Source organism: Neovison vison, chromosome 6 (assembly GCF_020171115.1).
Source record: "Neovison vison isolate M4711 chromosome 6, ASM_NN_V1, whole genome shotgun sequence".
In the NCBI taxonomy this organism is placed as follows: Eukaryota; Metazoa; Chordata; class Mammalia; order Carnivora; family Mustelidae; genus Neogale; species Neogale vison.
The window spans coordinates 212,287,192-212,414,546 of NC_058096.1; the positions used below are offsets into that span (position 1 = coordinate 212,287,192).

The following is a 127,355-nucleotide window of genomic DNA, read 5'->3' on the forward strand; positions in this document are numbered from 1 at the left end:
TGCGTCTGGCTCAGGGACATGGCACACCTCCTAAGACCCAGGGCACAGCAAGTCCTCAGAAGGTGGGGTCCCACTCACTCTGTTCTTGGTCCCCACTTGGCATGGCCAGCAAGTCCGGGCGTTCTGCTTTAGCAGGTGCTGTATCCATCCTCTCACACCGAGAAACTGAGGCTCAGCTCAGCAGCCCCACCTGCCCTAAATGTGGCCCAGGCACTGGGGAGGCACAGGGCCCCCCACCCTGGGATAGGAGGGGACCCATCTTCCAAGGCAGACTCCAAGGCCTCAGAAGGGAGGGCCTAGCCCAGGGCCCTGACTCACCAGTCCGTCCTCCTCACAGGGTGCGGTTCTACGAGGGCCCTGAGCTGGTGGCCGACAGCAACGTGGTCCTGGACACAACCATGCGGGGTGGCCGCCTGGGGGTCTTTTGCTTCTCCCAAGAGAACATCATCTGGGCCAATCTGCGCTACCGATGCAACGGTGAGGGGCGTGTCCTGCCGGGGAGGGTGTGGCGCTCACCCTCCCAAGCTCATCTCTTCTCACTTGCTTGCCCTTTCTCTGCAGATACCATCCCAGAGGACTACGAGACTCAGAGGCTGCTGCAGGCCTAGGGATGGGGGGTGGCGACCCACTGCTGGAAGATGGCCACCCTCGTTGGCTGCCCTCGCTGCGACAAGCAGGGAACTCGACACCCGGCTCCAAAGGGTGGCTGTCCTAGAGGGGCTCAGGGAGGACAGAATAAAGTGTGGGCGGTGGAGTGGCTGGCTGCTGTGTCTGCTGTGGGGAGATGGTGGGGTGGGGCCTCAGAGGGAGTGCTGGGACAGGGACCCCCAAACCCAGGCCTGTGGCTGACTCCCTTCCTGACTGGTTAGGGCCCGACGACCCAACTAGGGGTGTCCAACCCTGACGGGGGAGGACACAGGCCTGCTGCGGCATCCCACCCACTTGAAGTCACGGGCTTCCATCTCCACCATGGAGTGCCTGCCCCAGGATGATGGGGTGGGGGTGGGGGTCCTTCCCCTTTCAGACATTAGCCCTGACTAGCTGGCTAGGGGTGGGGATGAGGCCTTCATGTCTGTGTGTCCATATTCATGTGTGTGTTTTGTGTGTGTGTGTGGGGTGCCTGTGTGTGGCTCCCAACCTGGCCTGACTGGGCCCAGGCTCTGTCCCTGGTGTTGGGGGGAAGAGCAGGAAAAAAGGGGAGGAGGCAGAGACGAAAACATTGGATTTTTATTATGTTTCATTACAAAGGATGCAAAGGTACAAAGACAAAAGCGTCCACGCCAGAAGGGATGGGCAGGGGCCGGCCGAGTGCGCCCTGAGCCGCCCGCCCCCACCCGCCGTGGGCACCCAACCCACGGCCCATGGGACATCCACAGCAGAGTGTACATGCTGGGGGCGGGGGAGAGCCAGCCTGCGGACAGAGGAACAGAGGCGGAGCAGAGCTCGGAGGGCGGTTTGCATATATCAGTGGGCCCGCCCAGCCCCCTGGGGGGCACTCTCCTAAAGTGGGGCACAATGGGGCAGGTGGACCTTGGCTGCCAAAGCCCTCCTCTCAGGGCCTGGTGGCAAAGGCCACGGCTATGTCCACCTGTCCCGAGTGGGCAAGAGGTCAGAAATGGTGGGCTAGGATGGGCTGGGCATTGACGGCCCCCGAGCTCCAGAACCCTGCTAAACGGGGCGACGCCACTCCCCTACAAGTACTGCCTGTCACTGGCATCCTGGGGACAGGATATGGAGGACTGGCCGAGAGACAGAAGGCAGAGGGAACTGTCTGGAGCCAGCAACGCTCTCATGTCTAGCCCCTATCCCTGACCCTGCCAGGGAGGAGCCGGAGGCCCTAAGACCCATGGGTCTGAGCCAGTGACAGGAGGGAAGCTGAGGCCTGGGTCACAAGGGTCTTTTTAGCATTACCCGTGGTCCACCCCAATACCTCTGAGAGTACTCCAGTGCTCAGGCCTGGGGGTTCAGTCACCCCACCTCCCTCCTGGGGAAAGGCCACTTCGGAGAGAACGGGTCTGTGGCCAGTTGCCTGCGGCACAGGAAGGGTAATGAGAGGTGCCTGGGCCCCACCCAACCGGGAACCCTGGAGACCAAAGATCAAGAGAAACCAAGGACAGAGTCAGCTCCAGCCAGGCAGGGCCTGATGGGTAATGATTCAGGAACCCCCAGGAGGTGGGGCAGCAACAGACCCCACTGCCTACTCACCCTAGGAAGGCCTCCAGCAGTGGGGGAAGCACACAGTACGCCCCTCCCCCTCCCCCCAACAGCTCTTCAAGCCAAGTGGGACTGGCTCTGATGGCCAGAGCTCCCTTCCCTGCAGTGGCACCTGCAGGAGCAATGGGCCAAGACCAGGGGTACAAGGTACCCTTGACCTTGCAGTTCCCACACTCTACCCCCACACTGAGAACCTCTGTGGCCTTTGACCTAGGGCTCCATCAGATCCCAGGGAAGGTGATGGGTGCTGCTGCTGCTTTGTCAGGACCGGGGTAGGGGGTGGAAGGCCTCCCAATACCAACAGGCCTTACCACACCCAGCCTGTACCCAGGAGTGGGGATGCCTTCTTTGGAAATGCAGAAAACCCAGAATCCAGCTGGGGGTGGGAGTCTGGAAGGATGTTTGGTTATGAACCAGCTCAGGGTTGGCTGAGATGTAGAGGTCTGGGGAGAGGGGCACATTTCCACGTGTCCTCAGCTCCACTGAGGGCCCCTCTAAGGACAGTCCCTCACGGGGGCTCACCAGGTCCAGGATGCTGGATGGGGGTAGGCAAGCCAGCTCCCCACAGCCCGGGCATTGGCTCCCATCCTGCCTGACCAGGCCGCAGCTAGCACCTGGCACACAGCCCACAAACCAGACCGCCACCCCAGGACATCTGGATGGACGTGGAGCCTTCTCACCCTTCATGCGGGGGGTCTCCTCGTGCTGGACACCCATCCTTGCCTGCCCCACTATGACACATGGGCCTCGCAACAGGGCCCACCCAGCTAGGCACTCTCTGGGGAGCTCAGCCACCCAAAGAAATCGGGCCAAAACACAGACATCAGAACCCCTTTTCCCAGCCCACCAAGCCCCAAGAGACAAGTAAAGACCTGCAAAGGCAGGACCCCTGCCCTCGAGGCATAAGCCCGGGGCAGGCAGGTGGCTCAGAAGCCCAAAGGGAGATCTGCATGGAGGTGTGTCTGGGGAAAGGGCCACACACATGGATGCCCTTCCCTTAGGCCTAGCTGCTCCCAGGGAGTCCTCTGGAGCGCAGTGGCAGGGGGGACTGGACTTACCCCATTTAGGGCACCTTCCACTCTGGTTTGTCCCCCAGAGGAGAGCATACACAGTTCTTGAATCTGTCAGCTGGGGGCCCCTAAGTTTTGTGGAAGGGTCAACCTGCCTCCTGAGCTTTCCACTGAGGGTCTCAGGGCTCCTTGCCCCAAGGGACTGGCACCCCCCAACCCTTCCTGCCCAGAAGAGTGTTGGGAGGAAGCCGGGGGGTATGAGGAGAACAAGGAGGGGGTCACAGTACGTCCTGAAGAGCACTGCCTGTCTTCCCCCAGAAAGGACTCAGTGGGGATGGAGGTTGGCATGGATACCTGTCGCAGGGAATATGGTCCCAACAAGACCCCTTCTCCTCCCCCACGTGAGTCCTGGACACTGTGGGGGGTGACTCTGATGGGTGTGTGTTGAGGGGACAGGGGCAGAAGCCCTCTTCTCTGGAGGACACAGAGGGGCTGATCCCAGGCTCTACTTTGACCCACAAGCCTCCCTGGGGGTAAACAACTCACTGTCCTGGGAGCTTGGGGGACAGAGGGTAAACTGAGGCAGGTGGGAACACACTATTCAGCTTGTTCCCAGGGCAGAAGGTCACACAGCTGAAGGGACTAAAATCGAGAGCACTCGGGGGGGGGGCAGCGGCAGGGGGACAGACTGGCTTGGCCTCTGACTTCACGCGGGCTGAGCATCCAGGCCTGTCCCAAGCGCACGAGCGAGGACACAGGCGGCGGGTCTATGTACAATATTCAGGGGCCCCGGCCCACCCCTCACGGCGCAGCTCGCCTGAAATCACAGTATTTCACATCACAAGTCAAAGGGCTGGTTCCCTTAGGCTGTCCTGTTCCAGGAAATCTTGGCAATTCAAGAATACTTAGTAGAGAAGCAATATTTACGAAATAAGCAAAATCCCCCGCTACGACCTCAGGAGGCCTGCCCAGGCCCAGGCAGGGGTGTGAACCCTTTTGAGGACACAGGGATGCCTGGCCACTGGCTCCTGGCTGGAACCCCCTCCCTCGGAAAACTGCACCTACGCCCCTCCTGGGCGAAAGTGGCCACGTAAATACAATGTCTCCCATGCCCCCAAGCCAAGGGGCTGTCGGACACGGACCGCAGGGGTGGACGTCCACCCTCTCCTGCCCACCTGTGCTGAGAGCCAGGCGCCGAGCAGGTGGGAAGTACGGGTGGACGAGGCTCCCTCACGGGGGTCCCCAATGCCTTGTTTTGAAAATTGCATCCAGGAAGGTTGCTTGTAGTTTTATTAAGGCCATTTTTTAAAAAGTTCTACACACAAGTCTAATGGTAATCAAACTCTTCTATGTACATGTAGTTTTTTCTTTTAAAAAAAAAAAAGAAGAAGAAGAAAAAGTCTCACTCTTTGCTCCCAGCCCCTGCCTTGGTAAGAGGCTGGGCCCCCGACCTGGACAGACCAACCCTGTGTCCCCCAGCCCAGACACGGGCAGCAGGGGTTAACTGAGGACGGGGTCTTCTCACGCCTGGGGCTGCCCAGTTGCTTGGCCAGATGCTAATGGCTTGGCCCAGGGAAGAGAGGGAGGGATAGGACTAGGATGGAATCTGGCTCCCGTGAGGACAGAGCCGAGGGCTCAAAAGACCTAGAGACAGTGGCTGGGACACCATAGAGAAACGCACCGAGCAGAGGGTGCCAGCCCGGCCTGCAGGCCGCAGAGCCAGCCAGCGCTCAAGGTGCAGCTTTGGAGGGACTGAGACAGCAGTTCCAATCCCAGGGCAGCTGACAGAAAATAAAGACAGCCCTGTCACCCCCTCCCAGGCCCAGGGACAGTCCCCAGCACGGTGGCCGTGCCCCGAGGGTCACCTCAGCCTCCTGGAAGGCTGCCCCTACAACACACACTGCTCTTGGCCTCCGGAGCCAGCCCTGATGGTAGGAGCCGTGACAGGGGTGGCTGGAAGGGACGAATGTCAGCCAGTTCTCGGGGCAGGGCAGGGCGAGAGGGCAGCCTCATCCCTGGTGTGTGGGGTGGGGGGTGAGGGGAGGCAGAGGGGCTGCTGCTGCCGCCAGCCTCAGAGTCTGGGCCTAGTCCTTCCTGAGGAGCGGCAGGCACCTTGAGGACGACCAGGCAGGGGTGGGCCTTCGAGGGACCCTTAATAAAAGCCGTGGCTCCTTCCTGGAAGTCTGGCATGTGGCTGGAGGGGAGGCACCCCCGGCCACCTGGAGCTTCTGCCAGGGACCCCAGCAGGCCCCAGCTGCCCTCACTCAGCCTTAGCTCAAGCGGCCGGAGACTCAGCTCAGGCCCGGCAGGCCGCAGGCCGCGTCCGGTTAGTTTAAAAAATATGTAACATGGGATTTCTGGAATAAAAACATGCTCTCAGGAAAGTACTGGATTGAAGAAGTCAGCTACTCGTCTACAACCAAAGTGTAAATACAAACCGAAAGAAACAAACAAAAACACAACAAAACCCGCCCTGGCAGTCCCCACCCCACCCCGCTCTTTAAACAACAGTAACAGTGACCACGGTACAGAGAAGAAAAGATGAGAACGAGTTGAGAGATGAAAACAACCCCCAGAAACACGTGCGGTCCCCACATGCACCCCCCAGCTGGCCCCTCCATCCCGGCCAGGGGCTTCATTTTTGGGGCAAAGGCGGCCGCAGAGGGACCTGGCTGGGGGCGGGCAAAGCGGGAGCGCGGGTCCCAGGAAGATTTAGCTGCTTGCCATGCTCTGTTCACACCTTTGATATTCTACCTCCGTGGGACGGAGCGTAGCATTCTCTGAATGTGCTCAGAAATATAAAAGACAGCAGTCAAAATAGTGTTTATTTCACTTTGTGTCTGCCCCTCTCTCTGGCACCTTCTCCCTTTGGCAGGGTGGGGCTGGCTCGCTACCTAACCTCGGGCTGGGGGTGGCGGGCGGGTTGGGATGGGGGGACCAGGAACGAAGGAAGGCAGTGAGAGCTGGACAAACAGTCGGAAAATGCACCTCAGCCCACCGCCGCCGTGGACCACAGCGCCCCCTCCAGGCCGGCGGCCCTGCCCAACACGTTTTCCGCATCTTACAGGGGGACGGCTCATGGCCCAGGGTGGGGGGCGAGAGAGCACGCGCAGGGAGGGTCCGCGGGGGTGACACGCGGCCTCCGGAGGGAGGTGGACAGCTGGGGAGGGGGGACGGGCGGGTGGGCAGGGGGCGCTTGGCGGCATTGCAAGCTCAGAATCACAAGCTCGGCCGTTTGCGAAGGACGGAGCGCGGCCGTCCCTGGGCTCAGGGAGACGCCGTCGGGACCACTGACCGGCGGGGTGATGGAGCCGGGGCTGGGCGGCGACGTGCCGGGTGTGCAGCTCACAGACGGTCCATCCGGAAGGTGTCCTCGGTGGCCGGGTCGGCCAGGACCATGTCAGGGTCGTTGAGCATGTGCAGTCCGTCCAGGGTCAGGGGGTCAATCTTGAGTTCGTCCAGGGGGAACTGGTTGTCGGAGTCGAAGCTGACGTCACCGACCCCAGCCAGTGTGCTGGTCAGTTCTTTAGACAGGCTGGGAGGGGACTCTCCTGTCACTGGGGGTGAGGTGGGAGGGGCACAGGACAAAAGTCTCAGCACAGCCCTGACTCTGTTCCCACACCCTATGCCTCCATGACACCTTGTCAATGTTCAGAGAAGAGGGGCTTGGGCCACCCCAGGGTACTTACATGAGGGTTGGCCCTCTGGGGGTTACACTGGTGACAACTAGGGGCATTTTGTGTTGTCATGAGTGGGGAGCAGGGATACGGCTCAGCACCTCGGAATGCACGGTGAGCCCCACCACCCCCAGAGAAAGATCCAGACCCACATATTGGCAGTGCCAAGGCTGCGAAGCCCTGGGCTGGGACCTCTCCCACTCTGCCAGGCTCTGCCAGGATGTCGCCTTTGCATGCATCCCTGACAAGTAGCCTGGGGTGTGTGTGAATTCCCACCCACTCCCCAAAGAGCCAGTCAACCCTGGGCTCTCTCCTTTACTTGCAGTGCCACCTTAGGCCTTAGTTTCCCAGTCTGAGACATGGGTATGAAAATTCTAGTCTTTCTGGGCCACTGGGACAATCACAGGGGCCTAAGCCTCCTCACGCATTGGAAGCTACTGTTCCCAGAGCACCTGCTGTGGACCGCTGCCTGCACCCCCGAGGTAGGCAGGAAGCACTACGGTGTGGGGGTGGGGGGGTGGCTCTGGCATGGACTCCTCCATCCTGGAGATGTCAGTGGGACCACCAGGGGGTGTCACTCTCAATCAGACAGTGCTGGCTTGTAAGAAAATGCTTCTTTTGGTAAAATCCAGAACCCACAGGGTGGGGCGGGGGGCAGCAAAGGGTCTGGGTTCTCTGTTGCACGGAGCAGGGACCTGCTTACATATACTGCGCTCGGGCTGCTCGGGGATGCTCATTGCAGTGTCGGGGCGGTTGCGGGTACGTTGGCTGCATGGCAAGAGCCCTGCCAGGCAGGGCTCACCCCCGTTACCTGTGACCCCAGTATACTCAGCTAATGGGGCAGAGGGACCCGGGCAGAGGACACAGGGTGGGGGGAGTGACCAGCTCTGTCCTGTTCTTGATCTGAGCACGGGACACAGGAAGCCTGGTCCAGTGTGCAGTGTGTCCCCCAGGGCCCATTCCACACAGTCCAGCAACAGGTCAAGATCAATGGGGTCTGACCCCCTTTGGCCTGGTCTTGGCATGGCTCATCCTGCAGGGCAGGGACATCTCTCTTGGGGATGAGGCCCTTTGCAGCTGCCAGGCCCAATCGAGGCACTGTGCCCAAGAGTAGCCCTCCCCAGCCCCAGGATGCCACAGTCAGGGGTGCCTCACCTGTGAGGATGATGTTGGGGATGCTGCTGTGGCTGGGGTAGCCAAGCTGCTGCGTGTCTGGCAGGCTCCCATGGCTGCCCGTGAGGCCCATCATGGCCGCCTGCGAGTAGTTGAGCGTCGAGCCCGGGCTATACAGGCTGCTGGAGCTGATGGCATTCTCCATCATGTTGAACTGCTCCAGCTGGGGGGCGGAAGCACACAGGCATGAGGCCGGCCCTGATGCACCCCTGCCTGCTGCTGGCTGGCCCATCCTGCAGCCGGCAGCCGCCAGGACCAGCTCCTCAGGGGGATGCCCAGTGCCTATGCCCAGAGGGCTTGTTGACTAGGAGACCGTATGGTCTAGGGTCTCCCCCTCCTCCATCTCTGACCCTGCCCGGGCCTGTCCACACACTGCCCATTCAGGGCTTGCTGGATGGATGGATTGATGGAAGGATGGATGGGTGAGTGACCTGCTCCAGTAAGAAGCAACCCTTTTCATGCCCACATGCCCTTGTCCCTGCTTCCACGCAAAGCCAGCTCCACCTCCCCGGCAAACCCACATGCACGGCCCACGCTGAGGCGCCGATGCTACAGCCGCTGCCTGTCCCTGTTTGCTGCCCTCCCTCCACCCCCCTGCTGTTGGCCTCATCCTGTGGGTGTGGCACAAGCGCCGGGGAGGCGAAGCCAAGCCACCCCCTCCAAGGCCTGGAGACAGAAGGGAGCCTTAGGAGCGAAGCTCACGCCCGAGGGGCGGGCGGGGTCCAGGTGAGCGTCTGCTGTGGGCGCTGTGACCCGGGCACCCGCTCACCTGGTGGGACAGAGCATTGGCCTGCCTGGCCGCCATCTGCTGCTCATAGTACGAGTCCCCAAACACGCTGCCCAAGGTGGAGGAGTGCTGCAGACAGAAGAAAGGCCTGCTGTCATCATGGTCCCCAAACCAGGTCGGGGGCTCCCGGGACGGGGGGCCTCCCACAGGCTGCTTGTGCCCATAGGGAAGCCCCTGGAACCTCCTGGAGGGCACTCGGGGAAAAAGGAGGTTGAGCACCTTTCACAGGCCTCCTGGGAGAGAGCCCACACCTTCCAGGAAGGAGAGGTGCCCCCCATCTCACGATGCCTCTTTCCACCGCCTGCTCCTGGAGGGCCTCTCTACCCCAAGAGCCAAGGCAACATCCCCATCTCCTCTGCTTGAGCCCAAGTACGGGTGACCCTGTTGCCATCGGATAGAGGACAGGGGGCCCACAGGGATCAGGAAACCCCCCAACAAGTTCCAGAGGAAAACACGTGGGGGGCCAAGGAGGGAGGTGTTTTGAATTTCAGGATGGGCAGTGCACTTGGTGACTCTTGTCAGGCCCCCAGGGAGACACGGGACATGGTGGCAGGCCATATACACGTGGACAGGACAGGTGCACGGAGCCAGATGCTGGCTGAGCGAGCACAGGACAGTTACACGGAAAGCCCCCTGCCCGGCTATCTCCCCCTGACTGCTGCCTGGGGGACCCCAGGGCCCATAGGTGGGCAGGGAGCCCACCTCCTGCTCTTCCAAGGCCAGCCGGGGGCCAGGTCTGCTGCTGGGAGAAGAGCGGGGGACTGGGGACCCTCACAGGCAGTAGAGACAACAGGACAGGAGCTTGGAGCCCCTGCCTACTCCCATGATGCCAGAGAGAGATGGCAGGATAGAGCCTGGTGGAATGTGCAAGGGAGGAGGGACAGTGTGGCCAGACCTCACCCGCGGCACCAGGCCTCAGGAAACACATCCGCAGCCCAGACCCAACTCTGCTTCCTCCTTGGTGAGTGAGCTGGGAGCAGAAAGAAAAACAGCCCATGTGGCAAAAAAGCCCCCTTTGCCCTAAATACAGCCAGCTTCAGGTTTGGAAAAGGGAGCTGCAAGATTGTGGCTGGGTTTCCCCATAAAGGAGGACTGCTTCCTGTCCTGGGTTATCTGTGTCTATGGGTTATCTCTGTGTATCTCCACGGCCTTGGCCTCAAAGGGGCCGGTCACAAGCAGGGCACCCAGGCTAAGGTTTCTTTTGTGAAGCTGCCATTAGACTTTGCCAGAAGGGTCCACTCAGAGTGGAGGGGAGGAACACAGTACCGAAGGTCAGCTGCCTAAGGGCCAGGGTACGGTCAGACAGATACAACGTGTACCTGAGAGGCTGGGGAGGTTGTGGATGGGAGGTCCTGGCCCATAGGGCCACCGAATGCAACCTAGAGCCCCAGCTGCAGTGCGAAGCCAGGCCTGGCCTCCACCCAGCACAGTCTGCCCCCAAGCAAGCCTCTGGGCCATCTTAAGCCCAGGTCTGGTTGAGTCTGGACAACCTGAAAGCCCTCACAGCCTCTTAAGCGGCCCACCTCCCTCACCAGCACCCAGTGAATGGATGGACAGACTGACAGACACACAGATGTGGGCTTGACGAGATGACAACACACTTCCTGCCTAGGATAGACGAACCCACTTTGGTCTACGCAAACCTCTCCCAAGAGATCGGCTCCACCCTTGAATTCCTGTCCTGCTTCCTATGTAAAAAGGGACATGAGTCAAGGTCCAGCCCCAGGAACAGGCGGCACCTGCTCCTTCCCCTGCCTGGACTTGCTTCTCCCTTCCCTCAGCATCCTGTGACACCATGTGACCCGACAAGACACTTTTCAGGAGCCACAGAGCTGGGAGCCCACATGGATGGATCTAGAGCTGGCAGACACCAGGCCGACCTCTGGCTTCTCTGAGCTCACTAATACCCTGCCCTCCTGGCTGTGGAGCAAGAAGCTGCACACATTTGGTCCCAGCAGGACCCCTCCTATGGCAGATTGGACCATGAGGGCAGCCTTCCTGAACAGGACACCCACAATCTCAACACAGGGTCCAATTTGGATGTATTTCTGGGAACTGGGGATATGGGGACAGAAGGGCACGTGCCCCGGGACACAGGAGCCCAACATTGTTCTTGCATGGTCCTGCCTGGTAGGACAGCTCCTCTCCCTTCTTTAGCAGGGAAGGAAAGTCCTATCGCCCTCTGGGCCAAGAACGAGGCTTCAGAGCCTCGGGCACTGCCCTATGGCACAGCTCTTGGGAGTCTCTCAGCTTGTTGATATTTTGCAGATGGAGTGGCGGGGTCCTGAGGAGGCTCTGCAGCATGGAAATTTCGAGCCCAGATGTAGTTCTGTGGGCACCTCTTCTCCTCTGGTGGAATGTTCCAGATGGAATTCGGCCATGGGTTGAGAGCAGCACCAAGGCAAACTCTGAGGAACCCAGAGGGGGGTATGCATGCATGTATGTGCGTCAGAAACTGGGGTCCAATGGTGTTGGGGGGAAAGCCAAGTCTGAAGATGTGGTCAAGCCCTTCCACTGCCTGATAAAGCCTCAGTCTCCTCATCTGTTGAGACGGGGACAGAAGGCCCTGAGAGGCTGCAGTACCACTCAGAGAAGCTTCCTGTGAGGACTCGCCTTCCAGTGAGGCAGACAGGAGAACCTGAGGAGTCGGGGCCCCACCCACAGGCCAGCTGTCACCTCAGCTACGCCCCCCAAAGTGGGAGGAGAACACCCGCCCCCCCCCACGCTGAGAGCCTGCAGGGGGCGGGGACACAGGTGCAGGGGCTGTGGGACACATGCTCTGAGCCACACATGGAGGTGTCCCTGCCTGCCAGGCAAGGGACCAGGGTGGGGCCAATACTGAGATCACTAAGGCGAGTGAGGAGCCTGCCACCTCCAGGCGGGGGGCTCCGCAGAGGCCACAGAGACACAGCGGGAACGTGGCAGCTCCTAGGCTGGGCCGGGGGAGGCGAGCAGGGCCTTCTGCTCCCCGCCGCACCCGAGTGGACGAGATGGGATGGAATGAGGCGTGCGCAGCACAGACGGCAGGGGGATCGATGCTGGGGCTGGAGTGCAGGCCGCTGGGAGAGGGGAGGCGGCGTCCCTTACTTGCGGGGAGCTCCCCGGGGAGAAGCCTTGATTGGAGACAGGCGAGGTGGGAGACTGGTTGGCCGGGGAGCCGGCGCTAGCGCGGTACTGCTGCAGGGCCGGCGCCTGTGACAACAGACAGGTCAGGACGCGCGAGGGGCCCCAGGCCTGGCGTCCTAGGATTGGCTGCTCCCCACTGACCACCCTCCCAAAGACCCCCCCCTCCACCTGGCAGGGGAGCACCTGCCAGAAGTGTGGGTCCCTGAACCCTGTCTAAGCCTGGCACCTTTTGGGGCTCCAGGGGTGTGGTGTCAAGAGAATCTAGCTTCCTGGCATCACACTGGAGGGCTGTGGGAGGGGCACGGCGGGCTCCAGAGCACCCACATGAACGCAACCTACACCCACATACTTGTGCACACTGCCACACGTGTGTAAAAACACACCCACACACGGCAGGGCACAGGAGGCCCAGAGCAGGGCAGGGAGGTGCTGCCTTGCCTGCCGACTCCGGGCAGCACCCTCGGCTCTCTGAGCTCCAGCCCTGGGCACGGGCACGTCCTGCCCACCTTGAGGGCTGGTGGAACCGACAGCAAAGGCCATCCAGGGCATGCTGCAGGACAGCCAGAACTGGGCAGTCTCCATCAGCAGCGTCACTGGAGACAAGCCTGATGGGTATGCTGTCCTGAGACCTCCACGGGGTAGCAACCTCCTCACCTGAAGGACTGGGGGTGGTGCGGGGGGTGGCTTGGCTTCTCCCCAGGGACAGGATGGGCTGCACTGGGAACCTGGACTTAGGCCCTGCTCTGTTCCCAGTCTAGCCAGGACCTGCTGTGTGCCTTTGGACAGGCTGCCTGGCTTCTCCGGGCCTGTTGTTCACTGAAACCCAGAGGACCAGCCCAGGGCCCCATAAGCACTTGGTCTCCATTTCCTCAGTGGCCCGTTCCAAGTAGTCTGGGACAGGGTGGAGCATGAGGGGAGGGGCGGAACGGGGGCTCAGTTAACAGGGTATCCGTGCTGGAAGCACTAGCACGGTCACTTGGCAATGACTGGCCGGGGCCTTCTCAGGTTGAAAAGAGGAAAATGCCCAGAGGGACATTCTCCTTATTGGCTGAGTCCGCACAAACCCAAGGAAGTGGCCACCAGAGCCCCTCCCCCAAGGGAGTCAGGAAGTCCCTGGTGAAGGTGCCTGGGTGCAGAAGTGCTGGCCTGCAAGCCTGGGGTGGTGATATCTGTGCCCCTGGCCCAGACACCCATGCCTCCCTTGTCTGCCCAGCTTAGAAGTGAGGCACCACTCAGGGAATGAGGTGCCCCCAGGCAGGCTCCACCATCAGGACGGCTCCCATACCAGCTGTGCGTCTGACAAAGGAAAGGCTTGCACACTTTCCTGGCCGGGGACCCCTAGGGTCTGCCCTATGAGGGGTCAGAGCAGCTTGGAAACAGGTCTCCATTCAACCAGGCTGCCCAACTCAGGGGGGTCTAGTCTTTGCAGAGCACAGGATAGTCTGAAGACATTTATCTTGGGGTTGACAGCCAATGGCCTGAGTGGAGAGGGCTTGCTGTACCCCAGATGTGGTCCCTGTTCCTTGGATATGGCCAAAGATCAGCCCCTTGACACCAGGGCAAAAGCCAGAACAAGAAGCTTTGGGGATGCAGAGGTCAAAACCTAGCACCCATTTCCCTGAGCCCAGACCCAGGCCCAGGCTTGTGGGCTACCCTGCACCTCTGGGCCCCTGAACCATGCTGCTTAAACCACAGGGGAGCTTTATCCCTTCTCCTCCAAGTTCCCCCTGTGCCTCAGGCTCCCAGAATCTGTCCCCAGGCCCCAAGAGCTCTGCGTCCTCCCCGCCTCCAAGGAGCCATTTCAGGTGGGAAAGCTTGAAGCACTGGGCATCAAGGACCATGGGGGAGCCTTGGCAGCCAGACACAGGTGGCCCATCTCGAGTGAAGTTTGGGTCAAATGATCCCTGCTCGTATCTCAGCCTCCCCATCTATACACATGAGATGACTACCTCAGCCCAGCAGTATCTGCTTCAGCCCTGACCCCTGGCCAAGCTGGCCTTGAAGTGGAACCTTGAAGAAGCTTCAGCCAGATGCCTGAGTGTCTCTGGGTCTTGGGATCCCAGTGGGGGCCCCCCACAGCCTCTGGGATACTCCTGCATGAGCCCCCCCACCGCCCCAGCCAGGCCCCTCAAAACCCCATCCTGGGCTTACCGAGGTAATGTCGATCCCCATTGGTGGCTGGCCTGGGTTCTCTGGGGGGGACTGGGGGAGAGAGGACGGTACCGTGACTGCGAGTGGGGGCAGCTGGGGCCCCCGTGTCAAGCTGGCACTTGGCATCAGGGGGCCGCCTGGGGGGAGGCCGACGGGCACCTGCGGGGGTGGCGGGGGTGGCTGCTGTTGGGACGCAGGTGGCGGCGGTGGAGGGGGCTGGGGCTGCGGCGGAGGCGGCTGCTGGGAGCCTGCTTGGGTGAAGAAGGCGTAGGGCAGCTGCTGCTCCAGAGACAGGGCATCCATGGCCACAGCCTGGGGGAAGAGGAGGGCGTCAGCGGGGAGGCCACGAGACAGGAGGGGCCAGGCTGGGAGTACCTGGTCCCTGGGAACACCCCGTGCTTGACATGCTCACCAAAGATGTCACAGGTAAACAAAGGGACATCCAGAGCCTGGACTGGGAAAGCACAGGCTGAGAGAGGGCAGGCCTTGCCCAGGGTCACAGAGGGTTAGGCTGCAGTTGGATGGGGCCTGGACTTCTAATCCAGCTGTAAGTGCTCTGCTCCCAATGAGCCTTTCCTCCAGCTGTGCCCCACACGGAGAGGTGGGCACCCCCTTCTGTACCTACTCAGGCTCAGAAGGTCCCTGGTGGGTGACCCTGTTGGGACCCCTCTCACTCCGGAGAGCTTTTTCTGTATGTTTACTTAACAAACTTCTATCGCTTTACTCAATTGAAAAACAAAACAAAACAAAAACACCAAAAATATTATCTTTTAGGGACTAAAAAAAATGGACAAATTCTAGAAACAAACAAACTATCAAACTGATTCAAGAAAAAATGGAAAATCTGAATAGACCTACACCAAGAAAGGAGACTGAATCAGTAATCAAAAACCTCCCAAGGGAAGATATTTGCAAATGACATATCTGATAAAGGGTTAGTTTCCAAAACACAGGAAGAATTTACAAAACTCAACACCCAAGAAATGAATAATCTAATTAAAAAATGGGCGGAAGACATGAATAGACATTTTTCCTAAAAAGACATAGAGATGACAACTGACACGTTAAAAGGCGCTCAACATCACTCACCCCCAAGGAAATGCAAATCACAGCTACAGTGAGATATCACCTCACCCCTGTGACAATGGCTAAAGTCAATGACACAAGCAGCAACAGGTGTTGGTGAGGACGTGGAGAGGGGAGCCCTGCACTGTTGGTGGGGATGCAAACTGGGGCAGCCACCATGGAAAACAGTATGGAGGTTTCTCAGGAAGTTCAAAACAGAGCTACGCTACGATCCAGCAACTGCACTACTAGGGATTTACCCAAAGATACACAAAAACACTTATTCAAAGGGATACATGCACCCCAATGCTTATGGCAGTATTACCTACAAGAGCTGAATTATGGAAGCAGCTCGAGTGTCCACTGATTGATAAATGGGTAAAGGAGGTGTGGTATATAAACAATGGAATATTATTCGGCCATTAAAAAAAGATGAAATCTTGCCATTTGCAACAACAAGGGTGGACCTAGAGACTGTAACGCTAAGCGAAATTAGTCAATCAGAGAAAGACAAATACCACACGATCTCACTCATATGTGTAATTTAAGAAACAGAACAAGCAAGCAAGAAGGAGAAAGAGAGAGCCAGACAGACAAACCAAGAAAACAGACTCCACTACAGACAATAAGCTACTGGTTACCAGAGGTGGGGGTGGGTGGGGAAATGGGGGAAACAGGTGATGGGGATTAAGGAGGCACATGTTGTGATGGGCACAGGGTGATGTGTGGAAGTGACGAATCACTGTACTGCACACTTGAAACTACTACAACATGGTATGCTACCTAACTGGAATTCAAATGAAAACTTAAAAAAGAAAAACCCTCCCCATAAGGATAAGCTCAGAACAGTGGCTTTGCTGGTGAATTCTACTAAATATTTAAAGAGTTTACAACACCAGTGCTTCTCAAACACTTGCCCCCACTCCAAAAAGAAAAAAACAGATGAAGAGCGAACACTTCCTAACTTGTTTTGTGGGCATAAACTAAGTAAAAAAGAATCAAATTGCTGAAATCAAAAATGAAAGTGGGAATATTACTACAGACTTAAGAAAAGTGATTATGAGCGCTATGAACGATCGTATGCCAGCACAACGGATAACCTAGATGAAAGAGACCAATTCCTAAACACACACGAGCTACCAAAAAAGCAAATGAAACAAAATTACGGTAAACTGAAACAAAAAACAAAACAAACAAAAAGCTCTCTAGGGGCGCCTGGGTGGCTCAGTTGGTTAAGCGTCTGCTTTCGGCTAGGGTCGTGATCCCGGAAGTTCTGGGATCGAGTCCTGCATCGAGCTCCTTCCTCGGCAGGGAGCCTGCTTCTCCCTCTGTTTGCCACTCCCCACTGCTTGTGTGTGCTCCCTCTGACAAATACATAAATAAAATCTTTTAAAAAAATGTTTAACAAAATAACTCTAAACTTTTATTTCAGAGAATTTCAACTAGATCCTCAAGGGAAAGGAGCACAATGAAGAATGCTCAGTCACACGAATCCACCCGTGACAGGCATGGGAGATTCCAGGCCAAGAAAACACACACAGAAAACACACAAGCCAGAAAACACTCCATTTCCGTGTGTTTGAAAATTTGAAAAACAGCCAAAAGCGTTGGGAACCTTTGTCTTCAGGAGTCTATGACCCCCAGGGAGGAGGGGGAGGTCTCCCAGAGAGGTAGAGCTGGCCACACCTCCCCCACCCCACCAGGCCCTCACACCTGAGTGATGGGTGACAGCTGGGAGAGGGTGGATGACACCTGCTGGGCCTGCTGCCTCCTCGCCTCTGTGTTCAGGGACAACGGGCTGACGCCAGCCGGGCGGTGCTGCGGTGAGGAGCCTGGTGTGCTCATCCCTGAAAGGGAGGACAGGAGAGAAGGGCGGGCATGACTCTAGCCTCCAGAGGGCCGCTCAAACACCACGATCACTGCTGAGAACAGCCCAATCAATCAGACAAAATCCACTATGTCCTCATCACCAAACCCAGGGTGCCCCCTCCAAGTCCCCAGTACTAGTGTGGGCTCTGTTCTCCTTCCTGACCTATCCCCACGTTGGTCGACACTCTCCTACTGATCCTACCATCCCTCCAAGAGGGGTGTGACCCACAGGCCCTGCCAATCAGCACTTCCCTGCTTCTGGACCACCACATGATTGGCTCCCAGGTGGACATGTTACCAGACTGGCCCAATGAGAGCCTGCCCTGGGACTTTTGATGAACTCCAAGGAGTGACATCTGGAGCTGTGTAGGAAGGGGCATCACGTGGCTGCAAGTGGAAGAGACAGCTGGAGAATCAGGTGCTGAGGGGTAGAGGCGGCACCTGAGCCTTGCATCCGGCCATACTGGAGCTTCCTGGTTTGGGGAGATAATCAGTGCCCTTTTTTGCCTACACTGGCTTGGGGGTGGGTTAGCTTCAAGAAAGCTGCTTTGGGTGTGCCTGGGTGGCTCAGTCAGTTAAGCGTCTGCCTTTGGCTCAGGTCATGATCCCAGGATCCTAGGATCTGGCCCAAGTCAGGCTCCCTGCTCAGCTGGGAGTCTGCTTCTCCCTCTGCCCCCACTTCCCTCCCTGGCTAGTGTGTGTGTGCTTGCTCTCAAATAAATAAAATACCTAAAAAGATAAAGAAAAAAGAAAGCTGGTCCTGTCCAGAGGCTGCAGTTTCTCTAAAGCCTCATGCTCTCCTTATCCTCCTCTAACAAAACTGTACCTTCCTATAACTGCTCCTTCGGCCCCTCCCCCCACACCTCTCCACCTTCTGTGCTCTCCATGCTCACCAGTCCTGCTGGAAACTCAATCACTCTCTACCTTCTTACAATACCTACGTTCCTGATTGAGCTCCGTCAGGAAGGCTCTGTGTTGCCCTTTCCCTCACCCTGCGCCCCTCCCCCAGCAATCCTATCCCTGGATGCATCTGTCATGAAGGAGCTGAGTGAGGTCAAGTTCAGTGTGGCAGCAGTTGGGGCCTGCCCCATCCTGGGGCACTGTGCCAGGGAGGCAACAGCCTCCTGATGATGCCTAGGAGAGCCCTGGGGGCTTGGCTTGATCTCCCAGACTTGGTGTCCTTATCCTTGAGATGGAGATGGTAACAGCCACCCTCAAGAGTTCACCGTGAGGCCCCTGGTAAGGCTGGGAGCAGGCTCAGAAGACAGTCCAGCCTGCAGTTAAGGCCAATGCAGGGGCCTGACTCACCCAGGGTGGCTGGGCCAAACCTGCCAAGGGCATCAGATCAACCTGGTTCCAGCAGGTGAGAGAGCGGGCTCCCAGGTCAGTGGGAGCACACCCAGTATGCACCGAGGGGAGAGGATGGGCAGCCTTCCCTCTACCCCGGGCAGCTGCTCACTGTGCAAGGCAAGCCCAGTCACGCCTGCACTTCCCCTCAGTCACCCTGGCAGCTCCACTCAGCTGTGCACCGCAGCAGGGCCTGGCACCTCGGAGGGCTCCCAAGGCAGAGCCCCAGTTTCCAGGTTATGCACAGACCTTGGGCCCCAGAACCAAGATGCTGCACGCACAGCATGGACAGGAAGCCTGAGTAGGCAGAGTCCAGGAGATGCCTGGTAGGAAGACATTCAGAGTCAGGCCCACGGGCTGTTCCTTCTCTGAGCATCCATGGCCTCTTATGTCCCCAGGCTGAGAACACACTACACCCAGGGAGCAGTGATGTCAGGACTCAGTAGCAGCAGAAGCAAAGGCCAGGAGAGACAGGGTCAGGGGAGCAACAGGGGCTGGGGGCAAACCGGACCATCTCAAGGCACAGAACCTCGACCCACCACTGCTGGGCCTTCCAATTCTTCAAGAGAAGCCAGAAATCCCAAGTCTTAACATGTACTTAGTCCTGATTTTTAAATGTTGATTCAGACATCACGCACGCAACCACAGGCCAGACAAAATACACCGGCAGGCTGCATGTGCGCTTGCGCTGCCAGCCTCTGTCTATCCGGAATACAAGGGGGTTTTTAATCCTCTGCTGGGCTGCAGGGTGAGCTCCTGGTCTCACACTGGGCGGGCCACCACCCTGGGAGAGGCCAGTTGGGCCAGGAGGGCGGACAGACGCCTTGCTGTTGAATTCCTTTTGGCAACCTGGATCACCTTTGGGAAAAGGAGTGAGGCCAGCTGGAAGGGAAGTCTGGGGCGGGCAGGGAGAGCTGCCAGGGGAGGGCAAGCCAGGTGGCAGGGGCCCAGCCTCAAGCACGCAAGCCTTGTGTGCGGGGCCGGCAGGCCTCGGAGCTGTGCCAGGAAGGAGGACCCGGGCCTGCCCTCCTCCGGGTTCTGGCCGACGACCAGGAAAACGACCTCAGCAAATATTCAAGAGGACGAGAGGGGCCGCTGTCTCCCTGGCGGCGGACGCCTCCCATTCTTCTTCGAGGGGCTCATGTTCTGACTGGCGGGTGGGCTGGTGGTGGGGGGGGTGATCTCCACGTGTGCCAGGGGCCGGCGGCTCGGCCTGATTTAAAATGCGCCCAGAAAGTGAAGCCCCTGCCAGGCGAACTGCTCGAGCGGCAGGTTCGCAAACAACCGAACACATGTCAGACATTACTGGGCTGACGCTCCCAGCCAGGCGGGCCAGGGTCTGGGCCCCACACCCGGGGTCTGCGCTTTCCCGCGTCTATGGCTTTCACATGTGTTGTGTTTTCCTGTGCTTGTTTAGACTCGGCGTGGGCCAGAGGTGCACAGCTCCCGGGCGGGTGCTGGGGGGCTGCCAAGGACCCTCTGGAGGAGGGGGTAGTGCTCTGGAGGCCACGGCGAGACGTGAGGAGAAAGACCGGGGGCCAGGAAACAGCGGTATCTGCACAAGGGGCCCCCCACCGGCATCCCCAGAGCCAACCTTCCGATTTCTTGCTTCGTGCAGGCCTGTGTGCGTGCTGCCTGCCCACCCACCTCTCAGGAGGCCGTCGGTCCCAGGCTCTCCTGAATTTGCTCATTTGGTCTTCTAGGCCCTCCTGGGGCTGGGGGGAGTACAGCGGGGGCTGGCGCCCTCTGCCTGGTGGCTGAACCTGGGTGGGCACAGGGCCAGGGGTGCACAAGCAGGAACAAAGCCTCAGTGTTAGGTCAGGGTCTTGCTCCCCTTTGTACTGTGCCGGCTTCTATGTTGTCTAGAATCCTAGGAACACCTACATTATTCTCAGCACCCCTGCCCTGCCTTTTGCCCCGTCAGCACCAAAGCCAGGAACGACTCTAGGCTCCTCAAGTCCTCTGCTCCCCACACTGACCCAGCTTCCAAGCCAGCCAACTTCACCTGGAAGTCTCTCTAGAAAGTCTGATGGGGCCCTGCCCTGGCGCTGCCGCCCCTCCCGACAGCCTGTTCTCCCTGCGGAGCCAGAAGGGCTATGGCAGATGTGAACTGGAGCACGTGGTTCTCCCTGACGAAACCCCGCATGGTGCTGCCCATCACACCTGGGGCAGAGGTGTGACACGCAGATGGATGGGATGAGCGCTGGCTTCCAGGCAGGACGGAGGGCACAGCAAGGTTGTGCTCGCACTGGCCGCCAAGTCCTGACATGTGTGGACTCACAGAGGGGTCCCCCCATGGCCCATCCTGCCTATCCCACCACAAGGCTGTTGGGGCTGCCTTATCTCCTCCCTGGATGCAAACCCACACATCCCACAGTCCACATGGGTGCAGAATGACAGCAGGGACTTGGGGACAGCGGAGTCTTAGTGGGGACACAGGAGAGCTCGGCCTGAGCAAAGCAGTGACTCAAGAGCAACAGGTGAGTGCAGAAAAGCAGGGCAGAGTGAGACCGGGGATGAGGCTATGTGGGCAGGGGACCAAGATGGCTCACCAAGAGGAGGTATAAGTGGGGATGGAGTGGGTGAGGGGCTCTGCAGCCACCTGGAGGAAGAGAAGGACTGTGGGAGAGGGGCAGCATGTGTCAAGGCCCTGCTTGGCTGGACAGAAGATGGTGTAGGCAACAGAGGTAGGGGTGGGGGCGGAGACCAAGTTGGAGGGTGAACTGGACCTCCTAGGCCCTAGGGGTCTCGGGTTTTCATTGGGAGGGAGATGAGGACCCGTGCAAGGTGCTGAGCAGACAAGAGTCACAAGAGTATTCTGGGTGAGAAGAGGCTGGGGGTCGGATGGAGGGCAGACAGGTGGAGGCCATGCAAGGGGGAGGGGCTCCAGGTTGGGCTGGGTCCTAAATGTAGGGCTAAGGGGATGCATCCACAGGTCAGGGCAGGCAAGAGAAGAAGGCAAGCCACTGGGAAACAGAGCTGCTCATCCCCAGGGAAGCAGGACTGGGGCAGCACCGGAAGCTATGAGGAAGGTGATGGGCCCATGGGATGTCCCCATGGACATGGCCTGGGCTGGAGTGTCCCAAGCAGGGGACACCGTCAGCCACTGGGCAAGAGGGAGTGTGGACAGAGCAGGTCAAGCCTGGTCCCATCCCTCCATGAAGAGCTGAGGATGAGGAGAGGCAGGGGAAAAGCCTGGTATACCCCACAAGTGAAACCCTTGGGGGCTCCCCTTCTAGAATGTTCTGGACTCACCCAGTTCCCCCTCAGAACCACTGTCTGACCCCTGGGGACACTGGGAGTTTTCCCACCTCCAGGCTGTGTGCCCTCCACTTGGGATGCCTTCCCAGGCAGTACTGGGAAATGCCCAGCCCCTGGGATAGGTTCTAGCTCCCACTTGGTACCCGGCATTCTGGAGGGCACCTTGCCAAATCGTCATTCAAAGCCACGTGTCGTCTCCACTAGATGCTGCGCTCTGCCGGGGAAGGCAATCCTGCCCCCGCCTGGCCTGGCCTTACCCTGGCTGGCGCCGCCGATGCCCAGATGAGTCAGGTTGGCTGCGAGGTTGCCGGTGCTGCTGGAGCTGCTGAGCGCGGGGAAGGTGGGCTCCTCAGGGTCCAGCGGGGTCGGGAGGGGGGAGGGGAAGTGTATGTTGGTCAGGTCGGGCAGGGAGCCCCCTGTGTTGTGGGTGGCAGGGATCAGGGCTGTAGTGTTTTCCTGGTCAGCGGATGGAAAGATGCTGGGGGGAAGGCCAGACAGAGGGGGGGGGAGGTGAGCTCTGGCCCCGGCCCATTCTCCCCCAAGAGCTGTGGTGGGGGGTGAGGGGGTGGGGGGAGACTGGCCCCAAAACATCAGGAGGCGGAGAATGGTACCCCGGGATCAGGTGCTGCCATGTTTGGCCTGCATCTCCAGTGGGACCTTGGGAAACAACCTATCTACACAGGAGAGGGGGCTGGGGTGAGGGTCCTCCTGGCCCGGGACAGGCTGGGGCTGACGAGTGCGCCAGCTGAGGCTGAGTGGAGGCGAGAGGGGGCTCAGTCCCTGCATGCAGGGACGGGTAGGAGGGCCCCTTCTTCCCCCACCCGGTGAGGGTTGTTAGCCGCCCGCGCGGGGCAGTCCTCTTATTAGGACTTGTAGCCTCCTGAGCAGACGGGAAGCCCGGGGGTCACTGGAGCAGCCCCACCAGCCCTGGGCATGCAGGGCGGGCCCTGCTGACACTTACTTGATCCCGGGGACCTCGCAGGACTTGGGCCTGGACCCCGCCTGAAAGAAAAGACAACAGAGGCTGAGCGGGCCTCCTCACGCACCGTGGCTCCTTGGGGCGCAGCTGACCATGCCAGCAAGAGGGGAAGTTTGTAAGGCCCCACGATGTCTCACAAACCAGAACTAGGCAGCCTCAAAGACCAAGGGGCCTGTCCTGGACGTGTGCAGGGGCAAAAGCAAGAGTCATACGCAGAGGAGTCTCTACCGCTCCCACCACCAGCACCTGCCCTTGGGGGCAACAGGCACATCCTAGCCTAGCTCCGCCTGCCCCTAAGGTGGGCACAGCAGACCGGGGTGACGAGGTCCCTTGTCAGAACAGACATCTGAGGGAGAATGTGCCTTGTCTACTCTACACCTGAAAACCCCAGGGCCATGCCACAGGGGTCAGATACCGGCTCAGTGATGGCACCACTGGAAACCCAGGCGACCAAGGCTGGTCCCCCATTCCATTCCTAGATCAGAGTGGTGGAGCTCCTGGGGAGAGCGGGACAGCACAACGAACACACAGAGGGTGCTGCCCACGCCCCTCATGGACTCACCTACCAGTGGTCCCCCAGTTCTGGCTCTCACAGGGACCCATGGAGCCCACGTCCCCACCCCCTGAGGACGAAGGTCGAAGACTCTAGCTGCCCTGTGGCCTGGGGAGGGGTCCCAGGGAAAGCCTGCTGGCAGCAAGGTCCTGGTTTCTTGCCCTCGAGCTGGGGCCACTAGGTCACCTGAGAACTACAGGCTCTAGGCAGAGCCCCTAGACTCTCACTCAAGGACAAAGGAGAGAACTCTTCAGACAGCAGCAGACGTGACTGGACAGAGCCCCAAGTGCTGATGTGAGGGCTCCAGCTGTGTCACATTCCCTAATTCCCCATCCACCTCACAGGCCCTCAGGCTGATGTGTTCTTTGGGGATTATCAGCTAGAAGAAGGTGGATGCACTGGTGGGGGGCTGGGCTGGCAGCCTCTACGCGCAGGCCCAGCATGTATGGGGTGGGGGGAGGCCGGGGGCAGGTGGCGGGGGTGTGCCAGCAGTGACTGAGGATTCTGAGGGTGGTGTGCGACCAGCAGGGTTAAGCCTCTGCAGAGTATGCCAGAGGAACAGGTTTCTACTTGGCCATGGGCTCCTTAATTCTGTGAGTAAACACTCGCTTCATTACCGGATTTTTGCAAAGCATGAAGACACTGACTTTCTAAAGAATCTTTTCAAAAGCATTCCCGTGAACATTATGGAGATAACAGCAGATTTCTAAACAGTATTAAAAACTCACCCATCACTGCCTGTCCCCCCAACGCCACCCCACTCCCAGTGACTCCAACGGAATCCCTTTGCCGACATCCTTCAGCACGCGTCTGCGCACGAGGCAGTTACAAGCTGGGCCACGATGTTGAGGTCTGCTACCCTCTCCGTGCTCCCAGGATGTCAAGTGTGTTTCCACCGACACTCGCCGCTTTTGCTTGAGGGCTCAGTGGCACACTGAACACTCGGAAGGATCCTGATGTCCGTCCTACCCACCTCTCTGCAACCACAATTCTGTCGGGGTTGGTAGAATTCTTTTTGAGTTATTTTCTTCCCTGAACTTGTCAAAAATCACCGTGTTCTCTATCTAAAACTGGAAGAAATAGACAGGGATAAAGGCTGCCGGTGGCGCCCACACCTGCCACTGGAGAGGACACCCCCCCCCCCCCGCCGTCACCGCGCGTATCTCCCCAGGCATCTGTGTGTAGACGGTGTATCTGGGAGATACGCTGCTTCTGTTCCAGACCCACCCCAATAAGTATCACAGCGAAGTAAGACAAGTGAATTTTTTGGTTTCCTGGTGCATATAAAAGTTATGTTTACCCTCTCCTGCAGTGGTTAAGTATGTGACAGCACTATATCTGAAAAAACTTATGAAAAAAAAAAAAAAAACAAACTTATGTACCTATGTATCTTAATTAAATATGCTGAGCATTTATCTGAGCTTTCAGCGAGTTGTAATCATGAATCAAACATCACACAACAAACACAGTAATGAGTACAGGGGTACCCGGGGGGCTCAGTTGGTTAAAACGCACCTGCCTTCAGCTCAGATCCGGCATCCTGCTTAGCACGGAGTCTGCTTTTCTCTCTTTCTCCCTCTGCCCCTCCCCACCACTCATTCCCCATTTCTCTCTCTCTGTCTCTCTAACAGATTCAAAAAAAATCTGGGACGCCTGGGTGGCTCAGTCAGCTAAGCCGCCGCCTTTGGCTGGTCATGATCCCAGGGTCCTGGAATCCAGTCCCGCATCGGGCTCCTTCCTCAGTGGGGAGCCTGCTTCTCTCTCTGCCTCTGCCTGCCACTCTGCCTACTTGTGTTCTCCCTCTCTTTGACAAATAAAAAAATAAAATCTTTTTTTGAAAAATCTTTAAAAAAAATAATGAAAACACTACCGTGAGAATTACCAGAATGTGACCCAGAGACACAAAGTGAGAAAATTGCTGTTGGAAAAACGGCGCCGATGTTCTTGTTCGACACAAGGTTGCCGCAAACCTTCCACTGGTAAAAAAAACACAGCACAGTAAAGAAAAGTGCAATAAAATGAGGTGTGCCTGTCCATTTCTAAGTGTTGTACACCTTTCTAAATAGCTTTATCCCACTCTTTCCACACAACAGTATTATAAGAAGCGTCACTCATACCTCCAAAATTCCATCAGAAATCCTAACTCCAGGGGCAAATGGGTGGCTAAGTCGGTTAAACGTCCTATTCTTTCTTTGTTTAAGATTTATTTATTTATTTTCAAGAGAGGGGGGCCTGGGTTGCTCAGTGGGTTAAGCCTCTGCCTTTGGCTCAGGTCATAATCTCAGGGTCCTGGAATCAAGCCCCGCATCGGGCTCCCTGCTCAGCGTGAAGCCTGATTCTCCCTTTAGCACTCCCTCTGCTCTCACTGTCATTCTCTCTCTGTCAAATAAATAGATAAAATCTTTAAAAAAAAAAAAAAAGAAAGAAAGAAAAAGAAAAAAACAGAGAGAGAAAGAGGGAAAGAGAACATGAGCAGGGAGATGAGAGGGAGAAGCAGACTCCCCAGCTAAGCAGGGAGCCTGACACGGGGCTCAATCCCTGGACCCTGGCTGGTATCGAGACCTGAGCCAAGGGCAGTCCCTTAACAGACTGAGCCACCCAGGCATCCCTAAATGTCTGACTCCAGGTCTTGATCTCAGGCTCATGAGTTCGAGCCCTGCACTGGGCTCCATGCTGGGCAGGGAGCATACTTAAAAAACAAAATCCCTACTCCACATATGTGGAACTTTCCACAAGGGACAAAGGATAATTTCATTATAAATCCCCTACTGTTGAACATTCAGGTTGTTTCCAGTTTATTCCAAAAGCTCTAACACATGCCTTTGAGGAACACATCGGTTTGCTCATTTGTCACCTCCCTACGATTCCCTGAAGGGGATGAGCAATTCATGTTGCTGCCCCATTCACTAAAACTTGACCAGCAATGGGTTTTAGTTCTTTTTTTTTTTTTTAATATTCAAAATAGCTCTGGTTTTAAGTGTACCTTGTTCTATGCAAATTCTTTGAAATCTGTATTCATGGCACAAATTCTATCTTACCGCTAGACATTTTATAGGTTGAACTTCAGAAATTTGTTTCTGGACCTGGAAATAATACAGAAATCCCAACTCAACTGGAAATTCCAAGTAGACTTTGTAGTCTAATAAACGTTGTAGTTACTGTGCAGATGAATAAAAGTTTTAAGGATGACCATCAACATTTATAAACATCGACGATGACCCAATACTAGGGGTTAGTAGGAAGATCACAGGCTCAGAATTAGGAGGTACAAGTTCTAAACCCTGAGTATCTTCACAGCCTTGGACAAGTCACTTAACCTCCATAGCTTCGACTTCCTTTTTTTTTTTTTTTTTGAGCTATAGCAGACCTATAACATTGTATTGTATTAGTTTCAGGTCACACGATGGTTCGCTAGCTGTGTGTACTGTGAAGTGGTCACCACAGTAAGTCTAGTTCACAGCCAATACCATACACAGAAATCCGGAATGCTTCATGAATTTGCATGTCATTCTTGGGCACTCTGGGCATTCTTGGGGAGCGGCCACGCTGAGCTCTGAACCATTGCACTTTTAGTACAGGCACTGCCATGGCAAACCTGGGTTTTCATTTTTCACCGCTTCTGCCAGCCTGACAGGTCTGCTGTTCATGTTAAAAGGGCCTATATGACTGGTCAAATCTGTGTGAAGGTTACACTTGAGAGAAGGCAAAACTCCCCCAGTAGGCTAATTCTCCACCTTGGGCCAGGCTACGCTTAAAGATCAAGAAGGAAGGGGCACCTGAGTGGCTCAGTGGGTTGAGCCGCTGCCTTCAGCTCAGGTCATGATCTCGCGTCCCGGGATCGAGTCCCGAATAGGGCTCTCTGCTCAGCAGGGAGCCTGCTTCCTCCTCTCTCTCTCTCTGCCTGCCTCTCTGCCTACTTGTGATCTCTCTCTGTCAAATAAATAAATAAAATCTTTAAAAAAAAAAAAAGATCAAGAAGGAAAATCATTTCTAAAAGCCCTTAGGACTCTCTTACCTTCTTGGTGTCCCATGCTTGTTTAGAAAGATTCTTATCTGTCTCCGACGTGGTCTCCTCCATTCCTGGAACTGTTAATAGTAAGACTGGGGTGGGGGCGGTGGGGAGAGAAGGATGATCACAACCTTTTCACTCTGAAGCTATGTGGCACCAAGGGGGGAGCTGCCCTGACATACACAATCATGACTGTGACACCAGACTAACCGCCCCAACAGTAACTTCTGGGGACTGCACTCAAGTACAAAGAATGGTTTCATGCAAAGCAAGAGGAAGGACAGTTAAAAAAATAAATAAGTGGGGGTGCCTGGGTGGCTCAGTCAGGTGAGGGTCTGGCTCAGGTCATGATCTCATGATCTCAGTCATGGGGACTGAGCCATGGGGAGCCCCACATCTGGCTCCGTACTCAGTGGGGAGTCTGCTTGGGATTCTCTATCCCCCTCTCCTTCTGCCCCTCCCCCTGCTTAAGCATGAGCATGCTCTCTCTCTCTCTCTCTCAAATAGGTAAATCTAATAAATAAATAAATAAACTAGAGACCCTGTGACTTAAAAAGAAATGAAAATAGGAGCTCTGGAGCTGAGGACATGTATTACTTCTGCCTCCCATGGGACTGATACAGGCTTTGGAGGTCTCAGGCTACAGAGAACAGCAGAGAAATTCTTCCAGACTCTTGCCCCACCTGCCACCTTGTGGTCACCTGCCTCCCAGCCCATGATGCTCAGTGTCAGCCTGAGGTTGACTGATTCACTCCTTGTAACTGCAGCCTCTCGAATTAGTTGCAATGCCAGCCAGTCCCACAGGAGGAGAGGAGGGGAGGAAAGGTCTGAGGGACTGGATGGGCATCATTTAAGGCCCTGGAACCAGCTATGCCTGAAGGCCCCTTTCTTTGGACCTTTTGGTTAAGGTGAGATTAAACATTTTCTTTATGAGACCCAGTTTCTTTATGCCTCTTGGAGGTTCAGTCTTACGCTTGCAATAGAGCTACACTGAACACAGCCAGATGGGTCACCTCCTCCTCCTTCAAACCCAAAGAGAGCAGCTGTGACGGATGGGAGGGCAGCCAGGCTAACTCCTCACCCTGTCACTGCTTGGGTCCCTTCCAGAGAAACGGGAGCAGGTGACATGTCTCCCCTCTCTCCATTCCGAGGACAGCTGGACTCTGCACTATCAAGGGCCCCTGCATTGCAACTCCCTTCCATGGTCACAGAGTCCCAAGGGATAATGACATTTGCCTTGGAAAGCCTACCTTGAAAGTCTCACTTTCCTGGGGAGCCCACCAAGGAGATGGCCCCCTCAGAATGGCTCCTAACATTGGGAACAGGAGGGCAGCATCTGGCGCCCTGTTCTCTTCACCCCCAGGACACCTGGAATTCCTGCTTTCAGTATGGAGCCCATTCTTTCTGCAATCTCACCTTCACTGTCTGATGAGCGGGGATCCCGGGACGATGGCACATGCACAGACCCCCGCCCCTCAAGGGGTGAAGATCTGCTTGATAATCCTCATTCTACCAGCAGAATCTCCCTGGTATGTTCACACATTCACACAGTGCAATGTAACCAAAAAAAAAAACTGGGAAGTGTTCGGACCTTAACGGCATGTGATTAACTCTCTGGCTTCTGTGTCTCTGGGCAGATCAAGCCTGGGTGGGGTTTCTTGCAGCCTCACAGCACTGTGCTCCCCTCTCTGGGCAACACTGCCCAATTTTTAAGATGGCATGCACCCTCCCAGAAGATCCCAGGGACACTGTCCCTGCGCCCAGCTCTGGGGAGAGGCTGAGGGCCTGGGTACAGATCTGCCCTAGCTACTGGTACACAGAGCCCAGAGAGGAGAGTAGGAAAGAGGTGGGAAAGGACGGCCCCATTTCAACCCACAGGAGGCAGAAAGGGCCCAGAGACTGTGAACCAGGAGGGTTCTGAGCTGCAGAGCCAGGAAGTGGTACAGCATGAAGCCCTGACTTGAACCGCACCTAAAGCAGACATCTCGGTCTAGACTGCTTGGTCATGAGCTGATAAATGCCTCCTTTTGGTGGGGCTGGCTGTCCTCTACAACCTACAGAACCGGCAAGGCATGCATACTGTATGACCATGCCCTGAATCCATGAATGGAAGCCAATGTGTCTTTGCAGGGGCAGTTTTCTCTGCCCAGAAAACTCCTATGCACTCCTCAAAACCCAACTCAAGCAGCACCATTTCTGAACATGTTCAAGCCTCTCCCCTTGTTCCATACCACCCACTGACTCTTCCCTGGCAGGTCTCTCCACCTATAAGCTTGTGACCTCTGGGAGCACAGGAGCCACCCATTGGCCTCGCCTCACCCGAGGAAAGAAGCCCACATGCCCTGCCAATACCTCTTTTCTGGTGTGTGTCCTGGGACCCGCCTGTGAAGGGCTCTGGTTGGGTGGGTGTCATTGTGCTCTGGTGCAGGGCAGAGTCAGAATTGGTCCTGAGAAGAAGAGAGAAACAGTGAGGCTTGGCCCCAACGGGGATAAAGGGATAGTCCTGGCCCCACTCTATCCAGGATATGCTCAATGGGACAGGGTGAGAATGGTGAGTGGTATTTGGGAGCTGTTAAATCTGCATAAAACCACAGGCCCACTTTTCTCAAAAGAACCACAGCAGTGACCCTGATTTTCATCTGCAAAGCCTGCTGAAGACAAAAAGCTACAGTAGAAATGTCCCTCCATTCCCACCAGCCCCTCCCCGCTACCACCCTGTCCGTGGGCTTCTCAGCTTTGAGGGAAAGAATGGTGCCTTCCTCCTGAAACTCTCTGGAGAAGGGGCCCCACGGTCCCACAATGGCCCAGCTCTGGGAGTACAAGGCCCAGCCCATCACTGTGTCCCCTTCTGGTGACAAACACCAGTGGGCAACTGTGCCACCCCAGGATGCTCAGTTGCAAACCAGGTGTAATAAGCAAAAAGGAGAGGCAGCAATAGGAGGCTCAGAGAACAACCCAGAAAGAATACAGCCCCTGGGGAGGGGGTGTGGCATGAGAGCTGCTAGAGCTCTGCCTTCTGGACCAGGGATGGGGTAACTCAGTGTACTCCCAGCTGCATATGCCTGGAGGGATGGTCCCCAGAAGAGCCCCTTGGGTATCCAGAAAACTGTGGGCACCCAAGGGGAGCTGGGCAGGTCCAGCCACACGGCTGGCAATCTGGGGATGAAAGAGCAGCATGAATCCAAAAGGGACATCCTAGCTACGGAGAGTGACATGGAAGAAACTCAGTTCAAGGAGAAGAGCAGTTTACAAAGGATTGGGCCAGCTGACCTCTGACCCTGGGGCCATACAAGCAATGAGAAGTTGGTCCGGATCCCGGCTCCCCCTCAATCAGCTGTGTGTCCTTGAGTGAGTCTCCTGACCTCTCTGTGCTCACTTTCCTTATATCTAAAACGTGGAGAATAAAAGCACCAACTCCACAAAGCTCCACAAAGCTCTGTGCATTTTGTATCAGTTAATAGCTATGATGGTTAAAACTGATATACGATACATGCCCAGGAGTTTAATTACATTACTGAATGATACATCATATAATTATATTTCATACATATGGGTTTTTTTAAATAACTTTCAGTCTTCGGTGAAATCACCTACATATTTTTTTATGTGTGGTAAAATAAATATAACATACAATTTACCATTTTAACCATTTTTAGGTATACACTTTCATGATATAAGCATATTCACACTGGTGCACAATCATCCCACTATTTGCTGTGGGCATTAACACTAACTATATTATTGTTATTCTAAATCTTTGTAGATGATGGCACTATTGACATTTTCCCCCTTCTAGGTACACTTATGTGTATTCCTAAACTTCTGCTAATAAATATATAATACTTGTATAATCACATTTTCAGTGACTGTTCAGCAATATGAGAAACCACTCATAATATAACATTAAATGGAAAAAGGCAAAGACTAAATATCCAACCTAATCGCAACTCTGTCTATAAAAGGAAAAAAAAAAGTCATGGAAAGAGAAAAAAAATCCCTGGAAGACTCCAAAGCTATGACCTTGGTATTACAAGGATAGAGCTGATTTCTAGAAACTTCTGAAGACTTCTTAGCTTTGTCATTTTAAAGTGACTGCATATTGGTTTTCTAAGCACAAGCATGATGTAAGTTTGTTTTTGTTTCCAACAAGAGGGCTGAGGGCCGGTTCTGGGTCACTGACCTTCTCCAGCTGGTGTCCGCGGGCGGCGAGAGGTACACGGTGCCGTACGGGCAGCTGTCCGCTTGAGTGTGAGTTAAGGGGACAGCACTGTTGGCTCAGGCCCCACCCCAAGCCCCAGGAACCTTGTGGCCAGGCTGCTGGGAGCCTGCAAACAGCTGGGGCTGCAGGGCGGGGGCCTTTCCTGCCTGGCTGCGAGCAGCCCCCGGGGTTCGGCCCTGTCCACCTAGCACTCAGCACTCACCCCCTGCAAGCACACGTGCGGGCTGCGCCCCTTCCAAGAGGGGCCTCGGCTGAGAAACTGGGGCCCGTGGGGGGCAGTGGGGAGTTTCATTCAGCTGACCTGGGTCTTGACTCTTAATTCTAGGCTGACAGGGTGGCTCCCGGGGCCCGAGGGCTCTGTCTGGGGCCCAGCTGGTCGGGCTGCCCCAGCCACGGAAATGAGAAGTGGGAAATGACAGGCTTCTCTGTTCTCAGATGCTTGGGGTGGGGGGTGCATGTCCCAAGAGCAGCCGCTCAGACTCTGGTGATGGGGGGAGGGGTGCGTGCTGGCTGGCCAAGCACCAAGGGGCGGCCAAGTCTTGGGGGTGGGGGAGAAACTCTTGATCTCTGCTTGGCCAAGGTGCAGAGGAGAATTCTGTCTTCAGATGGAGCCTCCCTTGGATCTGTCTGGGTCTGGCTCAGACCCCCCTCGGCTCGGCTGCCTTGGCTGGGCTGCCCTCTGCACGGCCCCAACATGTGGACACCCACATCACAGTCTTTCTGGGTTCCACTGCCCAGCCAGGCATCCAACACAGTGTGGGTCCGACCTTACCTTCCCCAACCCTCCCCGCAGCCAGCACACCCCAGCAGCCCGGGGCCTCAGTCCCATGGGCCCCGGCCCTAGCCCAAGGCCCTTCGGCTAGCCACACGGCTTCTGCCAGGGTTGCCCCAACAAATGCACCCTCCCCAAGGCTTCCCGGGAGCCCCGGAGCACGGGGGGAGCCCTTATTCAGCTCAGTCAGCTAGACTCCGGGTGCTGCAGTCACCAGTAGCCCCCCTCCCGTCCTCCGGGTAAAAGATATCTGCCGTCCGTGTTTGTCCACTGACAAGGGCCGGCGATGTGGCGAGCCCAGCCGGCCACGCTCTCGGTATACTCTGTCCACCAGCCCGTGGTGCCGGGTGGTTCGGCTGGTGTCCAGGCCCGAGGACTGGAAGGGTGTCTGGGCGAGGCGGGGTGGGGAGGTGGGGCGAAGGAGACCAGAAAAGAGAGAGAAACCCAAACAGTTATCAGCCATGGCCTGAGACCCAACCCAGCTCTGCCCCAGAATGTGACCACAGGGCCCCCCAATCCTGAGTTACCCTTTGTCACCATTCTACAGCCCAGACAGGCTTCCTCCTACAGCCAGGGCCCCCAGCCTCTGAGTGCTGCTGGGGTAGGGGCGAGCCGGGAATCCTGGGCGCCGGGCAGCAGGCGTGCAGTGCGGCTGGCATGCACGGGCCAGGCAGGGCAGCGCAAGCTTGGGGCCCGGTGCCGGCTGGGGTGCCAGGGGTGCAGACGGCCCAAGCGCCCCCCAGCCTCGCCAGGTGCAGACAGGCCTCTGCCTTCTCTCTCGGCCTGGCTGGCCTCCTCTCCCCACCTACGTCATCCCTGGAGGGGCCTGCCAAAAGACAGCCCCCAGGGCTTCCAGCTGAGGACGTCAAGGGGCCGACCTGGCCAAGTGCTGACTCCCCAGAGGCTCCTAACTGAGCCCTGGCCAGTCTTGATTGAGATGAGCCCCCCACACCCTCCCCCACCACCTCATCCCTCCACCATGGGAGCCAAGTGCAAGCGCTTTCCGGAGCCCTGGACCGAGGCTGGGCCGGAAGGGGCTTCCTTCCAGCACCTGGGGCTGGCACGAGGCCTCCAGCCAGACCTAGCTCCCTCTCCTAGCTCCATGCCCCTGGGGCCCCTGGGAGTCTGCTCCCTGCCTGCCCTGGGGCTCTGGACCCCTCAGGCCCCTTGCCATCTGACTGGGGTGAGACTGGCAACCTTAGCCAGCTCTGGAGGCAGCCAGTACCCCCGCCCCGCCATCTGGCCCTCGAGCCCTTCTGCCTTCTCTGGGCAGTCAGGCAAAAGCAATTTCCTTCCGGAAGACTGTCACTGGCTGGAAACACTGCTCTTCCCTACCCGTCCGAATGCCTGGGCCAGTGTTCAGGGCTGACAGCTCTCCCTGGAGTCTGGGGCCCCCTGTTTCTCCCTGACCCAGAAAGAATCCTGCCAGCTTGGGTCTTTCTGCACTTTTGCCTCCGAAAGGCCTTGGGCCTGGAGACTTCAGAGACTGAGGGAAGGTGGGAACCTTGCCATCCAGGCACAAACAACGGAGGGCAGGGGCTGCTCATCTCCTCCCAGAGACGCCTAGAAGGCCGGGGGAAAAACCAAGGCAGCTGAAGCAGAGCCAGAGGCAGAGAGAAGCTCGGGCCCGGCCACAGCCCGGCTCACCAGGCCGAACCTGGGACCCACACACACACATGTGCATGTGTCACAGGGACGAACCATGCAGCATTGATGCCCATGCTCGGATCCTCCAGGCGGGGGCCTTGCCCTCGTGACGCAACCACGCACGCTCCCCCACACAGGGCAGGGGAAGGTGCAGCATGGGTCCACTTCTGTTTGGCAGACAGGACACTTCCCGCCAGGCCACTGGGGTAGCCACACAGGGATACCCAGCACCCGCACACGTGCCAGGGACGCCGAGGCCTCAGCCCAGGGGCTCATTTACCAGAGAGACAGGAGCCGCCGCCAGGGCCTCCCCCAGATATCCGCTGGGCTGAAAATGCAAAGAACCGAGACTTTGAGACACTCCTGCCTCGTCTGGCCCCCCAGCGGGATGCCCAACAGGCCCCAGTGCACCCTTGGCCCAAGGAGGCTCTATGCCGGCACTAGCCATGGCCGTACTTGGGGGCTGCCCAGAGAGATGCTCCCCTTGAGGGAGAGGGAGATGGGGGAAACAGAGGAAGGGGAGAGGCAGAAAGAGGGGAGAAAAACGCAAACTAGGAAGGGCCTTGACAAAGAGGTCAGGCTCTTGGAGCACATTCAGGATCGGCACAACGGACCCATGTGTCTGCTCCTCCAAGGGGGCCATCTGAGGAGGGCCATGCTCCGAGAAGCCCAGGGGACACAGGGCTGAGCCAGGTGTACCCCGAGCCAGCCTAGGGGACCCCAGGCCAGTGCCCTGCTGCATTCCAGCAGTAGTGTGGGAGGAGGAGAAACTGGGGAGTGACTCAGGTGGGTGGGGGACTAAGCTCCATGCGGGACAGGCTGGGCTCCACCTGGCCTGTCAACACATGGATAGACATGGCTATTTCTGAGGCCCTGTCCCAACAAAGGGGCAGGTGTGTGGCCGTCTGGTGGACCTGTCCCTACAGAGCCCAGACAAGCTAGGGGTGGCCCCAGCTCCCGGCCCCGCTCCCAGGCCCACCTCACCCCTGCTTCCATCTGCAGACCAGGGTCAGGGCACAGTCTGGGGTAAGAGGCCAGTCCTGCACCCAGGCGGTGGGCCTTATCTCTCATTATTTATGATAAGGACGTGCACGGCGGCTGTGTGGCCTGCGGGAGCCGTGTTGTGTGCGTCCCTGCCAAGAAACGTTTGCAGACAAGTGGGGTCAGGCCACAGGGCCTCCTTCTGAGAATTGCTGGGCTTGTGGATTAGTGAGGCAGGATGGAGCCAAGCCCCAGAGGCCCCGAGCGGTTCCCGATGCCGCACAGCCGGCCAACAGGTGTAGCGGCTGCCGAAACGCTCTTGGCCAGACCACAGCCTCGCTGCGGGCTCTGCTGACAGAGGACAGGCAGGGGGATCCAGGCAAGGCCTGGCCAAGCTGTCCCAGAAACAGGAAAAGAGTAGGTGGGGGCGGGGAAGGCGAGCTGCGCCAATTATTTGGTGACCCCAGCTCTCCGCAGCAGCCGACACACACGCTGGCTCGCTCCCTCTGTGGCCAGGGTGGGGCCCGGATACAACGTGCGCCAGGTGGGAGGCTGTAGTGGGGAGGGCAAGGGCTCACCTGGAAGGGCAGATCCACGGTGCCACTCCCGATCTGGTTCACGTTGGGCAGGGACCCACCGTAGTACTGGCCCCGGCTTGGGCCCAGCTGCAGGTACTGAGACTTCTGGAGCTGGAGCTGTAAGAGAAGCTGGCAGCTGCAACACAGGCCCGACGCCTTCCTGAGCACATCATGAAGAGTGCCACCCCAGGGGGGCGCCCAGAAAGGTACCAAGCGATGCGGTTGATGGCACCAGTCACAGAGGGTATGGGACCCTGTGACACATACTCAAAGGAGCCCCATGTCTCTCCACCCGAAAGAGCAGAACCAGAAACCCACAGTGCCCCAGGCAGCTCTCCCCAGGCAAGGCAGCGGGCCCTGAGGGGGCTGCCTCCATGAACTCAGGGGAGCCTTGCTGGTTCCCGTGCATCGTTTGTGAACGAGCAAGACAGTGTCGGATAGACCTGGAGCCCAGAGCCCGTGGAGAAGGCCCCTCACCCAGGCAGGGGAGCCATTTCTTTCCACAGCTAAAGACTGTGTTCCCGGGGCAGAGGCCAGACACCAGAAGCCGACACCAGGGCACACGAGGAATTGTCTTTCCAATGGCCTGAAGCAGAGGGGCTGGCTCAGAAGCCCAGGGCTACCTTTCAAAGCACAGGGTGTATGATCCCGCCGGCCACACACATGGGGCAAGCAGGGCGGCCAGATCCCGCCCGAGTGGTAAGGGGTCCTGCACAAGCCCCCAGACTCCTTCTGCCTCTCTTGCTGGCCTCCCTGGAGCTGGGCGCAGTGGAGGGCCTTCATCTGGGATGGCTGGATGCCTGCATGGGCCTCCCCCCCGTCATTCACATAAGGATCTGTCCCACTGGGCCACACCTAAGACCCAGGAGCCCAGCTCTCTGACTGGCCATGGCTGCCTTGAGGTGAGGCTGGGACCTGACCTTCTCTCCCTCGAACAGCCGATTCCACTTTCCTGGGTCCCTGGTGTAGTCAGCACCACTCGTGACCTGCAGGGCTGATGGTCCACGACACCTGTCCTGCTCCCTTGGGAGGCAGGCGTCGTGTCCGAGAGGTGGTGGCCAGGCACTCAGGGAGGGTGGGTGTCCGCTCTGGCCCTGGCCAGGGCGGTTGCTAGGGTCGATACTGTGTACACAACAAGGCCGGCTCACGTTCCCTCACAAACAGCTCCTGGCAGCGCTCCGTGAGCTGGCTGCCCGCGCCGCCCCACTCTCCCACGCCGGCCCCTGCTTCCTGGGGGGGCCCAGGATCCTGGAGGGGGAAGTGAGACTCAGGAACTGGCCGCCTGCCCAGGAGAGTACCTCACCCAGGTAAACAGCTGTTTCCTGTGAGCGACAGTGGAGTCAGGAGGGAGAGTGACCCCATTCCATCCTTCGCGGGTGGTTCTTGGGGTCTGCGGGGCCCAGCCCAGGATCCGTCTCCAATGGCTAGAGACCTCACTGTAAATACCCCACTGTGTCCCTCCTACCCTACAGTCATGAGAGATGAAATAGGCCAGCCTCTGGCCACAGGCAGGGGGAGACCAAGCAGGGTAGGGCCCCCACCCCTGCCTGGGCACGGGTCACCTCAGACCCAAGACACCCACAGGCTTGTGTCTGAGGCTTGTGACAGAAGCCTGCATTGCAGCCAACCCTCAAGAACCATGTGCCCCACCCCCCCACTGCCCTTCATGGCCTCGGTTTCCCCCTCCCATTAGTCCAGGAGTGGGCAGGGACGCCTGGCATATGGCACAGAAAGTGCTTACAAAACAAGTATCTTTGTCAGAGGCTGAACTGCCAGCTCAGGGAGCCCCAGCATCCTGCCCAAGCGCTCCACAGAGCTGCCATGTTCCAGGCCAGAGAGAGCCTGGTGTTGGGGATGATCTACAGGACCGGGGACTGACAGGAAGCCCACGCTCACACGCTGCTGGGACACCAGCCCTCCCAGGCCCCACCTCTGCGCCCTTCTTTCTAGCAACGGCCTCCCACCCGCCTCCCTGCTTTTCTACAGGACTGTCAGGCTTTGGAGCACAGCCTCTGGGTTTGGAGTGGGAGGTGTGTGGGGCCCTGCACTTCTTTGGGGCACCCTGTGCCTGTCCCCAGGTGCATACTGACAGCACAGGAAAGTGTCCACCTGGCCTGGAGAGGTCTGGTCTTTGTCCCCAGTGCCTGAGAGGTGGAAGCCCTCTGGACATTCTGCCTGACAAGACTCTCTTTGTTTGCCTGCACTCTCAGGCCACACTGGGTGGTCTATGCCAACAGTGTGATTTAGGGGAGGGGTCTTGGGCCACGTGGAATCAGCTCGCCCCCTGTAGGGCTAGAGAGGCAGTCAGCCAGGTCCATGTAAGTCCCTCGGGACCCCGAGGCTCAGGGAGCATCCCTGGACGGCAATACACCATGTGTGTGGCCACACGGGGTGCTGGGAGAACTGAAAGCTGTCCACACGACTCCACAGACGGGGGACACCGGGAAGCTCATGCACAGAACTCTCCGGGACGCCACCCAGACACCCCTTCCCTTTGCCGTTGAAACCTGTGTCCTTTCGCTTGTAATAAACCTTAAGTGTGAGCATTTAACAGCTTCCGCGAATCCTGTGTCCCTCAAGTGACCTGCTGACCTGAGTGTGATCTTGGGGCTCCCCCCCCAATGTTGCAGGAGCTGACTGCCCTCCCAGGAGCCGGGAAATGAGGTGAGAAGATGCCAGCCTGGGGCCCTGCCCAAGAACCTGCTGCCTGGGAAGGAAGGACAGCAGAGTGACATCACCAGGCAGGACCTGATGAGCTAAAGGTTGAAGCTCGAGCCTCTTGCTATTGCCAAGCCATAGCCCCTCGTGCATCCTTCCAGCCAGCAGTCCTCACTCTGTGTCCCCCCCAAATGGCACTTGCCCTTAGTGGGGCACAAGCCTCGCCAATAGAGCTCCATAAACCCAGCATCCAAGCCAGGGCATGTCACTAGCAGCACCTGCTCGTGGAACAAATACACGTGTGCACACCTGAGCAAGGGAATGACTGAATATCGCTGTTCCTGCTCTCGAGGGCCGACATTCACAAGCCAGGTAAACAGGCCCATTTGGAGGCCGCACAAGCGCCTATCAGAAGGCCCACATGGCTCCCAATACAATTAGAGGTTCAAGGTCAAACAGGGCTTGGATGCCTCCCTCCCCCAACACCCCCCGCACCCACATGGCTGTTGGAAAGGGCAGTGCAGATGGGGAAGGGAGGCCCACATGAGGCCATCACGAGCTGGAGGCCAGGTGCTAGAAGAGAAGACCTGCATCTCTCAGGGCTCCCCCTTGCTTGCGGCCTGTGGTCCGACAGCCTGGGGCAGGAGTCTGCGCCTCCCGACTATGAGAGTGGCCTCCACTCCAGATTCAGAGGGCCTGGGCTGAGGGTGGGTGAGTGCCTCATTTCCCATGCTTATACCTAGACTTCCTGCCTTCTGCTCTCCCCACCCCTTGGCCCCAAAGCACCCTGAGTCTGTGCACCCCCAGGGCCTTGGCCTGTGACAGCCCCCCCTTCCATGCCCATCCCACAGGGGCCTCCCTGACACCCCACCCAGGGAGCAGCCCCTCCAAGTCACTATCACATCAGCCTCCAGCTTGGTTTGTGTTGTTCTTAATGAAGTTTTCATCGCAGAGGTTTTAGATTTACAGAAAATCTGCAAAGACTGTTCTGCAACACCTCTCACTCAACTTTCCCTAAAGCCACCCTCCTGCCTCACTGGGACAAAATTAGGAAAGTGGAGGTGGGCTGGCATCCCTGGCTGACCCAGACCCACTCGTGTGAAGCCTCCAGTGGGTCTCATCAGGTTTGCTGTACTGGGACCCTGTCCACCATCCCCATCCGGGCCCCACCAAATAGTGGGGACTCAAGACTCACAGTGTGCTGGTCACATTGTGTCCAGCACAGGACTGTGCGTGGCCACAGAACCCCCATAAGTAGTACCACGTGTCTGCCTTACCTCCCACAAGCCTGCCGCAGGCTCAGATCTTTCCAGAACAACATGTGCAGTCCCTGCCTCTCAAACCCCCTTGCACTCAGGTGTGAACTGACTGGGCAAGCGGCAGCAGGCCCTGGGGTCAGAGGTATCTGATCCACGATGGATGGCCTAGAAAGCACAGCGCAGACCCTGGCCACCCTGCACTCAACGACTCCCCACCCCAAGCATTACAGATGACACCCCGAGTGTCCCTGAGTCCCCGCCACGGCTCCTTCTCAGCAGATTTAAGGTATCAACAATAGTCCTACCACCTTCAGCGTCCCAGGGCTACCGTAACAAATGACCACAAACAGCATGGCTTAAAACAGTAAGAATTTACTCTCTCACGGTTCAGGAGATGGAAGTTCAAAATCAAGGTGTGGGCACAGTTGGTTCCTTCTTGAAACTCTGAGGGAGAGTCTGTCCCAGGCCTGTCCCAGCTCCTGGTGGCTCCAGGGTTCCTGGGGTTGTGGCCATTATCTCTTCAGTCTCCACCTTCATCCTCATGTGACCTTCCCCCCTTGTGTGCCTCAAATCTCCCTCTCCTTTCTCTTATAATTGCTGTCACTGGATTCAGGACCCCCCCCAACCCGCCAATCAAGAATGATCTCATCCTGAGCTGTTTACCTACATCTGCAAAGACCCACCTGCCAATAAGGGCACATTCCCAGGTTCTGGGGTAAACACATGGACAGAGGTTTTGGAGGGATACAATTCAACCAAGACAGGCCTTTTTTTTTTTTTTTTTTTCCAAAGATTTTATTTATTTATTTGACAGAGAGAGATCACAAATAGGCAGAGAGGCAGGCAGAGAGAGGGGGGAAGCAGGCTCCCCGCCGAGCAGAGAGCCCGATGTGGGACTCGATCCCAGGACTCTGAGATCATGACCTGAGCCAAAGGCAGAGGCTCCAACCCACTGAACCACCTAGGCGCCCAAGACAGGCCTTTTGAGAGCAGCACCAGCACACGCCACTTTCCAGATGGGAAAAGCGAGACTTACTGGGCAAGGGAACTGCCTAAGGCTGTTAGCCACCCAGCTTGGGAGTGGCTGAGCAGGGCACAGACTTCACTTCTGGAACTTGACCCCTGCGTGACCCTGCAAACTAGAAGGCAGCTGGACCAGAGAGTGTCAGAGGCCATGTGGCATTAAGGATAAGAGCACACCTGCTCCCCAGGGAGCCTCCTGTCAGAGCATCACTCTGATGACAAGTCTACCACACTGATGCCATCAACACAAGTCTCTCCATACAAAGCCACTTGGGTTCCTGCCTCAGTCTGAGGACCCTTGTTTCCGGACGGGGCATCCCCACTTCTGGACACAGCCCAGGCCTAGACCACCTCCCTCCACTACCCCACACAAAGCCCCCTCCCCGTCCCAACCTGACACCAGCCCTACGTAAACCACAGCTTCTCCAGCCTCTCCCAGCCCCACCTTGCTGATCCTCTAGCACAGTGCACATCCCCCACCTCTGTCCATGCCCACACCCTCTGCTGGCCTGCTGGACACATCCCCCACCTGCTGGTATCTCCAGCAAGGCAAAGGGGAAGCCACAAGGCTGGGCAATGGGGGATGGTGGCCCTGAAAAGGCCTGGTGTGACAAACACCCACACTTCTCCAGGGCAGCCCCCCAGTCCTCCAGGACCCTGCGCAGGGTGCAGCAACACCCCTACCTGCCAGCCCTGCCCAGTCCTCACTCTAGATGAAGCTGCCCTTGGCTCTCCCCATCCCCCCCCACCCCACCCAGCAATCGCCATGGCAACTGGCTGGCCTTCTAATGAGATTAAGGGGAACAGACCTGCTGAAGGCTGAGCTCTGTCCTCCGCAAAGCCAAGGCCAGCGTGGGGGCCATGCTACAGAGGCCCAGAGAGGAGCTGTGTGCTCCAAATGGACCTTGATTCCACCCCCGCCACCACCAAAAAAGGCGTGCATGATCTGGCCCTCTGCTCTCCACCACTAGAGCAGGTCACTGCCTCGGGGTGCTCACGCTGGCACCCCTCCCCCACTGGGTCACCCCAATGCCGTGTACCTACACAGGATCCCCTGCTCCACAGCTCAGTGTCCAAACCCACTGGACTGAGGTCCTTCTCCTCTCATCTGTCAGCCCCACAAGGACCCTGGCACAATGGAGGGGCCTGGCATCCACAGGGGGAACCTCTGTCAGGACAAACACACAAGTGTAGGACGTACTGAGGTGTACTGTGAGTCCCAAGCCGGGACCACTTTTCTCCCACAACCACATAGGACTACCTGGACGCCCTCCCCACCACTGGTAAAATGAGGCCCAAGGGAGAAGGGTCATTGCCCAAGTGCAGAGGCAAGGATTCACCTGGGAGAGGAAGGCAGAGTAAACACTCTCTGGAGAGCATTGAGCACCTGGGGCTCTGAGGGAGACAGCTGGGCATGCACAGGTACCCGACCAGGAAGGTCCGTGATGGCTTTTTCTGTCCTTCTCAACTTATTCATCGAAGTAAGAGTCACATAACAGAAAAGTGCACCTTTTCCGTGTGTACGGTTCAGTGGCACACAGTACGCATGCAGTGTTAGTTGCCACCATCCCCTCTGTCCAGGTCCAGAACATTTCCAGCACCCCAAAAGGAGACCCCATTCCCATCAATAGCCCCATCCCCCTGCCCCTGGCAATCACCACCCTGCCTTCAGTCTCTACAGATCTGCCTATTCTAAACTTGTCACCTAAATGGAATCACATGTGACCCTTTATGACAGGCTTCTCTCACACAGCATGACTTTTTTTGTTTGTTTTCTTAAAGTAATCTCCACACCCAACGTGGGGCTCGAACTCATCACCCCAAGATCAAGAGTCACGTGCTCTACCACCTGAGCCAACCAGGTGCTCCTCTCTCAGAACCACGTTTTTAAGGTTTATCCACATTGTAGCATGTGTCGGGGATCTGCTCCTTTTTGTGGCTGAGTAATACTGCATCGTAGGGCTGGACCACATTTTGCTTACCGGTTCAGCTGCTGATGGACATTTGGGCTGGTTCTGCCCTTTGGCAATGGTGACCAGTGCTGCTGCGATGGAACAGGCAAGTACCAGTATCTGTTTGAGTCCCTGTCCTCAAATCTCTGGGTAAACGGCTAGGAGTGAACGAGGGAATGAACTGCCCAGCATGGAGCCCAATGCAGGACTCGAACTCGCCACCCTGAGACCAACACCAGAGCTGAGATCAAGAGTTGGATGCTTCACCGACTGAGCCACCCAGGCGTCCCTGTTATTGTTTTACCGTCATATCTAAAAACCCATCACCTTGGGGTGCCAGGGAGGCTCAGTAGGCGAAGCATCTGCCTTCTGCTCAGGTCATAATCCCGGGATCCTGGGATTGAGCCCCACACTGGGCTCCCTGCTCAGCGGGGAGCCTGCTTCTCCCTCTGCCTGCTCCCACTGCTTGTGCTCTCTCTCTCCGACAAGTAAGTAAAATCTTAAAAAAATAAAAACCCATCTCCTCGGCTAAGTCCGGGCTGATTCACACCTATGCTTCCTTCCAGGAGCTTTCTAGATCTCAGAGTCAGCTCTTTGGTACACTGTGAGTTAATTCTGAAGTCCCTCGCTGCCCTAGTCCCCCCTCGCTGGCGGTCCCCCCCCCCCACCCCACCCCCCCCCCCCCCCCCCCCGCTGGCGGCCTGAGAGGGCTCTGCTGGGAGGAGCACCCGGCTGACCCCGCGGAAGTGTGCTGGTACGCTGGAGTGGCTCATCTAGCGTCCGCTGAGCGCGGGAGGGAATACTGAATGAATGAGGGAATGAATGAAAGCGTCATAGGCGTGTGGCCGAGCGTGGATTCCAGGCTGAGTCACCCCTGCCCCCGGCCCCCCGGCCGACTGAGACACTCCCCAGCTGCCTCCTCACTCGTTCCCAAAGTGTAAATACAGAACCAGATACACAAACACCGAGTGCGCCTCGGAATGCCTTTAATCAGGCTCCGTTGCCGCTGCCAAATTCCCAGCCCCGGCTGAATCAGAGGGTCCTCTGTGAGCACGTTCTGCTTCCCTTGTTGGTGGCGGCTGTTGAGCACAGACGTTCCGGCTGGGATGTGTGAAGGGTCCCTCGGGGCCTGAGCATAGCACAGCTGGCTCACGGGGGCCTCTTTCCCTGTGAACGAGACCCCGGCCCTGCCAGCCGGCTGCAAGCCAAACCTGGGTGGGGACTTGCAGCAGCTCTGGGATGGGGAGACACAGCTTCACCTCCATTTTACAAGGGGGGGAAACTGAAACACTGAGGGACAACAGGCTTGCCCTGAGGTCACTCGGTGACAGGAGGGGGCCTCAGTTACAATCCAAGGACTTTCTCCAGCGAGGCCCACAAGGTCCTTTCAAATGCTCTGCTTTCTGCCTCTGGGCCCCTGCACCCAACTCATTCTTTTTCTGGAAACTTCCATGGAGCTCCTTCTCATCATTTAGGTTTCAGCTCAAACATCACCTCCTTAAGAAGCTCTCCTCAACCCCCTCCTTCTAAAATAACCCTCTGTATTCACTCTGGCCGCCCCAACAAAATGCCACAGACTGGGCGGCTTGAACGACACTATTTCTCCAGTTCCGGAAGCTAGAAGTCCGAGACCAGGGTGCCGTCCCTGTAAGAGCCCTCCTGCTGGCTTGCAGAAAGCCACCTTCTCCGTGTCCTCATGTGGCCTTTCCGGGTGGTGCGTGCGGGTGGAGAGGATGCTCTCTCCTCGCTCTCCCTCTTCTCATAAGGATGACTGTCCTAGCAGATCAGGACCCCACCCTTATGACCCCAATGCACCCTCGTCACCTCCTCCGCACACCCTGTCTCCACACACCGGCAGGCTGGTGATTAAGGCTTCCACGTAGGAATCTGGGGGACACGCTTCAGTGCACGACACCCTCTCACAGATATGCTGCCTGCCGGTGTCTGTCTGGCAGGCCGGCCTGTCCTCACAGGCCCCTGTGATCACCTCAGGGACCAGAGCCTACCTCCAGGTAGTGACCCCTGGAATGGGAAACCTCAGGCTGAGTCCTCTGGGAACACTCCTTGCTAGCCAGTCCCAGACAAAGCCCGGGGACCCCGGAAGTATCCCAGCAGGAGCCCCCAGGATGCAAGGGTGCGGCGGCCTATGAGGTGCCCGGGGCCTGGCCCTGGAGAGCCCCAGGGTCAGTGAGGTGAGAATGACAAACAGCGCATGCTCCCCTGGGGCTGCCAGGCTAGCGAGCCATGATGGTGGGAAATCAGGGGCACCACTGCCCCAATATAAAACGACGCTGCTACTCGCCTGGGCTATGGGCTGGCACAGGGGGGAGAGTACCCAGAGAGCAGCTCAGGCGGCTGCGAGGGTGTGTGACAGAGCAGGAACAGCCTGAGGTGGATCAGCTCAGCCCCTGCACTGGGCTGGCCAGTGCCCCCCAGATTCACACCCAAGCAGAACCTCAGAATGGGACCTTGTCCGGAAAGAGAGTTTTTGCAAATGAAATTAGTTAAGACTCTTGAGATGAGATCATCCTGGTTTTAAAGAGGTTCCTAAACCCTAATTACCGCTGTCCTTATAAGAAGGGGACACAGAGGGGCACCTGGTTGGCTCAGTCAGTAGAGCACGCCACTCAGACTTGGGGTGGTAAGTTCGAGCCCCACACTGGGTGTGGAGATTACTTTTAAAAAAACACTCTTTAAAAGATAAGAAGACACAGAGACACGAAAAAGGCCACGTGAAGATGGAGGCAGAGATCGGGGTGATGTAGCCACAAGACAAGAAACCCCAAAGGTTATTGGAAGCCTCAAGAAACTGGGAAAGAGGCCTGGGACAGGCCCCTGCAGGGGCCCCAGAAGGATCCAATGCTGCCCACACCCCGATCTCTGACTTCTGTTGTCTGGAACTGTGAGAGAACAGATTTCTGTCATTTTAGGCCTCCCAGCTGACGGTTCTTTGCTGTGGCAGCCACAGGAAATGAACCGCTGCAGAGTCCATGGGGGTCCAGGGGAAGGCAGGGCCACTCAGAGCCAAGCTTGGGGCAAGAGGGGACCCGAAAATTAAACAGTGGGGGAAAGCCGACCATGGGGACCCACAAAGAATGAGCTAGGAAGGGACCAGGCAGAGGGAACAGCAGGGGCAGAAGTGAAGGCCCAGGGAGAGAGGGAGGACGGACAAGGCCAGGCCAGCTCTGATGGGCACGCACTGCAGAGGGGCAGGCTGGGCAGTGCTGGGCCCAGACCAGGGCAGCATGCGGGATAGTGACTCGGGGGCTGGAAACACCACAGTGGGCTCACCAGCCAAGGGAGTCTCGGCACATCAGCAGCAGCGAGAGGGCCCATCCCCAAAACACAACTCCCTGTTAGGTCATGGGAGACTCCATCCATGACCTCATGCCAACCCCAGCCCCAGGTCCTGGGGACTGCAAGAGGTGGAGTGAGGAGAATGTGGGGTCTCACAGAAAACACAGCTCAGCCCTGGCTCATGTGCCTCCTGCCTGCGTGAGGGCACCACAGCCTACAGGCCTGGGGTGGGATCTGGTGAGCTGGGCCTGGGCGGCACGACCCCTCCCATTCCCTCACCCACATACCGATTGCAGGGTCGCAGCACATCGTTGTTGGACCCCAGGGGGCTACGCACAGCAGGCCGGGGGCGGGGGGGTCTAGCATTCATGCACCCGCCTCTGCACTGTATAAGCCCAGGCAGGCCCGGAGGAGGCGTGAGGGCCCCAAGTGGGAGACGGGGCAGTACTTGACAGGGTCCATACGTGGCTCAAAAGCAAAGCCCAGCGCCACCAGCACAGCCAACAACAGATGCAGGCCGCCTTCTGCTGTCATCTGCTGGAGGCCACGGACAACCCACACTGCTCCGGCGGCTTTTTACATTCCCCTATCTGCTCCCCCTAGTTCCACGTCACGGTGGCCATGGAAGAGGAAGCCGACTGGCCCACAGGGGCAGGGTGACCGACACCCGAGAGGCACCCCACCCCCCATCCGTCTGAGTGCCGGTTCCCACAGCACAGCCGAGCATGTTCGCTGCTGGCCAGCGTCCCCTGAGACAGGCAGCCGGCCCCGGCACACATCAAGGCCCCGTCCAAAGGTCCAGGGGCAGCTGGCTTCACCTGTGACTTCTGGAAGCTCTCCCAGCCTCTGCGAGAGGCTCTGGGGAGGCCACAGGGCTGGAGGACTCATGGCCAGGGGGCCTCAAGAAGGAGGCAAATGGCATCAAGTCAACTTCTAAAGACCAGGCTTAAACAAGTCACTTCGAGCTGCTGGTTATGACTACGTCCTAGTGTGACTTGCTTTCGGGAGCCGATAAGATCTAGATCGCTGATATTTTTAAGTCTAAACCATTTGGGCCCTGCAGCTCTTTCCGGGTTTTGCTCCCCCACCACCCATTCTACACAGCTAATCAAGCTGAAAAAGCCTGGGAATAAAGTGCGGGACAAAGTCAATCAAGTTCCTCACCTCATAACAAAAACAAAGAGCCAGAAAGAGGGAGAGGGGTGAGGACAGGGTGGGCGGCAGGGCACCGGGAAACGGGAGCTTCTCCAAGGGCAGGGATCCTGACCCCAGAGGCTCTCTGTCCACTCCCGCTGTTGGGCACTCAACAAGTTTCCTGGGGCTGCCGTGACAGAGGACCACACGCCAGAGGGATTCAAACAACAGTAATGTATTCCCTCAGCAGGCCAGAGGCCAGACAACTGAAATCAAGGTGTGGCAGGGCTGGACCCTTCCGGAGGCCTGTCGGAGAATCTATCCAGGCCTCTCTCCTGGCTTCTGGAGGCTCTCAGCAGTTCCGTGGTGTCCCTGGGCTTGTGGATGCCTCATTCTGACGCCTACCTCTACATTCACACAGCCTTCTGCCTGTGTGTCTCGGTGCTGCCTTCTTGTGAGGACACCAGTCTCTGGACTAAGGTCTCGCCCTACTCGAGGTCGACCTCACACTGACTTGATGACACCTGAAAGACCTTATTTCCAAAAAGGTCACATTTGCAGGTTCTGGTTGGACACAAATCTGGGGGGCAGGGGACACTCTTCAACCCATCATAGTCACCCCATCTGTGTCGCCACGGACCTCCTGCCAAGAACCTCCCACGACGGCAGCACCCTCTGGCTCAAGCCCCCGGGTTTCTCCTGCAGCCAATCCTTGGGCCTCTCCGGCAGTGCCCACCCCTCCTGAACCTCCGTTTCTTCCGCTGGTCAGCGGAGGGTAGAGGGGTAAAGGTGGGTGGCATGTGGACCCACCTGGCACCCATTAGCCACCGCAGAAACAACTGGGACCCTGCCAGACAGGTGGCCGGCAGCATCTGGAGAGTCATTTGGCAGGGTCTGTAGGGAGCCTGAACAACGTTCCTGCCCTCTGACCCAGTAATTCCACTTCTGGGAAGCTCTCCTGAGGGAGATCATCCAAAATGCGGATTTATGCACAAAGATGTTCCTGCACCGTCAGTCCTCAGAGCAAGGAGCTAAACTGTGCTGCAGGACCGAGCCAGGCCAGGGCGGAGCCTCCACTCAGGAGAAGAGACGACATATGCCTCCATGGAGGGAAGGCCCCCTCTGCAAAGATCTGTCACTGCAGGCACAGGCAGCCCTAGGATAAGGCCAGGCCATTCCCTTTCCAGGGATGTCCCCAAGTGGGTTAGACACTGGAGTTGGGGGGGATTGAAGGTGGGGGAGCAGGGTGGCCAGCGGCCCCATAAATGCCCCTTGGGACAGGAGAGAAATTCTCCAGAACACAGGAAGGGCTGTGGAGAACCATATAACTGGAGTGACCAAGGCCACCTGAGCTCAAAGGAGGGCCCAACACTCCATGTTATCCCCTCCAGGCCAGAGGCTGACATAAACCCGAGCACAGGCCACTGCAATGATCTGGACAGTGAGGGGTTCTGTGAGAATGGGGAGGGCTCCCCAAAGACCCTGGGGAGGGACAGCCCACTTGGATGGTGCTGGGGAAGGGGGATGCTCAGGGTGCAGACACCACACAGAGTTGGTTTTTTTTTTTTTTTTTAAAGATTTTATTTATTTTATTTGACAGAGATTACAAGTAGGCAGAGAGGCAGGCAGAGAGAGAGGAGGAAGCAGGCTCCCTGCTGAGCAGAGAGCCCGATGTGGGGCTTGATCCCAGGACCCTGGGATCATGACCTGAGCCGAAGGCAGAGGCTTTAACCCACTGAGCCACCCAGGCGCCCCTGGTTTTTTGTTTTTTAAGATTTTATTATTTATTTGACAGAGAGAGACACAGCAAGAGAGGGAACACAAGCAGGGAGAGTGCGAGAGGGAGAAGCAGGCTTCCCACCGAGCAGGGTGCCTGATGGCAGGGCTCGAGCCCAGGACCCCGGGATCCTGACCTGAACAGAAAGCAGATGCTTAATTAAGACTGAGCCACCCAGGTGCCCCATGAGGCCCCACAGAGTTTAGAGAGGAGATTCCCCCTACTCAGGCCAAGGGGTCAGGGGAGTGGCAGGTGTGTGATCCCACATATGGACAGCAGGTCACAGACATCACCCTGGTATACTCAAGACAGAGGGGCCTCCCCAGCTCCGGAGAGGCCCCTCCAAAAAGGGCACGAGGTTGGGAGGGGCAGGTAACCATGGTGAGGCAAACGGGGTGGGGGGTGGGCAGGCAACAGGGTCCCTGTCACAGGGGTGTCACTGAAGCACTCAAGGTGGGTCAACTCAGGTACGTGCAGTGGGTTCACGCAAGCCCTGGAAAACTCATGTCCTCATCCTCACCCCTAGAACCTGTGACTGACCTTATTTAGAAACAGGGTCTTTGCAGATGTAAATTAAGATAAGTATATTAGAGGGGCGCCTGGGTGGCTCAGTGGGTTAAAGCCTCTGCCTTCGGCTTGGGTCATGATCCCAGGGTTCTGGGATTGAGCCCCGCATCGGGCTCTCTGTTCAGCGTGGGGCCTGCTTCCTCCTCTCTCTCTGTCTGCCTCTCTGCCTGCTTGTGACCTCTGTCTGTCAAATAAATAAAATAAATAAAATCTTAAAAAAAAAAAAAAAAAGGTAAGTATATTAGAAAGAAGAAATCTTCCTGTGTTTGCGGGGTGGGCCCTCAATCCAAAGACAAGTGTCCTTCTAAGGGCGCACAGGGACAAGGCCATGTGGAGATGGAAGCAGAGATTGGGCTCACTCGGTACAAGCCAGGAACTACCAGCACCCCCAGGAGCTGTAAGAGACCCGGAAGTATCCTCCTCCAGAGCCCTCGAGATGGCGTGGCCCTGTGACACCCTGAGTTCAGATATCTGGCCTCCAGATGGTGGGATAACAAACTTCTGCTGTTGTAAGCCCCCAGCGTGTCCCTCGTTATAGCAGCCCTGAGACACGCACAGGCATGGTGCCCCTAAGCCAGGACACGGGCTGCCATCTCCCCTGCCCGGGGAAGCTGAGGCCAGGTGGGTAGGCCCTGAAGCCCAACCTCATACCAGGAAACCCAACCCCCCCAAACACAGACAGCACCTCGTTACCTCTTCCTTTTAACGTGAACATGAAATTGACATCCCGCAAGCACAAAAAACAACATACCTCCGCCCCAGCCCGAGACCTAACGGCTGTCACTGTCGCGTCGTCTTGGCCTCCACAAAGAGGGGGCCCCGAGGAGGCTGCCGGTGACCTGTGTTTGCACCACACTTCCCTCCACATGATGCGGGAGGTCACGACTGTTGATGCACTGACTCATGCCTGGCCTTCCAGGGGCTCTGAGGCAATGGCGGCCAGCGGGCAACCCTCTCCGTCCATCTGGGCCCTGCAGCCCTCCTGCTTAGAAAACTCCCCCTTCCCTCTGGCTTAGAAGGGTTCATGGCTCTTTAGGCATCCCCACCCCCAAAGGGCCCCAAGGCAGGAAACACCAAACAGATAAGCACATGCCCTAGAGTTCCCCACAGGGTCCCCCAGCCAGCAGGCACCAAGCCCATTGCTGGGAACGCCGCCCTGAAGTGGCCACAGCCACAAACATCTGACATGTTAAACTGTGTCACGTTAAAACTGTCATGTTAAACTGGAGTGTGGTGGTGCTACATGTCCCGAGGCTGGGCGGCCCCACGGCCCCACAGTGCTCTGTACCTGCTGGCCTTAGGAAGACGGACACTCACCCTTCCCAGGGCCTCTTGCATCCACACCTGGCTCCCAGGTACTTCCTGAGCACTGGCTTCAGGAGCAGGAACACCAGGGCAGACAGGGACAGATATGGTGGGGAGGCTGAAGGTCAGGGGTAAATAAATGTATAAACTGTAGATGGGCCATTCACAACGGCCAAGGTGGGGAAACAACCCCACGATGAAGGTGTAACTAAAATGTGGCCCATCTGTACAGTGAAACATCATTCAGCCACAAAAAGGAGGAAACCTCGGACACACACTATAACATGGACGAACCTTGGGAACTTCATGCTAAGTGAGAGAAGCCAGACCCAAAAGACCACACCATGTGTGATTCCACGTATACAAAATGTCCAGCATAGGCAAATCCACAGAGCCAGAAAGCGATACGTGTGTGCCAGGGGCTAAGAGCAAAGTGGTGGGGAGTGAGAGTGACTGCTCAGGGGGACAGGTCTTTCTTTGGGAGTGATGAAAATGTTCTGGAATGAGACAGACAGCCTGACGGCAACTGTGAATACACTGAATGCCACTGAACTGTTCACTTAAAAACGGTGAATTTTAGGGCTCCTGGAGGGCTCAGTCGGTTGAGCGTCTGACTCTTGGTTACAGCTCAGGTCATGATCTCGGGCTCCTGGGATCAAGCCCCCACGTCAGGCTCCACGCTCGGCAGGGGGGCGGGGATGTGGGTGGCAGTCTGCTTGAGATTCTCTTGCCCTCTGCTCCTCCCCCACTACATGCCTGCCTTCTTCCTCTAAAATAAAGGAGATGAATCTCCAAAAAATATATGATAAATTTGACCTTTTTAAAAAATATATTTTATTTATTTATTTGACAGAGAGAGATCACAAGCAGGCAGAGAGGCAGGCAGAGAGAGAGGAGGAAGCAGGCTCCCTGCTGAGCAGAGAGCCCTATGCAGGGCTCGATCCCAGGACCCTGGGATCATGACCTGCATCAGGCGGGGAGCCTGCTTCCCCCTCTCTCCCTGCCTGCTGCTCTGCCTACATGTGATCTCTCTCCCTCTCTGTCAAATAGATAAATAAAATCTTTAAAAAATTAAATTAAATTAAAATAAGCATTGGGGGCTCTTGGCAATCCTTAGTGCTTCTTGGCTTGTGGATGCCCTCACAGCAACCTCCACCTCTGTCCTCACGTGGCCTTAGAAGGACACAAGTTCATTGGATTCAGAGCTCGCCCTACTCCAGATGATATTTAACTTAGTCACATCTCCAAAGATCCTTTTTCTAAAGTGGGTCTCGGCCACATATTCTGGGGTTTAGGACCCAGACACAGATGTCTGGGGGATACCATGCAACCCGCTCCACCAGGGTTGCTGTAAGATGGATGGGGAGCAAGGGGTGTTTGGTGTGCACACGGCCTGTGTCCGTGCCCAGCCCTGGCCTGCCAGTCCCTGGCCAAGTATCACAGCCCAGTTTGTAATCATTTGGGCTCAGTTTCCCATCTGCAACACAGGGCTCTCCGGTAAGACGGAGTGCACAGATGATTCTCCCACAGGAAGCGTCACGTGGTAACCAGGATGCAGTAAGCCTGTGCACAGACATCAGGGGCCCACAGTGCTTGTCCACAAAACCCATGGCTCTGGGCCCAGACAGCAGAGACCCCACCCACATTTGGCTGAGCCTCTGGCCTCAGCGTGACCCAGGTAACCCCCATGTGCTTGAATGTAAGGCAGGTATGTCGCCGTACCTCTCCGTGGGCCTCACCGAGGGCCAGGGGACCCACCCGGTGGAGGATCCGTTGTGGGATGAAGTGCGTCGCCCCAAAATCTACACCCATGCCCTGACCACCCTGTTCCTGGGAATGTGACTTTATTTGGAGGCTGAAGATGACATTAGTTAAGACAAGAGCATACTGGAGTAGGACATGCCCTGATCCCCTGACTGGTGTCTTATTGAGAAGGAGCAGACAGAGACGCACAGACACGGAGAGGACCACATGGAGACGGAGGCAGAGACTGGGTGACACAGCCATAAGCTGAGGAATGCCAGAGCCTCCAGAAGCTGCAAGGAGCAAGGAAGGAATCTCTCCCAGGGAGCCTCTGGAGGGAGCACAGCCCTGCCGACAACCTGATTTTGGACCTCTGGCCTCCAGAACTGTGAGAGAATCAGTTTCCGGTGTTTAAGCCCCCCACTTTGTGGTTATTTATTACAGTGGCCCCAGGACACTAAGAATGTCCACGAGACCCCACACGTACATGCGTGCGGTACGTAGAAGAGAGCGAGAGAAAACTTAAAACCTGTCCTTTCTCCGCCTTGACTCTGAACAGAGCCCGAAGGTGCACGCAGCTTCTGGAGCGAGCGAGTACAAGTCTCTATTTGTAGCCGAGGGAACAGATCCTTCGCAGTTTAATTTTAAATCTCGTCACCAATTGGATAACACATATCACCAGCCGGAATGCTGGCCACTAGAAACGGGGGCTGCCTCCCAGTGAGTGGCCCCCTGGCCAGCCAAGGCAGGGAGCCAGATGGGGATGCTGCCGCCGGAGCGGGTCCCACACCTCCCCCGGCCCGGCCCACCTGGAAAACAGCAGGCTGTGACAGGTGCACGACCGGCCTCGGGGAGGAGGGTCCCAGAGGTGACACAGAAGTCAGCCTTTCCCCTGCCAGGCGGGCAGCGCCTACCAGCCTCCCCTATCCCAGGTACCGCAGGGCGGTCTGCCAGCAGCAGCCGCGGGCTGATACCAAACAAATGATTTTTGAAAACGGCACCCACATGCTGACACATAGCCTTGCTGGGGTTCTGGGAGGAAACCACCTCCTGCGAGCAGTTCCTTCAATGCTGCCTCCCCCCAGATGGCTGGCAGGGGCCACGGGAAGATAAGACAAAAGCGAGATGCCCTCATTACCACGGGCCCAAAATAGCTTTATGCTCCATTTTTTAGACATAGCACAACTATGGAGTTACATAATAACAACGAAAGCCATTTTGTGGTCTGGAAGGCAGGATCCTGGAGGCCACCCAGACCCCCTCTGTACCCCCTGAATACCTGTCTTGCCCCGAGCCCCCCAAGACCCCACATACCCAGGGGCAGCACCCACTGCAGGTAAGGGGGCGGAGCAGGGTCGGCCCTCCGGCTGCCTCACTGCCCTCAGACCACAAGCTCAGCCTCGTGAAATGGGCCCCATACAGAACCATGTGTGGCTCAGGTAGCTGGACAGGCGACATGGCAGAGAGACCATGAAGAGGTGAGGCCGGAGGGCTTGCCGGGATGGGCTGGGGTCAAGCCTGAGCACTGCCCTGATGAGGTAAAGGGTTGGCAGGGGAACACCGAGAGGTCTACTCAGGCCCCCTTCTCCCAGCAACTTAACCTCCAGGGCCACGTGCGACTCGCCCCTGGTCCCAGCCCGTGTCATCTCACACCGGGACACCCACACCACCTCCTCCCCAGTTCTCCTGCCTGAAGCCTTCTTCTCTGCATACCGCTGCCAGGAACGCTTCCTCTCCTTTTCTTGATTAATGAAGTTCAAACCAGGGGAGCCTGGGTGGCTCAGTGGGTTAAAGCCTCTGCCTTCGGCTCAGGTCATGATCCCAGGGTCCTGGGATCAAGCCCCCCATCAGGCTCTTTGCTCAGCAGGGAGCCTGCTTCCCTTCCTCTCTCTGCCTACTTGTAATCTCCGTCAAATAAATAAATAAAATCTTTAAAAAAAAAATGAAGTACAAACCACCTCACACTCCTGTTTTAAACACACCAGTAGGTTGCCACCCTACTTAAAATAAAACCTGACCCCGGTTTCGCAGCTCCTGAACACATTAAACAGAGTTACCACACGACACAGCAACTCCACTCCTCAGCACACACCCCAACAAAACGAAGACTAACAGCTACAACCACACTTGCACACCCAGGTTCCCAGCGGCCAGAAAGGTGGGAAGAGCCCAAGGGTCTGCCGCCAGATGAATGGATAAACAGAACAGAGGGCATCCACAGGATGGACTTATTCAGCCATAAACAGGAACGAAGCCCGGACACATGCTACAACCCAGAAGAACCTCAAAAACCCCATGCCCAGTGAGAGAAGCCAGTCACAAAAGACCACATGGTTCATGATTCCATGCATGTGAAACGTCCAGAACAGACATGTCCGCAAACACAGAAAGCAGATCAGCAGGTGCCGGGTGCTGAGGGAGTGGGGCAGGGAGTGTCTGCTCGTGGGGATGGGGTTTCCTTCCGAGGGTCACGGAAATATTTCAGAATGAGATGATGGTGTCAGCTGTACAACACTGTGAATGTCCTAAGTGGCATTTGGTTATTCATCTGAAATGGCTAATTTTATGTTCTCTCAAAGTCACCTCAATAATAAATAGATGACCGATGAAAATCAAACCAGACCCCATTACCATGCTGGCCGAGCCTTGCCATCTTGGCCCTTGCTCCCTGTTTTACCTCCTGGGTCTTCCTCCTGCTCCAGGAGATGGCCAAGTCCCTCGCCCTTGGGGCCTCTGTCTGTGCCAGCCCCTCTACCTGCCCAGCTGGCACACTGAGCCCCCTCCTCCAAGAAGCCTTGCCTCATCCCCAAGCCTCATCAGCTCCCTACCTCCGTCCCTGGGTCCAGGAGGACAGGAGCAGGGTCACAGCTGCCTGGGGTAGCACGGGGGTTGCCCCTGAGAACAGGAAGGCCTGGCCCCTTGGCTCTGCCAGCGCACAGTGGTTCTGCCCCTGCATGCGGGGTACAGTGGCAACCCTGATCCTCTTCACGGATCCCTGAGAGGACTGAAGCTGGCCTTGGCCCCGAGGACTGCCATCTGGAAGCTATTAATGAACCCAGGACAGAGAACCTGGAAGAGAGAGACCTTGTCCTGAGCTCCACACAACCTGGACCCCCATAAACTAGAAGACCCCCTGAGAGCGAGTGCTGGGTCGGGGGACACCCTCCTCGGCCCTTGACTGAAGCCCACTTGAATGCCCACTCCCTAATCCAGCAGCCCTCTTTCCTGCCCCACCTCACGCTTGTCAGGATCCTCCTGGAGCCCCCAAATTCATGCCTCCCACCCAGCGCCTGCATGCTCCCGAGGAGACTGTACAGACAGCCTAGGCGAGCATATGCTCACACTCTTCCTCACATGTGTATGCACAGAAGCACGCATGCGCACCCAGGCATACACACCAACACAAACGTGTTCATACACACACAGCTGCCGAAGGCATACACGCAGACACAAGTGCACACTACTTATCCACACTCCTGTGTGCACACCTGTTCACAAATGCGCATGCTCACTCACTTATGCACACTGGCCTGTGCACACCTTCATGTTATCCCCTGGGACACAGTCCCCCGACTCGTTCCCACACCTGTTCTAGTGCCAGGCCCTGCCACCCCCAGCCATCACCTGCTCCCACTGCTACCCACCGGGTCTGAGCCCCAGCACCTCTGGCTCCAAAAATGCAAAAGTCTCCTGCCTGGGCACCTGAATCAACTCTGCAGTCCCCAACCCCCTCTGCAGGTGGCAACCAGAGTCTCGCCCAACTGCCTACCTGAGCAGAGGGCCTCTCCTCACTGGGCCCTCTGGCCCCCACTTCCTGAGGAGCCTCTACCAGCACAGGCCCTGCTCCCCCCCACCACACCCCAGGCTCCACAGAAGCTGCGTGCCAGCACTACCTCCAACAAGGATCCTTGGGCCAAGGTCCCCTCCTTGGGCTGCAGGATGGGGGGGCCACGGCTGTTGTGCACCCCCGTGGAATCCTCAGAGCCCCCAAGGCTTCTTCCCACCTGCAGCCCAGTGTGGGGCCTGGCCAGAGCATCAAGCCCTCTCTGCGGCCCCCCGCATCTCACAGCATGCATGCCCTGGGCTAGGACCGCAGGGATGCACGGGGTAGCCCCGCAACACAGCAAAGCTGGAGCCACGCCGGGCAGGAGCACCAACCGCGGCAAACCCGGCTAAGGAACACGAGCCGGCGCCAAGCAGGGCAGCCATGCTAACTCCTCGGCCAAGATGAACCGCAAGACCCAGGACAACTCAGAAAGATGCCAGACCTGGGGGTCCACCTGCACACGGGCAAACAGCACTCCTTTCTGGGCTCTGAAAGTTCCGTGACAAAGGCAGAGTGTGATGCCAGTGCACCGAGGAGTGTGGTGGAGTGGGAAGACGGGGGTGTCCGTGGAGGATGTCAGGCGGTCGAGGGGGATGCTCTACCCCGAGCTGGGCTCAGAGGCTTCACCGTGCTGTTGCCTCATTCACAGAGCTCCTGTTGCTGGCTGAATTATGTCCCCCCAAAAAGATATGTCCAAATCCTAACCACTGGACAGGGGAATGTGACTTTGAAAATGGGGTTATCTGCAGATGTGATCAAGTTAAGCAAGTCCACTCTGGAGTGGGGTGGGCACTAACCCGATGATGGGTGTCCTTCTGAGATGATGGGACAGAGACATGCCGGGGAAGGCAGATGCCACAGTGATGCGGCCACAGGCTGAGGACGATGGGAACCACAAGAAGCTGCAAGAGGTCAAGGAAGTCTCCTCCCCCAGGGCTCCCGGAAGGAATGAGGGAGCCTGGCAACACCTTAATTTCAGACTGCTTGCCTCCAGGATATGAGACAATAAATTCTTGTAAGTTACCCAGTTTGTGGTCATTTGCTGCGGCAGCCCCTAGGCACTAAAACACACAATACCAGAACCTTGGGAATATTCCCAGAAGTACCTCCCCAAGACTGCCCTCAGGCCATGCGCCCCAAAGCCCAGGGGGAGCAGCAGGGGCCCTCAGAGGCACTGAAGGAGGGCAAGGAAGGTGCAGGCAACAGGATTTGGCCGGGGGATGGAGGCCCCTGAGGTCATCACCAGCCCTTGAGGACGGCGGATGGCGGGTAACAATGCCCCAGTCCCGCCATCCTGCAATACTGAAAACTCCGCAGAAACCCTTCTGGTGAGCATGGCACTGGCCCACCAGGAGACACATCTGATCAGTGGACAGAAGGCTGCCCTGGTCTGTTCTCAGAGCATCGCTTTGTTGCAAATATATCCCCAGGTCCACACTGGGAGGCTGCTCAGACTCCACTGAGGGGGCTCCCTCATGTCGGCATACTACGCCACCTTCCTGAAAATGGAACCGATGTGATTTCTGGTGCCCCCATGACCCCCTGCTTCAGACGGCCTGCCTGGCATCGTGGCATAGGCTGCAAGCCGATGGGGGTGCTATGTGGGCCCTGGCCAGCACCCTCATTCCGAGGCCCCTGGGCAGGCCCCCGTGCACAGACAGGAAGCCAGCACAGGCTGCTCACGGGGACCACGTGGCTGCTATTTTCAAAGTGGTCTCCATACTCACAGGCCCTCCCGCTAGGGCAGAGAATGGACTGCATGGGTCTGGGGCACAGCTGGGTTGGGGACTCAAGGGCAGCCATGGCATAAGCACCCAGGAGCGACCCCTGCGCACACAAAGGGTTTCCCCACTCCGATCCATGCCCTGAGTGTGCTGTGTCACATCCCTAGGCCTTCACTTCCTAGCACACACATGGAATATTCCAAATGCACCAGGACAGGAATCCCAATCTTCATCGATTCCTTGGATGCTGAGCTAAGACCAACCAGCAGTGAGCTTTACAATTACAGGGCCATGAGCAAATGCCACAAACCTCAACAATGTAAAGTAGTAACACACCCAATAAAATCAGGAGCACGTGGGGAGGGCAGGTGGAAGACCCAGAAGTGGGCTGAGAGCCCCAACTCCCAAGCAGGGGTGCAGCCAGGGGCATGGAATTAGTGGTGTGCAGACCTGTACCCTGGGGCAAATTAGACATTATATGTTAATTTAAAAAAATAATAAAGATAAAACAAAACAAAATTTTAAAAAATTAAAAAAATAAGGTGTTTACACATCTGCTCTCGGGAGATGATCTGGTAGGTCCTCAAAAAGTGAAACACAGAATTACCATAAGACCCAGCAATTCCACTTCTGGGTATAGACCCCAAAGAACTCAGGTGTTCAGACAAAAACTTATACACACACATTCACAGCAGCACTCGTCACAATCACCAAGCAGTGGAAACAACCCCAATGCCCACCGATGGGTGAATGGACAGATAAGATGTGGTTCATCCTCATAGTGGAATATTACCCAGCCATAAAAAGGAGCGATGAAGCACGGACTCAGAAATATCACACTGGGGCGCCTGGGTGGCTCAGTGGGTTAAGCCGCTGCCTTCGGCTCGGGTCATGATCTCAGGGTCCTGGGATCGAGTCCTACATCGGGCTCTCTGCTCAGCGGGGAGCCTGCTTCTCTCTCTCTCTCTCTCTGCCTGCCTCTCTACCGACTTGTGATCTCTGTCAAATAAATAAATAAAATCTTAAAAGAAAAAAAGAAATATCACACTGAGAGAAGCCAGATGCAAAAGGCCACAGATCGTACAATCGCATTTAGTGAAATGTCCAGAACACACGAACCCATAGCGACGGCCAGTGGTGCCAAGCGGCTGCAGGAGGGGCCGTGACTGCTAAGGGGGCTGGGGCTTCCTGCAGGGGTAATGAAATTGCTCTGGGAGCACAGAGGGGATGTTGGCACAACATTGTGAATGTACTAAATGCCACTAAACTGCTTGCTAAAAAAAATGGTGACTTTTGTTTAGTGAATTTTGCCACACACACACACACAAAATAAGAAGAAGAAATGAACAGCATTCCCAACATTCTGGCCAAGGGCAAAGTGCATGTCAGCATGAGGGTGAGCAACAGGCAGGACCCATAGTGTCTCATCCCCAGCCTGTGCCTTTGGGACAGGAGCATGGGTAGGGGACTGTCACCAAGGACAGCGTCCCTGCCCTCAGAGCGGTGTCATCTAACTGGGAAGCCACTGTGGCCCCTCTTGTGTACCCAGAGGAAGGCCATGGCCTGCAAGAGGGCCTGGGCCACATGGCTCCTTGTCCACAGCACACTCCCTCTGTGGGCAGCCCAGGAATGGGGGACCCACAAGGCACCCATCCCTGGAGTCACACAGCCGCCCATCCATTGCAACCCAGACGCCCTCAGGGTCCACTGGCCCACATCAGAGCCTACCACCTGGCAGGCAGGAACACGGTGGCTGCAGCTGCGGCCTTCCTGAGGTCTGAGGAACATTTTAAAGAATGCGAACTGGTGGCCAACTTTAAAAGAAAAAAAAAAAAATTTTTTTTTTTTTTAAATTAACTTAAACACCAGAATTGCTGGCTTCTCCTGAAGCACCAGAAGTGCCAACAACTCAGGGCCTGGATTCCCAGCTGGTGAATTTTCATCGGTCAGCGCAGGGCCAGGCATAAAGGCATCATGGGTCCCCTTGCACCCCACACCCAACCCCAGGCTCCAAGAGGGTCGGCACAGCCTGAGGTCACCCAGCTGGCTGCAGACCCGGGGCCTCCGAGCCCAGCTCATCCCTGCTGCCCTCACTCCAGCTCGGCAGCTGCGTGGCCTGACCCAAGGCCTGGAGGGAGGAAGCCCCCACCCCACCCCAAGAAGCAGGCCAACTGGGACGGGAAGGTGCAGAGCTAGGATGCTGCATGTGGGCCAAGCAAGGCCCGGAATGCAGGTCTCACCCTGAGCCAAAACCCCAAAGAAATCCACTGCTGCCTGCTCAGCATTTAACCATTAGCAGCCCAGGCGTGCGTGAATGCTGAGAGGCCTGTAGAGCAAGCACTGGGGCGGGGCACGGCAGTGGTAAAAGCAGAGGGGTCGGCAGCCAGGCCTACCTTAGGCTTGCTCAAGAGCCGGAGGTTCCAGGAGGGCAGCCCACACTACACCCCTATCCAAAGCACCCACCTGAGGGAACACCCCAACACAGCCCAAAAGCCCAGCTGCTCACACTGGCTCCTGGCTTTGCCCTCCAGCAGTCCCTGAAAATCCTGCATGTCTGGCCCAGCAGGCAGGGCCAGTCCCTTCCAAGGAGGGTCCAAAGGGCACTGCCTAGGGTCAGCAGGACAGGAGGCCTGGGCAGGCAGCTGGAAACAGAGGGAATCTGTCACCCAAAGGTGCTGGAAAGGAGGCTGGCAGAGGAAGCCAGCAGCCCTGTAGTGTCTGAGGACAAGCTCTACCGGCTCACGAGCTTGCCCCCAAGCACAAAGCACAAATAGGTCCTGCTGTGCTCTAGGCAGAGAGACTAGAGAAAAAGGAAGGAGCCTGAGGATTTCCAAGTAAGAGGGCCTTTGCTGAAAACAAGCAGGAAATGGGAGGGGGAAGCAGGGGGGAGCAGGCAGGTGGCCAAGGAGGTGACACTGGAGCTGGGAAGAGGACTCTAGGCAGGAGGCCCAGAGAGTGCAAAGGCCCTGGGGTCAGAATGAGCACGATGGGGGGAGGACCAGCATGGAGGGGACAAGGGGGCCAGGCCGCCCACCAGTAAACAAGGAGGCTGGGGCAGGGGGAGGCTCAGAGCCTCATGGGACCTCACTCTGAATATGATGAGAATCCACTGGAAAGATTTAAGGCAAAGTGACCTGAGCCACCTTCCCTTGCACAGGGTCCTCTGTGCCAGGAGGAGCTGGACTGAGGGGCCAGGGTGAGGTAGACAATGTGGGAGAGGGTGGTTCATTCTTGGTAAATGGACATAGGGCAGATCAGGATGGGACCCCTGACTCCAGTACCTTCCAGGATAGGGCCCAATGGGACATCTGGTTGATTAGCTTCTGTCCGGATACAAGGAAGACTGCCCAGGGCAGGAAGAACCTGAAGACACCTGTCCCAGGGGCTAAGTGCTCCTAGGATGCACCGTGGATGGACTTATAGCTTCCAAAGGGTCCCAGGAGGGTGTCCACAGGCAGGTCGGCTCACCCAATTCCTGTCCACAGCTTCTCGTGGACACAGCCCCTGGCCAGACACTCTGTCTGTCCCTTCCTCGCCCCCATGTAGGCGCGGGACAGCCTTCCTCCTGATGTCTCTCTCCTTCATGTCCAGTGTGGCTACTTGAGAATCACGAAAGGTGCCACAGCTGTCCTTGCTTCCCATCACCCTACCTGTTCCCTGCACCAGCACCTGTGACCCGCACCACAGGGTTCCCGCCACCACCCTCAGGATGAAGTCCATCATGCCTGAGGGAACATGAGACTAACTGGGGAACTCCCAGGACCATCCCCTTGCGCCCCGCCTTCTAACGCACATGCCCCCCATGCCAAGCCTCCGCAGCTCCTGTGCCCCTACAAGGTGCACCTTCCCCCTACCCACTACGCACATACTCGGGAACCATTGTGCTCGATGTGGCCGTCCCCATGCGCCACCCGGCACCAACTGCTCCAAGAGCAGCTGCAGTGCCGCACCTCCCAGCACCAGCAGGCTCCAAGCAGGTACTGGTTACACATCCATTCACCGGTGAAGCCTCTCCAGCCTGGCACCCATGGCCGCCCTCACAAAAGGATCCCCTCCCACCCCTCACCCCACGGCTCCTCCTCTGGCCTGTGCCTTTGTGGTCCCCCCCAACCCCTTCAAATGTGACTCTGCAAGGGCTCAGGCCTCTGTGTCCCTCATGTGCCACCCCTCCTAGGGAGGCCTTGAATGCCAAGTTGGCCAGCAGCTCCCGAGTGGGACCTGGCCCTGCCCTCGGAATGTCCCCCGATGCTCAGAGGAACCTCTTCTATCCCAGCAGCCCACTGACCAGGCTTGTTTCCTCCTGAATCCTCCACTCCACCCTCCTGTTCCTCCCAGCCCTGGCAGGTGGCACCACAACCTACCTGTGCTGCAGCCCGTACCCCCATCGGGCCTCATGCCCTCACTAGCCTGGCAGGCACCTCTCACAGCTCCTGAGCTCCCCAGGACCCCGTGCCTCCCACACCTGGTCTCTTGTTCCCCCCACCAACCAATCTTTTCTCAAGCTCTTCCTAAAACCCAAGGTTAATCCTGAGTCTCCCCTTCAGTACCACATCAGCTAGCTTCTGGATAGTGCCCAAGCTCCCCACCTTGGCTCTTAGGGCCCTTCCAGATCTGACTCCCACCCCTCACTCCTCTCTCACCACTTGCCCCCTCCAGAGGTTCATCTTATGCCACAGTCAGGCCCCAGACAGCCCCTCTTCAAGCATCTTGCCTCCATACACATCATTCCTCCTCTTTCTAATGACTCTTCCCCTTCTTACCCCCCTCGTGTCCCACCACAGAGCTCTCCTCTTCCAGGCAGCCCTCCCAGCTCAGCCCCACCCTCCCATAGCCTGTTCTTGCCTCTAAGTCAGTGGCTCCCTGAGCCAGTCCGCAGACACCACTTCCTCCTCAGAGCACCAACCGTGCAGGGCCAGTCCTAAGGGCTCCTCTCGCGCTGACAGAGCTGACCCCGTCCACAAGCACATCTGAGGAGTGGCGATGGGCAACCTGACAGGACCCAGATATATGCTTGCCAGGGTCACACAGCTGGACAGAGGAGAACAGGGCTTCATAATGTTAGGATGGCAGCACAGCCCAAAGCAATCTACAGAGTCAGTACGATCCCTATCAAAATCCCAGCAATGATTTTTGCAGAAACAGAAAAGGCTACCATAAAACTCATATGAAATCTCAAAGGACTCTGAACGGCCAAGACAATCTTTACAAAAGAAGAAAGTTGGCGGACTCACACTTCCTGATTTCTAAACTTACTACAAAGCTACAGTAACAAAGACAGTGTGGTACTGGCATAAAAACAGACCTAGAAACCAATGGAATAGAAAGCCCAGAAATAAACTCTTGCATGCATGGTCAAATGATTTTTGACAAGGGTGCCAAGATCATTCAAGAGAGAAAGGACAGTCTTTTCAACGAGGTGCTGGGAAAAATGGATCTCCACATGCGATGAATAAAGTTGGACCCACACCTTATTCCATATATAAAAATCAACACGGATCAAAGACTGAGAGCTAAAACTATAAAACTCAGAAGAAAAAAAGAGGAAAAGCTTAATAATATTAGATTTGGCAGTGACTTCTTGGCTATAAAACCAAAAGCACACTCAACAAAAGAAAAAATATATAAATTGGACCTTACTAAAATTAAAACCATTTGTGCTATGAAGGACACAACGGACACAGCGTAAAGGCCCTGTTCTCAAGGAACGCGAGAAAACATTTGCAGATCGTACACTGGATAAGGGATTGATATCCAGCATGTGTCCAGAACTCGACAACAAAAAACAAATTCAAAAACGGGCCAAAGACTTGAATAGACATTTCTCCAAATAATATCTACAAATGGGGGCAACTGGGTGGCTCAGTGGGTTAAGCCTCTGCCTTCAGCTCAGATCATGATCTCAGGGTCCTGGGATCGAGCCCCGCATTGGGCTCTCTGCTCAGCAGGGAGCCTGCTTCCCCTCTCTCTCTCTGCCTGCCTCTCTGCCTACTTGTGATCTCTCTCTGTCAAATAAATAAATAAACTCTTAAAAAAAAAAAAATCTACAAATGGCCAACATGGCCAACATGCACACAAAAAGATGCTCAGTGTCACTCAACATTAGGGAAATGCACACCAAAACAAAATGGGAACCACCTCACAGCCTCAGGGATTTATACCAAAAACAAAACAGAACAAAACAAAACAAAACAAAAAAAACCCACCATAGGGGCGCCTGGGTGGCTCAGTGGGTTAAAGCCTCTGCCTTCAGCTCAGGTCATGATCCCAGGGTCCTGGGATCGAGCCCCGCATCGGGCTCTCTGCTCGGCAGGGAGCCTGCTTCCTCCTCTCTCTCTGCCTGCCTCTCTGCCTACTTGTGATCTCTCTCTGTCAAATAAATAAATAAAATCTAAAAAAAAAATCCAAAAAACAAAAAACAAAAAACACACCATAAAAGGACAAGCATTGGTGAGGCTGTGAAGAGACTGGAACCTTTGTGCATTGCTGGCGGGAATGTGAAACGGCACAACCACTGTGGAAACCAGTCCAGCGATTCCTCAAAAAATTAACCAGCAATCCCGCCTCTGCATATACACCCCCAAAATGGAAGCAGGGATTCGTAGCCCCATGTTCACAGCACCATTATTCGAAAGAGCCAAAAAAGTGCCCAGATGAATGAGGAACGGATGAATCAAATGTGATGCATACATGTAATGGAGTATTATTCAACCCTGAAAGGAAATTCTTTTTTATTTTTATTTTTATTTATTTATTTATTTGTCAGAGAGAGAGGGAGAGAGAGCGAGCACAGGCAGACAGAGAGGCAGGCAGAGGCAGAGGGAGAAGCAGGCTCCCTGCCGAGCAAGGAGTCCGATGTGGGACTCGATCCCAGGACGCTGGGATCATGACCTGAGCCGAAGGCAGCTGCTTAACCAACTGAGCCACCCAGGCGTCCCTGAAAGGAAATTCTGACACACGTTACAACATAGACACTCACTGCAACATTGAGGACATTATGCTGACTGAAATACGCCAGTCACAAAAAGACAAATCCTATGAGTCCATTTCTAGGAGTGTGGTCAAATTTATAGAGCTAGAAAAGCGGAATAGCAGGCACCAGGTGCAGGGCGAGAAGGGATGGGGAGTTGGCGTTTAACGGCAAAGAGTTCCCTCTGAAGATCTAGAGATGGACGGTGGGGATGGTACCACCACAGTAAGAATGTGTTTAATGCCCAAAAGCCACACACATACTTTCTTTCTTTTTTTTTTTAAGATCTGCGAGTGAGAGAGAGAGAGAGAGAGATAGTGCACATGCATGAGTGGGGATGGGGAGCATGGGACGAAGGGAGAGGGAGAGAGAGAATCTCAAGCAGACTCCCCACAGAGCACAGAGCCCAACGCAGGGCTCAACCTCACAACCCTAAGATCATGACCCGAGCCAAAAACAAGAGCTGGATGCTTAACCAATTGAGCCACCCAGGTGCCCCAAACCACACATTTAAAAATGAGTAAGGGGCGCCTGGGTGGCTTAGTTGTTAAGTGTTTGCCTTCAGCTCAGGTCATGATCCCAGGGTCCTGAGATCGAGCCCCACATCAGTCTCCTTGCTCAGCAGGAAGCCTGCTTCTCCCTCTGCCACTCCCCCTTGTGTTCCCTCTCTTGCTGTGTCTCTGTCAAATAAATAAATAAAATCTTTTTTAAAAAAATGAGTAAGATGGTAAATTTTATGTACATTTTTTACCACAATTTGAGGAAAGGAAAAATATAAAAAGAAAATTAGCACTGTGGGATTCCTGCCCAAAACACACCACCTCAGCTCAATTGCAAGAAAACATCAGACAAATCACCCTGAACAACAAAGAGACTGAGCAGTTCTCATCCAGGGATGGAAGGTCACAGGTGACGCGGAAACCCTGAGCAATGGTCGTGGGTTGGAGACCAAGGAGACATGATGACCAAACATGACACGGGAGCCTGGATGGGATCCTGGGCCAGAGAAAAGTCACTGTGGGACATCTGGGGGAAATCCAAACGCAGTCCGGAGCCTAGTCAATAGAAGAGTGCCTCCGGGGCACCTGGGTGGCTCAGTGGGTTAAAGCCTCTGCCTTCGGCTCAGGTCATGATCCCAGGGTTCTGGGATCGAGCCCCGCATCGGGCTCTCTGCTCAGCGGGGAGCCTGCTTCCTCCTCTCTCTCTCTGCCTGCCTCTCCGCCTGCTTGTGATCTCTGTCTGTCAAATAAATAAATAAACAAATAAAAATCTAAAAAAAAAAAAAAAAAAAAATAGAAGAGTGCCGTCACTGCTGTCCTCATTGGACCAGCCCATGCTGGTCACGTGACATGTTCAAGGGCGGGAGTGAGGAGGTATGGACACGGTCTGTACTCCTCTCTGAAATCGAAAACTATCTCAAAAGGAAAAATGAATGGCGCGCCTGGGTGGCTCAGTCAGCTGAGCGTCTGCCTTCGACTCAGGTCATGATCCCAGGGTCCTTGGATGGAGTCCCACATTCGGATCCTTGCTCTGCAGGGAGTCTGCTTTTCCCTCTGCCCCTCTCCCAACTCTTGCGTATGCACGCTCTCTCTAATAAATAAATAAAAATCTTTTTAAAAAGGAAAGGAAAAAAGAAAAAAATGAAGAGAAATGAATACACTCACTGCCCAGCCCCCAAATGAAACCAAGCAAATGGTTCCTAAGCCACGTCGTGGAATCTGTCACATGTCAAGCCACGGCATATGGGTCCAAAGGGTAAGACCCTGCCCTCACAATGCCCCACAGAGCACCCTGATGCCAGCTAGGCAAGGAGTCAAGCACTTGGTGTAGGCATGTCCTAAGCTGTGCAACTCTACCAATGGGAAACTGAGGCACTGAGAAGTGGAGTCATTTGAGGGAAGTCCACAGAGGCAGGGCTGGAGCCAGAGGGAGCCACTTGGCCAGCCGCTGGGGTGACAGGGCAGGGCCATGGGCAGGCTCTTAGGGCACAAGTGGCCCCCAGCAGGGCCCGGCTGTGGACTCCCAGGGCTCCCCCCCACCCCCCTGCATGTGCTGAGCCAGCGGTGAGGGAATTAGCATCTCCTCACCACCTGCAGGCAAAGACTGAGGCTGCTGGGCCTACAAATCACTCCCCGGGCTCCACATTGATTCTGTGATGATTTAATGAGCCACTCCCGTCCTAATTACAGCTATCAAACCCTGCCTGCCTGGGAGGACAGAAGGGACTGAGGAAGCACGCTGCTCACAGGTGCACAAGGACCCACGGAAGACGGCCGCAGGAGCCTGCTCCTTCAGTTCCTTGAGAACCACTGAACTTACCAAGAGATGCTTTTTAGCCAGGCTGGGACGTGCTCTGCCTCCCCCTGTCCCCGGCTATCCAGCCCCCCAGCCCAAGGACTGGTTGGCCCTGCAGAGCCAGCCCCGGGCACTGTGCCTGGCTGGTCCGACACTTCCTCCCTGAGATTTCCAGGCAAATGACCAGCTGGCACGCACCCACCCACCCTCTGCGCCCAGGTGAGCTGTGTCAGATGCACAGAAGAAAGGGGAAGAGCTTTGGGTTTTGTTTTTAATTTTCATCGAAGTTTTAAAACATAATTTCTTTTTTTTTTTAATTTAAAAAAAAAAAAAAAAAAAGGTGTGGCAGAGAGCTCCCCTGCAAGCCCAGCAGGCAGGGAAGGCAGCTTCAGGAGTTCTCAGGGGACTCCACCGCTTGACAGGGGAGTCCTGGGCAGTCAGGGAGGGACCACAGAGCTCTGAGGCTGTGGCTGGGAATGGGTGCTGGTCCACTGAACAGCTGACAGGAATCTGTCCTTTAAAGCAGAGACTCACTCCTCTGAACAGATGCCACACACCCCCTTTTGGGGGAAGACACTGTGTGACCAGTGGGGTGTCAGGTTGGGACCACAAGACAAAAAGGAATTTCACATATGAAATTAGGACTCTAGGTCTTGACTGCAAAAATGCCTTTCCTCAGCCCAGGAGCCACCAGAGCACAAAATCGAAACTATATAATATAAACTGCCCCCATCACCTTCCTGGAGAATCAGATTCCTGATTCTAGGATGAAAGAACATCTCCCAGGTCAGCAAGTCCTGGTCTGTAATGAATTCAACGCCCATGATCTCGGGGTGGTGGGGGGAGACCCCTACCCCAGCCCCCTCTTGGGTCCCCTGAACCACCCATATATGGCCAGAAGGATCTCTGCTAAACCGACATCTTGTATCAGAGCCCTGCTTAAAACCTTTCCAGAGCAGCACACTACCAGACCCTGACCACTGACCAGGGCCCAGGAGCAATCCATTCACTGAGCTCGGTCAGGTCAGGCTCTCCCCGGTGACAAGCTTCACACTTTTTTTTTTTTTTAAAGATTTTATTTATTTATTTGTCAGAGAGAGAGGGAGAGAGAGCGAGCACAGGCAGACAGAGAGGCAGACAGAGAGGCAGGCAGAGGCAGAGGGAGAAGCAGGCTCCCTGCCGAGCAAGGAGCCCGATGTGGGACTCGATCCCAGGACGCTGGGATTATGACCTGAGCTGAAGGCAGCTGCCTAACCAACTGAGCCACCCAGACGTCCCCAAGCTTCACACTCTTAATCCCCATGGCTCATCCTCATCTCCTGGGTTCAGCCCAAACGTCACCTCCCCCAAAGGGTCCCCATCCCATTTCACTCTCTTAGAGCCATGACTTCAGGGCTGGGACCAGCTGGCCACTGTTTCCTTCGACTTGTTCTGCAAGGCCTTTCCAGGACAAAGCACAGGGTAGGTGCTCAATAAATACTGAATGATGATCTCAGGATCCTGGGATCAAGCCCCCACATCAGGCTCCCTACTCAGCAGGAAGTCTGCTTCTCCTTCTGCCTGTCCCTCTGCCTCTCACTCATGTGTGTGCTCTCTCTCTCAAATTAATAAAATCCCTAAAAATAAGTAAGTAAATTCTGACTGAACGAATGGACTTTCCAGTCCAAATTCTGGTCACCGCAGGGAGACCTCACTGGACAATCCTGATGCTTCTTACTCTCCGTCCCAGGGCACCACCGCTGCCCCAGAGCCACTGGCCCCAAGCCCATATGGGTCTGCAGTCCATGCCATAACACACCATGCCTGGTCAATACTCACACTTTCTCCCTGAAGTTGTTCAGCCAAACTGAAGCTCCAGTAAGACCACCATGCACCCCACCAGGCTCCTGGTCCCTCAGCACCTTGGTTGTGTTCCCAGACCGTGAAGAGGAACACACATCACACTCCTGCTACATAAGTCGGGGAAGCCTGACTGTGTGATGGGAAACTGGCCCTTTTAAAGAACACTTGCACCTGAGCAATTCCAGAATGAACTGGAGACAGGCCGGCCCTCAGGGAGGTCTCAGTTCAGTGTCTGCTTAACACCTGCTGAATGCCCACTATGCGCCTACTGTGTGTCTGCTGAGTATATCCTGTGTGCCTGCCAAATGTCTGCCAAATGCTTGCCGAGTACACGCTGTGCGCCTGCCGGACGCTTGCAGAGTACACACTGTGCACCAGCCGGACGCTTGCCTAGCACACGCTCTGCCTGCCGGATGCAGAGTATACTCTGTGGGCCTGCTGATTGCTTGCCGAGTACACGCTGCACACCTGCCAGATGCTTGCCCAGTACGCGCTGCGGCGCGCCTGCCATACACTTGCCCAGTATACGCTGCGCCTGCCGAATGCTGAGCATACTTTGCGCGCCTGCCGATTGCGTTCCGAGTACACTCTGCACACCTGTTGAATCCTTGCTGAGTACACTCTGCACACCTGTTGAATCCTTGCTGAGTACACTCTGCGTGCCTGCCCAATGCTTGCTGAGTACACGCTGCACGCCCGCCAGACGCTTGCTGAGTACACTCCGCATGCCTGCCGAATGCTGAGTACACGCTGCGCGCCTGCCCAACGCTTGCCGAGTACACGCTGCGCTCCCGCCGAACGCTTGCTGAGTACACGCTGTGCTCCCGCCGAACGCTTGCCGAGTACACGCTGCGCCTGCCAAGTGTTTGCGAGTACACTCTGCGCACCTGCCGAACGCCTGCCGAATAGGCTCTGCGCACCTGCCGGACGCCCGCTGAGTACACTCTGCCGGGCACCTGCCGAGTACATGCTGCGCCCGCCGAACACCTGCCGAGTACACTCTGCGCACCTGCCGAATGCTTGCCGAGTACACACTGTGTGCCTGCTGAATGTTTGCTGAGTACACACTGTGTGCAGGCTAACTGCCTGCTGACTGTAAGCTGTGTGCTCACCCGCAGTGCACCGTGTGCCTGCTGCCAAGAGCTACTGAGTACCCGCTAAGCACACACACACACAGTGTGCCTATCGGAGGAGTGCCCACTGAGCACCACCATGTGTTCACTGTGCACACACCTCCAGAATCTCAGCAGCAGCAGCAACCACGCAGTGAGCATCTCCCCGCTGGCCCCATTCTGGATGTGCCACCTGCAATAACCTAAATCTGATCACAGTCCGACCACACCAAGACCACTGGAACCCCTGCTTCACAGAGAGGGAGCAGAGCACAGAGAAAGCTCAGCCAGGTCTAAACTCACCTGCGAGGAAGCAAGGAGAAGCCCAGCAGCCATGACCCGGGGTGGGGGGGGCACAGTTGCTACAGAATCCCCCCAGACTTTCTGCACTTCGTTTCCATTTGGCAAATAAATATTGACTCTCTCTGTGTCCTTGGCTCATAAGGCAGGCCGTGGCTTCCTTGTTTGTGCACCTGGACCCCCATCCAGCTAGCAGCACAGGGCCACACCCAGCCAGGGCAAGCCACCCACCTCTGCCCCAGGATGGGGCTGAATGTGGTAGCAGGAGGCAGGGCAGGGAGTCAGAAACAGCCCAGCCAGGACCAGGGGCCATTCCATCCCACAGGCTCCAAGGCCCAGCGGGACTCTCCCCCACACCCCTTTCTCTCTGGTTCCCCCACCACAGCCAGGGAGCCTCCACCCTGCCCTCCTTCCTCTCACCTCCTGATTAACTCTGTCATCATTAACAGCTAAATATCCCAAATCAGCCCTCTCTTTGCCCCACTGCCCACCCCAAGCTGCTATATGCCCCCTCCCCGCCATGGGGCAAAAGGACACACAGGTGGGGCCATGCTGGGTGCATGCATCCATGGGGACAAATGTTAACAATTGTCTGGTTTGCAAAAAACCAAGGATAACCTCCATGATCCTCAACAGATGGATGTGAATGGAAGTTCAGCATACAACAGGGTCCTCTGCACCTACATGAAGAGAAACATGAGCCCTGGATTCAGACATGGGTTCAAAGGGAGCCCCTCCGCACAGGGAGCCAATCACCCCTCCCACTCGTTTCTCATCTGTGCAACAGGAGAAGCAGCAGGCTTCCTCGTGGGTTACTACAACAACCCACTGGGCATATGCACACGGGCTCTAGCAAGTCTGGCTCCTGCCTCTCCCTGCATCTTTGTGTCACTCATGCTGCCATCCTGCTAGAACATTCCATGGCTCCCCATGGCCCACACACAGGGTCTGGCCCAGGGTCCTCCACCACCTGCCCCGCCTCCCTCCCAGCTGCTCTGCCCATGCTGCCTATGCTCCCCGAGCGCAGGGTTTCAGGAGCCCGGCAGGCTCTGCCCCACCCTGACCAGCTGACAAAGTCCCAGAGCAGCATGAGAAGAGCGAAAACACACAGGAGACTCAGGTCAAATCCCAGCTCACCTGTCTCTAATGCTGTGACATTCTCCAAGCCTCAGTTTCCCCCTCTATAAACCAGGGAGAAGACCATCAGCTGCCCAGGGGTGTTATTACCTGTCACTAGGCTTCACGCTTGTAATTTCTGGACGTGGGGCCTCGATCCGGCCCCTCCACACCTGCACAATCCCAGCACACTGGGGGCTGCAAGAGCAGGGCTGCCCAGCCTGGGCACCACAGATGCCTGGGGCTGCATCCTTCTCTGGGTTGGGGCTGTCCAGGGTACTGCAGAGTGCTGAGCAGCATCTCCAGACTCCACCCCCTACATGCCAACAGCATCCTCCCAGCCCAAGTCAGGACAACCTCAAATGTCCCCAATGTTGCCAAATGCCCCTGGAGGCAGAACAGGCCGGGGTGAGCCCTCCCTGTGCCATTTGTCTCTGATGCTTCCCTGGTACTGCGCTCAGGCCAGTCTCTCCCAAGGGATCCCACCCCTGACATCAGCATGGCATTTTCCAGAGGGTCCCATTTAAAAAAGAAATCACTAGCACCATGGTCTCTTAATCCTGACCACTGAGGTACCTTTACCTCGTCTCATGGAACAGCACCAGAAGGAGCCCCAGACCCCTGAGCTAAGACCAAAAAGCCCCCAGCACAGAAAAGCAGCAGAAAAGGGCTGATGTGGGGACACCTGGGTGGTTCAGTTGGTTAAGCAGCTGCCTTCAGCTCAGGTCATGATCCTAGGGTCCTAGGATAGAGTCCCACATCGGGCTCCTCACTCAGGAGGGAGCCTGCTTCTCCCTCTGTGTGCTCTGCCTGCTATTCCCCCTGCTTTTGCACATGCTCTCTCGCTCTCTGTTTAAATAAATAAATGAAATATTTAAAAAAAAAAAAAGAAAGAAAAGCACTGATGTGCACTCTTCCACAGCGCTTGCAATGGCCCAGCTCTAACCCAGAGAAATCTAATTAAACCCAACCAGGACCAAAAGGTCCAAACCAAAGACAAGGGTCACCTTGCACTGTCCCCCGGGCCAGCTTTAGGACCAGTGACAGTGGAACACCTTCCTTGGCTCTACTGACCGACAAATACCACTGTGCCACCAAGCAAGGGCCAGGCAGCTGGTTCACACCCCCAACCAAGGCCGACACTCTCCCTCTGCGTGGCACAGCCCCGGTGACCACAGGGCACAGGACTGCCAGCAAGGCCTGTGTGGCTGGCTCTTCGGGCCCCCACTCAGAATTCAGGCTCCCCCCTGGATCTGGCTCTGCAGAAGCAGAATCTTGGGCGAGCCCAGGAGTTTGCATCCTTTATCTCATAGGTGGTTTAGAGGCCCCCAAAGTGACAGGACCACCGCCCACCATCTTCCCAACCTTCCCTGTTGCTCTGTCAGAAGGTCTCAAGCTGTGGGCCATAACCATTGTCCTGGTGCCCGCAAACCTTCCACAAATCTCCAGATGGGAAATATTTTCGCCTCTGCAGGCCATGTGGTCTCTGTAAAAATGACTCAACTCTGCCATAGATAAGGCATAAACGAACGGGCATGGCCACATTCTAATAAAGCTTTATTTTCAAAAACAAGAATAGTCACTAAACTCCGTATTAGTGGGGTTAGAAATCAATTCAGCGAGTCCCCACTAGCATTCTCTGTTACACAGAAGGGAACGGATTTTATCAAATTTCCCCCCACAGATGGGGAGGCAGGACTCCTTGGAGAAAGTTATTTCGATTTCATGTTTGTTGCTGGGTGCTTGGATGCCACGAAATAGTAATTTCTAACCCTGTCACCTGGGTCACAGTCAAGAAAGTGAGAAGGCATCTTCAGGACTAAGCCCTCTGTTCCCATGCCTGTCTCTCAGCCCCCGCTCCTGAACCTCACCCAGCAAGTGTTTGCTTGAGCCCCTGTTTTCACGTCATGGGGACATGCTCAGGAGAGGAACTGCCCTGAATATGGTTTCACTAGGCAGTGCGCAGAGGTGGGGCCCACCTGCTCTGAGGAATCCAGGAGGCCTTCCTGGACCTGTAGTGTATATGGAACCAGGGGTGTCTGGGGCTAGGTGTGAGCTTTGGGAGGGGTTCTCTGCACAGGACCTCAGGCTGGTGGGGGACACTCAAAAGTCACCTATGGGAAGCATGCATGGAAAGGCCAGGAAAGTGCTGGGACTCCCATGCAAAGCCTCCTTCCAAACAACACCTTAGGAGCTTGTCTCTTGCGGGCTGTGGAGAGCTGAAACACCCAGTCTGATCTAGGCAGTGACTTTCAGAGGGAGAAGAGCCATGGGTCACACACGAAGGGGCATGTGATGCACCCCAGAGCCACCACCTCTGCGACAACAATAGTAAATGGCAAGAAATATGTATGCCTGGGTCATAGCACGAACATGTGCTTAGCGGCAGAAACAACCACATCTCAGAGAAATCAAGACCCAAGTGAGACCACATGTGCTCTGACAAGCAACAGAAGGTTCCAGTCTATGGTTTTAAGTCCTTGTTTCAGACACATTGTGTGTGATGATCTTGGGACTGAGCACCAACTCTATCTCTTCCCAGCTAGGATACCACTCTGGGCCTCAGTTTCCCCATCTGTATGGTGAGGAAGACAACACTTCCTCTCTGAGGGGGGCTGGGCATCAAGAATCAGGGGACTGGGGCACCTGGGTGGCTCAGTGGGTTAAAGCCTCTGCCTTCAGCTCGGTCATGATCCCAGGGTCCTGGGATCGAGCTACATTGGGCTCTCTGCTCAGCAGGGAACCTCCTTCCTCCTCTCTCTGCCTACTTATGATCTCTGTCAAATAAATAAATAAAATCTTAAAAAAAAAAAAGAATCAGGAGACTTAGTGAAGGGCACATGGTGCCAGGCAGGGATCAGGAACCAAGAGGGCTAACTTGACCCACTGCCTTAGAATAAACCTTCATCTCGCCCCTGGGCCTTGCTCCTAGTATCATCCCTCTGGCTTAATCACCCTTGGCTCGGGGCCAGCAATGGGGTGAGGGTCCCCAGTTCCTGACAATGGATGAATGAAGGGTCTCCTCTAGGCCTCAATGGTAAAGGCCACATGACCTGTATGACCAGCCCAGAGAAGGACAGATGTGTACATCTGCAGATAAGCCCGAGGCCCACTGTCCTGAGATGGTTTCAACAAGGCACCCAGACTCTGCCTTAGCCCAGCGGGAAAGCAACCTGGGGCCACCGTCACAAAGGACCACAAACTGAGCGATATAAAACAAAAGGACTTTATTCTGTCACAGTTCTGGAGACCAGACTTCTCAAATCCAGGTCTGGGCAGGACCGCATTCCTCCCAAGGCTCTAGGGGAGGATCTTTCTTGGTCTCTTCCAGCTTCTGGGGGCTCCTGGCATCCTTGGCTCATGGGAGCATCACGCTTGTCTCTGCCTCCATCATCACCATCATGTGGCCTTCTCCTGAGCATGGCTATGTGTCCACTTTTTACGAGAACACCAGTCACAAGATTTAGGACCACCATAAATCCAGGATGAACTCATCCCAAGATCCTTACCCTAATTTCATCTACAGAGACATCTTTTCTAAATAAGGTCACAGCCACAGTTTCTGGGGGTCTGGACAAGGACAAATCTCTTGAGAGGCCCCCATCCTATTCAACCCGATCCTCGGCGTGCAGCTCACAACCTGGAGAGCACTGAGCCTGCTGGGGCTTTCTGGGGGCGGGAGATGGCTCACTCCAGCCTCTCAAACAGAGCAGCTCGGGGAGTCCTGCGTGCGTGTGTGTTGAGGCTGCAGATGGCACCAGACACTTGAAACAGCCGGCACAGAGGCAAACAGTGCCAAAGCCAGGACTGGGGCCAGGACTGGGGGCGGCCTTCACGCTCAGCGAACCCGAGCCACCGCTGCGCTCTGCCTGCCGCCCAGGGACCCGTTTTCCTCCAGCCTGTGCAGAGCCACCCCCGTAGCAGGGTAGGGCCGGGAGAACACCCTCCTTCAGTGCAGCCATAACTGGCAGCCCCAGCGGGGCCACCACGGACTGCTTTGCTCTGCGTGTGGGCTTTTTCTGGCCCAGGGGCCGCTCCCTGTAATGCTTAGTGATTGGTCACACACAGAGCCTGCTGTGTCCTGAGCCCCCACCAGGCAGGTGACACATCCCATACTCCTTCCCCTCACTCCCTTACAGGAGGTCTACCTGCACATCCGGGCGGCTCTGCTGCCGAAATATCACCCAAAGCCACTGACCCTTGTTTCCGCCACAAACACCTCCCTGCTCAAGCCTGCTCCCCAGTCCCAAACCTGGGTGCCACAGCAGCCTCTCGCTGTCTGTCTGCTTTTCCTCTCTGTCCCGTTCGGCCCATAGCCACCTTCGTGAGACATGAAGAGTCCTCAGATGGTTAAATGGACAGACCCTATGACCTGGCACCTGTCATGTGACCTCTGCTCCCTGGTCCACACTCAAGGGAGAAGGGCTGCAGCCACACAAGCTCCAGTGCACGGAGCAGGGATAGTCACAATCACAATGGCTCAAGGGTGGAAACAACCCAAACGTCCACCGGTGGATGAACGGGTATACGGAACATGGCAGGGCCACAAAAAGCAGTAATATGCGGCCTTAAACAGGAAATGACGCATGTGCCCAGCACCGTGAAGGTACTCATTGCCACGGAACTGTCCACTTAAAAACGGTGAAGGTGGTGAATTTTTTTTTTTTAAAGATTTTATTTATTTATTTGACAGAGAGAGATCACAAGCAGGCAGAGAGGCAGGCACAGAGAGAGGAGGAAGCAGGCTCCCCGCTGAGCAGAGAGCCTTATGCGGGGCTCGATCCCAGGACCCTGAGATCATGACCTGAGCCGAAGGCAGCAGCTTAACTCACTGAGCCACCCAGGCGCCCCGAAGGTGGTGAATTTTATGATCTATACATTTTACCACAATTTACTTTTACAAAGAATGAAGGCCTGACACACCCTACAGTGTGGATGGACCTCAAAGACCTCGTGCTGAGTGAGAAGCCAGCCACAAGAGGCCTCGTGGTTCACGATTCCACATATTTAAAATGCCCGGAATGCACAAATCCACAGAGACAGAGAAGAGATGAGTGGGTGCCCAGGGCTGGGGGAGAGGGCGTGGGGCCTCCTTTCGGAGTGATGGAAGCACTTCAAAGTTGACTGGTGAAGGTTACACACCTCTGTGGACATGCTAAAAACCACTGAATGGTACACTTTCGGTGCACAAACTGACTATATGGGGAAATATATCTCAATAAAGCAAAAGATCAAGCCATTCGCCATCACAAACCTTCCCGGGGCCCCTCCCTCGGTGAAATCCAGGGCTCACCAAGCCACGCCAACCTCACCTTGACTCTCACTCTCTCTACGTGCCAGCCTCACTGTCTTCTGATCTGTCCTCAATCTCACCAAGCCTTTCCCACTTTAGGGCCTCTGTGCCTACCTGTCCCTCACCTGAGACATTTTCCCCCCATGTTGGGTGGCTACATCTCACTGTTGGGGTGTCAACCTTCCACCCCGGCCAGTCCCCACATGTCACTCTGTCGCTTCTGAGAACATCCATTTTATTCATTTGCAGCAATTCTCTCCTGTCCCCCCTAAAACCACACTGGCTCCCCAAGACCAAGGCCCTCACATGCCTTTGATGATGCTGTTTCCCCAGCACCCAACATGGTCCCTGGCCAGTCCCTGATATGTGCTGCTCCAACCTTGCAGGTCAAGATGCTAAAGCCCAGAGAGCTTGCAAGACCTGCCCAAAGTCACACAGCAGAGCACCACAGCCCTCCCTGCACCTCGGGCCCCCCCCCCAGCTGAGGACAAGAATGGAATACTCCCGCACTGACCCTTCTACCCTGCAACTTCAAAGTGGTCTCGCTGACATCACAACTCATCCACACACCTGACCTGGTCCTTAGGGTCCCTGCCCCTGGGTAAGGTCACAGGACGGATTTTCGGATTTTCGCATCAGGCTGCACTACTGCTGGCTTTCATGTGGTAATGGCATGCCTATCAGCACCCAGGACTATAGATTGACACTCAGGCATGCTGTCCTAAAGAATTCAGGGGAAGGAGGAGGTACAGAACCAGCCGCATCCCACCTGTTCTCAGGTATGGGCAACACTCTGGCATCTATCACAGGGGAAGGCTGCACCCACAGGAGGGCAGGAGGGGAGCCCGCATCCCATGGGTTCTCTCCCCTGCACCAGGCACTGCGGATGTGCCACTCATCACACGCAACAGCCCAAAGGGCCCGGAGAGAGCTTGCCCATCCTGCTACCAGGTGTGGGGAAAACCACCAGCCAATCCAAGATGGCCCAGCCATCCAGGTGAGTGCAGAGCTTTGAACTCTAGCTGCCCAGGTGCAAAGCTTGTATCCCCGCCCCCCCCAACATTTCCTCCAAACTGAAGGGTTTTTAGCCTCAGCACTGCTGACATTTGGGCCCACATCCCTCTCTGTGGCAGGGGCCATCCGGGAATCGTGGGGTGTTGAGCGGCATCCCTATTCTCTACCCACCAGATGCCAGGAGCACCCCACCCCCCGACAAGACAACCAAAATGTCTCCAGACACTGCCTAATGTCCCTGCAGGACAGAATCACCCCCTAGTACAGAATACTGCTCTGTCTCACAAGATCCCGTGTTAGCTCACCTCAGCCCAGGGCTCACGCCCAACTCCCAGTGTAAAGGAAAGTGACAGGGAGGAAAGAGACAAAAAATGGTTACCAGGACCAAGAGAATGGCTGTCCACATATCTTACAAATCTTTTCTAACACCATCAATAGATGACACGTAAGCAAATGTGCTCCCTGCGTTCAAGGGAGTATTACTTGGCCATTAAAAGCAATGAAGTTCTCTGATACCCGCTCCAATGTGGATGAACCTGAAAAATATTATGCTGAGTGAAGAGAAGCCAGACAGAAAAGGCCACATGTTGTAGGATCCCATGTATATGAAATGTCCAGAATAGGTAAATCCATAGAGACAGAAAGCAGATTGGTGGTTGCCAGGGGCTGAGGGAAGGAGGAATGGGGAGTGACTGCACATGAGGATGGGATTTCTTTCAAGGGTGATGAAAGTGTTCTGGAATTAGACACCGGTGATAGTTGCACAAGTCTGTAAAATACACTAAAAACCACTAATTTTTACACTTTCAACAGGTGAATTTTACAGTACACAAACTAGATCTCAATAAAGCTGTTATTTTAATGAAACCTTTTTAAAAAACAGTAATACATTTCCAACCCCAATGCAGAAACCAGACCTCCAGTCATGAAAACAGCCATCAACCTAGTATGACCCTCTTCTTCCTGTCACACTACATACACTGACTGCATGAGACAAGATAAAGTGGACATTCTTGCCCTCCGCAGCCCTGACTTATGGGGACACTCAAGGTGCTTGCTTGCTTTCATTGATTCATTCACCGGCCATCTCTTCCTCTACGCGCTAACCAAGAACATAAGCTGCTGGGGCAGGTACCTGGTCAATGGTAAGCACCCCATCAATATGAACAAAACAAATCCACAGAAATGAAGATACGCATTCTAGCCTATGTGGTCATGATCTCACAGAGAAACTAGGAGCTAATTAGAAAAGAGTATGACTGAAAATTCCGCCTGAAGAATCAGAGACTGAGGCTCATGTCACAGAGGTACATCGGCCTGGGACAGTCAGATCAGAGGCCAAATCCAGAAACCAGCCATATGGGTGTCTGCAGCTCCCATTCAAACCCTTCCCAAGACCTCAGGATGCAGGACACCAGGGAGGGTCTCACCACTCTGCAGGAATGCAGCAGAGCCTTACTGTCACCTGTGCAAAGCGTGCTCTCCTCTTTGACACACAAGGAAGGACCTGCTAGACAGACTTGACAAAAGAGAGTACTGAGGAGCTTGGGACCTCAGTGGACTCATGTGGCCAGAGAGCTGGGCCCAAGAGAAGAGCCAAGCCTCCAACTCCTCTCAGGGCCCACAGTAGCTTCTCAGGTGAGATGAGCAGGAAACCGAGCCTGCCCCTGCACGCCAAACACAGCAACCAACTTGAGGAAGAACTGTCCCTCCACCCTGGTCCTGAGCGGCCAGAAGCCATCCGTGGCCAGCTGTCCCTTGTCTCAGTGGGAGGAACACAACCTGGTCCCCACCATATGGGCTACATGGGGAAGGGGTAGCTGTCTCCACTCCAAGCCCCAGGATGAGCACAATCTGTCTTCCTGACCACCCTCAGGTCCCCACAGAAGAGGGCACCAAAACTTTCCTTCAGATAATCCGAAAGGGAGAAATACCTACCCTACCTCAGGTCTACAGATTACAAATGAAGATACCTATCCTTCCTCCAACACCCAGGGAGTGGAGGTACAGGTGACAAAGATGTACAGAAACCCGTCCCTTCAGGTAGCAATGATGTGAGGACAGCTGTTCCCCTCAGGTCGCAATGATGTGGGGACACTTTTCCCGCATTAGGTACCAACGATGTGGGACCATCTATCGCCCCCTGCCCAGGTAACAATGATGCTTGCAAGCAGCTCCCAGTTCATACACCTCACGGTGTCATCCTGTCTCCCCTAGTAGCACTGATATGGAGGCATCTGACCCCCTCAGGTAGCAAGGATGTAGGGACACCTGTCCCTCCTCAGGTAACAAGGATGTGGTGGCACCTACTCCCTCCAGATAGTAATGAGGTAGAGGCCACTGTCCCCTCCAAATAATAATGATATAGTGACACCTATCCCAGCCTCCAGGTAGCAATGATGTGGGGGCACCTGAACCCTTTCAGATATCGGTGATGTGGGGGGCACCTGTCCCGCCCACGATGCCCGGGGCGGAGGGACACCTGTACCCTCAGGCTGTGCCAAGCCCCGCCCAGCCGCGCGCGCCCCGCCCCCGCCGCGCGCCCCCCGCCCCGTGCACACGCCGGACACGCGCCCCCTCCCTCTCTTCCTTCCCGGCCCCGAAGGGTCGGGGCAGACAGCCCCCTTACCCGCGCGGCCCGCGTCAGGCTCAGGTCCTTCATGACCTCCTCGAAGGCCGCTGTCTCCTCTGCCTGCTTCTGGTTGTGCAGCGCGATCTTCTCGCTGAATTTCCGCGGATTGTTCGAAGTCGCCATCTTCTCGCCGCCACCTCCTCCTCCTCCTCCTCCTCCTCCACCTCCTCACCCCCCCCCACTCGCCAGTGCCACCGCGCAAGCGCCGGCAGGGCCCGCGGGCGGCGGGCAGTGCGCAGGCGCCTTGGTGGTCGTGAGTGCGGCGCAGGCGTACGGGAGCGGCGCGCGGCGCGGTGGCGACAGCGCATGCGCACGCCCTAGCGGCGCGCTGGGGTACAACAGAAGAGGCGGGGGGTGAGGAGAGGCTGGAAGAAAAGACTAGGGTTTGAGCACATGCGTAGTGAGTAGACTCCTGGCCCGCTGGACAGCGGCCGCTCGGCTGTTGGGCAAGCGTGGTTCGCGGGCGGGCTGGGGCGCTGGAGCACCCAAGGAGACCGCCGGACCCAAAACCTTCCAATTTACAAGGATGGGGCCAGCAACCCACAAGGACAGGTAGCACCCCGATGCTGAGCTGGGGCTCGGACTAGTTTAGCTTTGAGACCAATTCAGGGAGATACTCATTCATGCATTCATTCATTCAACAATATTTATTGAGCGCCTGTATGTGCCAGGCACAGTGGGGGAAAGGCGTGAGCAAGCAGACGTGCTCCCTGACCTGACGGGGTGCGCAGTTAGGGAGGGGGACAAACACAACCAAACAAAAAATGACCCAAGAACATTTCTGATGGAAATAATTGTGATGTGGAAAGTAAAACTAGGGGCACCTGCGTGGCTCAGTAGGTTAAGCCTCTGCCTTCGGCTCAGATCATGATCCCAGGGTCCTCTGATCAAGGCCCACATCACGCTCCCTAGAGCCAGAGACTGCTTCTCCCTCCTCTTCTGCCTGCTTCCCCCTCTGCCTATGCTGTGTGTGTCTGTGTGTGTGTCAAATAAATAAAATATTTTTTAGAAAGAAAACTAGTAATGACTGGCAGAGTTTATTTTTTTAAGATTTTATTTGACAGAGTACAAGCAGGGGGAGCAGCAGAGGAAGAGGGAGAAGCAGGCTCCCTGCTTAGCAAGGAGCCTGATGTGGGGATTGATCCCAGGATCCCAGGATCATGACCTGAGCCAAAGGCAGATGCTTAACCAACTGAGCCACCCAGATGCCCCTGGACTGGCAGGACATCGATGATAGGGAGGGAGGCTCAGGGCCACTACTGTCAGGGAAGTAGGGGGGGGGTGGTATTTGAGCTGAGGCCTGAACCTTGTCAGCAGCCCCCACGGTCCCAAATCCCAGGCATCATCTTTAATACCTTGCTTTCCCCATCACCTTACATTTGACCAGTTTCTATTTTCTGGATCCTTAAGGCAGAAGGACCACAGGTTTGCCATGGGGTGCTATAGGAAAGGTCCAGAAACCCCACCTAGACTAGATCCAGCACTGAAAAGGGTAGCAGGGTCTTCCCAGTGGCAGGAGGTTGACCAGGGGAAATAAAAAACTTCTGACATCTAACTGTTCCTTCCCACATCTAACTGTTCCTTCCCAAGTGGAGGAACCATGACCACCAATATCAAAGGTTTATTTTCAGAAGGCTCCAGGGATTTCCAGGCACAGACAGGGTGGGAGCCAAGAGGGGCAGCTAGGGAATAGTGGGAAACCTCTAATTAAACAAAAAGCACACTAGAAGGAAGGAAAGAAAGATAGATTCATTTTTTTAAAATATACTTCTTACTAGGGTAAGGGATGGCTGGAGGGGTTGCTGGTGGTGATCGTAGAGGGATCACCAGTATTTTCTGAACATGCTTTTATTCACACTTTACAACTATTTGCTGAAATGTCCATATTAAGTGTGTATATATATATATATATATATATACTTTTTAATTTGAATTGTCTTGGGCACTACTATTACTTTATTTTATCCTTTTTGTTCTAATGGTTTTGAGTACTTTTGTGGTCTTTTTTTTTTTAAGATTTTTATTTATTTATTTGACAGACAGAGATCACAAGTAGGCAGAGAGGCAGGCAGAGAGAGAGGAGGAAGCAGGCTCCCCGCCGAGCAGAAAGCCAGATGTGGGGCTCGATCCCAGAACCCTGGGATCATGACCTTAGCCGAAGGCAGAGGCTTTAACCCACTGAGCCACCCAGGTACCCCCTTTTGTGGTCTTCTAATCTTTTTGACTAACAAGCATCTGCCCTCCTCTTTTGGGTGCCAACAACCAATTGCCCTTTAGGGAACATTCTGCAATTTTCAGTCCATGATATATAGATGGCATGGGCTTCATTACCCTCTCTCCCCACAAACACACCTTCCCAAGTTGAAAGTCTTTACCAATCATCAGAGCCCATTGCTTTTCTTTCACGATTGGCTAGGGCAGGCATGTGGTTCTGTTTGCCCAGTGAGATGCAATTCTGGAATTTTTACTTAAACCACTGGAAAGAGAAGCGCCTTTTTGCTTGGATGGCTGGTTTGAAGGATAACACAAATTTGCAGTGCCAGATGTCACTACTTAAGAGAGATGTCCCAAGAGTGTGACCCTACACAGAGAGAAAGAAGCAAAGTTAGAGAGACACTGAGCTCCTGGATCCAGCCATACCTGAAGCTGAACCCTCCTGGATTTTCAGTTATACGAGCCAATAATTTATTCTCTCTTTTGCTGGAGTTTTGAGATCTATTTTCTGTCTCTAGCGCTTCTGGGAGTCAGGTGCAGAGCTGGGCATTCTACAAATATGACTTCCAGTTCCAGCCACCATCCTATAAGATTAGAGAGGAAATAGAGACAGAGCAGGAATGGCAGCTGCCTGTACCAAGTTAAGTGCCAGAGCCAGGACTAGACCTCAGGTCTGACAGCAGAGCTTGGCTTCCTTCTCCACACTGGGTTTTGTAAGGTTTAAATGCTGCTAATACATGTCAGGTGCCTGGCTCACAAGTGCTCAGAAATTGCTGGTTACCTGATCACTTACATATGCCTGCACTAAGCCAGTTTCTGGGCAGAGAAAACAAAAAAGATTTGGTAGTAGCAGGGGTTATCAGGTCACCGAACTGGGCCATGCCCGCAGCGCAGAGGTGAAGAGCCAGTGCTCACCCTACTCACCCCCATTCACCCCACACTCAGGCAGTAACTCAATCTGTCCTAAACCCTGGTGATGAGTCAGAGGAAGCTGTGAGCCTGCTTATTGTGCAATGGCCGGACAGTGACCCAAGCCCTCCTCCCGCTCCACTGACCCCCAGTCCCGAGGAAGGCGAGGCTGAAGTGTCTGGTGACCAGGGCAGAACCCAACCCTGGCTGTTTTTGCTTTCTTCACTCATCAAAGAAAGCTGCTAACGCTAGTGTGTCCTGGGCAGGCTTCTCAAGCAGCCCATGGTCTCTGTAAATCAGGGTGGATCTCATGCTCCCTATCACACTTAGGAAAAAATCCACACTTCTCCTGTCAACTCAGGAGGCCCTCATCCCCTTTCCGCCTCCCTGGCCTCTCATTCCAGCCAGTCCAACCTCCTTGCTGTACCACCTCCAGATCTCGGCATGCACTGCTGCCTCTGCTGACTGCTTCTGCACTGTGGCACCCTCCACCTTCTCATCTTTTAGGTCTTTCCTCTGAGAGACCCTCCCTGAGGGCCTATCGGAAATCTGTCCCTGTGTGTGTCTCATGACCTGGGAACATCCCACTCTCTGAAGGCAGCTATTTCCAGGGTCCTGTCTGTACCCTGCTAGACCAACTGAGACCAGAAGCTGAAAGTATGTTCACCCTACCCAAACATTCCTGGGCTCAAGTTCCCTGTCTGAGGCACAAAGGACAGAGACATACCAATTCCTTAGTCTTAAGGCTTATTCTTTATCCCTTGAAGGTTCTGTGTACTTTAAGCCTCATTTTTTTGTTTTGTTTTTTTGTTTTTTGGGGTTTTTTTTTCTTTTTTTTTTTAAGCCTCATTTTTAAAAATAGATTTATTTATTTGAGAGAGAGAGAGAATGCGCACAAGCAGACTCCCTGCTAAGCTCGGAGCCTGACACAGGAGCTCGATCTCACAACCTCAATGAGATCATAACCTGAGCCAAAATTACAAGTTTGACGCTCAACCCGACTGTGCCACACAGGCGCCCCTAAGCCTCATTTTATACTTGCCTATTCATTTTGATTTTCTGGGTCCCCAGAGCTAACAGAAAACTAGGCACAGAGGGAGAGTTAGGAAGTGTTTGTTAAGTGAATAATTTTCTGCCTGGGAAACTCCTATTCATCCCTCAAAACCCACCTCAAATGCCCCCACGTCCAAAAAGTCCATCCCGAACCCTAAGGAGAGCTGTGTTCCTCCCTCGGGTCACCCAGTCCTGGGTCCTTCTCCAGCCAATCCCAACCCAAAGGGGCTGAGAGGGTCCAATTGTTGACTAGTTCCACTTTAATTACATAGCACATCCAAGTGTGAGCTAAGAAGTGAGTCCTTTTAAGCCACTTCCTGCTGCATGCAGGATACGGTTTTCTCTCCTCTGCTTCATAGTTCTGCCTAGCTTCCTTTGTTCCTGGCCAGCTTCCCCAGCATCAGCTTCCACTCTTCCCTTTCTCGCGTCCACAACTCCAGCCTGGATGCATTCTGCCACAGGCTCTCTCCCTGCCTAGAAGGCCTTTCCTCTGCATCCAGACTATTGCACTCCTCAGCATAAAGCTTCTAAATACATCCTAAATTAAAACCTAAACTCCTGGGCCACCTGGCTGGCTCTGTCAGAGGAGCACACGACTCTTGGTCTTGGGGTCGTGGATGTTACTTGAATAAATCTTTAAAAATAATAATAATAAAATAAACCTAGGGATGCCTGTGTGGCTCATTCGGTTGGGCGTCTGCCTTCACCTCAGGTCATGATCCCAGGGTCCTGGGATTGAGTCCTGTTTTGGGTTCCCTACTCGTTGGGAAGCCTGCTTCTCCCTCTGTCTGCTGCTCCCCCTGCTTGTGCGCATGCTCTCTCTCTCTCCTTGACAAATAAATCTTTAAAATAAATAAATAAAATTTTCTAAAAAATAAAATAAAATAAACCTAAACTCCTGAGCATTCCTTTGTGGTCCCGTCCTTACCAATTCTCCACCTGTGTGACAACAGAAAAATGACTTCACCTCTCTGAGCCAGGATGTCTGGTATTAAATGAGAACAGTGGTACTCCTTCTTGCAGGCTCTTGGGAAGATTGAATAGATAATGCATGTAAAGCACTTAGCTCAGCGCCTGCTTCCTTGCAAGCATTCAATAACTGTTAGGGAAGAAAACCCTACCTCGAGATGTTAGTTTTCGTGCCTTGCTTTTCTGCACTGCCTTATATGGAATCTTAGTCAATCCGGGGTACCACATTGCATAGAGGTGAATTCGGGCCATTGGAGCGGGAAGGCAAAAAGGAAAACCATCCAGGGCCCGTCTTTGACTTCCAAACCAGGCCCTCATCAAAGTTTTGAAAAGGCGAAGCAAGAGCCAGGTTTGATTACAAAGCAAAAGGGGAGAATCTGAAGGAAGCCAGAAATGGCCAGGCATGGAACGCACCCTTTACTATAGAATAGCAAGGGGGTTGCTGAGGACCTAGGCCACTTGTCCCCCCATCCCAGGCTGAGTGTAGGTTAAAGGGGGAACAGGGTGGGGCTGCCAAAGAGGGCAACAAGAAGCTGGAACTAAGGGGACAGGGAACCAGGGAAAGCTTTATGGGATGGCGGGACAGGGGCAGAGCCAACAGTCCACTGGCTCCCTGGAAACCACCCATGCTGAGGGGATGTCTGGGGTAGGCATTCCAATGACACCGTGTTGCCTGAGACTTGGACACGCTCCAACTGAACTCCCCACACAGACCCCTTCCCTGCAGCCCAAAAGCCCAGGACACTTAGAGCTGCAACCTACATTACAGAAAAGGGGTCGGCCACCAGGGGGTAGATTGGCTGCAGGAGTCATGGAGCTGGCTTTTCTTTTTGGTGGCCCAGTGTCTGAGTCCCCTTCCAAGTCTGGGGAGTCCTCACAGTGTCAAATAGGCCCCACTAACAAGCCTCAAAGCCACTGGTATGACTGATCAAATGATGGGCCTCTGTCCCCCTTTGTTCCTGTGTCCCGGCCTTTGCAACACTCCTATGCAGGTCTACCTTCTTAAGTTTGAAGATACATCCCCAGCCCTGATTCTGGACTTGACCCTGTCATCTGCTTCCGCCAAAGGCATACAGGCAGAAGAGACAGCACATGTTTCCCAATAGGGACCTTGGAAGACTCACGTGATTCCACTTGTCCTCTGGTAGCACTGTAGAGCATGCTGGCCAGCTGCTAGTCCAAGGCTGTGGACAGGTGGGTCTGAGACTCCTGGCTACTCCACCCGGAGTAGAGAGCATGCCCAGCCGAAGGCAGCCCAGAACAAGCCCCCTCCAGCTCAGTCACAGACACATGAGAAACAAACATCCATTTTTGCATGCCATTGAGACATGGGGCTGTTTGTTACCCAGCAGTGGCAGCTAACACACTGAGGTCATCCTTTTCCCCACTCTCTGGGCAGCTATAGCATTGACACAGGATGTGGGCTAGGCCAACAGGATATTTGCACTCAGAGCAAGTGGTGCAAAGAAGCAGCATCGAGATGGGCATCTGGTTTTTAGGGGCAGCTGTGGCTGAGTGCCAAGGGCAGGTGGCAGTGCCAATTGAGGCATCTGGAGTCCATGGTGATGGCAAAAGTGTCCCTGCCAACCAGTTCCCTGGCATGATTTCAGCTGATCACCCTGGCTGCCTCGCCCCCTATGTTTCTACTGTTTTCTGAGCCTGGTTTTCCAACCTTCCTGCCTCTTTTGTAAGGAAATGAACAGCCTTCCAATGCACATTTTTGCCATTTAAATCAGCCTGAGGCAGTTTCTGTTGCTTGCAATAAAAACCCTGGTTTATATAAGATGGGCAATCCCCAGCATGTTACATTTATAATTTTGAAACTGTTTGAGTTACAAGTATCAGAATATCTGACCACTAGTATCTTCAGCAACACAGGCATTGTGATTTCTCATAAAAAGGAGTCTGGCAGTCAGAGGTTTCCAGGGTGGGACAGGTGGCCCTGTGATTTTGGGGCTTTGGGAGGCGGCATCTCTACACCTCACTTAACTTGCTCCTCATGGCCACAAGATGGCTGCAGAAGCTCCTGGCATCGTGTCCTCACAGGAAGCAGTAAGGGAGAGAAGGGGGCAATAAGGCCTCTCTCTTGTCCAGAAACCCCCACCCCAGACCTCCCCTTAAAGCTTGCTGGCCAGATCTGGGAAACGCCCAAATCAAAAACAACCCCGGCAAAAGGCGTTGCCAAGAATGGCTCAGCCAAATCCTAAATTAACCCCCGAGGCTGGGCACGCTGCTGCTGGCACCAAATCAGGGCTCTGTTGGCAAGGAAGGAGAAATGGCTGCCGGGATGGCAATAACCAGGGTCAGCCACAAGATGTAAGCTGGGGCCTTGCTGTAGGCAGGAGTACGGCTTCATGGCCCTCTTGCTTGTGGGGTCCACAGGCAGATACTACCCACAGACCATGGAGTGGATGAAGCTCTGCTCCCACCTCCCCAGCCCAGGACCTCTCGCTTGTGTGGTAAACATTCGGACCGTGCCTCCAAGGCCAGGTGCCCCTAATAAAACCCGTGCACCGAGTCTGCACCATGAGAAGCAAAATCTCCAAGGCCTGTGGGAACACAGGAGAAGGAGCTACGTTCTTGGAGACAAAGCCAGAGGCAGGTTTCCAAGCTGGCCAGGTCCGGGGCAGATTCCCACCTCACACATCTCCCCAGAGGCCCCCTTGGCCTCTCTTGCTGCGAGGCCCCAGAAGTCACATTTGGCCTGCCTCTAGCGGGCCTGAATCCCACCGTCCCTGGAGACAGTGTTTTCCCACAGCCCAAGCCCAGGTGTGGAGGGAGGCTCCTGCCGGCTGCATCCAGGGCCTTGGTGGGGAAGCAGGCCATCTGGAAGCAGACGGGCTTTCCCCAAGCTCAGTCCCTACATGCAGTGGCTGGCCATTCATGGCCCCAGCGCCCAGGATGGAAGGTAAAGGGAGGAGATGAGGTGACAGGCTCTAGATCCCTTCAGGGTGCTCTGCAGAGAGGCCCAGGCTGGTCCAAGGGTGAGTGTGTGATTGTGTGAGCAAGCACGTGAGCATGTCATTGGGCATATGAGCAAGGCTCCGTGTGAGCACCAGTTGTGACCATGTGAGTGTGCATGTCACAGTGCGTGAGTGCAGGTGTGCATGTGAGCCTACGCCTGTGCGTGCATTTGTATAAGCGTGTGTGTGCAAAGGCATGTTCCGCCTTTCTCTGAAGGACACAAACGTTCACAAAGTGAAGATTCAAGCCAGTTTCTGCTAAATTAAAAACAGCTTTTTCGTGTTTAAAGTTTACAATACGAAAAATAATTTTCCTTTCTTCCGGCGGGCGGGGGGAGCGGTGAAGAGGGAGGGGCAGGGGGCCCCTGAGAACATTCCATGAACCAGCCCAGACGGTTATGCACAATCGACCCGGTTAGATATGGCAGAGCCCCCCCGAACCCCACCCCCCGCGCCGGCACCCCTGCCAGCTCATTGGGGACAAGATGTTCTGAGGTGTGAGCTGATCTGGGGGGACTTGCAGCTGGCAAAAGATTCTCACTGCCCCCCTGAAGGGGCCATGCCTCTAGCAGGGAAGGGTTCTCCTTGGGGGAGCTCAGGTTGGGGGGGGGGATGAAAAGGGACTGGAATGTTCTGGTAAGTCCCCAAGGGCTGCTGCTTTCGTTTCAATGCCCCTGGCAGCATGGGCTCCTTCCTGGTTCCCAACTAAGTTTTTATTTCAACGCCACCCCCCACTCACACATCCAGCCTTCCTCTGGGGCCCCGATGGCCGCTGCACAGGAGCATCAGGCCTGAGGGTGCATTTTGAGGGTGACCCTGGACACCTCCCCTCTCAGAAAGCTGTCTGTGAACAGGAGGCTTTCTCCACCAACATAGCCCAGTTCACGGCGAGGCCAGCCACGGGAGCAGGGGTTGGGGGCAATTCACAGAGCTCTTACGCCCATATGGAACGGTGATGACTTCGTGTTTCTTTTAGGACCTGCCCTGCGTCTCCCCCACCATGACCTCCAGGGAGAGAGGCTCCCCAGCTCCCCCATCTCACACCCCAGGACTGAGCAGATGGAGACAAACTGCCAGGAGCTGGGGGCTGTCTGGTGGCAAGGGGCCAAGCCACAAGGCCCATGGAACAACCTGGAGAGAGTCTCTCCAAAGGCCACCCAGCCCAGGGCAGATTTGCCCTGTCTTCCAGGCACCCAGTAGGAGTTCTGGCCATACCTCTCACTGCCCCACACCCCTGAGTCAAAGGCCAGCCCCCCTTCCTGCCCCCCCACAATGCTAGAAAAGGGCAAAGAGGGGAGGGGAGCCCCTAACCACATAGAGGACATGAGGAATCTGTGACCCATCAGGGCCCACAAGCTCAGAGCTGGGCCTGCTCCATCTTTTCACCAAAACATTTTTATTAAATGAAGGAAAATACTAGGAGACGACATCTGCTAAGATAGGAGGTTAATTCTTTACACGGTGAGTGGGTCACAGAGACTCAACATCAATCGTGCGTTAGCAGCAAGAGACACTTTAAGTTGCCCCGAGGGTACAAATCCCATTTATAAGACAGTAATGCCAGTGTCTTAAAAAAAGCAAAACAGAACCCCCCCACCCCAAAAAATAATAATAATAAAAATGAACAGCTTTAGAGCTTTGACACCGAAACAGATGTGGCCAGAGATGTTGCGAAGCCCTTAAAAGAACAGGCCACACCACTCGCCTGACTTCCCTTGCTGAGGGGGCCCAGGCAGGCCTAGAGGCACGACAACCAGCACACGGGACAAGGCAGGAGTGGAGGGCTGGAGAAAGGGAGGGAAATAAAAAGTATGAGACCTAAAGGAATGCAGACACACTGTGAGTTCTAAAGCAGGTGTCCCCCTTGAGCCAGGGGGCAAGGACGGGAACGGGGCCATCTCAGCCCGTTCCTCCTCAAGGCCCCACGAGATGCCCAGTGCCAAATGGAAGGCTGGGCAATTGTGATGACCGTCTCTGAGAGCTGGGCACATTTTTTCCTTCTGAAAGTGGACAACCGCACATACCGAAGGTATTGGGACTGAGAACAGGCATGGAGACAAATGCGAAACTCTCTCCAAGGCTACCCTCCCACCCACCCTAGCAGCCTGGGCTTATTGGAGGCAGAAACATGCCCACCCTTGAGGTCAACCCTGAGCTGGGTGCTTCCCTGCCACCTCACCAGCTCCTGGAGGTCCATATGTTAGAGTTTGGGGGTGGTGTTTATTTTAAAAAATAGATGGTGCAAGAAACTTGGGAGTGGGGCAGGGCGCAAACCAGGGATTTGGGGATCGACGTTAAGGAGCTCATATCCAAATGTCTGAGGCCCCCAAGCTGGGAGAGGAGAGAAGTGGGGCAAAGCCACACAACCACATCTCAAAGGAGACCCTGATTCCCTCCATGAGCGGGGACATGGGGCAGGTAAAGAAACCTCCTCAGGTGTGACTCTGCTGCCACAACACGTCAGCCTCATCGCTGGCAGCCTCCCTCAGTGGGCACAAAGCCAGGATCTGCTCTGGGAAAGAAGGAGGGACCCCAGGAGGGGGCCTTATCAATGCAGCAGGCCCCAAGGCATCAGCCCCCACCACATCAGCCACGGGCCAGGGGTGGTTCTGTGGCTCTCGGCCCCAGTGTGTGCTCAGCACACCCCTTACAGAGACAGCCTGAGGCTGGCCCAGCTCCCAGGGGTGCCAGGAGCTACCTCCTGGTCCCTGACCGGGGCAGCAGGACAGGGGCACAAGCGATGCCCGCGAAGGACTCTGGGAAGTGCAGGTCGCGCTCCCACTCATCCGTCTCCGTGTTGTACACCTGCACGATGCCCGTGACGTTGTTGAGGCGCCAGTTGTAGCCTCCCACGATATAGATCTTCCTATCCAGTAGGCAGCAGCCAGCCTCCGACTGGCCAGCCCGCATGGGGCTCACACTGGTCCACTGGTCCGTCTCAGGCACGTAGTACTCCACCGCCAGCACGTCAAAGCAGCGGTCAACGTGGTCCATGCGGCCCCCAAGGGCATAGATGCGGCCGCCGGCCCCCACCATGGCATGGAGCACGCGGGGCTCACTCATGGGTGCCTTGAACTCCCACTGGTCGGTGGCAGGGTCATAGCAGTGCAGCGCCTTCTTGTCCTCTACGGAGATGCCGTAGCCTCCGGAGATGTAGAGGCGGCCCCCCGCCGAGGCACCTGCGTGGCCCCAGGTGCGGCGCTTCAGAGAGCAGGCGTAGCCCCACTCGTTACGCCGCGGGCAGTACCGCTCCACCGAGGCCAGGCTGCCCGCCCGGTTGCGGCCCCCCGTGGCATACACCATGCCACACAGCACGTTCAGCTGAAACTGGATGCGGCTCTCCTGCATGGCCTGAAGGCGCAGCCAGCGGTTCCGGTGCGGGTCGTAGCGGTAGCAGGCGTCCACCGCGCCCTCGCCGCTGCGGTACTGCAGGTGCTGGCCCCCGGCCACATACACAAAGTTGTCGAGGACGGCCACGCACGTGTGGCTGCAGCCCACCTCCATCTCGGTGAGTTCCCGGAAGTGGCGGGCACCCGGCTCAGGCAGCTGGTACACCTTGCTGCTCACAGAGCGGTCACTGTCAGTGTAGGGTGTGCCCCCAAAGGCCACCAGGGAGGGCACGTCGGAGCGCACAACCGTGCGTGGGGACTGCATCTCATGCTGCCGGAAGGGTAGCACCTGGTAGTTGAAGGCCTCCAGCAGGTACTGCCGGCACAGCACGTCCTCCACCATGATGTCCAGCGTCTGCACGCTGTCCACCAGGTCCGACGAGCGCATGAGCGGGAAGCGGATGTGGCAGAGCACATGGCTGGCGCGCGGCCGCCGGGCCGGGTCATGTTGCAGCCAGCGGACCGCCGCACGGAACAGGTCGATCTCTGCACAGCTCTGCAGCCGATTGCTCTGCAGGAAGAAGACGAGGCGCTCCAGCGGGAGGTGCAGGAAGTCCTCCTCCTCCGCGATCTGCAGGAAGTGCTGGAAGGTGAAGGCATCCACGGACTCCTTGAGCGAGGCCAGGCTGAAGGTGGTGGCCATGTGGCCGATGTTCAGGCAGGTCTCTACACTCATGGCGGCCTTAAGGAACTCCTCGCACAGCTCCACCACGGGCAGCATCTGCAGGAACACGGCCGCACCCAGCACGTCCTGCACGCAGTCCAGGTCTAGCGTCACCTCGGCACTATAGGCAAAGTCGATGATGTGCCGTAGGCCACGGGCGGACACACCCTTCAGCTCGATGATGTCCTGGCTCGCCTCCCTCATGCCACCCGTGAACATGGCCCTGAAGTTCAGAAACACAGCACGTGGGCTCGGGGTTGCTAAGGGGGCCTCATGGCCACCCAGGAATAGACTGGCCCCTGGACACCACGAGCAGGGCACAGCCAACCAGGGGAAAGAGGCCAGATGCTCATTAAAGACAAGTAGAAAAGAAAAGGATTTTTAATCCACCCAAGCCATGTGTCTTCCTACAAACAGCAGCTCCCCCCTCGGCCCCTCTGTGAGGGGGTACGTCCCGCCTACCCAGAGGTGTGGAACACTGGCTCAGAGGGAGGGGGCCGGGGGGCCACTCATGGCGGGGCAGGTACAGGAGGGCAGGAAAAGGCCAAACGTTGATTTTGGCCATGAGGCAAGTGCCACCCCCACCTTGGCACCCAGCCCTGTTAAGACCACACACACAGCAGGCTCAGGAGGGGGTGGGGACCCCAAGAACACTGTGCACCATGGTTATCCTGACCTCAGGAGGTGAGGTGAGGTCAGGTGAGGCCAGCCCCTCACCAGCACCAGCAGACACATGTGGGCATGTCTCTACCACCCCAAGCCCAAGTCTCAGTCCCATCACCCACAGATGGGGAAGGGGTGAGGGTCCCCAGGTCGGAGCACCTACAAGGAGGCCCCACCAAGGTCATGTCATCTCTAGAGAGAGGCCCACACAGGAAAGCCCTCCGAAAATGGCCTACAGGAGCCCTAGTTCACTGTGAGACATCCCCCACCCCCAGGGAGTGAGTGACACTAGCTGTCAGCCTTTCTGTCCTGCTCTGGCAAGTGGTGTTAATGATGTGAGCACCAGTGCGAGAAACAGGACCTGGGTCACAGCACCCCCTGGCTTTTGGGGGAGCCCCCATCAGGAAGAGGGCAAGAACCCCAACACCCTCTGGGAGTGCATAAGAGGTTTCTCTCATGGGGCAAGCACATATTGTGATGGCTGACCCAGGAGAAGGAACCTCCTTCATCCATTCATCCAACAGATGCCTGTCCCCCAGTCACATACTCAGTGTGGCCTGGGCTCAGGTCCCAGAGTGGGGACAGCTGAGCTGGATGCTGCTGTGGGGCCGCCAACTAACAACTGCCCAACACTCTGAGCAACGGCACCATGGAGCCTTCTAGGAGCAGCACTTGGGCAGCCCCTCGGACCCTGCCCCTTCTTGTCCCCATGAGTCCCATCAGCCCATCGAAGGCAGAGGCAGCCACGGCGACGGGAGGGAGCTTTGCCTTTTAAGGCCTCGCCGGCTGCAGTGCCAGCGCAGAGGAGCCTTTAAAGGGCATTTCTGGCTGGGCCGGCCCACCCGTCCCCAAATCCAGAATAAAAATAGACACGGCGCCCCAGATGGCTTGGCTGCTCCAGCTCCCCAGAACAGCCTTGTTGAGCCTGGGGGGCGGGCAGCTGGGGGGCGCAGCAGGCAAGCCGTCCCAGCCTTGCCACCCTAGCCTCGAGGACCATGCAGCCCTCGGAACGCACCTAAGCTGGGGCTCTGCGAGACAGTCGGAAGGGGCGCCCCAGCCACCACTGGCAAAGCAGGGTCAGAAAGCCACCCCTAGGACAGCACCCCAGCTCTCTCTGGCAGGGTCACAGCCTGGCAGGAGGGACTGGCCAGCTGGTCACTGAGGAAATGAGGGAGACTGTCCTCAGCCCATGACAGTCCCCAGCTGGTGAGAACGGCCCTAGTCCTGCTCTAAGGGGCCCTTACTCCCCCACACAGCCCAGCACAGGGAAGGGGATTTTAGGAAAGTGCTCTTGCAGCAGACTGACCAGTACACCCAGGAAGGCCTCACCTGTTGTGAAGGGACTACGATACAGCCTGGCATGCGTGGGGACCCCCATCTGGGTGTCCTTCCTATGACTCAGCCTGAGTACAGGAACCTATGGAGGCAGAGACTTGTGTCTGTCTTGTCTTTGTTGGATCCCCATGGCCAAGCACAGGGCCTGGTACACACAGGTGTCAAGTAAAAACAGAATGAAAACAAGGCCAAGCCCTGCTATTCCCCCAGGGCAGAAGCAGCTAATTGGGTACCAGGGGCCACCTCTAGCCCCCAGGCATGTTCTGCTTGCCTATACCATGTCCCCCAAAAGTCTGAGAAAGTTATAAACCTAGAAAAAGCTTCAGATTTACTGAATATGTGGCCAACACCAGCCACATTCCCTCACAGCTATCCTGGCTGGCTGGCCGGCTGGTGCTGAGGTCACTCCCTCTTAGCTGGGGGGGCACTCTCCAGCCTGCCCCCCGAGACCTGGGCTCACCTGAAGTAGTCGCTGCAGGCGGCCAGGACCACCTTGTGTGCGTGGAAGGTCTCTCTGTTGATGGTGAGTACAACGTCCAGCAGCTGGCCCTGGGCACGGAGGGCAGCAAGGCCCTGCAGGAGGCTGGTGCTATGACCGGGCGCTGAGAAGGTGCACTTGAGAGCTCCATTTTTGTCAGCCATGCTGCAGGAGAGCAGAGGTGGGGGCTGAGCTCAGAGGCCTGAGGTCTGTCTAATCTCTGCCCAGTGACACTGGGCTGGCCCACCTGGGCTCTGAAGCTGCCCCAGGCACAGGCAAAATCACCAGAACTGGCCCTGGAGAAGCAGACACAAAACCGGAGTCCCCATCTCATTAGCCACCTGCCTGGCAACTGGCCTTGGCAAGGGACATCACCTCTCCGGCTTCCATTTGCCACCTGTGAAAGGGCCAGGGTTTCTCCTAGGATCTGAAGAGGCTCTAATGCCCATTTTGGTTTTTAACTGAGCTAGGATTCACGTCACATTGAATTCATAGTTTTATTTTTTTTTTAAGATTTTATTTATTTGACAGACAGAGATCACAAGTAGGCAGAGAAGCAGGCAGAGAGAGAGAGGAGGAGGAAGCAGGCTCCCTGCTGAGCAGAGAGCCCGATGCAGGGCTCGATCCCAGGACCCTGGGATCATGACCTGAGCCAAAGGCAGAGGCTTTAACCGACTGAGCCACCCAGGCACCCCATGACTTCATCGTTTTAAAGTGATCAGTTCAGTGACATTTAGTACATACACAACATTGCGCAACCACCACCTCTAGCTAGATCCAGAAAATCTTCATCCCCTCAAAATAAGACCCCATCCCCATCAGCAGTCTCTCCTCACCCCCCTGCACCAGCCCCTCGCAACCACCAATCTGTCTTCTGTCTCTGGATTTGCTTCTCCTGGACACTTTGCACAAACGGAGTCCGGTACTGTGTGGCCTTTCGCATGGGGCTTCTCTCGCTCCGAATGTCACAAGGTTCACCCATCCTATCATCCTACCCATCCCATGTCGTGTCATCCTTCTCATGGCTGAGTAATATTCCATAGTGTGGACAGACCAAGTCTCCGTGTCACATCACTGCCCCCCCCATGCCCTAGCAAGCCGCCCCCGAGGGCAAAGCCCTTGTCTGTCCCCTGCAGGGGGTGAGTGTGGGATTAAGGTGCTGGCACGGAGCCCCAGTGTGGCTGTGGAGGAGGAACCTACAGCTTCGAGGGCAGCTCTGGTCCCCAGGGTCGGGGGTGGGGTGGTTCACAGGCCAAGAGAGGCCAACCGCCTTGGAGGCCCAGCTACTAGGACACCTGCCCAATGAGCCCCTTGTGCTCCAATGAGCACCCAGTCATTTTCCAAAGACTTTGGCTCTGGGGTCTACTTGACTGTCTAACGGAAGCGAAAAGCCCATTGGTCCTACCTCCCAAGGATAAGGACACAATAAGTAACTTGTAAGATCAGAGCTGTAAGACCACACATCAGGATTTGAACCCAGGCTCAGGATGGGACAGAGTGGGTGGGATCTCCCTATCTGTCATGGCCAATGAAGCGGGCAGGGGGTGAGTCTCAGCAAATTGTGGGGAAGCCACAAAACCAAGAATATCTACCCTAAGAGGATGGGTTTGCCTATGGGGGTAGTTCAATGGGGGGATGGGGACAAGTTAAACAGAGATTGCTGCACCTCAAAATAACCGTTCAGGAGGCAAAGGTCTTCTTAGAACAAACAATGAACTTTAAAAAAAAGAGAAGAGGTGGAAACAGCCCAAATGTCCACCAAAGCGTAAATGGATAAACACAGTGTGGTCATCCACACAACGGAATAGTCCTCAGTCATAAAAAGGAATGAAGCTGATTCACGCTACAACGTGAATGAACCTCAAAAACATCACATTGAGTGAACGAAGCCAGTCACGCGAGGGCGTAAACTGTACGATTCCTTTTATATGAAATGTCCCAAACAAGCAAATCCACAGAGACAGAAAGCAGATTCGTGGTTGCTGGGCTGCGGGAGGCGGCTGGGGAGTGACAGCTAATGGGCACAGGGTCTCGTCTGGGGGTGAGGGAAATGTTCTGGAACTAGATAGAGATGATGTGTGCACAACACTGTAAATGCACGAAATGCCACTGAATTGTTCATTTTGAAATGGTAGATTTTATGCTATGTGAATTTCACATCAGATTAAATAATAAGACTAAACAAAAGGGTATCTGAGCTTTCTCAGGTCTGCATAAAACCCTGCCATGGCCACCCGCCATGGCCCTCGCCCCCTCACAGTATATGAGGACTTCTATTCCCCCCTTGCCCTGCTCACCCCCACATCCCCTCCCCTCCAGCATCACTGTCCCCTCTGCTGTTTTGTCTTGAAAAACTGGTTGACTATATTAAAGAATGAATGGTTTAGGGGGCCCTATTACATCACTTCACCCCCCTGAACACAACAGGAGGGAACAATGCCATCACCTCTAGGGTCAGGCCACTGTGGGGTCAAGAACCCCCACCAGGACTCTCCCAGCCCATCCCTCACCCACTCCAGGCCAAGGCCAAGTACTCTGCTCTCTCCCCACGGCTTCCAGCTCTCTGGAACTTGGTTTCCCATTCCTGGGACTGACGCCTGCCCACAAATGAGGGCCAGGAATGTGGGCACTGGTCTTTCCAAGAAAGCAGGAGAAAGAAGCCTCCTCAGCCCTCACTGTCCAGCAGCTCCCAAAACAATATTAGGGACAGAAGAGCTGATGCCAAACACAGGGCATACTGTCGGCGCTCAGTCAACAGTATGCAGCTGCTGCCAGCTGATGGTCCTTGACATGCGCAGACCACCAGCTCAGTGGCTCCTCCATGAGAGCCTCAGGAAAGAGGGACAAACCAACCGAGGGCCAGAGGAGCTGCAGGCCCTGGGGTGCTGACCACAGGCCTGCAAGGTATGCAGGGTCCTGGTGTGGGAGAAGGGGACATGGACATGGCATGGGGGACACAGGACATGGCAGGGGGACATGGTTGTACTTGGCAGACCTCCCACCCGTGGGAGGCTGTAGCGCATGCTTCAGAACTCAGCACCGTGCTCCCCTGGGCCAGTAATGCGGGGACGCTGGTGGTGCCGGTGGCCAGAGCCTTGGTTTGCCCAGAAGATTTGGCATACAGCCCTCCTGAAGGCCACAGAGGCCCAGAAGGCCCAAGTCTCTAATTTGGTCTGGTTGCCTCCCTGCCAGGTGGAGGGGATGCCCACTTCGCATGCCTCCGTTCCCCTCCCATATTGTTACGTCCAAACCACCGTGCCTGACCCGGCTGCTGCTGGAAATTCAAGTATCTGTTCTTCCAGTTTCCCACAATCCACCCAAGTTCTGCAGATCATAAAGGGAATGTCACTGGTTCACAGACCCTCAGGCTTCAAAGTGCACCCATCCTCTGGTCAGGGCTGTCCTCCAGCATACAGCCCTGGCTGGGACGTCTCCAGAAGGGCTTCCACTGGGTCTTCTCACCAACCCCCGCAACAGGCCTCCAGACCGCCTGAGATAAGCCCACATGCCATAGGAGCCTCTAAGGACCCTTGAGGTGCTCAGGTCTGAGCCCCCACCCCCTGCCCTCCTCTCACTTCACTGGCATTGTCAGCCCCTTGCCCCTTTCCCATGGGTGGGAACACACAGAATGAACGAGATGGAGAGGCCTTCCCCTCACCGGCTGCACAGTCTGGGGAATGGAGACCCAGAGCAGTCAAATCATCCAGAAGAGGCTTCACATTGCAGCTCTGAGCGTCCCACAGCTGGGGAGGGGAGAGGAGCCTAGAGCAGAAATGTGCAGAGGCCAGAAAGTTGGAATGTCCCCAGCCCTGCCACCCCCACTGTTAGACAGTGACACCCAGCCTCTCCCTTGGGCTTGGCTGCATCCTGGGTGTTGGCCCCAAAGGCCTGGCTTCCACAAAAGGCCTACCCTAAGAAGCCCACCCTCTCCCTCTAGCCCCACCTGGGGCCCGGCCAACAGCAAGACAGCACCGGGAACCACCTTCCCCTGTGCAGGCCCTACTGCCAAAGGCCAGCACTTGACCTCTTTGTGAAGCACAGTGGCCTGGAGGCCAGGGACAGCTGGTGCGACCTCTTGGGGCCTCCCCAGCAGGGCCAGGGAGTGGAAAAGAGGCATATCTCAACCTTCACCATGCGTGTGAATAACCAGCGACCACATCAAGACCCAGACCGGACTCAGCAAGTGTGGGCACCCTGGGGATGGCAGTACCATTCTCCATAGACCCCACTCCACATTGCAGAGGCTGGGGGGGTGTAAGAAGGTGACACTTAGACAGCTTCAACATCCCACCTTCCTAACCAGGATCCCTCAGAATCCCAGACATCCAGAGCCTGGCCCTAAGCAGAGTGTTTCAAGGTTGGTCCAGGATGCAAAGGTGGGGAGATGCAGCTAAGTGAGTGAGACACACTCCTCCAGGAAGCCTGCCAGGGCCACACCACAGCCCTTGCTCCATCAGGCTACTGGTGTGAGAGGCAGAGAGGGCAAGATTCCAACCCCTTCTCTGCCATCTGTCAGCTCTGTGACTTCAGCGCATACCCTAGTCCTCTGGATCTTCACTTTCTTGTCTGTCAAATGAATCACGGATGTCATAGGGCTGCAGTGAGGTTCCCCCTTGTCCCTATCACCTCCTGGTAAATGAGGGGCCGCAGATATTTCCCTTGGCTTCCCTTTGGGCGGAGAAGGTGGCATGGCCCAGTGAGGGGCTACATCCCGCCGCCACCCATACAAGCCACCCACATGCCCCTGAATGGTGCCAAGTGCTTAGAAACTTGAAGCTTGGAACCACCCACAGAGCACTGGCACATGGCAGGTCCTCTCTGTGGACACCTTGCCTCATAGATTTTGTACATGTGTCACCCCCCACACCCCAGTCTTTGCCATTTTGCTTTCAGCTAGCTTCATTTTTTTCTTAGAAGTTTCTGATTGATTATGAAGCCAAGGCCAGAAGACTTTATGTGCTTTCCTCTAAGCTCCAGGGACTGGCATGCACACACATGCTTCCACCAGAAGAAAGATTTCATACCAGAGGCAACTTCATTCTGGAGCCTGTTGGTCCCTGGACATATTTCCTGCCACGGTCCTCCATATATAAAGAGCACCAAAAAACCAATATAAAACCAGCAATCTCACAGAAAGATACACAAAGGATGTGGGCTGATGGTTCATAGGAAAGGAAGCACACCTGACTGAAGAGACCTAAGAGTCAGCATGGCTCACAATAAGGGAAGTGCACTCAGCAAGGGAGTGGCTTCACCCCTAGGTGAGCAGAAGCATTGGCTGTGTGGCACTAGACACTCACATCAGTTCCCAGTGGGAGTGTGAAGTGGAAGAATCCCCAGGAAGGCAGTTCAACAGAGCTAGCAAAATTCTAAAGCCTTACATCTCTGATCCAGCAAGTCTGGTGAGATTTATCTCAGGGATACTTACATATGCAAGACGATGGATCCAGGAGGATATTCACCAAATACCGTTTCTGGGGGCCAAAGATGAGAAACAAGCTAAACACCTTCCAAAGGGGTATAAAGAATTATCGTACCTTCTGACAAAGGGCTGACCTTCAGCTGAGCACAGAGGCCATGCACACTCCAAGCATGAAAATGCTCCCACCCAGGAGTTAGGACATACCTCACCCAGAGCCCCCAATCAAGTCCACTCCACAGCTGCTTACAAGGTATGAGGCCTGAGATACACTGTGTGGGGAGGAAATGGCCCCTTTCTGTACATACCTCGTCCTCCTCCAGGCCCTTCTCCTCATGCCCCTGGCAAGGCTCACAGTACCCAAGAGGTTGTTTTTTCCCTCTCATCTCACAGATCGCACAGTTGTCCCTGAAGCCCCCATCAAAACCCCCCACACACCTCACAGCCTCTGGGGAGCTCAGAGAAGGAGGAAGGAAGCCAGCAGGGGCTGGAGTCCCCAGGACAGACAGGCTCGGCTGGGCGGAGGTGGGCAGGAGGAGGAGGGAGGGCTGAGGCCTGGGACCGATGACTAAGGGAAGGACCCATTACTCAGGCCAGCCCAGACAGGGGGCGGCCGGCGCGGCGGGGCCACGGGCCCCCAGGAAGGCGGCGGCGGCAGCCCTGAGCCTGTCCGAGTCTCCAGACGGCCACCCGAGCCACGGTCACCCGCACTGAGTCATCGGAGCCAATGCGTCAGCAGCCGGGTCAGGACGTCTCTGGAGGCCGCTTACTGCCGCCCCAGCTGCACCCTTGGCCTGGATCTGGCCTCTGAGGGGCTATGCGTGCCCCCTCAGGCCTGGCCTGGGCTCAAGGCTGTCCTGACCCTCTACTCCCATAGTGCATCCCCTACCACTGTCATTAGGCACCCCTGGCCAGGTCCAGGCCTATGCTGGACATGGGGACACAGCCACTGCGTCCCTTGGAGTTTCCCCTACACCAGGGCTAATGTAAAGTGGGATTGGGTAGGGTAAAGACCCCTGAGTGGTCCACCCATGGCAAGACGTCCACAATCCCCTGGGGGTCCTCAGACAGCCAAGGCCTTTGCCCATGTTGTCTCCAGCTCCTGGTTGGCACCCCCGTGTGGGCTTTCCCCAAAAACACCAGTCCTTCGTGGGGTCACCCCCAAAACATCATGGGCTGGAATCTTTGTTTGAGGGTCTGCTTTAGGGGGACCCAGCCCAAGAGAAGATGTCCAAGTGGGGGAGGCCACAAGAAGGGCAGGGCCACACCAACTGCGGTTCCCGTACCCCAGTGACCGGGCCCCACAGTGGAAGTGGGGGCTGCCCTGGAAGCGACACCTGGTGGGGTGGGTGCTCCCCAACTCCTGCCCTCATCTGGCTGCTGGCCCTGGTCTCCATGCTTGGTTTCCCAACCCTACAGGAGAGATCTGAAGCCCCGGAACAGTTCTTTTCATTGGAATGTCGAGAAAAAAAAAAAAAAGGCAAGGCAAGAACAAGAAAGAATTTCATGGAAACATTTCTTTGGGGTTTTGTAAAATCCTTTCCCACCCCCACATGGAGCCCAAAGCTCGGGCCAGAACAGAGTCTGACGGTATTGCCCCTTTAACATACTGTTCTGACATGCAAATTCCCTCACTTCCCCTCAAAACGGAGAGCACTTCCACTTTCAAAGCCAATTTTGGTTTTATTGTCCATGTGGCTCGATGGAGCACAGCAGCGCAGCACAGCTGGTTGGCTCACACCCCGGCCGAAGTCGTACCAGGGAGCTCCAGGCCACTCCACCCGAGGGTCCCGGCTGCATCAGCGGGGAAGATGCTGCACTTCACAGGAGAGAGTGGGGACAGAGACCCAGAATGAAGTGGGGAGGGAGACCGGAGAAGGGGGGGGCAAACAGAAAACCAGAAAAAGGGGGATAGAGACCCAGGGAGGGAGACCGAACCCAGAGGCGGGGTGGGTGGAGAAGCTCTGGCGGCCAGCTGGTCCACCCCTCTGCCCTATTTCACACAACACCCTCCCCCTACCCCCTGTCCTCCAGCCATACTGGAAACTTCTCTGCCTTCTCCCTCCCATCCACCTCTGACTCTTAACAAGGCAGGCCCACTGACTGAGTGTGTGCCAGGTGGCCAGGCGTGGTTCTTCGCATGCAACTTCATGAATCCCACTCCAAGACAGGGAAACTGAGGCCCAGGACAGCCCCTCCAGTCGCAAGCAGCTCCAGCACTGGCTTCTACTTCTTGCTCTACCACAACCTGCTGACTGCTGAGCCCCAGGCGCTGGCTCCTAGGCACGCAGCTCCGTGGGTAAAAGTGCATCTGAACCGGAGTCCCATATGCCCCACAAAGGCAGACACCCCCAGCTACTGTTGCCACGGTTACCACAATATTTCACAGCTCCGGGTACTGTGCTCCCAGCCCAAAGGATAGAATCACCATGTTCTGGCACCTTGCACGGGCCCTCAAATGTTCAGGCTGGCCGGCAGCCCCCACGCTCACGTCAGTGTGCTTTCTCTTGGGACTGCTCACCAGAGGCAGGCCCGCCCTCCTCACCCCTCGCAGGGCAACAGGCCCATGCCTGGGGCTGTCCCTCCTGATAAGGGCTTGATCCCTGGGCTCCCAGGAGAACAGACAAAAGACCAGGGCTTCTGAGTGGGACAAGCATGGAGCCCAGCAGCAGATGAAGGTCCTCACTGCAGTGGCCCCGCAGGCCAGGACACCAAAGCACTAGCAGAGATCCAGGGGGACAAAGACTCAGAGAGCAAGGGACTGAGACCCAGACAGACGCAGACAGACAGCCGGGGGGAAAGGAGACAAGACCTAGAAAGGGAGAGAAGAAATCCAGCCAGGGCCCCTGGATCCCATGTGCCCCACCGAGCCTGGGCCCTCTCTATGCCATCAGTGGTTGTTTATTTCTCATTCCTGCTCATCATGCTGTTTTTTTCCCCCACATCTTCTGAGATAATTTTCAACAGGAGGCCCAGAGCCAAAGCTTATCTGTGCACCCGTGAGTGGATCTGTGCCAGGAGGGCAGGTGCACCAGGCCGATGGACAGGGGCAGAGTCTCATCCGCTCCCTCCCACCCAACCTGCCTCCAAGTGCCAGACGCGTGGGCACGGCCACAGCCCTCTGAGTCCGTCCTGGAAACACGCTGCCTATGAAGACGCCCTCCCAGGGTCCTGCAAAGAGCCCCAGGCCACACTTGCTCACTTCACCTTCTTCGTGGCATCACCACTGCAGCCATCTCCCTACGTGTATGGCTCCTGCCTGTCTGGGCTCACCAAACAGTGACAGGGTGACAGAAGAGAGGGGGTGTCAAAGAGTTCCCAGTAGGAAATAACCATGCCCCGTGCAGGGCCCGGGGGCTGGCAACTCAGAGAGCCCCCACGTGACAGCTGGGGAGCCTAAGGGTGGAAAGGTCATCAAGACAGGCAGGCAGAGGTTCTGGTACCCCCATCCACCTTGAAAGAACCATGCCAAACCCTCCCAAGGACCAAGAACCCAGCATGGTGAGAGAAGTAAAGCTTCGCGGGGCTTGAACTCATGACCCTGAGATTAAGACCGGAGCTGAGGGCAAGACCCTAGCCAACTGAGCCACCCAGGTGTCCCGAGAAGTGAACTCTTCAGGGCTGGGAGTAGTGGCTGGGGTCTGCCCCCACACAGCACAAGCCTCACAACGAGGCCCCGTCGAGCCCACCCAGAAGCCCGCCCAAGATTCCATGTCCACAGAGCCCGGACTCGTCTAGGGGCCAGCTCCACTCAAGGCAAGCGCTGCCAGCTCGGTGGTCCCGCTCTTCTATGACAGGGACAAACCACATAGAGCCCTGCATTCCCCAAATACTCACTGGGTCACCATCAGAACTCTACAGACACTGCCCATCTCCCACCTGCACAAGTCAACAATGTTGAATCCCATCACTCTCCCACCTCAGTGCCCCGTGGTCCTCCACAGCCTCCTTCTTCATGGGCCACTGTCAGTCCAGTGTCCCGCAAGCTGGGCTGTGACCCCCTGCCTGGGCCCTGTGCCATCACACCAGCCTCTGACTAAGCCTAGGACATACAGGGACCTAGCCACTGCTGATGGACAGGAAGACTCAGGGGCAGCACTCCTCCAATCCCCAACCTGTCCCACTCTGGCCATTTCTCAAGCCTAGAAAGAAAAGTGGACCTCCAGACCCTACCTCCCTCACCAGCAGCAAGCTCTCTGCCTTCACCGTACCTCTACCCCTCCCTGCCCTGCAGAATGAGCACCTGCTCCATGCAGGGCTGTGGGCCAGGGTTGTACAGATGTGGCTCCCAGCTCACCTCCTGGTGGGCAATATGGAAAGGAGGATACCACTATTATCAAGATGGGGACACTGAAGCACAGAGAGGTTCGGGCACCCACCCAAGGCCACACAGCACACAAGAGGCCCTGGCTAGTGCCGGCCTTTCCGTAGCCTCAGATGGGTAGGCCCCATATCACTTCCATGATACAGATGGGGAGACCAAAGCTGGGCTGAGACCACTCTCCAAGGGCACTGAGTCATGACTGCATATAAAGCTGGCCAGCAGGAAGGGGAGGATGTGGCTCCTCGATGCAGGCAGGACAAGGATGTGGACTATTCCACCAACCCTCCAGCCACTAGGAGGGACACAATCCCACTCTGCCAGGTCACCCTGCAAGAGCCTCACCCAGGCCCCTGTGTCTCTCTGACCCCAGCCCAGCTCTATTTGCCTTCCCTCTCAGTGCTCCGTCTGGCGCACCATCCGTTTTCAGCCTAGCTCTCCAAGGCTGAAACAGGAGCCTCACCAGCGAAGGACAGGGCAGGTCCCGTCTCCTGCTGTGTCCCAGCACCTGGCACCGCGTGCTCAGAGCTGTCATGCCCACTGACTGGATGGCTGAATGGCTGAGTGGGTAGGTAAGTAGACGGAGGGCTGGATGGATGCACGGATGGATAGGTGGGTGGAAAGGTGGGTAGATGGATGGGTGAGGTGCCAGGTGGATGGTTGATGGTTACCAGGTGGCAGCATGGGCTGGCTGGAGCCTGACTCATACCTCTGCTCGCTGCAGATATATACTGCAGAGATCTGCTCTCTTCATCCCCTCCATGCAACCTTCTGGTCCAAGTTCTGGGACTGGGTATGTTATCCTTTGGGCTCAATCCAGGAAGCACTCAACAGGATTTTTTCTAGAATGTCTGACCTCCACACTTTGTTCATACTGTTCCCCATATTGAAGGGCTGACTCCTCCTGTCCCCCGACCCAACCTTCCTCCTTATGCCACACTTCCAAGTTGCCAGCTCTTCCATGCACCTCTGCCATGTTACCCTCCAAGCCTTCAGAACGGAGAAGCTCTCCCCTATGGCCATGCTTGCCCTCCTGACCCAGCCAGGGTTCTCCACAGCCTCTCTTTCCCCTCAAAGCCCAGCCAGGGCCTCCACGTGAGGCAGAGGCAGGGACAAGCTAGTGAACCAGGCTCAGGCTGAGGCTATGCCTATTTTGTTCCCACCCACTGACACAAGGCTGATCCCGGGCAGAGCCCATCCCCTCACATTACCTCCATGGCACTGGGCTTGGAAATGGAGCCACTCGAATAAGCAAAACCCCTTCACTCTACAGGTCAGGCAAGTAGGGGCATGACTACATGGCCCAAAGAACCACTCGATCAATAAACCCAGTGAGATTCCAGCACTGCCAAATTCCAGCATCTCAGTGTCCAGCCCGGCTACCTCACCTGGAAGGACAGGGGCTGAGGCCCAAAAGAGACAGTTCTGCCAAACGGCACATGCTCACGACCAGTGGTGCTGGGCTAGGCACAGGCAGATGCAGATACAGAGATGGCTCAGCCTGGCCCTTCCAACAGCAGCACAGATTGAGGCATGGGAAGAGGCCTGTCATGAATGCTGTCATTTTAGGGGTGCCAACATCCTTCCCCTCTTCTGATAAGGGCCTCCTGTTTTCCTCAGGGAACCTCCTATTCCCCAGGGGTAGGAATCAGGAGACCCCATTGCTGGGCTGAAAAGGGAGACTCACGACCAATCAGAGCCTCCCAGATCCCTGGCCACAGGATCGGGGTGTGACCCGTGTGATCCAATCAGAGCCTTCCCTGGGACTTTTGCTGGGGGGGGTACCAGAATGGAGATTAGTGTTCCCCCTGGGGTTGCAAGGCCAGGTCACCTTGCAGAACCAGGAGGGAAGGCAGAGCCGAGAGAAAGGAGTCACAGAGTCCAAGGGAATCATCTCAGCCTTGAATCGCAATGTACCTAAAACTAGAACTCTCCCTGAACTTTTTTTTTAAATGTGAACAATGAACTTTTATTTTCTAACTGAAGGCAGAGAATTGAATTTCTGGCACTCATAACCAAAGGGGACCTTCAATGTCAGAAGACTCTGGTCCAGGGCTCCTGTCCACCACGTTCCAGATGAGCCTCTGAAAAAAACCACCAGGGAGTTACCGCTTCTCCAGCTGCCGCCTCTCCCTGCGCTGCACACAGGCTTTCTACTCTGGGGATGGGAGGGGGGACGGGGGTGGGGGGCAGGGCGGAAGTCCAAGCTGGGCGATGTGCAGCAAGTGGGTAGTGGCGGTACCCAGCCTAAGTCCTGCCCGCCTGTGACAAGACAGCCGGCTCCCCACGAAAGGTCAGCAAGCTCCTCGTGTCCCCCACTGCAAAAGTTCAGCAACTCTAAATGCTAAAATGCTGGAAGCAAGCCCAAGGCTGGGGCTGCAGGGCCGTGCGATGCCATCAGCCTCAGCAAGAAAAACACCACATCTTGCTTCCGTAAGTGACTCACGTGGAGCGTAAACATTTGCGTACTCCCAACTGCCCTGCCTCACCGCCTTGCATGACAGAGAGGGGGAGAAAAGAGCAAGAGACACCATCCCAGGACCCACCAGATTTCACCGAGGCAAGCACACAGTTACAACTTTCAAACACAGTCCTGTCAGTTTTCTATGTGGGGGCTGCCTCGGGGGGCTTCGGTGGGGCTCCTTCACGTGCCTGCCGCCTCCAGGACATAGCGCCACCTCCTCAGCGCCACCTCGGGAGACCGCCCTACGCGCAGCTCCTGCATCTCGGTAGATTGCGGAGATCGGGTCTCTCTGCTCCCGCTTCCTCCAGCAGGCTGCTTCAAATTCGAACATCCCACAGAGAGGACAGCTCTCCGGATATGCAGCCCAGCCCGCTCCCACCCGATCCGTCTCTGACCCCTGTGGAATTCTGCAGTTGTGGCGTCAGAAAACATCTTCAGCCTCGATCTCGATCTCGGGTGACCCCCCTCGAGGCCTTTAAAACCCCAAAGGTCCGCCCCTCAAGATTTCCTCTAGGCTGAGCTGTTCAATTCCGGAAGCTGCTTCCCTCACAGGAAAGGTCTGCGATTCCCCAAAGGTGCCGGTTACTTCCTCCCGAATCACAATATTTTCAGTGTGCGGTGAGGTGGTGTGTGCGAAGGAATCAGCCACTGGCCGGTCAGCCGGGGCTCAGCCGGGGCTCAGCCGGGGCTCTGAAACCGCGCTGGCGGCGCCCCAACACCCGCTCCTGCTCCGCAGACGAGGAGTGCTGGGGAAGCGCTCTCCTAGCCGTGGGGGACGAGTTCTGTGAATCCTGAGCAGCCCTCCCTGGAGGGAAATGGGAAGGGGAGGGGGCAGGAGGAAGAGACTGGAGACTTGGGGTTAACAAGTGTTAAGAGCTCGGCTGCACAGCTGCGGAGCGGCTACCACAGGAGGGAGGCGGCTCTGCCGGCAGTGGGGACCCCGCGGCCCCCACTCCCCACTGCAGGCAGCTGGACAGGGAGAGCGGCTGGCCGTTTCCCGTCCTCAGCACACAGGGCTGAGATCCTGTTCATTAACTACACGAAGCACACGCAAAAGAGCACTGCTCACTGGCTTCTCTCTAATGGGCTGATTCACTGCCAACATGCCTGCCTCTGTTTCTCTACCCAGACCATGCCATTAAATACAGTGAGGAAAGGGGGGATCCCCACCCAGCAGAGTGCAGCAGCCTCTTCCAGAAGCCTCTAGGTCAGGCCAGGTCCCCTCAAAATCCTGTCACAGACTATGTGTGGGGTATTTGCTGGAGCAAATCAGGGCTACCACGGCAAAGCTCTGCCCCAGGGAGCAGACATTCGAGGGGATGTGGGTCTCTAAGCCTACGGAATGTACTGTGAGCACAGGGCAACGGAAGCAGAAAGGCAGGTGGACAGAGTCACCAGGCCCCGAGGAGGCAACGGTGGAGCTGTGCAAAGCACTGGGACAGAGGACACTCCAGCCGAGGAAGAGCCAGGTCAAACGTCCAGGCGGGGTGCCGGAGGAGTGCTGCTGGGAGAACAGCAGGGCTGTGGAAACACGGAGGGCCCCACGGGTGGGCAGGGTCTCACTATGAGGGTGGGAGCGGGGGTCACATGGAGAAGTAAAATTTGTTCTGAGAGCGAAGAACCACCCCGCCCCTGGCAGATGGCAGGCAGAGCAACGTGGTCTGATACCTATCTTGGGAAGGACCCGCTCACTGGCCAGAGTGTGGGGCAGCAGTTAGAGGGCAAGAGCCAATGGTGGCTCAGAGCAGGGATGAGGAAGAGATGGAAGAAGGGCCCAGACGGGGATGTGGCTCAAAGGTGGAACCAGCACGATGCGCCAACAGGTGAGGGGAGGAGATAGTAGTGTGGTAAGTGCTCTCCAGGCAAAGCTCAGAGCAGGGCGGCAAAACTGAAACTGGGGAGACCTCCCAGGCTGGCTCAGGCTAGGCCAAAGCCTCTTCTCAGGAGAAGGGACGTTCCAGGGACCAGGAGCTGCTCGCTGGAAGACCTGAGGCCTTTGAGCAAGAAGAGGCACATGGGCTTTCCAGAGTAGAGACAAGCCCTCAAGCCTTCCAGGCCAGATGTCCACCTCTGCCTTCCACCTCCACTGGGTGCTCACAGGCAACACAGCCGCAGGCAAGTGGGGCCTCATCCTACCTCCTGCCTGCCTCCCTGCTGGATGAGTTCTTCCCCAGCACTCACTCCTCCTTCCCTGGAGGAAACCTGAAAGCCAGTGACCCGGTGATCAGCACATGGCACGAGTTCAGTTTTGAATCTTCCCCAAAACCCATGCCTATCTTACCATCTCTACAACTCCCACCTAGGCCTGGGCCCCCTTGTCTCTTGAAAGAGGTATTCTTCCCAAACACAATCTGACCCAGGTCCCTGCCCCCATTCAAATTTTACACCCCCGACTCCGGCTCCTAGCCTCCTCCTTCCCACCTCTTCCAGCTCCTCTTTGCCCTCATGACCCCTGAAAAGCCAGGCTGCTCCTCCTTCAGTACCTACACATGCCACTTGCCTATACCCAGGAAATAATCTACTTCCCATGACCCACTTCCCCCTAAGCTGATGACATGAACCCTCAGACTCAGCTCAACCTCATTCATGAGGAGACTCTCAGAACCTCCCAGAAAAGGTAGGAACCTCCCACTTGGCCTCAGGATCATTTATGGCAAGCATGGAGAAATGACTGCACAACTGTCTTGCTAAGCCTGCTGGCATGTCCCACGTGGGCAAGGCCGGACTGTCCTGGGGGCCCACATGCCCAGCACCAAGCACAGCAGCAGGTGTACAGGAACCATGAGATGATCACCAGTGGAAGAGAAAGCTGTCAAATGAGTCCTGACCACAAGAGAAAGGAGCCAGGGATGCCAGAAGTCACCTCTGTTGATGAATTGTTTCTATCTGGGTCCTTCCTCCCCGTCCCCTTACCCCTCCCACCTTTCTCTGGGACCTTCAAGTCCAAGTCTGCAACATGTCCTAAGACCAAAGGGCAGGAATGCAGAGAAAGCCCCACTTTTAAAGCATCTGGGGCGGTGGGGGTATGCGAGCACAAACCTCCGACCTGGTCTCACTAAGCTCTCCCATGCGGATCAGCAATAAAAAATAACTGGCGTGAAGAAAAGCGGGATGACACACGGCGTGGGCTCCCTGGAGATGGCACTATGATAGCGGAGGCTAATAAAACCTTTCCACCCCAATGGCCGACGACAAGAAGGCCGTCCCCCAGGGGAGTCGCAGCTACCAGGTGGAAGCGGTCCAGCTGTGAGACAAATGCTCCACAATCGGGGCGAAGTGAGCAGTCTGCAGAGCAACTGCACATCATGAGCTCGCAGGGCCCTGCTGGCGAGAAGGTGAGGAAAGGGGCGCCTCTCTCCCTGAGGAGGAGCTGAGCTTCCTGGCCCGGCCCTCTAGCACCTCCAGCCCAGCACTCCCCACAGCTTGCCTCAGACTCAGCTGCCCCCATCCCAATACTCTGCAGAGACCCACAGAGCTGCACTCTGCTCTGCTGCCAGGTGCCAGGCCTGCACAGAGCCATCTGTTGCAGAAGCAGCCTGGACCGGAATGTTCCATTCTCCTCCCGCCCCTGCCACTGGCCCTCTCTCATGACCACCCAGTAACGGAGCCACCATCCTCCCAACTGCATGAAATTCATATGTTAAAATCGAACCCCCAAAGTGATGGTACTAAGATGGCCGAGGGGGGTGCTTTGGGAGGTGATTCGGTCATGACGGTGGAGCCATCAATGGGATCAGTGCCCTTATAATGGGGACCCTGGGGTGCCTGCTGGCTCATTTGGTAGAGCACGTGACTCTTTTTTTTTTTTTTTAAGATTTTATTTATTTGGGGCGCCTGGGTGGCTCAGTGGGTTAAGCCTCTGCCTTCAGCTTGGGTCATGATCCCAGGGTGCTGGGATCGAGCCCTGCATCGGGCTCTCTGCTCAGCGGGGAGCCTGCTTCCTCCTCTCTCTCTGCCTGCCTCTCGCCTACTTGTGATCTTTCTGCCCCATAAATAAATAAAATCTATTAAAAAAAAAGATTTTATTTATTTGACAGAGAAAGACACAGTGAGAGAGGGAACACAAGCGAGGGGAGTGAGAAAGGGAGAAGCAGGCTTCCCAAGGAGCAGGGAGCCCGATGCAGGACTTGATCCCAGGATCCTGGGATCATGACCTGAGCCAAAGGCAGATGCTAAATGGCTGAGCCACTCAGGTGCCCCGAGAATGTGACTCTTGATCTCAGGCTTATAAGCTCGAGCCCCACATTGAGTGTAGAGATTACTTTAAAAAAAAAATAATCTTTAAAGTCTTTTTTAAAAGGGGGAGGAGGACTCGCAGAGTGCCCCCTTACCTCTTCGACCAGGTGAGGATACACTGAAGAAACAGGAATCTCTGAACTGGAAAGTGGCTTCACCAGACACCAAACCTGCCGGTGCCTCGATCTTGGAATTCCTAGCCTCCAGAACTTTGAGAAACATGTTTCTGTTGTTTATAAGCCACCTGGTCTTGGGTATTCCACAGCCAGAATGGACTAACACACCAACTTTCTCTTTCTCCCCACCTGCCACACTGACTCGCAGGCAAGACCTGCCAACAACAGCCCGCAGCCCTGTCAGGCCCCATGCGGGCGCGGCACACAGGACTGCAGGCTAACTCAGCCACTTCTGCATTAACATTTACACCCTGGCCCCAGCTTCCTTTATCCCAGCTACCCTGCCCAGTGGGCCTATGGTCCCACTTCCCAGATGAGCAGTCTGAGGTGCAGAGAGTTGCAGACATGCCCAAGGTGCACAGTGAGTATGTGGGGCGGCCCTGCTCGCCAGAGGAGGGGCCACAGACACAGGTGGGTCTGATAAGGCACCTGCTACCACCAAATCTCCCAGAATTCTCAAGAGGATGAGCTGAGGCCCCATCTCTGCAGGGTCAAACCCCTATACCTCCCTCCTGGCTGGAAAGAGGACAAAGCCAAAGGAACAAGAACCTTCTCAGAAAGCCAAAAGGTCCCCCAATCTTTCACACAAGGTTTGGGGGACTGGACTCTTCCAGGGCCTCAGGGCTGAGTGGCTACAATCTAGGACACTGCCAGAGAGGGCTTGTTAAGAAAGTTTAAACAAGTAAAGGTCACCAAGCCAGAAGCAGATAGTTGCCTCGCTGAACTGTGCTGAACCCACTCACACTGTGGGCCCTAACTGCCCATGAAAACACCTGTGGCAAGCACATCGCTCACCCGATGCCTTTGTCTCAGCCCCGGGGAGCCGCATGAGTCAGCGAGACTGTGCCCCCTCCAGACACCTTTCGGGAAGATGGGCTGAGGAGTGAGGATGCCAACAACCCAACATCTGAAAAGCCTCTGTGGCAAGAAGCCTCCAGAACTCAGCCACCCAGGTACCTCACAGTGACGGAATTTAGCTGGGGACATCCAACTCCCAGGAGAGTTCCTCCATTTCCCCCCGCCACACCACTCAACCCCCAACATGGCCATAAACTTGTCTTCCCTCCTGAGCCTGGACTCCTGAGTGGAAGGCCTGAGGTGGAGCTGGGCGGGGGGCCACTAGAGAACAAGTGTCTTTCTTGTGAGTGAGCCTACAGGCTAGGACCCCACCTCCCCTCTGCAAGCCCTCGGCTGAGACAGCCACACTCCCACCATCCCGGAGCTTCGGCCTGGTTATTAACAACCATCTCTACTAGGCAACGAGTTTTTTGTTGATCCCTCGAGATGGGAAGGAAGGAGAATAAACTTTTCTCTTTCCTTTTTTTCCCCCTTGGTTGCAGAAAAGTGAAGTTGGAACAAACAAGTTATATAACACTGGGGGCGGTGGGGGATGGAGGAACTCAGTCCCTCCTGAGGACAGTTTCTTGAGTTGTGGGACCGTTGGAAAGGCCAAGGGGAAGACAGGAACCGCCCCCATCCCTGGCCAAATGACAAAGCCCTTCATGGGACAAAAAGGCAGATGCAGGCGCTTCCTGGCAGACTGCAAAACCAACCTCATGGATAAGGCCAGCCTCCCCCAGTCTTCCGCAACCCCCCAAGTCTCCCTGAAAAGGCAAAGGACTGACCCAATCCCATAGAAGGGACATCCTACCCACCAGACTGCAAGCCCTAGAGAGCTTTTCCACACCCCTTTCGTCCATCCCTTTCTCTCTCCCTCCCTACCTCCAGCCATATTTCTTGAATATTTACTTCGTCTGTGCAACCCTTGCTCCAGGCACATGACAGCATGAGGCAGATTAGCACACCAAGGAGCACTGGGTTGAGATAACATGATCAAGGACACACAACAGCCATATGACCCAACGACTCCACTCCTGATACATACCCCAAGAAACTGAACACAAGTGTTCCGACAAAAGGGGCACCCGGGTGGCTCAGTGGGTTAAGCCTCTGCCTTCGGCTCAGGTCCTGATCTCAGGGTCCTGGGATCGAGCCCCGCATCGGGCTTTCTGCTCAGCAGGGAGCCTGCTTCTCCCTCTCCCACTCCCCCGGCTTGTGTTCTCTCTCTCTCTCGCAAATAAATAAATAAAATCTTTTTTTAAAAAAAGTGTTCCAACAAAAACTGGAACATGCGTGGTCACAGGAGCACTATCCAAATAGCCAAAAGGTGGAACCAACCTAAATGTCCATCTGCTGGTCAAAATGGTTAAACAAAATGTGGTCTGTCCACACAGTGAGGTATCACACAGTCCTAAAGAGGAATGGAGTACTGATGCACACTCCAGTGTGGATGAACCCTAAAAACATACAAAGTGAAGAAGCCAGACACAGAAGGTCACATATTGTATGATTCCATTTATGAAACATTTATAGAGACAGAAATGAGATGAATGGCTGTAGGGTACTGAGGTAGGAGGAATGGGGAATGATTGCCAATAGGTACAGAATTTTCTTTTGGAGTGGTGGAAATGTTCTGGAACTAGACAGATGGGATAGTTGCTCAACATCGTGAACATACTAAATGTCACGGAAGTGTTCAGTTTTAATAGGTGAGTTTTATGCTATATAAATTTTACCAAACAATCCAAGGTGACCAGGAAAAGCATTCTGGGAGCTAACTGAGCTCGGTGGTCAGGCAGATGGCTCTGAGACGCCATGACCCGGGAGTGTGGAAGGATGAAGAGAAATGAGGCATGGGCAAGTGATACACCAGGCCTTGCTGGCCCCTCTGGAATAAATGAGGGAAGGAATCAAAGAACGTTACAAGGGCTTCTATATCTCAAGGGACCCCTGGCAAAATATTGTGTGCCACAATCCCCCTCAAAACCTGATCCTCTTGGGGTGTCTGTGTGGCTCAGTGGGTTGAGTGTCTGCCTTCAGCTCAGGTCATGGTCTCGGGGTCCTGGGATCGAGGCCCACATTGGGTCTGCTTGGTGGGGAGCCTGCTTCCCCCTCTCTCTCTGCCTGCCTTTCTGCCTTCTTGTGTTCTCTCTTTCAAATAAATAAATAAAATCTTAAAAAACAAACAAATCGGGACGCCTGGGTGGCTCAGTTGGTTAAGCAGCTGCCTTCGGCTCAGGTCATGATCCCAGCGTTCTGGGATCGAGTCCCACATCCGGCTCGTTGCTCAGCAGGGAGCCTGCTTCTCCCTGCCTCTGCCTGCCTCTCTGCCTGCCTCTCTGTCTGCCTGTGCTCGCTCTCTCTCCCTCTCTCTCTGACAAATAAATAAATAAAATCTTAAAAAAAAAAAAAAAATCACAACAACAAAAAAACCTGCTCCTCTTCCCACATGATCCATCTCACCATTTAAGGGATTCTTGCCCTTTGCCCCACTCAAGCACCACAGGGATAAGAGCCCCTCTCCTATCAGTTGCTCTGGACAACTGTAATTTTTCACTAGGATGGATGGAGGGGGGCAAATGGGAATCTCAGAAGTGGGGGAAATGTCTTTTTAAAAAGTGCCTCCAGGTCACCTGGGTGGCTCGGTTGGTTAAGTAAGTGTCTGTCTTTGGCTCAGGTCATGATCCCAGGGTCCTGGGATCGAGCCCCGCATCAAACTCTCTGCTCAGCAGGGAGCCTGCTTCCCTTCCTCTCTTTCTGCCTGCCTCTCTGCCTACTTGTGATCTCTGTCTGTCAAATAAATAAATAAAATCTTAAAAATAAATAAATAAAATATATATTTTTTAAAGTGCTTCCATTTAGAAAATATTTCTTAGGGGATGCCTGGGTGGCTCAGTCAGTTAGGGATCCAACTCTTGATCTCAGCTCAGGTCTTGATCTCAGGGTCATGAGTTCAAGCCCCATGCTGGGCTCCATGCCAGGCACAGAGCCTACTTAAAATAAAATTTAAAAAAAGAAACTATTCTTAGATATGACCCTAAAAGTATAATCCATAAGGGAAGAACACTGATAAACTTGCCCTTCATCAAAATGACAAAATTTTGCCCTGTGAAAGATATCACTAAGAAAATGAGTGAAAATGAATGAGGGGTGCCTGGGTGGCTCTGTTGGTTGAGCAACTGCCTTCGGCTCAGGTCATGATCCTGGAGTCCTGGGATGGAGTCCCACATCAGGCTCCCTGCTTCTTCCTCTGACCCTCCCCCTTCTCATGTTCTCTCTCCCTCTCTCATTCTCTGTCTCTCTCACAAAAAAAAATAAAATAAAATAAAATCTAAAAAAAAAAAAAAAAAAAGAAAATGAATGAATGAATGAAGGAAAGAAAGATAGATGAGCCAGACTGGGAGAAAATGTTCGCAAATCATATATCTGATAAAGGACTTGTAGCCAGAATATATAAAGAATTCTTAAAACTCAACAATAAGAAGACAACTCAATTAGAAAATGGGCAAAAGCTTTGAAAAGACACTTTATCAAAGATATGAATAGACAATGAGCCCATGAAAAAGTGTCTAACATCATTACTTATTAGGGAGATCGAAACTGAAACCAAAATAAGATACCAGTATATACTAAAATGGCTAAAATTAAAGACTGGCTACATCAAGTGTAGATGAGAATACAGTGCAACTGGAACTCCTGCACATTTGCTGGTAGAAGTCCAAATAGTACAGTCACTCTGGAAAACAGCTTGGCAGTTTCTTAAAAAGCTAAATCTAATCTACCATAGGACCCAGTCAGTCCACTCCTAGGTATTTAACCAAAAGAATAAAAAAACGCATATCTGGATGTTCACAGGGACTTTATTTGTAATTGTCAAAATGGAAACCCAAATGTCCACTAACCAGTATATGAATAAGCAAACTGTCCACCCGTACAATGGAATACTTTGCAGCAATGAAAAAGAAAACACTTCTGATACTTGTGACAACCTAGATGCACTTCCAAAACCATTCAGTTAAGGGAAAGAAGCCAGACATAAGAACCCACATATTGTAGGGTTGCCGGCATATAAAATTTCTAAAAAGGCAAAACTAGAGAGCAAAAGCAGATCAGGGTGTGTCTGAGGCTGGGGGTTGACAGCAAGGGACTTGAGAGAACTCTTTGGGGTGATGGGAACCTTCTAAAAAAATTGGATTGTTTTAAAGGGTACATAATGCCATAAATTAATTAAAACTCAATCAAATGCTCAGCTAAAATAAGTGACTTATATGGTATGTAATAAGTTATACCCTGCTGTTGCCCCCAGACTATCCCATCCCAGGGCCCAAGGCAGGGACCTGGGGTTAGCTGTCCCCGTCTATCTGTTCATTACATGTCACCTCAGGCCTGGTCAACAAGCCCTGCCAAATCTACCCTCTGAATGTCTTAAAATCTTCTGATCTCTCCTCACTCCCCACTGTAGGCCTCTAAAGCCCAAATCAGGCCTCAAGCCATCGGGTCTTTCAGGCCTGTACCAGCCCAAGTCTCCACAATGAGAAATGCCTCCACAGGACAAAAGTAGTAAACAACTTCATCGCTTTTCACACTGGAATTATTTGTTCCCATAAGCTCACCATCAAGGAAGAGCCCAGATTTTCTCTTTGGCCGATCGAAGGTGGCAGACTTTCCTGGGAGGCCAGGATGGGAGGATTTGGGCCATGCTGGCCCTGTGAGAAGAGGGAGATTGTGCTACCTAAGGGAGATGTTCCTCCCCTCTGAAAAGCCATAACAATGCATATCAACACCTTCAATTTTTACATCAATTCTGGGGTACAAGCAACCCGTCTCTGGACTTGGGCAAAGGAAAAGGGAGCTTCCCTTTGACCAAAGAGGGTGAATTCTGCCCCCTTGGTCTGTGGGCAAGTCCTTTAGCTTGAACCCCATGGGGATGGGAGACCAGAGCACCAAGGATAGACTCTCCTTAGACTTTCAGGGTTTTCTCATCAACCACATGTTCTCCAAGACCCACCCTTGGCACTTAGGACCCCTGGGAAGTCCAGACCCTTCCCTGACCAAAAGGACTCATTGGGAACCCTGGGCAGCAACTTCAGCCTCCCCTTTCAGGTTTTCCTAGGCCCTTTAGGCCTCTTTCAGGCCCTCAGATTCACTTGAGGCCCTACCTCCAGCCTTCCACAGAACCCCTACGCATGCCCACAGGACCACCTTTAGACACTTCAGGGCAGGGTCCTACAGCACACTCCAGAAAGCCTTAGGCCTCAGCCCCTCAAGCTTCCATCAATCCCCTCCTTTAGAGTCCTCAGGACAGCCTCAACAAGCTCAAGACGGCCCATGGCCCCCTCCTCAGGCCCTCTCTGCCTCCGAGATCCCTTGGCATCCCCAGTTCCCCTATGGTCCCATCAGTCAGGAGTCCATGGCTTTCCCTTCAGACTTCCATGCTCCTCAATGCCTCCTCGGACCCCTAGGGCCGCAAGCAGATACCTCGAGGTCCTGGGATCCCCAGCCCGCCTTCAGCTGCCCCTCAGCAGCCCTTGGTCCCCCCAGTACTCCATGAACCCCTAAAGCCCGCAATCCCCCGTAAAGACCCTCGAGCCGGCCCAGATGGCTCCTCAGTACTCACGACCCCCAGGACTCCCCACACGTCACCCTGGCCCCGGGGCAGGTGCCGGCCCACCCTGCGGACGGGTCTCACCTGCTCGGGCGCTCGGGGCCCGGGCCCGTGCCGAAGCCGCCGCCACCAGCGCCACCGCCGCCACCGGACTCCGCCATCTTCCCGCCGCCGCCGCAGCCGCTGCCGCCGCCGCCGCCGCCACCGCCGCGCGTTCAAGTGACGGGAGCCGCGCGCGCCGGCCCGGGAGACAGAGACGCGGGGGGGGCGGGGCGGCACCGGGTCGGCTCTGCAGGGGGCGGGGCCCTGGGCACGGGATGGGGCCTGACCTAACGAGAGGTGGAGCTGGGCGGAGAAGGGTGGAGTCTGCGGATGGGCGGGAACTGTGAAGGCAGGGGCCCCCTCAATTGAGGAAGGGGGCGGGGCCTGGATGGGGGCGGAGTCTGTGGTGAGGGGCGGGGCGTTATCTAGGCGGCGGAGTCTACTCCGGGCAGCGGCGGGGCAAAGGCGAGTTGTGAGGGGTTGATGGGACCTGGGAGGGGGCTCAGAAAATAAGGGCGGGCTCGAAGGTGAAGTGCCTCAGGCCTGGGGAGGACTCTGTTCTAAGAAGGGAGAGGGGCAAGGCCGAGATGGGAGGAACAGGAAGAAACGGTTCCAAGATCTCTGATAACTTTCCCTTCTCCTCCATGACCACTCACTCCCCAAGACCTCCCTCAGATGTGGAAATTCATCCCTTGCTCAGGCCTCAGGCTTCCAACCGGGCTTTGGGTCCCAACCGTCCCCTGATCTACCCTCCCAGAACCTCCACCCTCAAGTCCAAAAACCTCCACCTTCAGACCCTAGTCATCTGCTCTTAGATCCCCAAGCCTCCTGCTTCATCCACAATTCTGGTTTTCACACCCCCAAATCCCTCACCTCAGATTATCTCCCCCATCCTCTACTCCAATCATAACTCCCACTCCCCCAAATTCTTGCCCAAAGGCCCTTCATACCCATACTTACACCCCCAAAGCCCACACCACCAGACCCAACGGCCTTGAATTCCCCAAATTCCAGTTCCCCAATTACCCAGTCTTCAGCCAATGCTTAAGTTTGTGCATCTATATCCTTCCTTTTTCTCTTTGTTCTCCCTCCTTCTTTTTTCCTCCCCTTCCTTCTTTCATTGCTCCCCACTCCAGACCCCATGGAGCCCAGGGCCAGCAAGTGCTTTGTAAAGCTTCCAGAGCCTTTCAAGGACATTTCCCACTCCCCACCCCAATCCACTGAAAGCCTGAAATCTCCATCCTAGAAGGATCCAAGTTCCCAGGATCCTCTCTCCGGCCTTGTGCCCATTTATACTTACACCTTCTGAGTTGGAAAACCCTCCCTTCGTGCAGCCTCGAGCAGGGTCCAGGTGTCCAAATGAAGCTCAGAGTTTTCCCTGCAATCAGTGCTAGGAGAGAGGGGTAGACATGCATGGGACAAGGAGGAAGCAAAGAGGCTGCCTGGGTGGGCTCCTGCAGCTAGAACCAGACTCAACTGATCCATCTGACACCAAGGATCAGGTGGGTACACAGTAGATACTCAATTGCTTATGTTAAATGCTCAGGAGTTGACATCGTGCAAGTTGACAGATATCAGGTGCTGAGGGGTCCCGCTGACTTCTCCAGCACACAATAAGCACTCTATAAATGCTGAATTGTGCATGCATGAGCAGCTCAAGTTCTGGCAAGCTCTGCACACACACCCTTGCCCACCCGAGGTTGGCACTTGAGCCTTTGTTCCAAATGAACCCCATGCAGGCATCAAACTCCGCTCAGCGGAGAACTACAGCTCACACGCCTGCCACACATACAGCTGCAGTCAATGGCATCCATATGCACTCACACTTCATAAACACCAAGATTCGCCCCACATGTCAGACACACAGACATACGGCTGAAGATAAGCAAGGAGAGGTTCCCTGGGCCCCTGGCTGTGTGCTTACATGTAGCATGCTGCAGACGCATAGTGCAAGGGACCTACTAGGTATTCCAAGATCACATGGCACAGGACAGCCTGTGCGAAGGCCCTGAGGCAGGAGCATGCCTGGAGTGCTGCCTAGCAGGGGAAAATTGAGGGAGAGGGAAAGGGGAGAAGATGGGGTGGGTAGGGATGAGTGGTGTGCACCAGGTCACAGAGGACCTTGTGGACCACCATGGAAGCATTTCCCCTGCATGAAATGAGGAGTACGGGGAGGAGCTTATGAGCAGAGGAGTGTAACCAACAGCAACAGTCAGGGGTAATATCTTGAATTAGGGATGTTACTTAGGAGGCAAATATTCAGGCCAAGTGATGGGGCTCATCCCAAGGTAGTGGCCAGGGAGAGAGGGGGGGTGGTGGTCTTAGCTGGGATGTACTTTGCAGGTGAAGCCAACAGGAGATGCAGCAGATGGGATATGAGGGTGAGGCAGAGCGAGGCGGGGGACCTCCCCCAGGGTTCTAGACTGAAGCCTGATTGGTGGCTGTCATATCTGGGATGGGACACAGGCAGGTTAGGGGACCAAGAGGGCCCATGGAAGTTACTGCACACCCTCCTCCAATAATGCTGACCCGTGGTCTGGCAGAGCTTGGAAGCGGGACACAGCAGACAGCGTCCACAGGTCTGGCCGCCATCTGGCCCGCAGCTGGCATTGTTCTCCTAGAGGCGGGGGCCTCGCCACCTGCTCCCCCGCTCCACACCAGCTGTGGGCCTTGCAGCCCAAGGTCAGAGTTCAGAGGCCTCCTTGTAACCCCCAGGTGTTACAGAGGAGGAAATGGAGGCCTGGAAGTTGGGGGATGCCTTGCTTTCCCTTAGCCCTGCGCTGGGGCCAGCATGTGCCCCGTCAGCCCTTCCCCACTGAGAAACCTCACAAAAAGCTGCTGATGCTTCCAGCACCTCCTTTTGCTTCTCTGTCAACGAGACAGTCAACAAGACAAATGCTGGCTATCTTTTTTTTTTTTTTTAAGATTTTATTTATTTATTTGACAGACAGAGATCACAAGTAGGCAGAGAGGCAGGCAGAGAAAGAACGAAGGGGAAGCAGGCTCCTACCTGAGCAGAGAGCCCAATGTGGGACTCCATCCCAGGACCCTGAGATCATGACCTGAGCCAAAGGCAGAGGCTTAACCCACTGAGCCACCCAGGCACCCCAAACGCCCGCTATCTTTGCTATTACCCTTTGTTCTGCACGTGCTTCGTACAAGCCTCAAGTCCTTGGGCAGGATGCTTTTTATACCTTATAAAATATACCTTATACTTTTTTATACCTCAGTTTCCACATGTTGAAAGTATTCCTGTAGGACAGAGCAAGGCCAGGATGAAGTAAACATAGGGCACTCAGGGCAGCTCAGGTGGTAAGCGCCAAGTCCATGGTGGCCCTCGGTACTTTTCCCCTCCCACGCCCACTCTCTGTCCCAACCACTGCTTGACTTTTTCCCCATAACTGCATGGTATTTCAGTTTTCCTTTGTTTAAAAATGAAAAATATGGGGCTCCTGGGTGGCTCAGTGGGTTAAAGCCTCTGTCTTCGGCTCAGGTCATGATATCGGGGTCCTGGGATCGAGCCCCACTCTGCGGAGCAAAGAGCCTGCTTCCTCCTCTCTCTCTGCTGCCTCTCTGCCTACTTGTGATCTCTGTCTGTCAAATAAATAAATAAATAAATATAAAATTGAAAAATAAAAGGAACTCAGTCAGTTAAGACTCTTGATTGCAACTCAAGTCAAGATCTCAGGGTGTAGGATCGTGCCCCACTTTGGGCTCTACACTTGGTACAGAGTCTGCTCGAGATTCTTTCCCTCTGCCCCCCACCGTTCTCTCTCTCTCTCTCAAATAAATAAATAAATAAATAAATCTTTTTAAAAATTAAATTAAATTAAAATGAAATAAAATTGAGGGGTGCCTGGTGGTTCAATTGGCTAAGCGTCTGCCTTCAGATCAGGTCATGATCCTGGGGTCCTGGGAACGACCCCCACGTCAGGCTCCCTCCTCAGCGGGAAACCTGCTTCTCCCTCTCCTATTGCCTGCCACTCCCCCTGCTTGTGGTCTTTCTGTGTGTCAAATAAATAAATACAATCTTTTTCTTTAAAGATTGTATTTATTTATTTGACAGAGAGAGATCACAAGTAAGCAGAGAGGCAGGCAGAGAGGGGGCGGGGAAGCAGGCTCCCTGCTGAGCAGCGAGCCCTATGTGTTGAGGGACTAGATCCCAGGACCCTGAGATCATGACCTGAACCAAAGGCAGAGGCTTAATGCACTGAGCCACCCAGGTGCCCCAACAAATAAAATTTTTTTAAAAAAATTTTTATTGTCCCATTGTCCCCAGGGGCAGTCAATCCCCATCCACCACCCCCAGCCCCTGAGAACCATCAGTTTGTTTTCTGTCTCTATGCATTTTTTAAAATCTATTTTTTTAAGATTTTATTTATTTATTTATTTAACAGAGAGATTGAGATCACAAGTAGGCAGAGAGGCAGGCAGAGAGAGGGGGAAGCAGGCTCCCTGCCGAGCAGAGAGCCAGATATGGGCCTCTATCCTAGAACCGTGAGATCATGACGCGAGCTGAAGGCAGAGGCTTTAACCCACTGAGCCACCCAGGCACCCCATGTCTCTATGGATTTGCCTATTCTGGACATTTCATACATGCGGGATTCTACAGCACATGACCTTCTCAACGTAGTGTTTTCAAAGTTCCTCCACGTCGTAGCATGTTATCAGGGCGTCCTTCCATTTTATGACTGAGTAATATCCTGTAGTGCGGATGGACCACATGTCATTTCTTCATTTGTCCATTGATGAGCATTTGGGGTGTTCACTTTTTGGTGACTGTGACTAGCGCAGCTGTGAACATGTGGGTACAGGTATCTCAGTCCTGCTTTCACTTCTTCTGGGTGCCTCTGTAGGAATGGAATTGCTAGATCACAGGGTAGCTCTTGGAGGAACTTTCTGAGGAATTGTCGTGTATTTCCTTCTTTTTTTTTTTTTAAATATTTTATTTGACAGAGAGACACAGCAAGAGAGGGAACGCAAGCAGGGGGAGTGGGAGAGAGGGAGAAGCAGGCTTCCTTCCCACCAAGCAGGGAGCCCGATGCAGGGCTCGATCCCAGGACCCTGGGATCATGACCTGAGCTGAATGGGGAGACTTAATGACTGAGCCACCCAGGTGCCCCTGAATTTCCTTTTCTTGTTTACCATCCATCTTCCCCCAGGAATGTCAGGTCCCCAAGGGGCGAGGACTCTCTTTTCTTCCTGGCCATGGTAATCGCTCAACATTGTGAATGCACTAAATGCCATCACAGAGTTCACTTTAAAATGGTGAATTTTACATGATGTGACTCTCGCTTCAATGGTGGAAAAAAAAGGAGGGGCATATAGACCACTTCCTTCCAGGATTATGCGTGGGCTCAGTGAAGAATAAACACAGTTGCCTTTGATCTTGGGCTCTCTGTCACTTCAGCTGGCAGCACCTCCAGTGCCTCCTTCAAGGCAGGTCTGAGCTAGGTCCACCTTCTCTAACTTACCTGCAGTCTAGAAGGTTACCTGCCTGTGTCCTTTCCTACCACAACCACAGCTTCATCTCCTAGGGGCCTACTGGGGCCTGGTGACCCCCAGACTTTTCCTCTGGTCCTCACGATGACCTTGCAAAACAGGGAAAGCAAGACTCGGAGAGTGGAAGAAGGCTGCCAAGGCTGGGGAGCAAGAAATGGGACCCTTACTCTGAGGCTCAAGGCCTCTCCAGGGCCCCATGCTGGGGCTCCGTTTTCTCCTTTCTTTTAATCAGGCATTCAGGGACGCCTGGGTCTCTCAGTTGGTTAAGCAGCTGCCTTCGGCTCAGGTCATGATCCCAGCATCCTGGGATCGAGTCCCACATCGGGCTCCTTGCTCAGCGGAGAGCCTGCTTCTCCCTCTGCCTCTGCCTGCCTCTTTGTCTGCCTGTGCTCACTCTCTCTGACAAATAAATAAATAAAATCTTAAAAAAAAAAAAAACCTTTAATCAGGCATTCAGCAAGAGTTTGCTGATGGCCTCCTGTTCACCAGACCCTGTGGTGGACGTGGGACACACATACCAGACAAAACGAAGAAAGCCCCGCCCTCGAGGAAACAGTCTCGCTGAAAAGACATTGAACAAACACTCTCAGTATACTGGGTGAATGGTGTCCCCCCAAAAGACATATCTACCTGGAGGCTCAAAAAGACTTTTTTTGAAATAAGAGTCTTGGCAGATACAATTAATGTGAGGATCTCAGGATGAGATCTTCCTGGAGTAGGGTAGGCCCTAAACCCAATAACTTAGTATCCTCATAAAAAGAAGGAAAGACAGGGCGTTGGGGGGGAGAGGGTGGTGTTTGGGTGGCTCAGTTGCTACAGTGGGAGCCTGTGACTCTGGATCTCAGAGTTGGCATGCTTGCCAACACTTTGTTTTCAGACTGCTGGCCTCCAGGGAGGTGAAGGACACAGAGGTCTCTGAACATCTTCCCACATTTTTCACACCCACCACAGGTCTCCTCCTCCAGGGAGCCTTTCTGGCTGCCCAGCAGAGGAGAGTTATTTTCCTTCTGCCCAGCCTGGCTGCCTAGCCTGTGTCTAGGTTGGGACCTCGCCAGGATCCTAGACTCCTGCATCCTACATCAACTGGTAGCAAATCTGTTGGTGAATGAATGAATGTATGAATGTATGAATGAATAAATGAATGGGGTTCTCCTGTGTTGATTATGTTTGGCTTCACTTTAGTTACTTTCAGCCCTGTGGCCTTTCTCAGGCCTCCCAGTATCCCCACCATCACCCCAGAACCCAGCCTCTACTGGATCTTCCTATGGGAAGTGATGGTCCCCATCTGTGTGTGACTCCAGCTGGGGACAAGCAGAAAAACTCGACTTTAAAGATAGATGGAGGAGTGCCTGGGTGGCTCAGTGGGTTAAAGCCTCTGCCTTAGGCTCCAGTCACAATCCCAGGGCCCTGGGATTGAGCCCCACATCGGGGTCTCTGCTCCGCAGGGAGCTTGCTTCCTCCTCTCTCTCTCTCTGCCTACTTGTGATCTTTATCTGTCAAATAAATAAATAAAATCATAAAGATAGATGGAGACAGGTTGCATCTTGGCTGTCACTTTTTTTTTTAATCAGTTACATTTACAGAGTATTTTCAATGCCCCAAACTGTGTATTCTCACCATAACCCCAAAGGGAAGGAAGCAGTTATTACTATCTGGATCCTTAGCTAACTTACATCTGCAAGGGTTCTATTCCCAAATAAGGTCACGTTCTAATGTTCCAGGTGGACGTGAGTTAAATGGGGATACCACTTAACCCACTACAGGTATTTATCCAACAGAAAGGAAGGTATGGTTTTGCCAAAGACATGAACTCAAGTGGTCATAGGAGCCCCAAATGGAAATATCGCAGAGGTCTGTCAACAGGTCAGTGGGTAAGCAAGCGGTGACACCATCACACAATTGAATACTATACAGCAAGGAAAAAGAACCAAGCACCACCGTGTACATCCCACAGGTGGATCTCACCAATGCTGAGTTAAAGAAGCAGGCACAAAGAGGACACACAGTATGACTCCGTTTATGTAAAATAACATGACACACAGGCCATGTTAACCTGTGACAGGGGACAGATCATTGGGGATGAAAGGCTATTACCACAAAGAGGCACAAGCACAAGATATAGAAACATTCTATATCTTGGCGACGGAGGAACAAGGAGGTTTACATTTGTCAAAACTCGTTGAACTGGGCATTTTAAAATGATTGTGTCGTTGGATGTAAATTACGTCTCATTAAAGCTGACTTATTAAAAAGCAGACAAAAAATGAAACTGGTCAGATGGAGTCAAGGTGATAGAGGTCAGACCCAGGGCTACCTCTGGGAGGTGACCAACTGGAAGAGGACATGAGGGAGTCCCCCGGGGCTGGGGGATGCTCTGTATTTGGGTCACAGAAGTGTGAACATTCGTGGAACTGTGAAATGGGCACACCTTGCCATTTGCAGATGACACCTTAATTAAAAAGAAAGACCCTGCGGTTCAGAGAGGTAAGTAACTCTCCCAAGGCCCCAACAGGAGAGCATCAGAGTTGCCCCAACTCCTAGTCTCATTCCTGACTCCTCCACTCAGTAGCATGGGGGTCATAACAGAAGACTCTGCTGTGTATATTACAAGGAGAAAGACAAACCTGAGACACCAAATGGGCCAGTGATGAGGGCCTTTCTAAAAGGTGGTAACTGTCATAAAGGCAATGGCTGAGAGTGACCAGGGAGACAAGGGACTGCTTTAACTAGGAGGTTGGGGAGACCCTCTTTGAGAAGGTGATGTCCCAGCTTTAATGAAAGCAGGGGACAGGGACGCCTGGGTGGCTCAGTTGGTTGGACGACTGCCTTCGGCCCAGGTCATGATCCCGGAGTCCTGGGATCGAGTCCCGCATCGGGCTCCCGGCTCCATGGGGAGTCTGCTTCTCCCTCTGACCTTCTCCTCGCTCATGCTCTCTCTCACTGTCTCTCTCTCAAATAAATAAATAAAATCTTTAAAATAAAATAAAATAAAAGCAGGGGACAGACTGGTCTAAGATGTTCTGAGACATTCCAGAACATTGTAGAAGGGCCCAGAATGTTTCAGAACATTCCAGGTAGAAGTAATGTGTAGGGTCTGAGCCTGATGCCAGAAAGCGCCTGAGAAGTCAGAGATGAGACCACATTGTCTGGGGTGTTGTAGGCAAGGCTTGGAGTGAGAAGGGAGAGTGTCGACAATGACGTATTGAAAGCAGCCTCTTTGGTGTGTGGGACACAGCTGTGACCGAGACTGCTAGTGTGTCGCATCTGGCAGGGGGAACATTTATTAAACCAATCATCACACAAGCAAAGAAGCAATAACTTAATTGTCAACATGATAGAGGTTTGATTTGGGGCGTAGTGACTTAGAGTGCCAGGCTGAGCCCAGAGGTCAGAGGGGGATATTTGGGCTGAAGAGCTGGCCAGGAAGAGAGCAGAAATTTTAGGCAGAGAGAACAACCTGTGAGGGGATCCTGAGGAGGGAGAGTGCCACTGGGTGGGAAGGGCAGTGTTACATGACAAAGGACCCTCCCCCCCACCAAGCTTCAGCTTCCCTGTTGGGCTCATTCCTGGCCCTGAGAAGGAACTGGGGCAACCCCCAGCTGGGATCCAGCCTGAACTGTCCCTCCACCTCTGCCCCAAGGGAAGGACATGAGTCCCCATCTTTTCTTTTTCTTTTTTTCTTTTCTTTTTTTTTTTTTTTAAGATTTTTATTTATTGGGGAGCCTGGGTGGCTCAGTGGGTTAAAGCCTCTGCCTTCAGCTCAGGTCATGATCCCACGGTCCTGGGATCAAGCCCCACATCCGGCTCTCTCCTCGGCGGGGAGCCTGCTTCCCCTCTCTCTCTGCCTCAAATAAATAAA

At 55.2% G+C, this 127,355-nt stretch overlaps 3 protein-coding genes across 9 annotated transcripts in view; 1 reads left to right on the plus strand and 2 right to left on the minus strand.

Moving 5' to 3' along the window:
* LOC122909568 (cartilage oligomeric matrix protein) overlaps positions 1–754 on the plus strand; it is a 7,577-nt gene extending 6,823 nt beyond the window's left edge. Inside the window, exons 18-19 of the mRNA XM_044253866.1 lie at positions 338–477; positions 562–754. Coding sequence (XP_044109801.1) covers positions 338–477; positions 562–608 — 187 coding nt within the window. The 3' untranslated portion in view covers positions 609–754. The remainder of the gene's footprint in view (positions 1–337; positions 478–561) is intronic.
* A 5,269-nt stretch (positions 755–6,023) lies between these two features.
* On the minus strand, positions 6,024–80,410 carry CRTC1 (CREB regulated transcription coactivator 1). Of its 7 annotated transcripts, XM_044253867.1 has the most exons (16): positions 80,252–80,410; positions 35,419–35,535; positions 34,140–34,187; positions 32,463–32,600; positions 31,402–31,463; positions 29,574–29,668; positions 27,228–27,313; positions 22,642–22,682; positions 21,938–22,158; positions 16,917–17,050; positions 14,139–14,450; positions 11,949–12,053; positions 9,757–9,831; positions 8,844–8,930; positions 8,057–8,237; positions 6,024–6,781 (listed from the first exon to the last, which is right to left on the minus strand). In XM_044253867.1, exons 1-16 carry the CDS (start codon positions 80,375–80,377, stop codon positions 6,570–6,572), a joined length of 2,040 nt encoding a protein of 679 aa, XP_044109802.1. In that variant the 5' UTR covers positions 80,378–80,410; the 3' UTR covers positions 6,024–6,569. The 7 variants fall into 7 exon arrangements, with proteins under 7 accessions (XP_044109802.1, XP_044109803.1, XP_044109804.1 ...); XM_044253868.1 differs by lacking the exon at positions 34,140–34,187; XM_044253869.1 differs by lacking the exon at positions 9,757–9,831.
* A 9,329-nt stretch (positions 80,411–89,739) lies between these two features.
* Positions 89,740–118,082, minus strand: KLHL26 (kelch like family member 26). The gene is made up of 3 exons (XM_044253875.1): positions 118,037–118,082; positions 94,874–95,056; positions 89,740–92,638 (listed from the first exon to the last, which is right to left on the minus strand). Exons 2-3 carry the CDS (start codon positions 95,053–95,055, stop codon positions 91,057–91,059), a joined length of 1,764 nt encoding a protein of 587 aa, XP_044109810.1. The 5' UTR covers position 95,056; positions 118,037–118,082; the 3' UTR covers positions 89,740–91,056.
* Between the last annotated feature and the right edge of the window lie 9,273 nt (positions 118,083–127,355).

Excerpts from the sequence above, each read along its gene's own strand:
- CRTC1 (XM_044253867.1), bottom strand. The coding sequence starts at position 80,377 with ATGGCGACTTCGAACAATCCGCGGAAATTCAGCGAGAAGATCGCGCTG. Across the intron at positions 22,159-22,641 it reads TGCGAGGTCCCCGGGATCAA|CATCTTTCCATCCGCTGACC; the intron begins GTAAGTGTCAGC and ends CCTTCCCCCCAG. Across the intron at positions 17,051-21,937 it reads CATCGGCGGCGCCAGCCAGG|GGATGAGCACACCAGGCTCC; the intron begins GTAAGGCCAGGC and ends CCTCCCTTTCAG.
- KLHL26 (XM_044253875.1), bottom strand. The coding sequence starts at position 95,055 with ATGGCTGACAAAAATGGAGCTCTCAAGTGCACCTTCTCAGCGCCCGGT. Across the intron at positions 92,639-94,873 it reads GCCTGCAGCGACTACTTCAG|GGCCATGTTCACGGGTGGCA; the intron begins GTGAGCCCAGGT and ends TCTGAACTTCAG.